This window comes from Oncorhynchus mykiss, chromosome 18, assembly GCF_057628025.1.
Source record: "Oncorhynchus mykiss isolate SJ-2025 chromosome 18, ASM5762802v1, whole genome shotgun sequence".
Taxonomy (NCBI): Eukaryota; Metazoa; Chordata; class Actinopteri; order Salmoniformes; family Salmonidae; genus Oncorhynchus; species Oncorhynchus mykiss.
The window spans coordinates 39,725,823-39,870,001 of NC_143039.1; the positions used below are offsets into that span (position 1 = coordinate 39,725,823).

The 144,179-nt window shown below is 41.6% G+C and overlaps 6 protein-coding genes and 2 long non-coding RNA genes across 14 annotated transcripts in view; 2 read left to right on the forward strand and 6 right to left on the reverse strand.

The window, feature by feature from the left end:
* Positions 1-1,232: 1,232 nt before the first annotated feature.
* On the reverse strand, positions 1,233-6,168 carry LOC149975504 (uncharacterized). Its single transcript, XR_016488467.1, has 2 exons — positions 6,038-6,168; positions 1,233-2,373 (listed from the first exon to the last, which is right to left on the reverse strand). It is a non-coding gene; the product is annotated as an uncharacterized LOC149975504 (long non-coding RNA).
* Positions 6,169-25,733: 19,565 nt separating this feature from the next.
* LOC110496022 (histone-lysine N-methyltransferase SETDB1-B) lies at positions 25,734-47,768 on the forward strand. Its single transcript, XM_021571643.3, has 20 exons — positions 25,734-26,320; positions 27,062-27,316; positions 33,235-33,398; positions 33,511-33,569; positions 33,665-34,169; positions 34,319-34,498; positions 34,767-34,968; positions 35,396-35,469; positions 35,802-35,992; positions 36,188-36,305; positions 36,456-36,615; positions 40,759-40,972; positions 41,408-41,760; positions 42,221-42,337; positions 42,571-42,740; positions 45,573-45,701; positions 45,915-46,169; positions 46,420-46,589; positions 47,198-47,286; positions 47,470-47,768. Exons 2-20 carry the CDS (start codon positions 27,132-27,134, stop codon positions 47,582-47,584), a joined length of 3,450 nt encoding a protein of 1,149 aa, XP_021427318.1. The 5' UTR covers positions 25,734-26,320; positions 27,062-27,131; the 3' UTR covers positions 47,585-47,768.
* A 119-nt stretch (positions 47,769-47,887) lies between these two features.
* LOC110496023 (CDC-like kinase 2a) lies at positions 47,888-60,654 on the forward strand. Of its 2 annotated transcripts, XM_090208403.1 has the most exons (14): positions 48,057-48,199; positions 49,580-50,256; positions 51,191-51,390; positions 51,621-51,909; positions 52,750-52,840; positions 53,940-54,006; positions 54,750-54,866; positions 55,486-55,652; positions 56,204-56,298; positions 56,777-56,906; positions 58,179-58,261; positions 58,748-58,827; positions 59,117-59,207; positions 59,405-60,654. In XM_090208403.1, exons 2-14 carry the CDS (start codon positions 50,083-50,085, stop codon positions 59,591-59,593), a joined length of 1,773 nt encoding a protein of 590 aa, XP_090064529.1. In that variant the 5' UTR covers positions 48,057-48,199; positions 49,580-50,082; the 3' UTR covers positions 59,594-60,654. The 2 variants fall into 2 exon arrangements, with proteins under 2 accessions (XP_021427320.1, XP_090064529.1); XM_021571645.3 differs by lacking the exon at positions 49,580-50,256 and having other exon boundaries at positions 47,888-48,199.
* A 5,719-nt stretch (positions 60,655-66,373) lies between these two features.
* dnjc8 (DnaJ homolog subfamily C member 8) lies at positions 66,374-72,349 on the reverse strand. The gene is given in 9 exon segments (NM_001160670.1): positions 66,374-66,884; positions 67,340-67,415; positions 68,931-69,022; positions 69,120-69,191; positions 69,432-69,526; positions 69,621-69,687; positions 70,499-70,555; positions 71,005-71,106; positions 72,269-72,349. Coding segments are annotated over 9 exon segments (759 nt in total). The 5' UTR covers positions 72,341-72,349; the 3' UTR covers positions 66,374-66,758.
* Positions 72,350-73,597: 1,248 nt separating this feature from the next.
* LOC149975505 (uncharacterized) lies at positions 73,598-74,877 on the reverse strand. The gene is made up of 2 exons (XR_016488468.1): positions 74,642-74,877; positions 73,598-74,528 (listed from the first exon to the last, which is right to left on the reverse strand). It is a non-coding gene; the product is annotated as an uncharacterized LOC149975505 (long non-coding RNA).
* A 2,092-nt stretch (positions 74,878-76,969) lies between these two features.
* Positions 76,970-96,745, reverse strand: LOC110496024 (heterogeneous nuclear ribonucleoprotein R). 6 transcript variants are annotated; one of them, XM_021571650.3, is made up of 11 exons: positions 96,702-96,745; positions 95,708-95,873; positions 95,463-95,581; positions 95,209-95,316; positions 80,033-80,146; positions 79,637-79,813; positions 79,234-79,369; positions 78,920-79,125; positions 78,651-78,800; positions 78,434-78,555; positions 76,970-78,324 (listed from the first exon to the last, which is right to left on the reverse strand). In XM_021571650.3, the coding sequence occupies exons 2-11, from the start codon at positions 95,868-95,870 to the stop codon at positions 77,724-77,726; spliced, it is 1,896 nt and encodes a 631-aa protein (XP_021427325.1). In that variant the 5' UTR covers positions 95,871-95,873; positions 96,702-96,745; the 3' UTR covers positions 76,970-77,723. The 6 variants fall into 6 exon arrangements, with proteins under 6 accessions (XP_021427325.1, XP_036808404.1, XP_036808405.1 ...); XM_036952509.2 differs by having other exon boundaries at positions 96,698-96,745; XM_036952510.2 differs by having other exon boundaries at positions 95,708-95,900; positions 96,698-96,745.
* Positions 96,746-97,213: 468 nt separating this feature from the next.
* Positions 97,214-98,669, reverse strand: atp5if1a (ATP synthase inhibitory factor subunit 1a). The gene is made up of 3 exons (XM_021571651.3): positions 98,544-98,669; positions 97,912-98,024; positions 97,214-97,479 (listed from the first exon to the last, which is right to left on the reverse strand). The coding sequence occupies exons 1-3, from the start codon at positions 98,613-98,615 to the stop codon at positions 97,338-97,340; spliced, it is 327 nt and encodes a 108-aa protein (XP_021427326.1). The 5' UTR covers positions 98,616-98,669; the 3' UTR covers positions 97,214-97,337.
* A 29,130-nt stretch (positions 98,670-127,799) lies between these two features.
* Positions 127,800-144,179, reverse strand: part of LOC110496026 (adhesion G protein-coupled receptor B1-like) — a 23,156-nt gene continuing 6,776 nt past the window's right edge. The window contains exons 12-29 of the mRNA XM_021571652.3: positions 142,365-142,473; positions 141,337-141,480; positions 141,026-141,095; positions 140,629-140,731; positions 140,231-140,274; positions 137,345-137,471; positions 133,727-133,830; positions 133,507-133,609; positions 133,206-133,356; positions 132,876-132,945; positions 132,693-132,759; positions 132,241-132,498; positions 132,023-132,121; positions 131,863-131,899; positions 130,899-131,563; positions 130,537-130,644; positions 130,140-130,190; positions 127,800-129,802 (exon numbers count right to left, since the gene is read on the reverse strand). Coding sequence (XP_021427327.1) covers positions 129,605-129,802; positions 130,140-130,190; positions 130,537-130,644; positions 130,899-131,563; positions 131,863-131,899; positions 132,023-132,121; positions 132,241-132,498; positions 132,693-132,759; positions 132,876-132,945; positions 133,206-133,356; positions 133,507-133,609; positions 133,727-133,830; positions 137,345-137,471; positions 140,231-140,274; positions 140,629-140,731; positions 141,026-141,095; positions 141,337-141,480; positions 142,365-142,473 — 2,508 coding nt within the window. The 3' untranslated portion in view covers positions 127,800-129,604. The remainder of the gene's footprint in view (positions 129,803-130,139; positions 130,191-130,536; positions 130,645-130,898; positions 131,564-131,862; positions 131,900-132,022; positions 132,122-132,240; positions 132,499-132,692; positions 132,760-132,875; positions 132,946-133,205; positions 133,357-133,506; positions 133,610-133,726; positions 133,831-137,344; positions 137,472-140,230; positions 140,275-140,628; positions 140,732-141,025; positions 141,096-141,336; positions 141,481-142,364; positions 142,474-144,179) is intronic.

Genomic DNA, 144,179 nt, shown 5'->3' on the forward strand with positions numbered 1-144,179 from the left:
TGATAAAAACTTAAAAGCTGACATTCCATAGACAAGATGTGGTGTGTGTGACCCAAGATAGAGAGAGCCTGGAGGAGTTTAGAACAATCCCTCATTGTCTCATCATTCTGGCATCTGTGACACTAAGCCGGGTTGGAAGTAAACAACATCCTGTGTAGATAATGTTGGAGTTAGTTTCCTTGTTCCTTGTCAATCATTGGTGAAATTAGCATTATGACAATATCTTTAATTAAATCTTTCAGAAATCTTTGTTAATGCAATTGCAGACAGAAGTTGACAAGAGGAACATAACGCATGTTTCCGAGTAAGTTCTGCAAAATATAAAAGGTCCCAAGTTATTTTATTAAACCCGAAGTCCAGCCCTTGTGATGTCACTGCATACGTCATTACCTTCTACTCATCAGACCAAGCCCATGCATACACAGATATATAAACTTGCAAGAGAGATACAATAGTTTGAGTGTTTTCTAAGGCCTAGGCAATAAATGTCCACGCCATAAAGTTGATTTATTGTGGAATGTCTGACTAGTCTCTTATCTCCTACACTCCCCTGCAGAGTTCTGTCTCAGTCACACATTTCTCAGAGGGGTCTCTTTATAAGAGGCAGAGAGACTAGAAAACAACTATGGAACAATACTAAACCTATATAATGAATATATATATTGTTCATCTGTAGTCTAGGACCCTATAAATGTAAGGAGGGCAGCGTCTTATAACCCCTCCCCTTCTATTAATACAACATAAGCGTAATCAATTATTATAATACATCAAACATTTGGTACAGCCCCTATCATGACCCCTAGGTGAACTCCTGACAATAACCAAGGTGGCTAATGTGAAGGTTTTAACCAGGCTGAATAAGCATTTTTAGGTTCTTTATAACATCTGTTTTTCATGATCAGTTAAGCACTCTGCAACACACTTGGGAGTGTGGGGTCGAAGGTTTCATCATTGCAATAATAAATCGATATTGAATAAAGATGATTGTTTGAAGAAATGACAAAGTCTCTCTCACTTGAATAGAATATTCCACCACACTCCCTCAAAACTTCTGTGACAAAACTGCACATTTTAGAGTGGCCTTTCATTGTGCACCTGTGTAATTTTCATTCTGTTAAATCAGCTTCTTGATAGACCACAACTGTCAGGTTGATGTGTTATCTTGGCAAATGAGAAATGCTCACTAACAGGGATGTAAACAAAGTTGTGCACAAAATTTGAGAGAAATAAGCTTTTTGTGCGTGTGGAACATTTCTGGGATCTTTTATTTCAGCTTGGACCATGTAACATATACACTGGAAGTCAGATAGCAGGTGCAGATGGTGAGTTTTAATACTGAACAGATACAAAAGAACAAACATGGGACACGTACTGAATCTGAGAGAAAAAACAATAACACCTCCTGATGACAAAAGAGGGCTAAATAAATGGGAAATAATCAGGGAAATGATGAAGTCCAGGTGTTGCAAATGATGAGGTGCAGGTGTGCGTAATGATGGGTTACCAGGACCGGTGGTTAGTAGACCGGCGACGTCAAGCGCCGGAGAAGATGTGACAGACCAACACTTCACGTTACGTTTATATTTTTGTTCAGTATAGTTCAAACCACTGTCAGCAACATTAGAATAGAAAGGTATGATTGGACTAGTGCCCAGATATCACTAAAGCTACATGAGTAACAGAGAGGGCAGTACAGACTTACTTGTATTAAGTATTAATTGAGGACCAAGGTGAGGAGGGACATGATCTTGTTGGCCGTCAGGTCCTCTGCAGCCAGTTCCTGCACCCTCACGGACACCATGTTGTGGTAGAGTTTGAAGAAGAAGCGCCGCTCACTGTGGCCTCCAGACTTGCCCATGACGCTCCCTAGCACTATCAACAGTTGCTTGTCCAGGTCATCCGACAGGCCCTGCACCTTGCCAAAGTAGTTTTGAATGAGGTTCATGTTGTTCATGTTTATTGCTGCCCATACGGTACTGATCGTACAAGAGGTCATTCCATGAGCACTCCAGGTTCATCAGCTTGTGGTGGCCCTCCAGCAGCTTGGCTTGCTCTATCACTAACGGAGTGTCTCAGGCATTGCATAGGGAGGAGAAATATTAATACACAAATACATTGCAACTGTACAGTGTCACATCGAATGCAATGTAAGCCAACAATAATAGTTCCCAATCAAGTGGTATGTAATGGTGCAGCTGAACATACTTGAAAATATATTCTTCAGGTTCTCCAAGGCTGAGGCTAGCTGATTGTGTGCCATCCCTGCATATTTTACGTCCTTCAGGGTCTCAATGGTGTTGATGCTTTGCCTCCAGTCATTGCTGACTTCTGCCAGGAAGTTCTGGATGTCCTTCACGGCCTCCAAGGCCGCAGCTGCAGGCAATGTCAAAGCTAAATTATCTTCTACTTTTAGTCGTGCTTCTGGGTGATCAATAAATCATGGGAGTTACTGTATGTCATTTGCTAGGTTAGCCAGTGAATAAAATAAAAAAAGATGATTAGGCTAGCTATCAAGCTGTGGCTCCACACAGAATCAAGCTAACTAGCTAGCTTAACAATTGCTTGCAAAATAACTTTACCTTATCGATTTTGGTAGCTAGTATCAGACTACATTACAGTTACAAACTCTTAATAACAATGACTTGGGAGATAGCTTCCAAAAATCTATTACAAAGAACCGAAAAGCTTGCTACCTAGCAACAAAAGAAAGACATTTAAAGCTGCAATATGTAACTTTTTGGGTGACCCAACCAAATTCACAGTTATAGTGAGTTATAGATCTGTCACTCATTGAAAGCAAGTCTAAGCAGTAGATCTGTTCTATGTAGACTATTTATATGCTTCCCATTCTTAAATTTAGTTTTTACGTCTTACTTTTGGATTTGTACACCAGCTTCAAACAGCTGAAAAAACAATATTTGTTGGTTATGTAAAATATATTTCACAGCGGTTTAGATGCTAAAATGATTCTCTTTACATACTTGCTTGTCTTGTAACATAAACTGAAATTAGGGGAACTATTCTAATTTTTGCAATGAGGAAATGGCAGAGAGATTCTTCTTCTTTGGGATTGGATTGGCGGATCGCATCCAAGTTTAAGGTGCATATACAGCCACTTACTGTAATGGAGTGTGGGGCCAGTCACGGCCTACCTATTGTACATTACATTCTCTCAATTAGTCCTGTTCCTCTAAGAAAGTGAAATAGAGCCCTGGACACCACTTCCCTTCCCGTTCCTCCCCCCACTACACCACCTGAACCCCAACCCCGTCCAGACTCTCTAAATATCCCCCTATCTATGTCATGCAGTTCACAATGGCGGAGCGATTTCTGCACCATGCACCTTTTAAACCAGAGAGGAAGAGGAAGAGGCCCAATGAGTGTCGAATTTGTTCCCCCCCCAAAATGAATGGATTATTTGCTACGTGAGGTTTATTTGATCTAATAAATGTTTCTTTAAGTTGTTATGAGTGTACTGACACATGACATCCAGACAACTTTGAGAAAAAACACGTTATATCGGACTATATTGTCTTGAGATGCCTATGCAAATACATGGCATGAGGCTAGTAGCATAGCATTGAATACTGGCGGTTGATGTCAACAACCCTCATTGAATATTAAAAAAAGGATTACAATAGTGAGTTGTATCCACCAATCAAAATAAATGATAGGTGGGAGCCAGACAGCCTGCCGTGCCGCTTCGTGGACAACGACTCCCATTGTTAGGGTGGAGAGACAGGGACATGTGTCTTCTCAGTATATCCATCATTTTAGTTTAAATGTACCTGCCATGACAGCTAACAGCTGGGATTCATTGGTGGACATTGACAATCAGTCTCAGCGGTAAACTGGTAAAGCATTGCGTTGATTTGACAGATGGTTGTGCCACACAACACTGAGCTGTCACCAACCAACCGGTGTAGAGTACGCTGGTCTATGAAAACCTAATTGAATTGTCATGAGAATTATGTTCTCAATGTTCATAAACCCAATTGAATTAATTACTCAGCCTGAAACCCAGAATTTGTAAGAAACTGGTTGAAATGAAACAGACGGAGGCCCAGCTACAATAGTCAGAAAATGTATTTATGAGAGCACGCTCCTCTATTGTACAAAACAATTAATTTTATACTGGCTTCTCCCGCACACACATTCACACAAACATACTCGCACACATTCACACTAACATAGCACACAATGTCCTGCTACCCAGCCGACAAAGATAAGGGGATTCCGTGAGACTTACTCCCCCTCAAGATAGAGGGAGACTCTCAGTGTCCCCAGCCAAGGTCGGCACTGAATCTTGCTCAGACAGTCTGTCTGTTATTAAAATAAGGTTTATAGACATATTGTACAGACTATGGTCATACATCATTCTAATCAATTTCATACAGCTTCAGGGTTCAGAGTGGATTATTCTAGTCATTCATATAACTTCCATCAACAAATTGGTTAGAAGATACAGGTCCCACCTCCCAGAGCTCTCTCTCTCTCTCCTTGTTTGCACATCTACAAAATACTGCAGTCAAAAGCTGTGAGCATCTGTGTGTGATGTCAGTGTGTAGTGTACTGAAAAGTGGCCTTTGCCATTTGAATTTACATAGGGAGAATCTATATCCATAACTCAGTGGAGGCTGCTGAGGTGAGGACGGCTCATATTAATGGTTGGAATGGAGCGAATGGAAGGGCATCAAACACATATAAACCATGTGTTTGATGTATTTGATACCATTCCACCTATTCCGCTCCACCATTACCACGAGCCACATGCAAGAACCAACCCTATAAACCATGCCTATGTAGCATTTTTGTGTAGCAGTATATAAGAGTACTGAAGGGACCACCCTGGCGGAGCTTGTGGCAGACTTGTACTTTGTATGTGTGTTTGTTGTAACCTCAACAGTTAACTGATAACAAAGAGTGATTCATTTAATATACCAGACACTTCAGGTGTCCCTGGTGTTGAATTCCCACCACAGTATGCAATTGAGATTGTACAAAGATTATGAATATACTGATAAGATACATGTCTAATTGCCCTAACAATGGAAGTCGTTGTCCACAAAGCGGCGCGGAGGGCTGCCTAGCTCCTGCCGATCTTTTCTTTGGATTGGTGGATACATCTCATTGTTGTAATCCTTTTTTCACTCCGGCTCTTTTCAGTGAGCCGGCTCGTTCGGCTCAGCTCACCAAAAAGAGCTGGCTCTTTTGACTCCCAAACGACACTTTAAAAAAAAATAGTTTCATATTTTTTCAAGTCAAACAGTTTGCGATAGTTTGACTATGATTGGTGTTAAAACAATTCTAATTAAATTATTAAATGAAATCATACTCTACCTTAACCACAATATATTTAAAAATGCATAGGTTTGTTATGAAAAAGAATGCTATTAAACATTTGCATTTAAAGTATAACCGTTTCATGTATATAAACAAAGTGCATATAAATCTAACCATTCAACAATAATACAATCTGAACAGCATAATAATATAATATTGCACAATATCAAAGAAAAATGAATAACAATGTGCAAAACTGCAGCATCCCACTTAAAACATTAAACTGGTCCCTCTTTTCTCTCTCTCCTTTATTGCCATGTTATAACCAGCAGCACACAGCAATGCTTCCTGTTGCCCTGGTGCCTGAGCCAGCTGACTGCTGGGGCTGTCCCTCCCTGCTGCTGAGGTTATTCTTTGAAGAGCCTCATCACTCACTCTGGCATCACTGAAGGCTAACTTCTTAATAAACCTAAGGTCAAGTGCTGCGGTTTCTGATAGCACGTGATTATATTCCATTCGGTGGAACTTTTTGTCCATTGATGAACACAGGGTGTCCATCAACTCTGTCACATGTCCTGTGGTTACATTTGCTCCTCTCTGGCGGCTGGCTGTGATTGGCGGCAGACCCTTACACAGGAGTAACTTATTAGTTCAGGTTTATGTTTTGTCTACTGATACTACATACTCCTCTAATGCTAATATACATATATAATACTGGATTAAATAATGATGTAGTAATAACTGCTTACTGTACCTCTCTCCACAGTGACCTGCTCAAAGGGTTCCAGGACTCTGCACACCTCTTGCTGACCAGACACGTCTTGTTGGTTAACCTTGCCTAATCCACACAAATTCTTCTTACGTTCTGTTTTTTACATGTCCAATGGTCAATTCGATGTTGATCCAGCTTTGTACACTCACATGGGCTCAGCCTTCATTCTGTTTACACATGTCTAATATTTAAACTTATATCGATTATTCATTCTACTTCAAAGAGAATAGTATAGTTACTGAGATATACCAGATGACTGGAAAATCCTCCCACATAATCCCCACTATGGAACTGTCACAGTTCCACACAACAAAAATGTCCAGGAAGGGGAGCACCTTCTGTAATGCTATTGAGGCAATCTACCTTTCATTCATTTCAACAACCTTAGCTCCAGTTTCTCATTCACACTGGTGAGTCAGGACCAAACATCTCCTTGTACATATAGTGTTAAAGCATGTGCATTTCTTAGCCTTACCTGAGGTTATCTCAGTTGAATACAAGAAAAATAGTAAACAAAAAAATCAATAAACTAAACATCCTAAACCCTTATAATGTCATTCTCAATATGATACCTAAACATATTACCCTTCCTCAGAGACACAAATTTAGTCAATGTTTGATTCTGGGGTAGTTCCTTCATTGCAGCTACACCAGTTGCTAACAGATGTCCAGAATTTCTGCATCAACCCACTTTCTTGTGGTTTTTCCATTGTCTTAGTTAGTGTACTAGTGCATGTTGGAGGTGATTTTACAATTTATTCTAGGTTTATCGCTGTTGCTGTCAAGGCCATTCTACCGTTCTTCATCTGTCCTGGTTTTCACTCTGTTAGAAAGACCATGTGAGGGCAGAGAAGTCGATGGTAAGAAAGTCTCCTTCCTATTCTCCTGTCGTTGTTTCTCCGCCCCCTCGGACAGCACCTCTGTCAGGGGTATCTGCCAGAGTAGGTATGTCATCAGGAGCAACCGGCATGTCCCTCCTCTTCATCCCTGGACTCTCTGGATATTCAGGAGAGAGCATCTGTTGGCTGTTAGAAGATGCTCCTTGATCCACCTCTCCTTCGGCTTCTTCCTGGCTCATCAACATCTTGGCTCCTACCTGGCGCACTGACCTCCTCTGCTCCCGTTCCCTCCGGACACCCGCCTGGTTTATCAACATTCTCATGGCTCGGTGGTCACCTTCTCCTTCTCCCCGCCGGGACTCTGGTGCAGTGGTTTAGATGGTACCAGATGTTGCTTCCTTTCACCTGGACGACTGTTGGTGTTGCTAGTACCACACCGTAGGGACCCTCTCGCCTTGGCTTGTTGCACTTCCTCCGGAACACTCAGATGTAGTCCTGGTCCCCTGGGATCACCGGAAGTGTATCCTCTGGTCCTGGTTCAGGCTGTTTCCGTGAGGTTTTCAAACTCAGAGACGCATGGCCTCTGTTCTATGATTACACAATACACCATCTTATTTCCATCTCAAATCATACAACAAAATGCCATTCCAGCTGAAGCTGGTGACTTCCTTCACCTCAGATGAGCTGCTTTTAGTTTCTCCACTTTCTACTTCTGATTCCTAAGTGAGTGATAGCATAAGACTTGCAAAACATAACAGTATTAATAATGTGGTAAGTTACGCATAAGTATATTCATGAAAACCGAAGTCTGAGACCATGACAATTCCCACTCTCTCTTCAACTGACTCTATGCCTCCAGGATACTTTTCTGCTGGACTCCACAAAAAATAAAAGCCCTAAAGAAGCTTCCTCATACTTTCGCCCAGTCTTCCCCTTTCGGCCCCAGGTTCTGAGAGGTGTTCCCAAGCCATGTCATTTTAACTTTTTTATTGACACCTAATAGGCACATCACCTGATAGGCAAGTGCATATCCCTAATCAACGTTACATCCTCCTGAGGTAACTCAGCACTGTGTATGCTTTCACATCAATGCCTTCAACATGTTGTTTAGAGTACAATTACCCTAACATCTATCCACTTTCACATGAACAAATATAGCAAGTAGCTCCTAGATTTAACCCATCTGCATGTATGTCTACAGTGGAATCTAGTCTCTTTCTCTTTAGCTCCACTTCCTCTGTCATGGTGTTTTCAAGCTCACCCATTACATGGTGTTTTCAAGCTCACCCATTACATGGTGTTTTCAAGCTCACCCATTACATGGTGTTTTCAAGCTCACCCATTACATGGTGTTTTCAAGCTCATCCATTACATGGTGTTTTCAAGCTCATCCATTACATGGTGTTTTCAAGCTCATCCATTACATGGTGTTTTCAAGCTCATCCATTATGCAGCTGGACCTTACCCACCGAAGAGAGACATGACAATCTTTACCACTGCAGGTGCTGTAAGGAGTACCGTATGTGTGGACCAGACCAAATCTATCCCAACACCCCCTCCCGGTGTATCTGGATGTTCCCTCAATCTCCGGAATTCAGCCCACGCCCTTGATTATCTCTGCTTTTACCTGAGGATATACACACTGAAACACATGGGTTATTTCCTGACAACATCATTTGTGACATTTGAATAACCGCATCCCCTGTCCTCCCATCGGTCCCCCAGTTACCAGTTACCAATCCATGTGGCATGAGTCTTCATAAACTGATATCCCAACAATGCTACTAAAGTGACCCCTGCTACTACTAACATGACCCGTGCCTATAATCTCCTTCAATTGCGATCCCTTCGGCAACTGCTGTGAGAATAACTACTGCCCGTAATCTATCAAGTGTTCGCCAGCTGTTAGAAATTGGGAAAGAGATTAATGAGTTGGAAGAATATTCAACATACATATCATTCCATCTAACCCATAACACACTAGTCACTACTCCTAATGCACTTCTACAGTTATAAACATACTAATACATTCTCAAATCATTAAGTCAATATAAATCAATCCCTCCTCTGGAACAATGATCACTCTCATGTTCCACAAAACCTTAAAACACATTGACTTAACAAGAAAAGAGAAAAAAATCGAAATAAATATTTGTTTAATAACTTCCTTAATGCAACTAGAACTGGGGGGAAACGTCCATCCGTTACGTTCTATGTCCATGTTATGCTGGTCTTCATGCCGTCTCCTTCATCTCCATCCTTGGGTGTTATTACAAAATACAGACTATAAACCTTATGCAATTACTTGTATTCTATCACCCAGACATCTCTGTTTATCAATACAATGTAACATTACAATTATAAAGACATAATAAAACAAAAGAAACAAAAACCTTTATGTTAACCCAAGCTATCATCCAGTAAGTTCGAACAATTTAGAGATAACGTTTCCAGAGCTTCCCTAGGCCTAATACATTTAAACAGTGCCAATAACCCTCACCTGTTCAAAAGCAACTCTCTCTTGCTTTATCCAAACCATAACTAAAACATTTTATAAATTTGGGCTGGATAATTCATATAATGTTTTAAAATGTTTTAGTTAATAATAGTCCTTAGTGCTTACTTGAACTCAAATTCAAACTTCTCATTTTAGCACACATCATCCCTATTAAAATGTAAATTTATAAACTAAAAAATAAAACTTTTAGTACAAGTAATAACTATTCTCATTTACAGCCCCCTTTGTCCCTGTTTTCCTGTCATGAGTGGCCTGGAAATGACAGATCAGTAACTCAATGCATACTTTAGTCCAAACTGTTGGCATTGTGTAGACTCAGAAGTGCTTAAAAGTCACTGTCGTATTGCACGCCCTTGACGCTCTTTCTCCAGCCGGTTACGGAGGGCTTTGAGGTGAACACACACTGTTTGTGGTCAAATTATTCCTACCAGGCATTAAGACACAATCTGACGTCACCTTCCATGATAACTCCTTTATTCTACTGGCTACCTCTCAGAAGAGTTACCAGATCATGAAGTTATCTAACCCCTCCTAGGATCCCATACTCCATAAATCCCAATCTGGTGAAATTTGTATCGAAAAAAAAAAAAAAATGAAATCATCAATACATGGTATCACAATCCATTTGGAGTAACTGTCATCCCTTGTTAACATATATTTTCCCTTCTATATGCAGACTGAACAAAGTATATTTGTATATTTACCCAAAGACCATAACCACAGGGAACTGGCAATTGTCCCTTTGAACACGTGATTCAAAAACAACATGTTAAAAAATAAACAATATTCCATTAACTAGTCAGCTTAGATCACAACTCCTCATAATTTCCTAACAAAATAATAGAATTTCAAAGTAATGGTACGATTTGAATAGAGACTGGTGTTTTTCATCCATTTTATAATTGAATCCCACCTGTTTCGATCATTTCTAATGAGATTGATCAGGTCTCATAGGAAAGTAATCGACACCATTAAAATATTTCCTCTCCCTCTTCTTTCCCTGACCTTCTGAAACCATTTAAATACCTTTCAAAAACATTCCCATCATCCTGCATACCCAATGTGAAACTGAATTGAAAACACCCCATACAAAATAAATCCCACAGTGTCAACACCACTAACCCATATTCATAACCAGTAAATTGGTGTGTATGTGCGTGCTGGTGTATGTGTGTGTTAAACCATTTGTCGAAAATCAACAGAAATGGCCAGGCCTTCCCATGCTTTATTCAGCATGCAGTACCCTTAGTCCCAGTACACACCCATATGATATTATATGATTGGTCTCTCACTGTCATAATCATGTACAAATATTCTGGTATTGTTAATAGACCAATTTCCAATCAACACATTTAACATCTGTTTCACCTTAGCGTCACGCCCTGACCATAAAGAGCCTTTTTATCCTCTATTTTGGTTAGGTCGGGGTGTGACTAGGGTGGGAAATCTAGGTTGTTTTATTTCTATGTTGGCCTGGTATGGTTCCCAATCAGAGGCAGCTGTTTAGCATTGTCTATGATTGGGGATCATATTTAGGCAGCCATTTCCCCACTGTTTTTTTTGTGGGATCTTGTTTATGTGTAGTTGCCTGTGAGCACTCCTTAGCTTCACGTATCGTTTGCTTATTTTATTGTTTTGTGCGTTTCACAAATAAAAAGATGTGGAACCCATATCACGTTGCGCCTTGGTCCGAATGTTATTTTGACGATTGTGACAGAAGATCTCACCACATCAGGACCAAGCAGCGTGCCAGGGAGGAGAAGTTATCCTGGACTTGGGAGGAAATCCTGGCAGGACAGGATCGCCTTCCTTGGCGGCAGACGCAAGGAGAGAAGGGAGGACAGCGTCGACGCCGGGGTTCGCGGCCACAACGGAAGCCCAAAGGACACCCCCAAAGGACACGGGGTGGTCGGCGGAGCTGAGGAGGGAACCAGAGCCCATCTGGGAGAAGATGGAGAAATTGGAGGAGAGTGAACAGAGAGAGCCAGAGATCACCTGGGAGGAGATAGAGAGGTGGTCGGTCGACCCAAGGAGAGTACCAGAGCCCGCATGGGATTAGTTGGACCAGTGTGAGGAGGGATACTAGAGAATGGAGTTGGCTAGGAGTATGCGGCACTGCAGGCGTTTGGAGGAATGTGTCATCAGTCCGGTGAAACCTGGGCTGGCTCCACGCATCTGGCCTCCAGTGCGTCTCCCCAGTCCGGTACGTCCTGTGTCTCCTCCTCGCACTTACCCTGAAGTGTGTGCCACTAGTCCGGTATCACCTGTGCCGGCTCCTCGCACCAGGCCTCCAATGCGCCTCCCCAGTCTGGTACGTCCTGTGCCTGCTCCTCGCACTCGCCCTGAAGTGCGTGCCACCTGTGACGGCTCCACGCACCAGGCCTCCAGTGCGCTTTCCCAGTCCGGTACATCCTTGTTATGGGATTTTTATGAGTAATGACTAAATGATGTATACATTTAACGTAGAATTATAACTAATATAATTTTACCCTGTCTTTTTAGTAATGTTAAATAATGTTTGTTCATTAGGAAGGGGTTATGTAGCATAGATCTAGGAAGAAAGGAATGTATGTGTGTGTAGAAAGAGAATGAAGAGGGGCATTAACCTATGTTTGAACCGACCTGGCTGTAAATCTGGAGAAATAAGATAGGACAGGGAGAGCCCCTCCAGAGCTCTAGTATCTGGGGGAGACTGGAACTGTCGGCTGAGTGGTTATAAACTGTGGTGAGACTCATGAGAAAATCCCTATGTTGGTGTGTATGTTTGTGCGTAGGTTAAGATGGTATAAAAGGAATGTATTTGTGTATGCACGCGAGAGCTCTCGCAAATAAACCTGGATTATGAGCTGGGAATTCTGTCTGTTTTATTTAAGACCAGAACATTACAATCTCTGGGTATCAGACAGATAAAGATAATTGGAATTTATGAACATTGATTACTGAACAATTTGGTCCTTGGAGACGGATTTCCAAAATCGGTCCCTGTCGTCCGACGATAGCACGCCGAAAACCGTGCACGGGCGGGTTGTTGACCTGTAAATTAAAGACCTGGCCCCTGAAATTGGGTTTCAAAGAACAGGCTGGTATATACAGTGGGGCAAAAAAGTATTTAGTCAGCCACCAATTGTGCTATTTTTTTTCTCATTTTGTCTGTCATAGTTTGTCTGTCAAGTGTACCTATGATGAAAATTACAGGCCTCTCTCATCTTTGTAAGTGGGAGAACCTGAACAATTGGTGGCTTACTAAATACTTTTTTGCCCCACTGTATCTAAGGTCGACAGAGACGTTGACGGAATCTCACGAACATTGCATTTCCCAGCCTACAAACAAGGTCAGTAAAACTTTATTTGCGGATTTGGGGAATTGACGTTCGGGCTACATTTGGAGAAATATGGTTAATGACTCTTGTGTGGTTTAGATGTTGATTTTTAAAATCCATGGGGCATTCTGACCTGGTGACATGTCTTCAGAATTGTGTGTAGAGAACCCTAATATAGGTAGTATTATATGCAATTGGAAGACAGGAATTGGATTAGAAGCCACCTAGGAATGGAAAAGTCCTCAGCGACTTAGGTCCGAAACGACTTAGGGTATCTGCACTACCAATGTAAACTAATTAATAGTGAGATCTAAGGTGGAACCTGATCAAGAATATATTAGTGGGTCAGTAAAGAGACGAGATATAGGGGGCTATTACAAATGAATGTAAACTATTTGTGAACCTAGGGAAACTAACGGGAAGGAGGTATAGACGTAGATTGTGAGAATATACCGTAGGACAAAACTCTAGTCATTGGATAACGGTGAAAAGCACACACATAAATAATAGAAGCACATACACCTAGATAGGGAGAATAAGCGTAATGACTACAAAGTTAACTAGCAATGGGCAGTAAGGTTCCCGGAATTAACGGGAGATGAGCGCTACATGAATGGGAAAGATAAGAAGAATGTCTATTTTTGCCTAAAGTGGAGAAAGAAGTATGAATTTGATGGAAGGTTGGACGTAGAGAAATTGGGACTAATGATAAGACAAATACAAAAGGCGTGTAAGGACAAAGTAGATAAGCAGCAAGCAGAGGGGTTAGACACGGCAAGGGTGTGGTTAGCCGAAGCGAGGAAGAGATCAGAGGGACAGATAACGAGCATTCCCACGGCTCCTCAGGAGGCTCCCCATAAGCCTAAATTGAATCCCTCTCTGGCCGATCAGGCGTGGAGAGATAATTCTGATGATGAAATAGTAGTGGTAAAGAGACGGCAGCTGGTGCTCCCCGTACCACAACCACCACCCCCATATGCGGAGCCTGCTGGAGCCGAGGGAGGGATAGGAGGAGAAGAGGAAAAGATAGGGCCAGTTACTTTAGAGACAGTCATGAAGGAGATCACTGAACTAGGACGCAGAGTGAACAAGTGGCAGGAAGAGGAGAGAAGGTGTAGAGAACAGCCTTTATCCCTCAGAAGGCTGAAGTCACATAATCAAAGCCCAGGGAGGAGGGGGGTAGAGTCAGTGGGTAGAGGCTGAGAAAGGAGAAGAGGTCAGTCAATATCCCCTAATTGCCTTACTGAACCCACGGGCGGGGGGAAGAAGGACAGGAACCCATGTTAGAAGTATTTAGGGTCAGTCAAAAGAAAGGGGGAGATAGATGCTTTAACTGTAACGATCCGGGTCATTTTGCCAGAGATCGTGAGGCACCGGGTAAACACCACAATAAAGTAGGCCATGATCACCGAGACTGTAAACAGAGAGAAGAGGTTGAGTTAGAGCATATGTCCATAACTATCGGGGTAATTGTAGACAAACATAAAGGAGGCCTTAAGGGGAAGGGACCTAAAAGAGAAGGGAAAAAATGGACAGGATCAGACGATATAAAATGTTTCAATTGCAATGAGACAGGACATTTCACCCGGGAGTGTAATGCTCCCTGCAAACATTGTGACCGAGTGGGAGGGGAAGGTCAGGCGCGACAATCGGGAGAAAAAGAGAGAGTCAGAGATAACGAGAGCGAGATTAATGAGAATCCTCACTGGGGAAAAGCTTGGACTTTTAAATTAGGGCTATTTTCTGTGAATTGTCTCTGTGCTGGAGTTTGCGACTACAGACAATTATAATAATATGGTTGTTGGCGGGGAGACTCCATCATTCCAATAGTGATGGTGGTTCAGTGTTTAAATAACTGCCTTCCAAGCCTGAGACCTGAGTTCAGTTCCTGGTAAATACTCTGACTAAAATCTGAGCTTTTGATTGGAATTAAACTATTTGTATTTTTTGCCTGGAAAGATACGGTCGCTAGTGTTTGTATAAGATAAATGTAACTTTTGAATAGATTGTTTAGGTTAAATTGAGAGACTAATTCATTCAAAATAACAGCGAAGCGAATTTCGATGAAAGACGGTGTACGTTGCCTAAATTATCTGCTGGAATAATGTATTGAGAATTGAGTCGTATTTAAATTACTGTATCATAGAGGAGACAGTTACCTAAATCTAATGAATTCTAAATAATAACGGAGAGATAATTACGATAGTTGTGCCCATCAAATATTTTTTATTGTTATGGATTGACTGACATACGCTATAAATTTAGCGAAGTACATGGTACTTCTACATTTTGGAGTAGAGAAAGTCTGGTTTTACTCTTACGATAGAATTAAAGCAGAACTCAGTTGGAGTAGGGGGTTTATTTTTGCCTAGAGGCAGGAACAAGAGGGTTGGTTGCAGTGTTGTCAACTAATTTTCAGGGTAAATTGCTGGAGGAAGGTTGATTTGTTGCTAAATGACGTTGTGAGAACGTTGTGAGAATGAATTGCTTGAGAACGTAAAACTGCGTCATTACATACAATATACAATAACGTTACTCAAATGGATTTGACAGTTGTTCAGGTACAGACTCCCACTAATTTCTGTACTTTTGGCAGTACAATTTAGATGGAGAGATGTTGATTGATGTTGTAAGTTCTGTTCAAGATCAAACATATGTGACCAACTATATTCATTGGGTTTGGCTTGTCGAACCCGTACTACTGCTGCTGCAGTCAGCCAACAATGATTTGAAGTTGCTGCTGCCTGTGCAAGGGCTGAGCGCCTGCTGCTGACGTCACTCACAATGCACTTTTGCAGCCAGGCAATGATGTTGTGACTGAGGGTGACAGAGAAAATTGTTTGTGTCATTTAGAGGGAAAATGCGTGCATTATAGCTTTGAGTCACTTTTCAAAAGTTGCTAAAAGTTCCAAATACATTTTTAAAAGTAGCTAAATTTGTCGGGGTAGTCTGAAAAGATGCTAAATTTAGCAACAAAAATGCTAGGTGGGCATCACCGATTGGTGGCGTTCACTGGGCTATATTTGGCTATAAGAGAGGGAGGTCTGAATAGTTGTATCGTACAAGTTATGTAATAGTTCCCGGTTATTGATTTTGGTTTGATTGTTCAGGTAACACCAGTGAAATTTAACAGGAAATTAAGGTATACTAACATTATACACTGTTTTCATTACAGGGAACAATGAAAGGTCCGCAAAGTGGATTGCAGGCTGAGTTTATTTTATTTTAAAGGGACAGTGCACGTTTATCACAGTTGTGTGTGTCTAATGGCAGGGTATTCCTATCAAGCATTTTCGGGAGACTATTTGGACTGAATGAGTTACATGAAACATTGAGGAAATGTAAAAATAATGATTGGAGGGAGTACATTTCCATTTTCCAAGAGACAGGATATCTTAAAGGGGTACACTCACATAGGAAATATTAGAAGTTTTGTTTCTTGAGTTTTAATTAAACACGTGAATTCTTTAGATAAAGGGTTCTTTAATATGTCTAATTTAGTATGGAACAAGACTGTAAAAGGGTAGTATAACCTTTGACCTCTATCATGGCTTTCCCTTGTGGTCTGATCATCCTCAGGGGAGGGCCATTTGGATAATGAATTTGTGATACTGGTTTAAGGTAAATTAATTATGATGGAGTTTATAGCTCTTTGACATAATTGTAGTTTGAGACACAGAGGAGAAAGTGGAATTGAGGCAGGACAAATTATGGGGAGCGGGGGAATAAACTCTAGTGAGGAAGAGGTTCAGGATTCTGTTGTAAACACTGACTGTGAAGGTTTCGAATTGGCTACTATTGATTTGGTATTACAGTATTACAACAGGAACATAAATCCTATTTATCATCCATAATAAATAGGGGAAGATATGGTCCTTTGAGGTTTGGACAGGAAATACAGTGGGGCAAAAAAAGTATTTAGTCAGCCACCAATTGTGCAATTTCTCCCACTTAAAAAGATGAGAGAGGCCTGTAATTTTCATCATAGGTACACTTCAACTATGACAGACAAAATGAGAAAAAAAATCCAGAAAATCACATTGTAGGATTTTTAATGAATTTATTTGCAAATTATGGTGAGTGGTTGGTCAATAACAAAAATTGATCTCAATACTTTGTTATATACCCTTTGTTGGCAACGACAGAGGTCAAACGTTTTCTGTAAGTCTTCACAAGGTTTTCACACACTGTTGCTGGTATTTTGGCCCATTCCTCCATGCAGATCTCCTCTAGAGCAGTGATGTTTTGGGGCTGTTGCTGGGCAACACAGACTTTCAACTCCCTCCAAAGATTTTCTATGGGGTTGAGATCTGGAGACTGGCTAGGCCACTCCAGGACCTTGAAATGCTTCTTACAAAGCCACTCCTTCGTTGCCCGGGCGGTGTGTTTGGGATCATTGTCATGCTGAAAGACCCAGCCACGTTTCATCTTCAATGCCCTTGCTGATGGAAGGAGGTTTTCACTCAAAATCTCACAATACATGGCCCCATTCATTCTTTCCTTTACACGGATTAGTCGTCCTGGTCCCTTTGCAGAAAAACAGCCCCAAAGCATGATGTTTCCACCCCCATGATTCACAGTAGGTATGGTGTTCTTTGGATGCAACTCAGCATTCTTTGTCCTCCAAACACGACGAGTTGAGTTTTTACCAAAAAGTTATATTTTGGTTTCATCTGACCATATGACATTCTCCCAATCTTCTTCTGGATCATCCAAATGCTCTAGCAAACTTCAGATGGGCCTGGACATGTACTGGCTTAAGCAGGGGGACACGTCTGGCACTGCAGGATTTGAGTCCCTGGCGGCGTAGTGTGTTACTGATGGTAGGCTTTGTTACTTTGTTCCCAGCTCTCTGCAGGTCATTCACTAGGTCTCCCCGTGTGGTTCTGGGATTTTTGCTCACCGTTCTTGTGATCATTTTGACCCCACGGGGTGAGATCTTGCGTGGAGCCCCAGATCGAGGGAGATTATCAGTGGTCTTGTATGTCTTCCATTTCCTAATAATTGCTCCTACAGTAGATTTCTTCAAACCAAGCTGCTTACCTATTGCAGATTCAGTCTTCCCAGCCTGGTGCAGGTCTACAGTTTTGTCTCTGGTGTCCTTTGACAGCTCTTTGGTCTTGGCCATAATGGAGTTTGGGAGTGTGACTGTTTGAGGTTGTGGACAGGTGTCTTTTATACTGATAACAAGTTCAAACAGGTGCCATTAATACAGGTAACGAGTGGAGGACAGAGGAGCCTCTTAAAGAAGAAGTTACAGGTCTGTGAGAGCCAGAAATCTTGCTTGTTTGTAGGTGACCAAATATTTATTTTCCACCCTAATTTGCAAATAAATTCATAAAAAAATCCTACAATATGATTTTCTGGATTTTTTTTCCTAATTCTGTCTGTCATAGTTGAAGTGTACCTATGATGAAAACTACAGGCCTCTCTCATCTTTTTAAGTGGGAGAACTTGCAGAATTGGTGGCTGACTAAATACTTTTTTGCCCCACTGTATTTTAAGCCAATGGGGCAGAAAAATATATTGAGATAGAACATTTTTTATTTTATAAGCATTACAATTATTAATGAAAATAATTAGGTGCATTTCTTAGGGATGGTAAATTACTGTAGATAATGTATCCCACACAATGCAACATATATTAAATTATTGATGTGACTGATTTTAAGGTCAACCCATGTTATTGTTAGATAAAATACACTGGACTCCTGAAGGAGAGAGTTCATTAGTACAGAAAGGATATGATATGGTTAGCATTCGTTTTGGCTTTATGTGATCATTAGAAAATTTTTATTTAAATAGTATTAAAGTTGACAGGGATATATGACATCTGTGGTGATTCAGGATTATTGATAGGATCGAGATAGGTTGATTAAGGTTATGTAAGGACTTTATGTCACGCAAATCCACACATGGTGATCAGAAAAACAAGCCTGCACAAAATCAGGCGGGCCTACCGGGTTTAAATAGCCCAAAACAAAACCCAAACAAGAAACATGTGAAACTAATCAGACAAAACTAACTGAAACAGAAAAGGGGATCGGTGGCAGCTAGTAGGCCGGCAACGACGACCGCCAAGCGCCGCCCGAACAGGAAGAGGAACCATCTTCGGAGGGATTCGTGACACTTTAGAGATTGCCACCATAAACATGTTTTTTTTCTTCTAAAATCCTTGAGTTCAGATAATGGCAAACAGTGAGACACTGGGGCGGCAGCGTATCCTAGTGGTTAGAGCATTGGACTAGTAACCGAAAGGTTGCAAGATCGAATCCCCAAGGTGACAAGGTACAACATTTGTTCTACCCCTGAACAAGGCAGTTAACCCACTGTTCCAAGGCTGTCATTGAAAATAAGAATTTGCCTAGTTAAATAAAGGTAAAATAAAAAATAGTTGGTAACAACCCATACTTGATACTGGCTGCTATGAGAAAGAGCAAAAGACAGATAGGAGGAAGGGCAGACAGAGGAGCCCTCCTGCACTGCTGAGACCTTGAAGGTTTGAGAGGAGAAGGTTTAGAAGGGGGGCCAGGAAATGAGCAAGATAGGAGTGACACTGAAATAGTAGCATTGACTAGTGTCTGTGAAATATGAAAGGAGAGAAAAGGGTTACTGTTTAAATAGACAAGCACATATACATCTAAGAACATACAAAGCAGCACATATCTACACTTAAAGTAGATAAGAGAATTGATGCCGGATAGACATGAATGGACGCCCCAAGGGAGAATTGGACATGTGGAGAATGAAAGGGGTGCTCCTACATGACAATGTCAGAGCATAAGGATAATTTACTAATCTTACCTAAGTCATTGTTTAGAGTAGGCAAGGTTGTTACCTGGGCAGAGCCAGGTATCAAAGGGTAAGTTGTGGTCTAGGATAGGACACTTTGTGGCCTATTGGATAATAAACTAATTTAAAAAAAAATTATAGCTACAAGTAGGCATGTAAGTTAAAGATATAATCAGATGGGTCAAATGATAAACTGTTTGTTAACCAAACCTGTATGTCCAATATTTTATGCACTACAGGTGAATTACAGGAGAAGGTGATTCACTCAATCCAGTCCCTGAGGAGAATAGACAGGAAGCAGCCCCGTTGGGAGGGGCCATACCAAGTCAAGTACTCCTGGTGACAGCCTTCGCGGTGAGAATAGCTGAAAGAGCTACCTGGGTTCATATCACACACTGCAAAAGGGTAAGACACAGTGACACTGTCGAACAATCACAGTGTTAGAGAGGAGAACCGAAACCAACAGGGTTCGGGGGTCATCTCTCTAACGAAGATTCCCTGACCCAGTGTTAAGGGAATTTTTATCAATGATGACTAATTATGTATGCATTTCAATCAGGACTAACTAATCAGAATACTAGTATGTAACTGTATATGTATGAATTTTCTTTTTAATCTTAGTACTGAATATAATGTGTGTAAATATAATCAAGAATTAGAACAATGACTGTCTGTACCATGGTAGAAATGAATGAACTAATAGCCAGTCTGGCTAGAAGGCTTATCTACACAAGCATGGCCTTGGCTCAGTCATATATTGTCTTAAATAGGGAGAGACATGTGAGAACCATACAACCATTGTACTACAGCGGAGATGACATGGGGTAGTACTGAAACTAATGACGTCATTTTCAGTTTATAACCTGTGGTAAAATGTGTAATGGGCAATACTCTCGTGAATAAAGGCTGCTGTTTGACTTTAAGACTGGGCTCTGTCCATTTTTATACTAATAAGGGTCATACATATCCTTATGAATTGACAGAGTGTTAGATTTTAATTGGGTATTAAAACAGAGGAATTTAATTCCTGCAACACCCAGTCTTTTCCGCACTGTGGGCGTTCATAGAAGTGAAAGTGTGGGCTTGCCTCTAGCTGAGGATATGTTCTCCGGGAAAGGGTGGGGCTTTACAGGAGTGCTGATTGGTCTGAGCTGTCTTATTGTGGGAGCAATATTCCTAAATACACCAGGACCCATCCGAGAATTCAGAAGGTGGTAACTTGACACATAGTTAGACAATGAGGATTTTGTATTAACCAAGCATAAAAGATCACTTGATCTGGATAAACAGGAAGTGAGAGTGGAGATTGGGAAGGATGTTGTCTCAGTGGAGTTCTTTGTAGACCAAATGGGGTCTCTGACTCCTTGGCAGTCTAGGACTATGAGCCATTATGGAAGAATTCTGTGCAAGTCCCTGTGTAGTTCATGGTAACAGGTTATAGCTCACACCGAGAGAGAGGGCTACATAAATCCACGACACACCCCTCTCAACTCACATGACGAATAACAGATCTTAGGAACATTACAAAGGAAGACTTTTAATTGAGAGAGGAGTATCCCATAGCATTAGCTATAAAGACAGCATTAGCTATAAATTATTGTTCAGTTTGGTCTTTTTAGACAAGATTCTAATCTCGTTCTTGGTACCACTTAGGACCAAAACATTACCTCACCCAATGGCATATATCAATTGTCAATTCTAGATACTCCCATCTCAAATACACCCCCTCCTGGACAAGATCCGAAAATACAGTGAGCCTCTTAGGTCATATACTAGGTCAAGATAAGGGCAACCTCAGAGGGGACATACAATGGTTTCAGACACTGCCACACTCCTCCCCCCAATGGGAAAAGTAGGGAGTGACTGGTGTACAGACATTGTGGAGCTCTTCACATGGTTTAACAGATACCCTCACATATGAAGACAACCCTGACCTCTCCCCTCTCTGGGCCCCAAGTGACTAAGCCCGAGCTGAGAAGGGATAACTGCAACTGCCAACAGTGTAGTCCAAAATAAGACATTCTTATGACTTATCTTATTTATCTATGTTACCTAACTAATTCTGATTCAGCCACGACAATAGCTCGATACATCACACACGGATGGGACGTAGGGGAAGTAAGACCCTAGAACATGCCATAGGACAGAGAATGTTACAACCGACAAGACAATGAGGCAGTTGACTGGCAGATGAAAAGGATAAGAGTGTGGAGGTATGAAGCTGTGGCCTAACCTGCCCACCAATTGGACCGGTAGTTGTGCACTAGTGCAGTTAGGCATGCCCTTCACCCTTACCTGGAGCCAGGTAGAAGAGAGAGAAGGAGTGCTCCGTCAGGATCTTTTGACAATAGAGTTTACATTGATAGCATTGGAGTTCCAAGGGGGTCACCTGATGAGTTCTGGATTGGAATCAAGCATCTTCTGGTGATAACAGCTGCAACTAGGTTGATGGGATGACAGAATAGAATAGCCTTGGATATGTTACTGGCTGAAAAGAGAAGGGGGTGTATGAGGTTCGGAGCAGAATGTTGTAATTTCATCCCCGATAACACAGCTCCAGATGGATCAGTGACCATGGCCCTGGCAGAGAACTGGAGTAGATAATCCTCTAACAAATTGGTTTGATAGTGTGTTTGGGAATTGAAAAAATGTCATGATGACAGTGTTGTGAGCAACTTTCACCTGTGTGACTGTGTTAGTTTTGTGCGGATGTGATTTGATTCTGTGGTGCGTGAAAGTTCTCATTTCCAGGATTCTGGAGAGATTGATGACTCAACAGATGGTGAGATACGGATCGATTCAAAACTCTGACCAGTGGGATGAAGAATACAGACTTCCAGGCCTAGGAGAGGGCTCTGCGTCTTTAAATTCAGAAGACCCTATGTTTGATGAGACCATTTTTGATATTTAGGTTTTCTTGTTTTGATGTTTAGACTGTTTCTTTGATGAAGATTATAACGAAAATCCTGATAAGAAGAGTTATGATTCTGAAATAGGGCTAGAACAGTCAATGTAATTACATATATTGGTAGCTGTTAGTTTGATTTTGGATAACAATAGATATTTCTAATAAAAAATAGATGTGAGCTTGTGAGTATAATATTTAGTCAAAGTGTGGATTGTCATGGGATTTTTATGAATAATGACTAAATGAGGTATACATTTAACATAAAATTATAACTAATATAATTTTACCCTGTCTTTCTAGTAGTGTTAAATAATGTTTATTCATTAGGAAGGGGTTATGTAGCATAGATCTAGGAAGAAAGGAATGTATGTGGGTGTAGAAAGAGAATGAAGAGGGGCATTAACCTATGTTTGAACCGACCTGGCTGTAAATCTGGAGAGATAAGATAGGACAGGGAGAGCCCCTCCAGAGCTCTAGTATCTGGGGGAGACTGGAACTGTCAGCTGAGTGGTTATAAACTATGGTGAGACTCATGAGAAAATCCATATGTTGGTATGTATGTACAGTGGGGCAAAAAAGTATTTAGTCAGCCACCAATTGTGCAAGTTCTCCCACTTAAAAAGATGAGAGAGGCCTGTAATTTTCATCATAGGTACACTTAAACTATGACAGACAAAATGAGAAAAAAATCCAGAAAATCACATTGTAGGATTTTTTATGAATTTATTTGCAAATTATGGTGGGGGGGTGGGGGGTGGGGGGGGGTACTGTTGCGCCCTGACCATAGAGAGACTTTTTATTCTCTATTTTGGTTAGGTCGGGTGTGGCTAGGGTGGGTAATCTAGGTTGTTTTATTTATATGTTTGCCTGGTATGGTTCCCAATCAGAGGCAGCTGTTTAGCGTTGTCTCTGATTGGGGATCATATTTAGGCAGCCATTTCCCCACTGTTTTTTTGTGGGATCTTGTTTATGTGTAGTGGCCTGTGAGCACTCCATAGCTTCATGTATCGGCTGCTTATTTTATTGTTTTGTGCGTTTCACGAATAAAAATATGTGGAACCCATATCACGCTGCGCCTTGGTCCAAATGTTATTTTGACGATCGTGACACTTAGATTGTTCCTGTTAACCATTCTAAATGTAATACTTTTTCCTGTCGCAAATGTAGGCAATTTCTCAGCTGAAGATCCTAGGCATCTAATAAAAAGTTGTTTTAGACATGGTCACCTATGTCTCCCTTAATTAACATACATTGGACTTCCATTTTTCCTGGAAGCAAGAATTCTATTCAAGACCCATCTGATAATACAGTGTTCCATTAAGAGGAATTGACCCCATTTTAAAATAAACAATTCCAGAGCCCCTTTCCAGTTATCCTATCAGTTTATCCTGTTGCATTAGTTTAGTAAAATACAAAACTGTTGTTTCACAAATGTAGAACCTTCAAAAAGTTGGTGCTGTCTTATCAGCTTGGCAGTCAATACTTATTTAATTCTGCTTGTATATTACTGGACTCTGGATTATAATTTTATAATACATTAGCTTCCTGCTCAAATTCACTGAAGTTAGCCTATCAAATTACTAAAATTACTAAAAGGTACTAATAACATATTACTATTCACATACTGTCAATGCTCATCATGTTTACATCAATCCTCCTTATCAATGACTATATTTGTTATCACTAACCACTGCTTCACACTCAGTAAACATCTATTATTTTAAGATGAACCTGTAATGTGCCTAATGTAGAAAATACATCAGCCAATTCTTAATCAATTCAAATTTGAAATTCTTATTCTCCAAATGACTGTCTTTTGTTACCTTCACTAGTCTACATCTCTTCCCTTAAATTAATCAGAGTTTGTTCTGACACTAGAATAGGGAGTATTGCTGATCTGCCATCAGCTGTTAAACGAACTGGGCCGTCACTGGAATTAACTGTGTTTGTCCCGAGAATCCTATAGTTTTGGCATATTTGCCAGACATGGGGAGATGAGAGGCATAATTTGGATTTACACATGTGTAAGTGGCTCCAGTATCTATCATCATGGGTGTGCCTCTGTTCTCTATTTGAACCTGCAGCATAAGTTCTTGATCAGCTCTCGTGGATATCATTGAAAACTGACCCTCCCCTGTAGGATTCTCTGGGCATCCCTAGTATCCCTGATTAGGCCCCACCCATGGGTTCACAGGGCCCTGTGGTTGTCTCTGATGGTTTTGCCAACCATTACAATGTTCATAAACGAACTAAAACATTTTAAAGTTCATTTTAGGTTTAGTAACCTCTTTGCTAATTATTTTACCCCTCCCGTCTATAATCCAATCCTTCTATTAAGTATTTTCCAAGGTAGGGCTATCCACTTCCCCTGACAATAATTAATTAGTCACGGCACTTAACACCTTGTATTAGAATCTATACTATAATGTCTGCAAATGTATTACTAGATAATACAGATGACTTAATGTCTTATTCCAGTATATCGCATCAAATATCACTATTATTGATAACCCATGTTACCAAAACCATTCACACTTGTCTTCCTATTTCCACATAATCTTTCATAACAGTTCAACTTTTCTGGTTTCCTTCCTGCACCTTGCTCTGTCTCCCCTTTCCTTTCCAGTTCCTTTTATTTGACCTAAGAGGGCACTGAGTCTCCTTATCATCTTTCACCTCTATTTCTCTCTTTATTTCCACAACTCCAAACACCAGGGGGTATTACCCCATAAAGAGAAACTATAATTTCTAAAACCTCTGTCCTCCACGATCAAAAATGGCTGGAAATCGGTGGCAATCATTTTAGCCAATGCAATATCAATTTGGCCTTGTTTTGATACAGACATAGACTTTGGCATAAACTGGTCCATAGAAGACTGCGCTGCTGTTGGTCGCGGAGTAGGCCTACTTGACTGGGTGGATACATCACCATGTGTGGAGGTGCTGGCTCCATCACTATCAAGCCCGCTAGTTTCTTGACATTCTGCTACAGCTAGCTTCACAGTTGGGTGCACATATGCCGATGTAGGTTGTGCGTATAACCGGCTTTATATGAGATTTTGTTTTGGCAAGTTCTACACTATGCTCTAACATGCTACTGTGCTTCCGACTAATTTTCCAGCTGTTGTCTTCACAGCTGTCCTTCCTCTCTCTCCTCGGCTGCTAAGTGTGTGAACGAATGTGTGCTTGAGCATTTAGGCCTATATTATTTTATTTCCTTTGTCGTTATTTGAATTAGTTAATTCTACTCATTTAAATCTTTAGATTATTAATATCTTAATGATTTTATATTTTTATAAATAGATTCGGCTCTTCTGATATGCGAGCCAGCTCTTTTCAGTATTAACTCTATACATTTAAGCAAATATATTATATTAGATCTTTGCTCTAGCATCGCATTCTACACTCTGTCTGCAGTGCACATGTATATCCATCGTAGGAGACCACACCGGGGATAACGTTCCCACCCACTGCCCAGTTTGCAAGTGTCTTCCAATTCATCATGGCGGTGGGTGTAGTAATAGTTAGTTAGCCTGCACACCCGGGTGCTTTTACTTCGACCAAAGAGTATGCATGGGAAATTGGACAAAGCTAACGTTATATACTACCTGCGTTTAAAACACAAAGGTCTAAGAACTGCAGCATGTTGAAAAAAATTGGCTAAAACGGAACACTGTGACATACCCTCCCCCTTGCCTTGGTTGCTAAAACTAACGTTCATTTAGCTAGCTGACTGGCTAAAGCTAACAATCGCTTAGCTAGCTGACTGGCTAAAGCTAACGTTCACTTGGCTAGCTGACTGGCTAAAGCTAACGTTCATTTAGCTAGCTGACTGGGCTAACGTCGTCCGCGGAAGTGGACAGTGAATGTTTTTGCGGGAAGCTTCAGGTGAGAAAATACATGTTTTTTTGCAACACAATTTGGTTAACCGAAGAAATGGAGTTATTCAGCCATAGTTAGCTAGATATGTAGCTAGCTAGCTATACTAGTTTATAGTTACCATTAAGACATTTGGATTAGCTAGCATAGTACTCGTAATACTAACGCTAGCTAAATATCGAATTGGGTTTAATTTAGCTAAACTAGCTAGCGTTACTAACTGTCGCATTAGATCCGCCAACTTCAATCTGATTAATCAGGCAAGATACGTTAGCGTTTATCTGATTAATCAGGCTGTAATACACACTTCGCGTTAATTGGTATACAAATAATAGATTATTTCACAGCCTGCTTAATAATCAGACTACGCTAACGTTAGCTCGCTAACGTTACCTCATAACATTCACTTTCTCTAACGTTACCTCAACATTCAATTTCTTCGCCGTCGTTGTGCAGTTTGGACCTTTTCATTACAGTAAAATAAGAATTAGTTTGTTAAAAGCTTACACTTAATACCTCTTTGAACCAATGAAAGGCGTTGTGGTGTTTTATCAACAACCGTGTAACAGTTCACGTGCCAATTGTGTTGATTTGTTGGGCGATTGACGATTTGTTGTTAAGTCAAATGGCTCAATGTCTACATTACAACGCCAATTTTAATATCTAAACAAATAATGAAAACATTTAACTGCAGGCCATGCTATGAGCTCTTAGAAAAGCTGAAGGAAATTGTCAATGTTTTGTCAACAGGACCAGAACACAGACCTACTGTTGAAAACCTGAGAGCACCCATTAGATAGGTGTCACAGTCTCCCAAGTGATGGAGAGTGGGGATGATGAGATGGAGATGACCGTGGGGGAGCTTCAGGGCTGGATACAGGAGGAGGTGGAGAATCAAGACTTGGTGAAACTCAGGAGGACCCAGCTGGCCCAGATGCAGAACCTAGTGCAGCGGAAGGAGAAGCAGGCCCTCTGCACCCGCACCCTTTTCAACACTGCCTGCGAGTGAGTGTTTTTCAGCCTGTTGGCTTAAGTGTTTTAGCCTGGTCCCAGATCTGCTGTCATGTCGACTTCTTGTCAGTTTCTCATGCCATATAGAAATGTTTGGCTTGACCATGAGAAGTGGCATTGGTAAGAGCACAAACAGATCTGGGATCAGCCTATAAGTTTTGTTTTCTTGGTCTGCAATGCTTGCATCTTATTTTTATTGCAGCTTATTGGATGACTGTCATTCATATTCCATTAACCCAGCTCAATGTAACATTGAAAGGTTTAGGCTACTACATGATACTCTAGTTTTCCCTATACCCATCATGAGGTTACTACAACCTAGCCTACGAATGAAAGTTTATAACGTAGGTGCACAGGTCAGAGAGAGAGACAAATTGGAGTAATAAAGGTGACAGACAGTGACATTCAATACCGCTATGCACACTCTTTCGTACATCTAGCTGATCTAGGGTGTAATCATTAGACAAAACAGCTGCAAACGAGAGTTTCTATTGGATTTTTTTATCTGCAGATTGAATACTAGGGGTGTGCCGAGTACTCGGACAAAACAAGTATTGTAACGGTGTTGTAATTATCTGTGATAGGAATAATTCATTCACTCGCATTCAGTCACTCGTTACATGGCACAAGTCTCCCCTTCTCCAAACATCATGTATGAATCAGAATCCGTAGCTGGTTGTTGTTGTTCAATATACCTATTTTCTGTCTACTTTGCTGGGGCGATATGGTTGATTTTGTCTGTCTACTTGGCATCGTTTAGTAGGCCTACTTTGTCTGTCTGTGTATAATTATTCCGTTGCTAACGACGTCTGTCGTCATGCTGTGATCCAAGCCCATGCTTCCTTGCTATTATTTATTTTCGCCCAGGCATGTTTACAGAGCGACAGATCAAAATGACAAATGTAGATATTTTATTTTTATTGTACAAATGTGGCATAAGGGTCAGAAGAGAAGTTTTGCTCCTCTCGAAAGTTACATGAGGAAGAGGCGCCACTACAGTCTCTGGTTCGAATCCAGGATGTATCACATCCGGCTGTGATTGGGAGTCCCATAGGGTGGCGCACAATTGGCCCAGTGTCGTCCACGTTTGGCCGGGGTAGGCCGCCATTGTAAATAAGAATTTGTTCTTAACTGACTTGCCTAGTTAAATATATATATATATTATATATTTAATATATATATATTATATATTTAATATATATATATTATATATTAATATATATTTTATATATTAATATATATTTTATATATATATTTTATATATATATATTTTATATATATATATATATATATATATTTTATATATATATATTTTATATATATATATTTTATATATTTTATATATATATATTTTATATATATATATTTTATATATATATATATATATTTTATATATATATATATATATATATATATATATATATATATATATATAAAATATATATATATAAAATATATATATATATATATATATATACATATATATAAAATATATATATATAAAATATATATATTTAATATATATATATATATATTTTATATATATATATATATTTTATATATATATATATATATATATATATATATAAAATATATATATATATATATATATATATATATATATTTTATATATATATATATATATATATATATATATAAAATATATATATATATATATATATATATATATATATATATTATATAATATTTATATATATATATTTTAAGGTACTTGGTTCCACTTTCTTAAAGCATTGAACAAACAAGAACAGGTTCTCACCAGTTCTCACAGTCTATGGGTCTAAGGGGAGTGATAAGATCTTTAGAGCCTCAACAGATGGAACAAGAATTCAGCCTGGCTGGGTCTTTAGGAGCCAGTAATAAATCACTCCTTTGTGTGGTGTGTGAGGAGGGTACTGGACAGTTGTGGAAAATTACCAGTGCCATAGTACTATAAAACCAAAAGCTTACCTTGACTCAGTTTGTGTTGGATAGCCTTAGCCAGCTAGCCAACATAAATATCATTCCTCTCTGTTTGAGTAGGCTAAATTAGCTAGCTGCATTAGCTAGTAAGTGAAAGAAAATAATAAATAAATGATTTTGTTAACCTGTTAAACTATTGGCTAGTCAACTACTCACCACATTTTATGCACTGCAGTGCTAGCTAGCTGTAGCTTATGCTTTCAGTACAAGGTTCATTCTCTGATCCTTTGATTTGGTGGACAACATATCAGTTCGTGCTGCAAGAGCTCTAATAGGTTGGAGGACGTCCTTCGGAAGTCCTTAGGAGGCTCATGGAAGAACCATGATTGAAGTTGAAGTCAATGTACTCAAAGGAGGATGGAAAATAGTTGTCCTGCAGCTGTTAAGGCCCAATATCGTGGTTTCCAATTGGTAGTTTACAGTCTAGTCCCATCGCTGCAACTCCCATACAGACTCGGGAGAGGCGACGGTCGAGAGCCGTGCGTCCTCTGAAACACAACCCAGCCAAGCTGCACTGCTTCTTGACGCAATGCCCGCTAGACCCGGAAGCCAACCGCACCAATGTGTCAGAGGAAACACTCCCGAGCATTTCAGTGTGTATTGCGCCCGGCCCGCCACAGGAGTCGCTAGTGCGCGATGGCACAAGAACATCCCTGCTGGCCAAACCCTGCTCTAACCTGGACGATGCTGGGCCAATTGTGCGCCACCCCATGGGTCTCCCGGTCGCGGCCGGCTGCGACATAGCTTGGACTCGAACCAATATCTTTAGTGTTACAGCTAGCACTGTGTTGTAGTGCCTTAGACCACTGTGCCACTCGGGAGATAAGTGTTTGTTACTGTAATTTCATAATTCCAATATGTTTTCTTTAATTGAATTCACTTAGTCTATTTTATGAGAATTTGTAAGATTCTTATTTGCATAAAATAGACAGAGACCAGTCTTATCAAAAATAGATAATAGTATTTATTCTCGGAGCGCGCTGCCATGTAACCACGAACAACAGTTTATGACGTCATAGGTTATAAAATATTATTTCTCCCAACAGTTCAGAAGTTAATTTGAGATAAACCTTCTGAAGTTTTCATCCATCACCATTCAGCAGACAGTTCCAGCTAATGGAAAACCTAAGGAAACACACACTGCCTTATCTAAACATCCCAGAGCTAAGTTGAGTCGGTTCAGCAATAGGTTAATGACCATTTCTGCCTACTTAAAAACCCCCACTTCCAATCTTCTCCAACCTGGCTGGAATGGTATTTATTTAATTTAATTACCCCCTTTTTCAGGCTCCACAATCCCTCACTTATGAATTCATATTGTTAATCAGATATAATAAAACAGAGTATAAGTTTACTTAGTTTTATTTAAAATGGGGATATTGTTTAGTCATTATTCCTAACAGTGTTTCAATCAGTTATTTGATGACGTGAATATATTTAGTATAGTTTTATCTAAAAAGGATACCTTTTTAATATTTCACTTTTCATTTTTCAGAAATTCACTGAGTAGGATGATCCTCCCTTTACTCCTCTGAGGAGCCTCCACTGTAGCATATACATGTGAGACTGTTGTCTGCAGCAGTGCTATTGGACTCGTGGCTGTGGATTTGTTGTGCACTGATTTGACTGTTGACATTCCAAAGGCTGCAGTTCCGAATTCTTCGGAAGCCTCTTCCCGGTAGCTAAAGATCCTAAGCTTCTGTGCATGTGTAGGATGCTCTACTTTATGCACAGTCTCTGCTCTACTCGTTCGGCTGCCCAGAGAACAGGCTACTCTGACAAAAAAAAAAAAAAAAAAAAGATCAAATCTGAATCAATGTCTGCAAGATCACATAATGATCGATTCTACACAGAACCGACTATAATAGCATAGTATAACGTTACTGTAAGACAAAAACAACCTCACTTCCCTCATGCGGACAACTCAACAGCACTAAGCACTAGGCAAAATATGTGCTTTGATTGAAACAACACAGGTATGCTACAGTTTGTTAACCTTTCTAGCGCAGGGGAACCCCTCGACAACATTCTGCTGAAAAGGCAGCGCCCGAAATACAAAAATATTTTTTAGAAATATGTAACTTTCACACATTAACAAGTCCAATACAGCAGATTTAAAAAAAACTTTACGGAAAAAGCATAATCTGAGAACGGCGCTCAGAACCCAAAACAGCCATTTTGGACTCAACAAAGTTAGAAACAACACCATAAATATTCACTTCCCTTTGATGATCTTCATCAGAAGGCACTCCCAGGAGTCCCAGGTCGACAATAAATGACCGATTTGTTCCATAAAGTCCGTCATTTATGTCCAAATAGCCACTTGTTGTTAGCGTGTTCAGCCCAGTAATCCATCTTCATGAGACAAAAACTCAAAGTTCCGTTACATCATTTGACATGTTTCTAAAGGACTGTATGGAATCAATCTTTAGGATGTTTTTAACATAAAACATCAATAATGTTCCAACCGGAGAATTCCTTTGTCTTCAGAAAAGCACTGGAACGAGAGGTAACTCTGTCGGGAGCGCGCGTCATGAGACCAAGGCACTCTGCCAGACCACTGGCTCAGAGGTCTCATGAACCCCTCCTTTACAGTAGAATCTTCATTCAAGTTTCTAAAGACGGTTGACATCTAGTGGAAGCCGTAGGAAGTGCAACTTTATCCATATCTCAATGTGTATTTGGTAGGCCAAGCTTTGAAAAACTTCAAACCTCAGATGTCCCACTTCCTGTTTGAATTTTTCTCGGGTTTTTGCCTGCCGTATGAGTTCTGTTATACTCACACACATCATACAAACAGTTTTAGAAACTTCAGAGTGTTTTCTATCCAATACTACTAATAATATGCATATAATTAGCATCTGGGACAGAGTAGGAGGCAGTTCACTCTGGGCACGCTATTCCTCCACAAATGAAAATGCTGACCCCTACCCCAAAAAGGCTACAGCCCTCTGCTCTAAAATTAGCTCACTGTACATAATAATTCTAAACAATACTGTACTTCAAAACAACACTACTTAACTCAGGAAGATCTAAGTGTATATTCCCATGAAACTGATTTGAGATCAAATGGTTGACATGTGTCGTGGAAATTTCCTGTATTACCAAATCATGAGGGCAAACCACACACAGGTCAAATGTCCATCTTTAATTATATGAGCTTCACCATAGCCTTGTGACTCTCAGATCAATTCAGTGTCTATAAATGAATTATTTGAGAGTGCTTACAAAAGTCCTTAGTATCATTTATAGCCAAGACACACCCATCAAAACTCACAACGAATAACAGGTCTTAGGAACATTATACAAAGAACATTTTACCAGAAAAAAAGAGTATCCCATAATTTATAGCATTAGCTATAAATTATCGTTCAGTTTGGTCTCCTAAACCGAAGCTCTTATCTTGTTCTTGGTACCACTTAGAACCAAACATTACCTCATCCAATGGCATATATCAATTACACCCCCTCCTGGACAAGCTTACAGAGAGACGTGACTGGCACACAGCCATTGTGGAGCCAACCTAACTGGTTCCCCATTAATCACACCATCCCTTCACATGGTTTAGGAATAGTTAGACACATTCACAGATAAGACTAACCTGACCTCTCCCCTCTCTGGGCCCAAGTAACTTTACCCACATAAGCATGCTTATGAAAATGAATAAAACATCTTATTTATAAATGTTACCTAAAGGATTCTGATTCTGCCGCGACACATGCAGATGCTGCGTGGATGTTTCACCAGTAAAACTTTAAGAATTATAATTCATGATTGAGTGAGAAATGTGAAGGCAGGGTGACCATAAAAATATGTGCGTAGAGGTAAAGAAACGTGCGGCAGAATGTGGGGAAGAAGCTTCCAGGGAGGGCGGGAACAGGGCTGTTACCTTCGGGACCGCAACCTCTGCCTTGACTGTTTCTCCACAGGTCTGTGGTGGAGTGTGAGACCGTTATGAAGGCGCTGTACAGCAAACTGGGCATGGAGTACAGAGACACAGACTCTGAAGATGAAGGAGTGGGCCAGCAAAGTATCATTGAGATCGATGATGGGGACGCTGACAGAAACGACAACACCATGGCCACAGACGGAGGTAAGGGATTGAGGGAGATGTTGTTTCAATGGGAACAGAGGGGATGGGATGTGATCCTCAATCTCAATACGTTATGCTTTATTGTTTAATCTCCGTTCTATCGTTTTCTCAGTTGCTGCTTCCGATTCGGCTCCTGGAGAAGTCCCAGCTACAGACAGTGACACAGAAAATGTGAGAACTTAGCCAGATAGGATGTAAATGCACACACTTCTACGTGTGTGGTCTCGGCCATGCTCCTGACATGCTTTTCTCTCATTCTTCCTTAGTACAATGACATGGCAGATGACATGGAGAGCATGCCATCCTCTCCAGCTGTGACCACCCCTTTTGTGACTGTAACTGTTGCCCCAAATGAAGCCTCAAACTCTAATGATACCCCAGCAACTCCCCTTGCGGAGTCTGAGTCTGAACCACCAAGTCCACAAGAAGACAGTGGCGATGAGTATACTCCATCAAAATCAAAAAAGATCTCAACAAAACGTCCAGAGTCCAGCAAACGTGGACGGCCAAGAAAAGGTGGAAAAGGTGAAAGGAAGAGAAGAGAATCTGTCCGAACCAAGCATCAACTTGTGTCTTACAGGGAAGACTCACCTCCTGCCCCAACAAATCCTTCTGTGCCATCGAAACCACAAAAGCCCAGAGCAGGTGACTGCTCTGCGTCGACAAAACAGCAGAACTCAAGCAAAAGTGGCACAGCTTCCCCACCAAAATTACAGGAGGCCAGCAAAAGTGGTTCCACTGTCCCATTAAAACAACAAGAGGCCAGAAAAGGTGACTTCTGCTTTGCATTTTGGACTTCAAATGTCTGACCTTGTTTTGTATTATTGGTCTTCTCTAAATTGCTTTCAACTTGATGTCAGTGATATATCTTTAATGACAATCTTTAGTTCTCATGGTGGTCTTCTCGCTCTCTCTGACAGAAACGTCCACTCCATTTGTGGTGACCAGCGTGTCGCAAGCTCCGACACATGCACCAAACCCTGCCACTCAGCCACCTCCCGGCCTCACAGAGGAGGAGATTAAGACTGATATGAAGGTCCTGGCTAGGAGGAGGACCAAGACCTGGCACTCAGGAAGGATTACAGAAATCAAACCATCAGGTAAGAACACACACAACCACTGATTTATTTATATTCTCATTGTATTTGTTTGTAATGGTATAGATATGTCCATTCGTCTATGCTTGATGTATTGTAATGTATGCACAGAGCTGCAAACAAAATGTCCCCATGGGGACAATAATCTTTTCTTATCTCATGTCACTTTGACATATCTAGTCATAAATCTGCTTTTATATCAGTTCATGTCCTTTACAGAATTCTTTGTTTTCTCCATGTTCTCTATATCTCAACCATTGACGCTCCACAGAGAATGGAAGCAGGTATAAGGTGGACTTTAGCGAGAAAGGGAGAAGCATGCTGTCAGGACACCACATAGCCTTTGACCAGACTGCTTCACTGGAGAGGCTGTACGTGGGTGTGCGCGTGGTGGCCAAGTTCAAGGACGCCGAGCAGTCCTGGTTCTACTCTGGCATTCTGGCTGAGCTCCCCAACCGAAAGAACCGCATGAGGTATGAGAGTGTGCGTGAGTAGGGCTGTGGCGTTCATTACATTTTGTCAGCCTTTCGATTGTCATGCAAATAATTGCCGGTCTCACAGTAATTGAGCATTAATTAACATAAACACGTTTAGCATCTCATGGCTTACACCATAACCTACAAGCCACTGATGTGGACCTTTGGAACATAAATCCATTTAATATAGCCTACACCCCTCAAACTCAACTCTGGACCTCGAAGCCAGTTCCACTGCATTTTTTAAAATTGTTCCCCTCTAATCAGGGACAGTGTACATTTATCAGGTAGAACAGCCGGCGTAGCAGCCATATGTGATAGTATTATGTGTGATTGGTTGGATGATGTTATATGTAAACATCATGCTGAATGTGATCCATCAATGTCTTAGTAAAGCTCTGTGGCGCTCCTTCTTGTGTTTCAGGTTCCTGGTCTTTTTTGATGACGGCACACCTTCCTATGTCGGTTTGCCGGATCTTCACATTGTTTGCAGACCACGTAAGAACAGCCTCAGACTTAAATAAAAAAATGAAAAAGTCTCTTATACTCAATACTTCTTGGCTCAATCTTGTTTGATCCTCCTACCAAATGTAGGATGTTTTATTCAGATCCAGCTGTAGTTAGGTGAATCTACCTGTGCAACAAGATATACCAAAGTAATTTGAGTTATCCATTTTTCAATTAATTGGCTTGTACGGAGCAGCAAAACTCATACGCGGGTTGTTGTTATGCTACAAGTTTAATCTGCAATGCAGGTGTTGGTGAGATTCTTGCAGATACCACACAGACTCACTCAAGCTAAGCCTCCTGTCTCTCTCTATCGACTGCAGTGCCGGAGGTGTGGGAGGACATAGAGGATGAGGCCAACAGGGAGTTCATCAAGGATTACATCAAGGTGTATCCCAACCCGCCTATGGCCCAGTACAGACCAGGCCAGCCCATCAATGTGGAGTTTGAGGGGATCCAGAGGAGGACAGAAGTAGAGCAGATTGACTGCAGCTTGTTGTGCGTCGTCTTCAAGGTGAGAAGCTACAACTACTTAGTCCGTAACCATGAATTAAATTGATAGTGATTGACTTGCAGTCAATCACTATCTGTGGTATTCTGGTTATGCTTACCTAACTGAAGTCTAATTATTCACTGACACACATAATGCCAAGCCTTTTTCCCTGTATGTCTCACTGTGTGGTAAAGTGTGTCTGTGTGGTGTTCTCAGGATGACGAACATAAGGAATGGGTGTACCGAGGCTCTTTGCGTCTGGAGCATATGGCCAACATGAAGAAACGTGTTGAGGAGGCAAAGGATAAACCAACAGTGACACGGCCCAACAGTGGTAAGTGTCTGTCTTATCTCCTTTTTACTCTGTGCCCTGTTGATAAATAATGAACACATCTACAGCCTTGTGTTTGTCTGAATGAACATCTACATCAGCCATCTGGACAATGTGTTTAGTTAGCGAGCACACTCTTTGTCCATCACCCAGGGGGAGCAGTTTCGACTACTACTACAATCCACCAGACTAGCACGGCTGCTGCCAACAAACCTCACGTCAACCCCTCGTCAACAGTAATACCAGCGCAGGTCACTTCCAACAATGTCAGCCAGGGCCAGCCAGCTGCTGGTAAACAGTCAGCATCCGTAGGGTGAGTAGAATTTGTCTTGTGTTTATACTGTTTCTGTACTTTTTTCAAAAGGTGCGTCTTGCACGAATTTCTTGAATATGTATTTCCTGCATACATTATTATTCAATTTTATTAGTGTGGAAGGTAGCCTAGCGGTTAGAGCAGGGGTGGGCAATTCCAGTCCTCGAGGGCCTGATTGCTGTCACAGTTTTACCCCAGCTAACACACCTGACTCCAATAATCACCTAATCATGATCTTCAGTTTAGAATGCAATTTGATTAATCAGCTGTGTTCGCTAGGGATGGAGGAAAAAGTGTGCCACCAATTAGGTTCCCGAGGACTAGAGTTGCCCACCCCTGGGTTAGAGCGTTGGGCCAGTAACCCATGTGGCGGAAGAATCAGAATTAGTTGTGTAACAGATCATTAAGATGTCTTATCTGCATAATATGCTTAGGTGATATACTTGTTATTAGAATGTATCCCTTCGGACTCAGTTGAACTTCTTCCCTCAGCTGGGGCTTGTCACAAGAATTTTCAATCCCAATGATGATAACTAAACAATTATTTAAGCTTTGACCAATCCCTGAGATTTGTAAGACCCTGGGTTTAATAATTAGGCAAAGACTCAGCTTCTGCAAAAGGTTCGTAAGCTTTATTGAGAGAACGTTCTAAAGTCAACCAAAATTTGAGCAGTCTTTATAACCCCTCTACACACACACACACACACACACTTTTTTCACTTTAATACCAGCCTTGGCAGTTTCTCGCCGTTCTCTCCTCCCTAGGTTAGAGAGGCCTTGAAAGGGCCCTCCTGTTGTCAGCTTTTTCAGAGTTATCATGTGTAGTCTACCTGCCTCTGTTTTCTCAACCATACATTTCTCCCTCTTAACTTGTCCCTCACATACATTATTGGAATATAGTCTTATTATTCTAATACATTTCACATAGTCTTATACGTTTCTGGGTGGAATTCTTTAGTCATTACTTTAAACATATAAATTCCCTTGTCAGGCTATAGTCACCTGGGGCCCAGAGAGGGGAGAGGTCAGGCGTGTCTTTCACATGTCCCTGGTGCTATGCAATATATCAGAAAGGGAAGAGGACAGGAGGGAACGTTGTCTTCATATGTGAATGTGTCTATCTATTCTTAAACCATGTGAAGGGATGGTGTGATTAATGGGGAACCAATTACTTGTCTCCACAATGTTTGTGCGCCAGTCACTCCCTCCTTTGGCATTGGGGGATGTGTGTGGTAGTGTCTGGAACCATTGTAAGTCATCTCTGATGTTGCACTTATCCTGGGATAGTGTATGACCTAGAGGCTTACTCCCCTCAGTGAGCTTGTCCAGGAGTGGGGGCAAGAAGAGGTTTTACTTGAGATGGGAGTATCTGGAGTTGACAATTGATTTATGCCATTGGATGAGTTGGTGTTTATGTGCTATGAAGTACCAGGAAGGAGATTGGAACCTCGTCTTATGAACCAAAATGAATGGTAATTTATAGCGAATGCTATCTGGCTACGGGATACTCCTTTCTCATTTAAAAAGTCTTACCTTGTGACCTGTTCAAAACATCTGTGGTTTGCTATGTCGAATAATTGATATGTTTTAAAGATACAGATTAAATAATTATATTAGGGAGAATATTTTATGTAGCATGTATAAGGAATAATTAAAGTATTAAACATAAGTCCAATTAGGTTGGACTGGGAGAGAGAGATGTGTGTGTGCCTAAGAAAATACCAAAGAACAATTCAACTGTTTGAACCGACCTGGCTAGAACTCTGAGAAACTTATGAGGACAGGGAGTACTTCTCAAGGTCTCCCTAATCTCGGGGGAATGGAACTGTCGGCTGGGCAGTGATACACAGTGGTGAAAACTATAAAGAGAAACTCACCTACTGTTTGGGTGGAAGTACAGTGCCGTGCGAAAGTATTCGGCCCCCTTGAACTTTGCGACCTTTTGCCACATTTCAGGCTTCAAACATAAAGATATAAAACTGTATTTTTTTGTGAAGAATCAACAACAAGTGGGACACAATCATGAAGTGGAACGACATTTATTGGATATTTCAAACTTTTTTAACAAATCAAAAACTGAAAAATTGGGCGTGCAAAATTATTCAGCCCCTTTACTTTCAGTGCAGCAAACTCTCTCCAGAAGTTCAGTGAGGATCTCTGAATGATCCAATGTTGACCTAAATGACTAATGATGATAAATACAATCCACCTGTGTGTAATCAAGTCTCCGTATAAATGCACCTGCACTGTGATAGTCTCAGAGGTCCGTTAAAAGCGCAGAGAGCATCATGAAGAACAAGGAACACACCAGGCAGGTCCGAGATACTGTTGTGAAGAAGTTTAAAGCCGGATTTGGATACAAAAAGATTTCCCAAGCTTTAAACATCCCAAGGAGCACTGTGCAAGCGATAATATTGAAATGGAAGGAGTATCAGACCACTGCAAATCTACCAAGACCTGGCCGTCCCTCTAAACTTTCAGCTCATACAAGGAGAAGACTGATCAGAGATGCAGCCAAGAGGCCCATGATCACTCTGGATGAACTGCAGAGATCTACAGCTGAGGTGGGAGACTCTGTCCATAGGACAACAATCCGTCGTATATTGCACAAATCTGGCCTTTTATGGAAGAGCGGCAAGAAGAAAGCCATTTCTTAAAGATATCCATAAAAAGTGTTGTTTAAAGTTTGCCACAAGCCACCTGGGAGACACACCAAACATGTGGAAGAAGGTGCTCTGGTCAGATGAAACCAAAATTGAACTTTTTGGCAACAATGCAAAACGTTATGTTTGGCGTAAAAGCAACACAGCTGAACACACCATCCCCACTGTCAAACATGGTGGTGGCAGCATCATGGTTTGGGCCTGCTTTTCTTCAGCAGGGACAGGGAAGATGGTTAAAATTGATGGGAAGATGGATGGAGCCAAATACAGTACCATTCTGGAAGAAAACCTGATGGAGTCTGCAAAAGACCTGAGACTGAGATGGAGATTTGTCTTCCAACAAGACAATGATCCAAAACATAAATCAAAATCTACAATGGAATGGTTCAAAAATAAACATATCCAGGTGTTAGAATGGCCAAGTCAAAGTCCAGACCTGAATCCAATCGAGAATCTGTGGAAAGAACTGAAAACTGCTGTTCACAAATGCTCTCCATCCATCCAACCTCACTGAGCTCGAGCTGTTTTGCAAGGAGGAATGGGAAAAAAATTCAGTCTCTCGATGTGCAAAACTGATAGAGACATACCCCAAGCGACTTACAGCTGTAATCGCAGCAAAAGGTGGCGCTACAAAGTATTAACTTAAGGGGGCTGAATAATTTTGCACGCCCAATATTTCAGTTTTTGATTTGTTAAAAAAGTTTGAAATATCCAATAAATGTCGTTCCACTTCATGATTGTGTCCCATTTGTTGTTGATTCTTCACAAAAAAATACAGTTTTATATCTTTATGTTTGAAGCCTGAAATGTGGCAAAAGGTCGCAAAGTTCAAGGGGGCCGAATACTTTCGCAATGCACTGTATGTGTGTAGGATACCTACTGTTTGTGTGGAAGTATGAGCGTAGGATACCTACTGTTTGTGTGGAAGTATGTGTGCAGCTTTGAAATGGATGTCTTTGTATAATGGACTTTAGAACGTTCTCTGAATAAACTGCTATCTTTTTTTACTTTTTACTTGTACCTTTATTTAACGAGGCAAGTCAGTTAAGAACAAATTCTTATTTTCAATGACAGCCTAGGAACAGTGGGTTAACTGCCTGTTCAGGGGCAGAACGACAGATTGGTACCTTGTCAGCTCGGGGATTTGAACATGAAACCTTTCGGTTACTAGTCCAATGCTCTAGCCACTAGGCTACCCTGCCGCCCCAAAGGCGGCATTTTTTGCATATGCTGAGCCTTTGACTAATTTTTATTAAAGCCATGGTCTTCCAGATCTCGGGGCTTGGTCAGAGCTATTGATTGTCAATTATTATCATTGGGATTGAAGATTCTCGTGACACACCATGACACACACACAGTGACACAGGTCCAATATAAGTACCCCTTATTTAACCTTTGGATCCTTGTTTCAGGCTGTCAACCTTTCCTCCCTCGTTCATTCTCCCTCACACCTATGTCATCTTCTCCCTGGTCATGTCAGGAGGCCCTTTGGCCAGGATCGTACGACTGACAAGGAGTCGTCTGTCATCACAGCTAAAGGTTCGGTCACCTTCACTCCCCACCGTTGCTGCCCCGCCTGCCTGAACTGCATCCGGTCAAAGGTCGAGGCCAAGCACCGTGGACGCAACCCGCTGCTCATCCCCCTGCTCTGCGAGTTCCGCCGCATGAAGGGCCGCCACCGGGTCAATAACAAGGTGGGTGTAGGGTGAAGTTTGCCCTAGATGCTGATCATGGGTTAGTTGGGCATTTTCCCCTCTAATGGTTCAGGTTAGGATTGGGGGAGGTGAAGCTGATCCTAAGGGAAACTTCACCCCTGGTCAGTAACAAGGTGAGCACCTAGCTAATTGGACTGTCTGGAACATCATACTTCATGATACAGAACTCTGCCATTACCTATAGTGATTACTCAGCTCCAGGGGTGTTAGGTCATGCCTAATGCTGTGCTCTTCTTAACTGGAGAATTTGGAGCAGAGCAATTGCTACATTTCCATAATAACAGATGAAAAATAATGTATAGTTTTGTTGTCATCCAAGATTCATACCTGTAGTTATTCAAAACTCTGGTATAGTTGTGCCCTTTTTTTGTTTTTTCTCACCTCCTTCCTCCTCCGGCCCTCTGTCTCTCTCAGACGTATTTCCACATATTTTACCGGTCGCCGTGTGGCCTCAGCCTGAGCAACATGACTGCTGTGCAGGACTACCTTCAACAGACACGCTGTGACTTCCTCTTCCTGGACATGTTCTGCCTAGACCCCTTTGTGTCTGTGACCACCACTCACCAGCCCCGGCCCTACAAGATCAACATCCCAGACCTGACGCTGGGCAGAGAGAACCAGCCGCTGTCCTGCATCAACGAGCTCAACAGCATCCGGCCACTCTCGGTGATCTACAACAAGCAGCGTGTCGCAGCCAGTGGGGTCTCCATCAACACCAGTTCAGACTTTCTGATGGGCTGCGACTGCACCGACGGCTGCAGGGACAGGTGTGTGTCACAGGGGTTAAAGTTCTCCATCACTGCAACTTATTTCCTTAACCTTTTTTTAAAGACTGGACAAGCAGTTTTTAATAGATGTACAAAATATCCCTCTTTCCCTAAAAGCATGATGGTCATTATTTTTTGTGTTTACATGAAAAGGGAGGTTAACTTGACCCCTCAGACAATTGGCTTTAACCCCTAGTGTGTCATCATGGTGCCATGTTTTTGATACTCCTTGATTTCTGTAATGCAAAGTATGTACCAAGAGTTAAAGGTAGTAGCCAATGAAGAGGGGTGTAAATTCCCTAATGTGGCACATCTAAAAAAAAAACTAAAAAAACATGTCAAATTACAGCTCGTCTATATCCATTCACCCAATGGCGATGTCTTAATCGGATTGTATTTGGGGTATGTAGAGGTTGTTTTGACATAAGCATTTATGGACATGTGTATTGTGTTGATGTAGGTCGGCATGCTCCTGTCACCAGCTGACCATCCAGGCCACAGCCCTGTTGCCAGCGGGCCCTGAGGACGTCAACGCTGGCTACACACACAAGAGGCTGGAGAAACGCCTCTCCACAGGGTGAGGCTGTTAATAGACAGATGGAAATGATCCATCAATCGCAATATCCATTTGACTGTTGGTCTCAGTTTTCTCCTTCCTCTCATGCTCTTTCTCTGCATTTGTTTTTTGTGACATGCTTTGAGAGCAATGTCTGAAAAGCCCTTATTATTATTATTATTATTATTATTATTATTATTATTATTATTATTATTGTTATTATTTCTATATTAACCACCTCCCTCTGTCTGCAGTATATATGAGTGCAATGCACTGTGCCGCTGTGACCCACGGGTGTGCTCTAACCGGGTGGTGCAGCATGGCCTTCAGCTGCGGCTACAGCTCTTCATGACCGTGGGGAAGAGCTGGGGAATCCGCTGCCTGGATGACATTGCCAAGGGCACCTTCATCTGCACCTACACTGGTGAGTGAGCTAGTAATCTAACCTAATTTAACCCAACACAGACAGACTGCTCTTAAGTATGACTTCTGTTGATTACATACTAGAGCTGACCCCTGTTAGTCGACCAAGATTTCTTTAGTCGAGCAGTAGCAAAAATGCGCTTTCTCCCTCATTGGATAGCGGTCGCTGTCCACGGTTCTGAAACAAATCAGTGCGCTGTTGAATTGGTGCCTTTTCCTTTACTATGTTGCTATGTGCATAATTGTCACGAGAATTTTCAATCACAATGATAATAACTAACAATCAATAAACTTTGACTATTCCCCGAGGTTCGTAAGACCCTGGGTTTAATAATAATTTGGCAAAGACAAAGAGCTTATGCAAAAGGTTAGTACGGTTTATTCACGAGAACGTTCTGAAGTCCATAATACAAAGACATCCATTTTATAACTTGCTCCCTCCCCACTTACGCACAAACCATCACGGTCACCTAATAATCCCCAGTTTACAATTGGCTCATTCATCCCCCTCCTCTCCCCTGTAACTATTCCCCAGGTTGTTGCTGCAAATGAGAACGTGTTCTCAGTCAACTTACCTGGTAAAATAACGGATAAATAAAAAATAAAATACCTCCACACAAACAGTAGATATCCTACGCACATACATACACACGAACAGTAGGTGAGTTGTATCCTTCCCCAGAGTTCTCACCACTGTGTATCACTACCCAGCCAACAGCTCCATTCCCCCGAGATTAGAGGAACCTTGAGAAGGACTCCCTGTCCTATCATAAGTTTCTCAGAGTTCTAGCCAGGTCGGGTCAAACACAGTTGAATTGTTCTCGGTATTTTATTAGGCACACACACTTCTCTCCCTCACAGGTCTCTTCTGAACCTTGTTGGACTTACGTTTAATACTTTAATTATTCATTATACATGTTACATAAACTAATAATTACTAATTATTTATGTTTCAGGGTGGGGTTCTGTAATCATTACCTTTAAGCATATAATTCCCTTATCAATAATAGCAAAGTTAACCAGCATATTGGTGTTGAGAACAATGCCGTGGCGACAGCAGCAGAATGAGGAGATGAAAAAACAGCCCTTGCCTTAATTGTCTCAAGTGAGGAGAGGAAACCAACTTAATTAGGTCTATAGTCAATTAGGTCTGTAATCAATAGCCTAACTGTTAAATGTGCCTGGCTTTATAAATCATCAATATGTCTACAGAAATAAATCCTGCTTCTGTTGCCTGTTTTTGTTTAATAGACTAGTGATTCTGTGAGCGCCAATCCTCATGCAACAACATGTCAAGTAAACAATTTCACAAATTGATAAAAAATGTTTTTAATCTTTGTTTTGCTGTAATAGACTTGACACTTTTTTTGTGTTAGCACAGCCTCTCTGGTATTATTTTTAATTTATTTAGTGTTTACACCAAATATTTATAATAATAGCGCTCCTTTTTGATGATCTCTTTCCTTATGCTATTATTATTATAATAGTAATAATGTAATTAACATTAGTAGGCTTAGTATTGCAACCTTGAATAACCACCATCGAGCTATAGGCCTAAAAGCACATCCTGTTTAGAAAACAAAAACAGTAACTGATTCGATAAATTGAACGAAGTGCTGCGCATAAGGGATATATGAATGGCCTACAAGTAGCCTATCAACTTTCAGCGAATGATTTTGTTTATATGTTTTGTGCGTATAAATTGTATATTGCCAAATGCATCAGTAAAAAGTATTGAGCCTATTTAATGCAACCCTTGCTGTTAATAGATGGCAAAGCAGCAGCATACAACTGACCTAAACGTTTGGAAATTATGAGTTAACTTTTTCATCCGTAGCCTTAAAATGCATCTCAAGTGCAATTGCACTGTTTAGCTGACTCTGAAGGTTTGAGGGCTTTTAGGACATACTGCAGATCACTAAAATATCCTCATGATTATGATCACATTTCATCAATTCAAATATTATGGCGACACTAAAGGAAATATGGGAACCAAGCTCGAGTTATCAGTGTGGCCTAATCACCTGGACATGTTGAAATTCTGTATCTTCACGCCAAGAATAAAAACCTCCAGGTTTCCTTCATAACTGTCAATTTATTGGGGAAAAGATAATTACTGGGGGCGGTTTGGGGGGGGGGCGACAATCCTGTCCGAATCGTTATCTAGAATAAGGGACATTCTAGTAATGCTAGTCCCGTGCGAGTAGGTCTTTGGTCACGTGCATGCGATGCATACAAGGGTTGAGGGGGAATAGGTCATGTTTTTCCTAATCAAATGAGGGATTTTGGAACTTTTCAGTCACATGTTTAATTATCAGACAGTGCGATAAACACTTTGATGTTCTGTGGTGGTCGCTACAGCAGGGAGGAGAGAGACCACGGGTGCTAACTGTCTATTTTCTTACACAGTGCAGCAAGTCTGAGCCAGGCGGCACAATCAAATCAATTGCGGTCGGACTCCCTCTAGTAATTTGTGTGTCTTAATTATTTCATCAAACAGTTCGCCTAAAGCGTCAGACAAGCTCAGTGCATATAGTTGATTTGATTCAAACACATAGGCTGTCTATATGGAAAAAAACATGTTTATACATTTCTACCAATCAATTGGTCAAAAGAACAGACACCTCTTGGTCGACCAAGATTTGTTTTTGTCGGGGACAGCCCTATTACATACACTATTAGTCTTATTCTGCAATGCTAATTATATATATATAATTTTAGTGCTCAATACAAGCCCTCTAGTAGTGTTGCCCTCTTCTCTCCTTCTACTCATTCTTCCTGTTATATTCCACACAATGCTCACAACTTTTTCCTTTGCCATCTCTCCCCTTAGGGATAATCATGAACAAGAAGAGTTTGAGCACAGAGGGCAACATGTATATGGTCAACCTGAACCACATAGAGGGAGCTGAGAGCAAGGAGGGTTACGAGAGTGAGGCCCGCTGCTCCGACAATGAGTCAGGTACAGATATGCAGAGCCTCACCTGCAGCCATAGCATCAGATCTACCCTATCTGTGTATTATGTTTATATGAATGTGAAAAAGATACACTGGGTTTCCATGTCGATTCATGAACTGTAAATACACATACCCAGTGGGGACACAGAGATCACGGAGTGCAAAGAGAAACAGAACTGATCATCTCTGTAATGTTGCGGCCTCTGTTCTCCATCAGGTTCAGAAGAGCCCATAGAAGAAGACAACAGTGAACATGATGATGACTGTGATGAAGAGGGAAACCACGACAAAGAGCCGCTACGTATGAAGAACTTATATGATGAAGAACCCAGTGACTATGAGGACAGTTATGAGGACAAGGATTATGATGTCAGTGAAGATGATGGCGGCTCTGATGATGACTTCAGGCACAACGTCTCCTCTATGGAGAGGAGCTACGTCACCCGCAGGCATGCCAAAATACTACAGGAGGGTAAGAGGAAACAGTATATACAGAACAAACATGGAGGGAAACTAAAAAGTTTACTGAGGTTCAGTAGAGAATTCAATCTTATTTGGTTTGATAAATGTTGGTTTCTCAAAATACTGTAGGAAGGTAAAGGAAAGTAAAGCACAGACAAAAATCTAGACAGAAACATCTATGAATTCTCCACTATTTTGGGATTTTTAAAAATGTTACATTTTTTGGTTCCCAGACTAATCAAATGACACTTCTTTCATAGACCCAGCGAAGAAATCGGGCTCTGCCGCCAAATCTTCTGACCAGCAGGATGGTACAGCAGAGGGAAATGACAAGGAGGCCTCAAATGCCACTAGGCATTTCTTTGATGGGGAGGAGTCATGCTACGTCATCGACGCAAAGCTGGAGGGGAATGTGGGTCGTTACCTCAATGTGAGTCATGAGGAATATTCAGAGGGTATCGTGTGTTGGATAGTATGCCCTGACTATTTTACCTATATCCATACTTCTCAGAGATCTGCCAACTATACATCTGATAAGGGAATTTATATGTTTAAAGTAATGACTAAAGAAGTCCACCCTGAAACGTAATTATTAGACTCAAATCCAATAAGGTTTGGTTGAGACAAGTTAAGCGTGAGAATTGTGTGACTGAGAAAACAGAGGACAATTGAACTATACATGACCTGACCTGGTTGAAACTCTGAAAAACTTATGACAGGAAAGAGGCCCTGTCAAGGTCCCTCTAATCTAGGGAGGAAGGGAACGGCATGGAACTGCCAGCCCACCTACTGTTTGTGCGCGTGTAAGTAGGTGGGGGTGGGAGTTATAAAGTTATTGTCTTTGCATTTTTTACTTTAGAACGTTCTCTGAATAAAGCTTACAAACCTTTTGCAGAAGCTCAGTCTTTGCCTAATTATTATTATTAAACCCAGGGTCTTACAAACCTCTGGGATTGGTCAAAGCTTAAATAGTTGTTTAGTTATTATTGGGATTGAAAATTCGTGACAACATCTTATCCTTTTTTTCCCTCTCTACAGCATAGCTGCCAACCAAACCTGTTTGCGCAGAATGTTTTTGTGGACACACATGACCTTCGATTCCCCTGGGTGGCCTTCTTTGCCAGCAAGTTAGTGACCTTCTGTTATGATATTATCTATTGCTTGGTCTTTTGAGAATCCAAGCCAGGATTAATATGGGTTCTGCTCATGCCTTTGGCTCTATAATAAATGCCCATGCCCAGGTGGACTAAAGCATGTGTATTATAACATACACTTCAGTATATTCATCATATTGTCTTTTTATTTTTCAGGCGCATTAGAGCTGGTACAGAGCTGGCGTGGGATTATAAATGTGAGCTTGGTGTGAAAAGGTCGTCAAGAGTCCTGAATTGTCGCTGTGATCCAGAGTGCAGGGAAAAGTTATGAAAGCCCATACTATTACTTCCAGCTTCACCGCTGCAGTAAATGTACGAATATACTGTAATAGGTAGTCTTAACCTTTTTTCAATAAAAAAATGAAAGTTTTTGTATTTTAATCATGCACCGAGTTTTTTTTGTTCATATTACAATTCTTAAATTGTGCTTTAATAAATTCAAGTATTTAAATGTACTTTATAGCATTCCTAATTTATTCTGCAAATGTGTTCTGCCAGAATATATTAGTAAACTATATTCACAAATGTTGAAGTTATTTCTGAAGAACTTACGGTATTAAACATTAGTAAAGGCACTAGCTCGCACCTGAAGAAGGGTCTGGCCGGAAAAAAACAGTAGCTCTGTGGTCTGGCTGCGGCTGGAAGAGTGTTTTAATTAGGGGGTGTTTACTTGTGGGGAGCAGTGCTCGTAGCTTCGAACTATCCTGTTCTCGCGAGCTTACATTGTTTCTCTAAAGCGAAACAATGTAAACTCGCGATATCAGGATGGTTTGTACGAGGTTAGAGCCCTAGCTAGCTGAACCAATAGTGAGAAGTGAAAACTAGGAATTGAAGCGCAAACACGGATTTCCTGTGGGATAAACGCACAGGCCTGGCTGATATAACGGTAAAATAATATGGAAATACACGTGTGCACTACATTGTATTCCGGTTTCAGTGATATGTTGATCCACGCGAGTCCAATTATAGTCAGCTAGCATCAAAGCTAACGAACGCGAGTAGCTAGGTAACGCTAGGTAAAATGGCGGTCAAATTAGCTAGCTAGCCAATGTTATGCTAGCATTAGGGAGCTAGCTAGCCAACCGATCTAAATAACTATTAGCAAACGTTAGGTAAATATCAGAAATAGTTAACCAAACATTTATTTGAACAAAATGACAATTTATGCAATTCTTCACGAAAGCAATTCGTGTGCCTGCATTTCTGCGAAATATGGCGTCGGCTAGCTAGTAACAACCTACGTTAAGCCAGTCAATTCGACAGAATGTCGTAGCTAGTAGTGTGCTAGCTAGTCGGAGTCAACAAATTGCCATTTATCAAGCTACTTAGTTTACTAGTTGTCGAACTACACATTTTTGGTAATCCCATGTCTTTACCTATCACACTTAGCTAAACTGGCACAGTGATTAACTCACGACATTACTTAGTTAACGTTTGCATTTAGCCAGGTGACATCAACTAACTAGGTTGGCTTATTAGGTAACGTTATAAGGCCATCCCCAACTTAATAACAGTGCCTTCAACTATTCACACTCCTTGACTTTTTCCACATTTTGTTGTTACACAGCCTGAATTTAAAGTTCCATTTAAATTTTTACCCAATCATGTCAAAGTGGAATTATGAAATTTGTACTAATTAATTAAAAATGAAAAGCTTAAATGTCTTGTTTGAACAAGTTACATCAGTTGCATGGCCTCACCTCTGTGAAATAAGTGTTTACTAGTGGTGTAAAAATATTTTAAAGTACTTAAGTCGTTTTTTTGGTTCTGTACTTTATATTTTTGACCACATTCTTAAAGAAAATAATGTACTTCTTACACCATACATTTTTACAACCAAATACAACCAAAAGTATTTTGAATACTTAGTAGGACAGGAAATTGGTACAATTCACACAACTTATCAAGACCACATCCCTACTGCCACTTATCTGGCGGACTCACTAAACACAGGCTTCGTATGTAAATGATGTTGGAGTGTGCCCCTGGTTACCCGTAAAAAGGAAAATGGTGCAGTCTGGTTTGCTTAATATAAGGAATTTTAAATGATTTATACTTTTACTTTTGATACTTAAGTATATTTTAGCAGTTGCATTTACTTTTGATACTTAAGTACATTTAAAACCAAATAGTTTTAGACTTTTACTCCGGTAGTATTTTACTGGGTGACTCACTTTTACCTGAGTAATTTTCTACTAAGGTGTACTATTTGTGTACTTTTTCCACAACTGGTGTTTACCATGATTAAATGAGTACCTAATTTTAGTGCGTACTCAGCCCCCTCCTGTACTCCCTGTTGACCCATGACTCCGTGGCCACGGCACGCCTCCAACTCAGTTATCAAGTTTGCAGACGACACAACAGTGGTAGAACCTGATTACCAACAATGACAAGACAGCCTACAGGGAGGAGGAGAAGGCCCTGGCAGAGTGGTGCCAGGAAAATAACTTCTCCCTCAACGTCAACAAAAGCTGATCGTGGACTTCAGGAGACAGAAGAGGGAGTACGTCCCTATCCACATCAACAGGACCGCAATGGAGAAGTTGAAAAGCTTCAAGTTCCTCAGCCTCCACGTCACTGGCAATCTGAAATGCACCCACACAGACAGTGTGGTGAAGAAGGCACAACAGCGCCTCTTCAACCTCAGGAGGCTGAAGACATTCAGAAGAAATACTACTGCACTGTTGGAGCTAGGGACACAAGCATTTTACAGATGCACAATTGATAGCATCCTATCAGGCTGTATCACTGCCTGCTACAGCAACTGAAATGCCTTCAACCACAGGGCTCGGAAGAGGGTGGTGCGGTCTGCTCAACGCTTCACTGGGGGCACACTGCCTGTCCTCCAGGACACCTACAGCACCCGATGTCACAGGAAGGCCAAAAAGATCAAGGTCATCAACCACCCAGCCACGACCTGTTCACCCCTCTATCATCCACAAGGTGAGGTCAGTACAGGTGCATCAAAGCTGGGACCGAGAGACTGAAAAACAGCTTCTATCTCAAGGGCATCAGACTGTTAAATAGCCATCACTAGCCGGCTACCACCCAGTTACTCAACCCTGCACCTTAGAGGCTGCTGCACTGTCTACATAGACATGGAATCACAGGTCACCTTAATAATGGAACACTAGTCACTTTAATGTTTACATACTGTTTTACTCAATTCATATGTATATATGGATTATACTGTATTTTAGTCAATGCCACTCCAACATTGCTTGTCCCAATATTTATATATTTCTTAATTCCATTTAACTTTTAGATTTGTGTGTATTGTTGTGAATTGTTTGATACTACTGCACTGTTGGAGCTAGGGACAAAAGCATTTTGCTACGCCTGCAATAACATCTGCTAAATATGTGTATGTGACCAATCAGATTTGATTTGATCTCTGTACCCCACACATACAATGATGTTTAAGGTCCCTCAGTCAAGCAAATGAAACACAGATTCAACCACAAAGACCAGGGAGATTTTCCAATGCTTCACAAAGAAGGGCACCTGTTGGTAGATGGGTAAAAATAAAAAAGCAGACATTGAGTATCCCTTTGAGCATGGTGAAGTTATTAATTACACTTTGGATGGTGTATCAATACACCCAGTCACTACAAAGATACAGGCATCCTTCCTAACTCCGTTTCTGGAAAGGAAAGAAACCGCTCAGTGATTTCCCATAAGGCCAATGGTGACTTTAAAACAGTTCCAGAGTTTAATGGTTTGATGGGAGAGCTGAGGATGGATCCTCACCTGGTTTTCTTTGACTATTTTTCTTCCTTTCCCCCACCATGCAGCTGTTCTGTATCCCTTTCTTACTGAGTGCAATCCAACCCCTCACCAACGGCAATGAAATACCAAGTAACATGTCTTGTCATAGATGCCACACTCGAGGCGGTACCCGTCCTCAGAAAGGGCCAGCCGGAGCAGCTATCAAGACCGGGACAGAGACCGAGGACGCAAGCAGAGGCACCGCAGATCGCCCTCTTTTTCCTCTAGCAGTGACCGGGAGAGGGATCGGGACAGAGACCGAAGGGGACGGGGAAACCGACAGGAGGGAAGCTACGCTCGCTCCAGGAGGTCTGTTTGTATGGCTGTGTTATATTTGTGTACTTGCAAACAAAATAATTGGTATGTAAGCTTTTGTACCTTATGATAGTTTATCTGGTAGAAATGTTTGTTAAACTCTCAATAGGTTCATGTACCAATATCAAAGGGCACTGATGGCATTCATTGAATAACATGTAGCATGAGTTGGTGGTCAGAGACACCACTGCTCTAACCCATGGTGTTGGGCGCCTCTTTTGCAGCTACGATAATCGCTCGGCAGACCGCAGGCCATACGACCGGCGCTACTGTGAGGGCTACCGCCGCCTGGACCAGAGCCACGAACGAGACCGCGGAAACAGGGAAAGGGAACATGGAGGTGCACCAGCAGCAGCCGACGGCGGTTACTACGCACGTGACTTCTCACCGAGCATGTGCGACTACCGGAGGGGGCGCGAGAGGGAACGGGAGGAGTCGTACCGAAGGAAGGGCAGCAGGCGTAAGCACAAACGAAGGCGGCGTAGAACCAGGTCCTATAGCCCATCCTCCTCGGTGAGTACAGCCCGGCCCGAGCTTGTCCTTTAACCCTCCCGCTCCTTTCTATCTTTCTCTTCTCCTCGTCTTTCTGTCTCTCTACTTCTCTATTACCTTCTCTTGTCCACAGCTCCTGGACTTGGTAAGTAGTACAATCTTTTGTTTTGTTTTTGTCAGCAGGATTTGAGTAGCTGTTTTGTCTTAGTTAAATCCAGATTTACCTTCTACAGTCTTCTCATAAAATGAGTTGTGTAGTGAGACATTGACTGTTTTTGGACCCACGTGGATAAAGCATCATCCACATTCTCGCCTTCTGCGTTAATTAGACATAAATGAGAGAGAGGACCATAGGCTGGCATGTATCTATGTATCACTGATGATTTTAATCTTGAACTATCTTTTGCTTGATTGCCTTACCATCCTCTCATTTTATTTGTTTTCTTGGGAAGTACTCTGCTTCGTTTTAAGTGGGTAATATCATAGTTGATGTAGATATTTTTGGTATTTTCTGAATTGGCTTTTTGTTGGATGAATGGATGGATATGCAGGTTGCTTCCTTATTTGTAATAGCACAGGTTAAAAGGTAGAGGGGGAGAGAAGCAGAGGACAAAATGTGATCTTTGACTTGTTCCCTTGCACTATATCCCTATCGTTATATATTTCCTCACGTGGTGTCATACGAATCGCCCTATGACCACCACACCCACCTACAACCACTACGTCAACTACAACATCACCCTCCTCCTCCCTCCTCTACCTGTGCCGCCTTCCATCGCCGTGGCTACGGCTGCCCCCGAAAACCCCCTGTCCCCTGTCGGTCGTGTCGTGACCTGCTAATGCTGTGGGGGCTGCAAACAGCGGAGTGACAGCCGGACGCGGGCACTGAGTGTGAGGGACGACGAGGAAGGGCACCTGATCTGTCGGAGTGGGGACGTCCTGCAAGAGAGATGTACTCACTGCCACTACTCTATCGTAACCCTTCTCCATATGAGTATTTAAAACCATAGAGCATTCACTGACAGGGGAGTGCCTGATGATGATGCCATGGTAGAATGCTGTTCGCTCTAGCTCAAAAAGCGTGTGTGGATAGCACACCAAAAAAATGTTGAGGATATCGGTTTTAGATAAATACTGCTCGTTGTGTTGAGGCTATCTAGCTGTGGTTTTATATCAGAGATAGAGTTTTCCCCTAACACAACATTTCCTCAACTTCTTAATTGTCTCTTGCGTTTTAGTTTAAAGTCCAGGTCTAAAACAAATATTTTTTTTGTAATTCATTAAGTGGGAAAAGCAATTAGAAACGTTTGTTTGGAATAGTTTTGCAACCCCTCATATCTAGCCCTTTCCTTCAAAACTAACATGAGGCCTACCTAGTTAACATCCATAGGGCCTTGTCTGCGGTGTTGCATTTTTGACCTTTGACAGTGTTGCATCTTTTTAATGCTACACTTTATAGAAGTCTTTGTAGTGGTAAATTAAGAGCATGATTTGTATGCTTAAAAAAGCACAGTTATTATGATCCATGATCTCATAACACCCACCCACTTAACATATAGTCTTACCATTTTCCAGCTCGTATCCCTGGCATGACTTGTATGTTCTTCCAGTTTGAAACCAAATTTATTTGCTTAGCCTGCACATTTACACTTATTTCAGAAGTTTTGCTTGAGTGCGTTTTTCAATTACATAGGTTAACCAGTAACCCCCCCCGACACCCTTGCTCTAAAATAGGCACACCACCAAAACATCTGTAGGAATATACTTTTGGTTTTCTTTCCTATAGGCTGCTGGGGGGCACTCAAACATTTTCCCATAATTTGTTCTGGTAGTGTGTGGACCCCGATTATCATAGGTTATCTAGGACCGTGTAAAAGTAAACATTCTTTTTGGCATCCCATTTGTCCACAACCTGAAAAGGGGGATGGGTGCTAGTATTGAAACGCCTGTCACTTTTTTTTGCCTTGATGTCCCTGCTCCGGTCCACATGTCTAATTCTTCTCTTCCCTTCTTTCCCACTCTCTTTCCCTGTCTCTCTGTCTGTCTTCCAGATGAGATTGTCAGCACTCTGGGGGAAGGCACCTTTGGGAGGGTGATGCAATGTATTGACCATCGTCGGTATGTATGAAAACTGCTCTGACTGTTAGCTGGTGGCCCTTTTTTAAAGCCTCCGGAGTCCTATTTTTTTCTTTAAGTGTTCCCTCTACCTGCACTAGGTGTTTACTATTTACAAATAGTAGTTCTAGAGTTAGAGCCCTCCTCCTTCGGCTGATCCTGTTATTCTATCATGTCGTGGCCGCTTGCTATGGGTGTATTAGCGCCTGCACTTAGGCTCACTATAGACGTCTGTGTGCTTCTCTATGGGTCCTGAGTTTAGGGGGCTGGGCAATGATACCCCATGCAAATTTGTTCCGTGCTAATGTCCCTGCCTCTGCCCCCTGAAGCACAATACAAGTTTGAACTTGAACGCGATAAAGCCTAATTTCTTTTTGGTAACATAACATGTTGCATAATCAACATGCAAGGACAAGGGAATAGAATGTACTCATCACAATACAGTTTGCTTGTATGAAATAAGGTGGAATTTCATGGCTGAACAAGTTTGGACAAATGTATCATGTTAAAGAGGCTGAAAAATATTTTTTCAAAAGCTATCCTTCGGGTATCCATCTTATTATAGCTACCAGACCTGTGACACCAGGTTCCCAAGCAACAGCACTAACTCGGGTTATGTAGATGGACCTAATTTAGGGAATCACAGCTTTGCACCGCAAGGTATTCCCTCGTGTGTTTTGTGTCTATATTCATCATGTGTTGTGGTTAGTTATGTCTTTGTCATTCATACTGTATTTGTCTTACAGGGGAGGGGCCGCTGTTGCTCTGAAGATCATAAAAAATGTGGAGAAATACAAGGAAGCAGCTCGTCTGGAGATCAATGTGCTGGAGAGAATCAATGAGAAAGATCCGGAAAACAAACAGTGAGTAGCCTACTACTGACTCAGACCACTACAGTTTATTGTTCATTACCAGGGATTTTTCTCCAATTTAAATACTTTCTCCAAACAGTGTAATTACATTCATTTTCAGGAATGGACTTAAATGACTAAAATCGGGTATGAAGTATGTAGAAAAGATAATGGACCATTATATTTAGAAATAATATAATCTTTGAGAACTCACAGTCACCAAAATAAAAGCTAGACAATCAAGAAGACTTGAAAATTACAATTTAGAGGTATTGATTTTATTAGGTTTAACACGTTGAGCTTTAAAACGACACCATTTTTCTCTCAGCTCCATGGTCAACTGTGTAGAATTGCAGGAAATGAGCTTTTAAACTGCAAAAATATCTCTCGGCTCCATGGAGAAATATGCATAAAGTTGGCTTAATAAATGCAAACCTTTCTCTACATCACTGAGATGGGGTGGCCTCAGAAATTCAGCCTTGCTTACCACGCCCATTGCCACACCCACCACCTAAGCCCCCCTTTTGATCCTGAAGAAAACCCCTAATTACACAGGACCCTGTGTCATTTTGTTTTTATTGACTTATGTTTACATTGTTAGTTATGTAACCCCTCTCATCTTTCCTCCCAGCCTGTGTGTGCAGATGTATGACTGGTTCGACTACCACGGCCACATGTGTATCTCCTTCGAGCTGCTGGCCCTCAGCACCTTCGACTTCCTCAAGGAGAACAACTACCTGCCCTATTCCATCGCCCAGGTCCGACACATGGCCTACCAGCTCTGCCTGTCCGTCAAGTGTACGTATATATTTATTTGTATATATAAAAAATATTGCCTTTATTTAACCGGGTAAGTAATTGAGAACACATTTTCTTTCACAATAATGGCCCGACATAAGTGCAAAAACTAGCAGTCAACTAGTCAATTGTCACTCCACAGCCTAGCTGTCAAGTGTAAGTGCACACCGATATTACGCTACTATCTTGTATTTATTGCTTTTGTTCAACCAGATGAGTTATCAAGAGCACATTCTCTTTAACAATTTCAACATGACCTACCAACTGGTCATAAGTCTCACTCCAACAACCAATGCCCTACATAGACCCCTATCACTACCGTGACACAAGCCTTCATTCATTCCTTTTTGTTGATTTAGCCATCCCCCTCCTTACTCACCTAGAGAGGTAGGAATTGGACTATAAGGCCACCATTGTTTGCAATAAGAAGTCTTTAGCCACATGAGGGCATCGTTGGTTCAAACACACCTATCAGAAGAGTGTTCTTTTCGTTGACCACCATCGAATGTGAATGGCTGTTGGGATTTTAATTGTTTTTTTCCCCCTCACAGTTCTTCATGATACCAAGTTGACGCACACAGACCTGAAGCCAGAAAACATCCTGTTTGTCAATTCCGACTTCACTATGACCTATAATGTAGAGAAGGTGAGACGAGGAGTCGGGCCTCAGGATAATAGGCTTTCTGCAGAGCCTGTTTTGCTTTCAGAGGCTACATCCCAAATGGTACCATATTCCCTAATAGTGCACTACTTTTAACCAGGGCCTGTTCAAATGTAGTGCTCTATATAGGGGAAAGGATGCCATTTGGGACACAGGCTGAGTGTCATCGCAAATGCTTTGGCAGTCAGCTATTGCCTGAAGTGCAAATGACAATTAGACCTAAATGTACCAAAACAAATGGGAATCATTTTCAGTTTGGATACAGGTATGGTTTAATGTCAGAAGCATGAAAATAGATAATGTCAATGTTACTAGATATCAGGACTAATCAAGGTATCATTCATTGGCCAATTGTCTAAAAGTTTAGCTTTACGTGTTTGAAAAAAAAGTTGCATTCTGCCTTTTATTTTTAACAAAACTATAAGGTTCTAAGCCATGTCCTTTTTCACCTTCCTCCCTACAGAAGCGCGACGAGCGGACAGTGAAGAGCACGGACGTACGGGTGGTGGACTTTGGTAGCGCCACATTTGACCATGAGCACCACAGCACCATCGTCTCCACACGGCACTACCGCGCCCCGGAAGTCATACTAGGTGAGTGACGTTTCAGAGTTAGCCCTATCTTCCTTCAGGCCAGTTAGCTGAACAATTGGATGAGGACTATTCTAAACTAAGGGTGGTGTAGCCACTACATTGACAATGGACTGCTATAGTGTTATGATTATTATGAATAATGACTAAATGATGTATACATTTAAGGTAGAATTATAACTAACAGAATTCTACCCTGTCTTTCTATAATGATAAATAATGTTTGTTCATTAGGAAGGGGTTATGTAGCATAGATCTAGGAAGAAAGGAATGTATGTGTGTGTCGAAAGAGAACAGAGAGGAGCATTAACCTATGTTTGAACCGACCTGGCTGTAACTCTGGGGAGATTAGATAAGACAGGGAGAGCCCCTCCAGAGCTCTCGGATCTGGGGGAGACTGGAACTGTTAGCTTAGTGGTAATAAACTGTGGTGAGACTTCATGAGAATATCCAAAGGTTGGTGTGTATGCATGTGTGTAGGTAGGGTAAGAGAAAGTTATAAAAGGAATGTCTTTGTATATGAACAGCAGCGCTCTCGTAAATAAACCTTACTGACTAACTGGCCTCTGTATATTTCATTTCAATAAGAACCTTACAAATTCTTAGTAATAGACAGTGTTTTAAGTGAAGCTCAGTTTATGAACATTAAAAACAAAATTCACATGACATATAGTCTGTCTGGTTGGGCTATTCTAAAACAGAGGGGGTGTTCCTTAGCAGTGGCATTAACTGCCATAATCTGCCAGTTCGGTTCCAGTCAGGTAGACACTGAACAGCAACCCACAGTCAGACATTAAGCACAGTTGACTGGCTTTGTACTCACTTTGCAGTACATGAGACAATTAGTCGAGTGTGCTTGCTCAGAGTTGAGCTGAGTTGATTGTCTTTTCACATACTTTCAAAGCTTAATGTGTAAGCTTACCCATGGTCTGTTATGTGGCCTGTATGAGTCCTTGTTCTATTTAAAGAAGCTAAATCTTCACCCTCTTGATCTATGATGCTAGTTGTGAAGTCACAACCAATGTTAAGGCAGAAAGCTGCTGCTGCCGAAACTTTGGTCGTTGCTTTTGATAAGTCAAAGCACTGGAGCAAGCGTGTGAGGCTAGGGTCTTACATTGAGCTTTTTCATTGTTTTATTAGTTTCCACCAGCCTACACAGCACCAATTCAGATGGAGTATCCCAATTGACAATACTTTTAGTCCAGTATTAGGCTTAATCTGTGTCCGGGAAACCACCCCCAAAAACATTTACCCATTCTGTGTTTTGTCCTGTAGAGCTGGGCTGGAGCCAGCCGTGTGATGTGTGGAGCATCGGTTGCATCCTGTTCGAGTACTACCTGGGCTTCACCTTGTTCCAGGTAAAGCCCCACTTCCCTTCCCAATCCCATACTGTCTGTGGCGACAGCTGCCTTCCAAGATTACTCTCTGTGTCTGGTCGATTCGGGTTGTCAGGAAGGACTGAACAAAGCCCAGAATGGCTTTCGCACACACATAAGCAAACACACACACACTGAGCCAGAGAGCGCAGCAGAGAGACACATAATCCAATTGGGACCAACCCTTGGTTGACGTTGTCCTCCGTGTTCCGAGTTCTGCCTGGCTATGCTAACGCCATAGGTGATGGCGCTCTCATACTATTCCACTCATTCTATTCAAAGCTCTCAGCATTTATGGCCAAATTTTACTCTGTGCTATCAGTCAAATTGTTGCAAGATAGATAATGGTGTGTGTTGGCATCGGTCTCGTTGCTGATATCCACAATCTACATTTATGGCCATTTATACACTGAAAGAGATGCAATTAAGATTTACCTTTGCTGTCTTGTTTGTTCATCCCTCCCTCAGACTCATGATAACAGGGAGCATCTGGCCATGATGGAGAGAATACTGGGGCCGGTGCCCTCCAGAATGATACGCAAGACAAGGTCAGAGCTCACACATACACACACGACCAGGTGCATCTGTGTAGTTGCAGGTCAAAGTCATCCATCACACACACCCATAGTGTTGCTTTGTCTAGTTGTTGACGCAGAGCATCAAAGTGAAGTTGTATGTTTATGCCACATCAAAGGGCCTGTTGGGGATCTTTGTCTGTGGGTATTGAACCCTATGGCAACTCTTCCATGCTGCTGCCCCTGCGCACACACTGTTTTTATCTATATATGCCGCTCTTCCTCAATCTTTGCAATAATTTCTCTCTCCCCTTTAACTCAGGAAGCAGAAATATTTTTACCGTGGCCGTCTGGACTGGGACGAGAGCTCGTCAGCTGGGAGATACGTGAGGGAGAACTGCAAACCCTTACGGGTAAGAGAGCAGCTCCTTGTGTAGCACCCCACTACTTATCTTCCTTCCCATTCACCCCCCCCCCCCATGTCGGATTAACCAGGGATTTCTGATATCAACCTCTATTTAGACATTATTGAAATGAACCCTAACCCCAAATATAGTATTCACATTTTCCTGATTTTCATTATGTTGATCACATCTCTGTATGTTCTCAGAGGTACCTGTTGTCGGAAGCCGAGGAGCACCATCGGTTGTTTGACCTGATTGAGAGCATGCTGGAATACGAGCCCGCTAAGCGCCTGGCCCTGGCAGACTCCCTCAGACACCCTTTCTTCGAATCGGGGACAGCAGGCGATGCAGTGGGGGGGAAGAGCTGGGAGGGCAACCGCGACATCAGCCGGTGACCCGGGACCTCCACAGACTCTTAACGATAGAGCGATTTTTCAGGTGGAGCAGACCGATACGACCACTTCAGGCGGTACGGCCAAATTTGATGGACCTTATCAGTCTGTCTGAAATCCCTTGGCCATTCATCACAGCATGGACCCATTTCCTCCTGCTTACTGTACTGCCCCCACCCATCTCCACAGTTAGGAGAGAGGCTCATGCTGGCAGCTAGAAAACCAGAAGGACTTCAGAAAAAGACAGCCCTCCTTTTAGTCCTCTCGGCTTCTGCTCCAACAGAAGGCATATGACCAAGAGGGGAGTTTTTAGCCCAACCTTAGATTACCCAGCTCCAGTCTTCCGCATGTAAAGGAAAGGACCGGCCTCGTGTAGTGGAACACTAGTGAGAGCAAGAGAAGCCTTGCTCTGAAAGCCAATATCGTGACCTCTTCATTTGAGGTGAAACGCTTGGAGAAGAGGGGCACTGTCTTGTATTTATTTGGAAACTCTTGCCACAGCTATCAATCTTGGCTAATGTTAGCCAATCGACTGGCACGTTTCGTCAATGAGTGATTGCCACTCCACATTTATTGCTTATATAGGCCTCTCCTATTGATATAATATATCTACTGTATCTCTGTTACGTTATGCAATGCTTCTGAGGAGAGGGATTGATGCCATATTAATGTAATAATAGTATTCACAACTGGACATGTTTTCTCAGCTGGTCTTCGTCTAGTCTGGGGAAATGACAGACACTCACAAATCAGACCCCATACAACAAACTGCAAACTGCCTTTTACATGTGTGATAGTATCAGGCCTGTGGTCTGAGATGAAGCACACACAGGGTCATAATAGTAACGTATGGAATCCCAATGCCACAGGCACACAGCAGCACACAGTTTACAGTATTTATTATGAGACGCTACCGCTGTTCATCTCCTCCCTGTACATTTATTTTTTTGTATAAGATTTAAATGTATAAAACTATGTATGATTGTCGAATTAAAGTTAAGTCCTCCTTTGCCAAGGCTTGTAGCGCTGTTGGTTGAGTTATGGGGAGGCGTTTTTCTCCTAAATACTCGACTGTGTCTATGAACCCTGATTTATTTAATGACTGTAGTGTGTTTTGGCCAATGATATAGAAGGCTGTCAGGAAACCCTTGACTGACCCTTGCCTATTGCTCTATTTAGTAGTGTTGTACCATCAACTCTGCTGCTGCCTAAATAGTCTAGATGAGTAGTGTTAGGACATGGGCTCTGAAATGATCTTCTCACCCCTATTAGAGGAGAAGGACCAATGTTCCCCTCCGATGCGTTTTGAGAAGGAGTAGAAAGGGGTTTGCAAGAAAATATTGAGATTCACCCATGGCCACTCTGTAAAGTCTGCCGTGTCACCCACAGCAAGGGCCAAGGACAGGAGGATCAGCTGTGGCAGCCATGCAGGAGTACCTACCGCCATGGGTATTCATCCATCTTTCAGTAACTCCCTGGCCTGCTTTCCCTCGCTCCCTCATCTGCTACCATGAAAACTAGAGCACAGCCTATACAGAATCTGTAGATGTGTGCCAGTAAACTAAGGTTAAGTTCACTGGGTGAACTGAACAATTAACCTTTAATAAACGTCTAGCTATAGAAACAAAAAAATAACCCAGAAAATACGTTTCATTGGATTTTGTACAAACAGTTTATTTCCATCGGTCAAAATGACATGATCATGGGTGGTGGGGATTGAGTGACTTTTGTGCTATTTGGGTACAAAGTAGTGGATGGCTGATGGCTCAAGGTTGCACCAATGAGTCACTGTCAGCTTCAAATGGCAGCTATGCTAAAGAAAAGTGGATATCCCCTTGCTGACATTGAAAACAAACGTGATTCATGCCTCAATGCGGTCTTCCTCCAGACTGTGGCTTCTCTCTGCCCCCTCTCACTCTTTACTTATGGTCAGAAATATCACCTGGCAACACAGGCCTATAACTACACTGACAGTTCATTAAACTAACCAAATTCAAATAATGGGAATGGGTCATTCCATGTCATTGAAAACTACATGACATGATACTTGTTTCTTTCCTACACTAGTTTGTTTGCATCCCTGTAATGAGATTAGTGCTTATGTCTTCAGCTAATTTGCCTGAGAAGCAAGGAGACAAGGCACTTTACCGGACAAATGCGCAGAAGTCCATCAACCGGAGTACCTCAAAGCAATACTGTTTTGCCACTGAGGAATGTGGATTACCTGACTTCTTTGGTTACAACAAATTGACTATTTACAGGTATGTGCCAAAAAATGATAATGCGGGTCACACTTGAAATAGCCTTGCATTGATTTTTGTTATGTATTTATTATTAGTATGGTTGGCTGTATTGTAAATAATGTAGTTTACATTGTCATGATAATGCCACTTTTCTAAGACCGTTCAGATCAACTTGCAATCAGAGACAGTGCATGTTTTAAGTTGTGTAGTTTCCCTCCTTTGTACTACCCTTGTGCAGAAAACATCTTCCCAACCTAATTATTTGTATCTTTGCCGTTGACAGGTTTGAAAAAACAGGCCATTAGTTGAGTTCCTCCAGCTCTGAGTGAGAGATACTAAAACTCTACTGCAGCGCAGACACACAACTAGAGAAGGATTTTAAGTCCCTGGGTGATCCCATCAAGCAGTTCAGCAATTGTGTCAGGGACAGGGACAAACCAGACAACAAAATACACACAAAAGTGCATGGGGGACCGATGGAAGAGCATAGTGGTGAGCATGGGCTCAACGGAAGAGTGTAGTTGTAGTCCGGAGGCACAGCAGTCAGAAGGAAGACTGTCTCTTGCAGAGAGCTGTACCAGACTCTTGGCTCAGAGCATACCAGGCTGACATTCAAAGAGAAAGGTTGAGGTGGTTGGCCATTGTTTTTAGTTGATATCAAATAATTAAAGGCCAGTTTCCCAGACAGAAATTATGTCTAATCCTGGACTAGAAAGCACTTTCAATGGAGATTCTTAATTGAACAGGCTTTTTAGTCCAGGCCTAAGCTAAATCTTGTCTGGGAAACTCCCTTAAAGCTTATTTAGATAAGTATCAGCATTTAAGTACAGTGCATTTGGAAAGTATTCAGACCCCTTTACTTTTATCCGCATTTTGCTACGTCACAGCCTTATTCTAAAATGTATTGAATACATTTTTTCCCTCATCAATTACACACAATAGCTCATAATGTATTACTGCAAATGTATAAAAAAAACATACCTTTTGCTATGAGACTTGAAATTGAGCTCGGGTGCATCCTGTTTCAATTGATTGAACATAATTTGGAAAAGCACACATCTGTCTATATAAGGTCCCACATTTGACACTGCATGTCTGAGCAAAAACCAATCCAAGGTCTAAGGAATTGTCTGTAGAGCTCCAAGGCACACATCTGGGGAAGGGTACCAAAACATTTCTGCAGCATTGAAGGTCCCCAAGAACACAGTAGCCTCCGTCATTGTTAAATTGAAGAAATTTGGAACCACCAAGACTCTTCCTAGAGCTGGCCGCTCGTCCAAACTGAGCGATCGGGAGAAGGGTCTTGGTCAGGTAGGTGACCTGATGGTCACTCTGACAAGAGCTCCTCTGTGGAGATGGGAGAAACTTCCAGAAGGACAACCATCTCTGCAGCACTCCACCAATCAGGCCTTTATGGTAGAGTGGCCAGACGGAAGCCACTCCTCAGTACAAGGCACATAACAGCCCGCTAGGAGCTTGCCAAAAGGCATCTAAAGGACTCAGACCATGAGAAACAAGGTTCTCTGGTCTGATGAAACCAAGATTGAACTCTTTGGCTAAATGCCAAGTGTCACGTCTGGAGGAAACCTGGCACCATTGCTACGGTGAAGCATGGTGGTGGCAGCATCATGCTGTGGGGATGTTTTTCAGGGACTGGGAGACTAGTCAGGATCGAGGGAAACATGAACGGAGCAAAGTACAGAGGTCCTTGTTGAAAACCTGTTCCAAAGCTCTTAGGACCTCAGACTTGGGCGAAGGTTCAACTTCCAACAGGACAACAACCCTAAGCACACAGCCAAGACAATGCAGGAGTGTCTTCGGGGGAGAAGTCTTTGAATGTCCTTGTATGGCCCAGCCAGAGCCCAGACTTGAACCCGATCGAACATCTCTGGAGAGAGCTGAAAATAGCTGTGCAGCGATGCTCCCCATCCAACCTGGCAGAGCTTGAGAGGAATGGGAGAAACTCCCCAAATACAGGTGTGCCAATCTTGTAGTGTCATACCCAAGAATACTCGATGCTGTAATAGCTGCCCAAAGGTGCTTCAACAAAGTGCTGAGTAAATGGTGTGTGAACGTAAATATCACATTTACATAAGTATTCTAAAAACCTGTTTTTGCTTTGTCAATTTGGGGTATTGTGCGTATATTGATCAGGGGGAACGTAATACATTTTAGAATAAGACTAACGTAACAACGTGGGAAAAGTCAAGGGGTCTGAATACTTTCCGAATGCACTGTGTATCTGCTTGGGAGACTCTCACAATGCCACTGAAGCATCTCTAATGTTTCTGTATTGTGTTACTGTAGGAAACAGAAAGATTGTAGAGGTCCGTCAGGAGCAGGCACTTCCTCCCTAAGGTAATTCTGTGTCTGTGAACGTCACGTGTGACTGGTCATAATGACAGATGTAAGGCACTCGTTCAGTGGACATATATACCCATTTCATTTTGATGGACTAAAGGAGTTTATGGATGAAACTTGGGAATCACAAGAGACATGAGTGTCAGTTCGATTAGAATGTCTCTTCTTTACAAAGTGCTTACATGGCTACAATTGGCCAGGATTTTAGTATTAAAACTTACAAGAGACGGATCATTTAACCTTTTTTTAAAAAAAATGTATCCCCATGTAGAGTAAGACCAATGCCAAGAGCAACCAGAAAGCTGCGAAGAATGATTAGTTGTTGGTGCCTTCAAGGGGCTCAGTCTGAATGGGACAGGAGGCACCCAGAGCTCTATGGCCTCTAGCGGGGACCAGTGTAAAGTCATGTGAGCCAAAAGACAACTTGTATCACCTGGCCTCTACTTCCAGGCTTCGTTCATGTGCGTGAAAGCCGGGCCGAAGCTACATATCTAGCACTTTAATCTGGTCCACCAGCAGGCTCTATGTTGACCTATATTTATGTGGTAACAAAAAATGACTGGGAATGAGGTTACCCTTGTGAGAAGTTGAAGACACTGAACTCTAGGAAAAGCAACACTTGTGATGATAATGAAGCCAAAGTTGTAAAGGTAGAGGTATGACAGATGCAGAAAGTAAACAGCATAGTGGGTCAATTCCCGCAACAACTAAGCGCGAAGCTCAACTCTGATGTTTTGGTCCAGTACCTACCACACTCTAATGGCATGAAGCAAAGCTGTGCGCATGTGCGAGCTCATCTCCCTCATCTCAATATCTGCTGCTCGTGGCAATGTCATTTTTGCTGAGTCCACCTTTTAAGTTTGTTTAAAGATGAAGGGGTAAGTGCATTGGCATGCGCCTGTTATCGAGGTCTACTTTTTATTTTAATCATTTTGACAGTAACCCCCCAAAAAGAACTCCGACCTTGTGGGCGCTCAGAGAAACTGTTACGCCAGTGGGTAAGTGAATGTGAAGATGCATTTCAATTGCTTGATCTTTTCTTTGCCCCTGTAGCCGTGGAGATCACTTTGTCATTTAGTGCTGGTAGTCTGTTCTGTCTGTCATGCGCTCACTTGTTTTTATTAACCTTTTTAACTAGGCAAGTCAGTTAAGAAAAATTCTTATTTACAATGGTGGCCTACCCGGACCAATTTGCGCCGCTCTATGGGGCTCCCAATTATGGCCGGATGTGATACAGCCTGGATTAGAACCAGGGACTGTAGTGACGCCTCTTGCACAGATGCTGTGCCACTCGGGAGCCCGACCATTGTTAATGTTCTGCTTTAGACTAGAACATCCTCGATAGGTTTGTCATTGAACTGATTTACAACTTACGCACTTTAAGAAAATGTACTTTGTGTCAATTTGTCTGTCTGCCAAATGGAATTGATTGTCTTTAATGTTGCATGAGCATAAACTGGCAAATCTCTTTGGAAATGTATAACTTGATCACTCAGATTACCTATTTAAGAATATATTGGACATAGTGTAACAATTAGAGTTAAACTGACAGACTAGGCCCTGGCTTTGTGGTACTGTAGATTGAGTGCAACACTGCTGCAATTAAACACTTGATATGAAAACAGAATGGATGCACAATGCTACGGAAGAATACTGTTCTTATGACAAAGATGATGGCTAGAGGGTCACGAGCAATGGTAAATTGGGGTAACTAATTCCAATGTATTGAAGAGAGGGGGCATCAATATAGGAATAGTAGTGGACTTTCTGGCTCTGTTCCAAATGACACCCTATTTAGTTTGTCTATTGCCCAGGATCCATATGGTTCTGGTCAAAAGTAGTGCTCTACATATGGAATAGGATGCCTTCTCTGTGTAGTGGAATCGACATTCTGATGGAGGGATACTTGCGGGACGTTGTCGCTACCTCGCTCGCCAACCAAAGTGCATGAATAGAGGAGTAAACTGAAGGGAGAATATTCATGCACTCGCAGAAATAATAAAGAAGTATTTCTGAAATCTACTTCCATTGTCCTCCAAGAGCGGCTGGACCCCTTGTTTCACAGTAAGAGAAGAATTCCTTCATATGTTATAGGATCCTGTACCTATTTCCGAACACATACCAGGCAGTCGTTACCTGAGGATGTAATTGTTCTAACCTGAACCTAGACTGCGTTGTTACAAACAAGCTTTTATTTAAAGGTATATAAAAAAATACAGGCAAACTAAGGTGGTTACAGAAATGGAAGATTTCCTGTCATCTTTCCTACTTTAATTGAGGCCAGTCAGTGATGCTCTCGGAGGTTGCACGTCACAATTATATACATTAAAAAACAAGCACAAAAGTACATTTCTCAGGACGGTGGATGCACTGTCAAGAGTAAGTAAGAATAATGGGTCAAGTCTCGATTCTCCACCCTTCTTCCGAAGTGTGCACTTCCAGACTTCCTCGCATGGATTTTTACAATGGTGGAAACTGTCTTCGGCCAATGCTTTTAAACATGATGTGGAGTGTGCAAGTGCACACTTTGGGTAGTATCATTAACCATCACACCTCAACAGACATCACTCTCTCTGCTCCATCTTGACTTTAGGAGGCTTCAAGAACGACCGGGGTTTCTTCTCTTTTTTAGCTTTGCCTTTGCCTGCCTGGAAACTCCTCCAACTATCCACTCGGCCATCCCTTGTTTCCTTGTGACAAAAAATGTAAGGTATAGTCAGCGATGCATGAAGAAAACAGCAATATCGGGCCGACTTCTACAACAACTGACTTTACCCTGCTGCTGGTGGTGGTAACGCCATATCCCTGAATCTCAGTTTAAACAACCGAAGAGCCAGCAGCTACTTTTCTTAACTAGGCAAGTCAGTTAAGAACAAATTCTTATTTTACAATGATGGCCTACCCCGGCCAAAACCTCCCCTAACCCGGACGACACTAGGTCAATTGTGCGCCGCCCTATGGGACTCCCGATCACGGCCGGTTATGATACAGCCCGTGATCAAACCAGGGTCTGATGCAGTGCCTTAGACCACTGCGCCACAGGTACTCCGTCCCTCCTCATCCCAGCTTCTTTTGGGAGATGTTAATCGTTTACTGCTCAATGTCATTTTCACTCAAATGTAATTACAACCTTTTTTCAACATACCTCAAAGTTCTTCTGCCATTCCCTCTCTCGCTTAGCTTTCTCTGCCGTCTCAATCTCTTCCTCTCTTGCCCTTTTCCTGAGGAGAAAAATGACACAAAACATTGAATGGTATTCCCTCCTTATGGCCACCAAAAGAAGACCAAAGACATGAGGGCCATGTATTCCTATAATTCAAGTATTAAGCAATTACACTGAGCGTTCTGTGCTGATGTGTTCTGTATTTCACCAACGATATACAGTGGGGCAAAAAAAAGTATTTAGTCAGCCACCAATTGTGCAAGTTCTCCAACTTAAAAAGATGAGATGCCTGTAATTTTCATCATAGGTACACTTCAACAGACAAAATGATAAAAGAAAATCCAGAAAATCACATTGTAGGATTTTTAATGAATTTATTTGCAAATTATGGTGGAAAATAAGTATTTGGTCAAAAGTTTCTCAATACTTTGTTATATACCTTTTGTTGGCAATGACAGAGGTCAAACATTTTCTGTAAGTCTTCACAAGGTTTTCACACACTGTTGCTGGTATTTTGGCCCATTCCTCCATGCAGATCTCTAGAGCAGTGATGTTTGCTGGGCAATGCAGACTTTCAACTCCCTCCAAAGATGTTCTATGGGGTTGAGATCTGGAGACTGGCTAGGCAACTCCAGGACCTTGAAATGCTTCTTACGAAGCCACTCCTTCGTTGCCAGGGCGGTGTGTTTGGAATCATTGTCATGCTGAAAGACCCAGCCACGTTTCATCGTCAATGCCCTTGCTGATGGAAGGAGGTTTTCACTCAAAATCTCACGATACATGGCCCCATTCATTCTTTCCTTTACACGGATCAGTCGTCCTGGTCCCTTTGCAGAAAAACAGCCCCAAAGCATGATGTTTCCACCCCCGATGCTTCACAGTAGGTATGGTGTTCTTTGGATGCAACTCGGCATTCTTTGTCCTCCAAACACGACGAGTTGAGTTTTTACCAAAAAGTTATATTTTGGTTTCATCTGACCATATGACATTGTCCCAATCTTCTTCTGGATCATTCAAATGCTCTCTAGCAAACTTCAGACGGGCCTGGACATGTACGCAGAGGGACACGTCTGGCACTGCAGGATTTGAGTCCCTGGCGGCGCAGTGTGTTACTGATGGTAGGCTTTGTTACTTTGGTCCCAACTCTCTGCAGGTCATTCACTAGGAGTTTGGAGTGTGACTGTTTGAGGTTGTGGACAGGTGTCTTTTATACTGATAACAAGTTCAAACAGGTGCCATTAATACAGGTAACAAGTGGAGGACAGAGGAGCCTCTTAAAGAAGAAGTTACAGGTCTGTGAGAGCCAGAAATCTTGCTTGTTTGTAGGTGACCAAATACTTATTTTCCACCATAATTTGCAAATAAATAAATTAAAAATCCTACAATGTGATTTTCTGGAATTATTTTTCTCATTGTCTGTCATAGTTGAAGTGTACCTATGATGAAAATTACAGGCCTCTCATCTTTAAGTGGGAGAACTTGCACAATTGGTGGCTGACTAAATACTTCCCCCCCCACTGTACCTCCAAATGCTTCATGTACAATATTCAGTTAATTGAAATGGCACTGTTACCGTTCATGCATGTCCTTGGCTTCCCTCTCCTTCCTCTTGATTTCAAGCTCTGCAAACAACTTCATAGTCTGCTTGTACACCGCCTGTCTGAACTGAGAGAAGAGTGGTTTCCTTAGTAAAATAACAATAAGCCCAATATCAAAACAGCCTTACATCTGTTACAAGTTCAATTTTACCACTTGTCAATACCATTTCTGGGTCATCCTCCTCCACAAATTGAGGCTTCCCATCCTTCTTCAGCTGTTTCTTCTTCTCTTTCATCTGTTGCAATGAAAGATGCCACAGCACAACATTTTTACTGCAATACATGAACTTCAACTGTAATAGTAGCATCACTACTATTAATACAGTTGTACAGTAAATATACATCCCAAATTGCACCCTATTCCCTTTATAGTGCTGGCAGTGGTCAAAAGTAGTACACTATAAAGGGAATAGGGTGCCATTTGGGAAGCTGCCTATAAGACGTATGAACAGAGGGACCAGCGGTCAGTTACTTACATTATGCTCAACATATTCCCTTCCTGCTTGGATTACATCAACTGCCCTCTTCTTCTGTTCTGGTTCCAGCAGGTTTTTGTATGCCTTGTCCACAGCTAGAAATACAGTGGTATTGGGGGTTGATAAGAACTCTTTGAATGTATTAGGCTAACTGATGTAGACATATTGTGCCTGCAATCATATTTCTACCTTCAAAGGCTAGTTGTGCTCTGTCTGGATCATCCTGGTTCTTGTCTGGATGGACCAAGATGGACAACTGAAATGGAAAGACTTACTTGTTAGATATTACTGCACTGTCGGAGCTAGAAACAAGCATTTCGCTACACCCGCAATAACATCTGCTAAACACGTATGTGACCAATATCATTACATTTACTTTGAGACAAAGGTTAATTAATTTGTGTGTTTCAGGACAAACACTTTTGGATTCTTATCCACTGCCATCCACCTCTAAAAAAAACTATAATCGGCAGCTATATCGATAATCTGTGACCTTTGCCTCCCTAAAAACGATATCGGACCCAAAACTCCCATATCGGTCAGTCTTTACTTCGGACATCCCGAGCTAACAAGGTACAAATCTGTTGTTCTGCCCCTGAACAGGCAGTTAACCCACTGTTCCTAGGCCGTCATTGAAAATAAGAATTTGTTCTTAACTGACTTGCCTAGTTAAATAAAGGTAAAATTTTAAAAAATTAAAATTGCACGCACGAGGGGAAAAAGCAATGTTTTTGCATTAACTTCTTTGTTGTTGCAATATCTATCGCAAACGGACGTGGTTGTTTCACCACTAAGGTTTACAGTTAAGATGGGCAATCTAAACTATGAAATAGACAGTATGTAAATCGACCAGTACAAATAAATAAAAGCAGCAGTGATGGTAGTGAGTGTCAGAGTGCATGTATGGAATGGGTGTAAAGAGTCCATGCAAATAGTCTCTTAATAGGGTGCAGGTGGACACCTAGGGTAGGCTGTTCAACAGTGGTATGGCCTGGAAGCTGTCAAGGAATCTGTTGGTCCAAGATGGGATACTCCGGTACCTTCTGTCAGAGATGTAGCATACCTACCGCTCGGAATCTCTTCTTCAACTCCTCATCTGTTGCCTCTGGATCGATTTGTAACACCTGCAATTGAAATTAGGCAATTCACTAGAAGCAAAGTTGACACTGCATAGCCTAAGCAACACAGATGAGGCTGTCAGTAAAATACCAATTTACATCAAGCGATCCAAACCTCTTGACAAAGTCGCTGGTGTTGGACAAAGAATGTTACACCACGCCTTTCCCTTTGAGAAATACACTCTTGCACTTTACCATATTGCCCAGACAATGGTCACACAACGTTAACGCCATTTAACTTTGACACCATTCCAGCACATTCAGCAAGTATATCAAACGGGTTGAATACTGCAACGATGCGTCGGTCAGCACAACACCTAAGCCATTATGCCTGAACCTCTTGATGAAGTGGCTGGTGTTGTACTAAGGACCCTTCAATGCAGTTCTACATATCAATCTTGTCACAATAATAATAGATCAACTACAGTTGCATGTGACAGGAACTAGCCACTTACCTCAAAGGGGTTTAAATTGAAGTAGGACGACCCAGGTCTGAGCAGCCTGTCTATTTGCTGCTTCGAGGTTAGCACAGAGTCTCTTTTCTCTATCTGCTTTACCTGTTGGACAAAGTAATGTCATATTAGTTAAGGTCACAGAAGTTCACTCATGATCATTTACATAATCTTGATCCCTCTCACTGGCCAACTGGCGTAGCATTATACCGCAGGCCTCATGAGTCCACTTGGGGAAGGTTGGATAGATGGAACTGAGCATGTTTACATTCATTCCAGAGCACTAGCCAGCAGATCCAACCTGCTTTCTTACAGCTGCACTAGGGTCTGACAGGCTTCCTGTGTAGATTAATGCTGTGTTTACATGGTATGAGGTAGACGGCAAACTGGATGTCATTGTTTTCAATGCGAGCACAACGGTAAATGCCATCTGCCACTATGGTAGATGGGACTTGCCGCCAGAGTTAAAATATTTTGCCGTCCCCCATAATGTTGTTTTTCTTCCAGATGTTGATTTGCAACGCTGGCTTGCTTTGCCCTCAGTCTTTCTTGCTTTCTTGTCCCACTATGCAGACTGGTATGACAGCTTTTGCATACCTTGTCTAAACCCAGCATAAAACACCACGTATCGAGATTAACACCTCAATCACACCGACAGCGTCATTGCGTTTTGGTACACCAGAAGAACATTCATTTATAATGTAATGCTGCATTGCGTTGCAGAGGCAGTACGTTCTACATTTTTCCCTGGCTCTGCAGTGCCTTCTACACAGGAATCCTGTAAGACCCAAGTACAGCTGTAAACAAGCGGGTCGGATCTTCTGGCTAGCTAGAGCAAGTATTGTAATAAAGTCTTCTGACGAATACGCTGGGGGCGTATCCGTAAGTGAAATACCGAAACTAATACTTGAAAGACTACAGATCAAATACAACCATTCACCACGTTAAAAAAGCAAACACAATTTCTCTACACTTACAAAACAAAATAGCAGTTTACCAAACTTTATGCGTATTAGGATCACTGAGAATTGTTCTGGCGAATCAACACCACAGCTGTTAGTGTTAGCAATTGCTAGCTAGCACATATACACACACCGTGTTATGCGAGCAAACGTAAGCTAGCTAGCGTCAGCTACTGAGCTAGCTAACGTTAGCCTCTCGAGCTTTTTAACCAGCAGGTGCTTAAAGGCCTCTTACAAATCCAGAACATTAATGGTCGGAATTATTCAACACCTTAAATAGCATATATTTCCTAAATGTATCATACCTCTGTGTAGAAATGATTGAACAAATCATCCGGACCACTCTGGGCAGAGGGCTCTCCTCCAGCAGCCGCCATCTCGGCTTCATTAATCTGACGTCACAATATCCACTATCACGTGACTCAATGCAGTTTTTTGCGCGCATATGCACATACCTACTCATTTAAGGGTTTTTCTTTATTTTTAACTATTTTCTACATTCTCTTCATTATGATTCTACATCAATGACCCACCACACCTCCAGTCTATTTGACTAAGGAGTGATGGGAGTGCTGCAACAGATGACCTGGCCTCCACAATCACCCGACCTCAACCCAACTGAGATGGTTTGGGATAAATTGGACCGCAGAGTGAAGGAATAGCAGCCAACAAGTGCTCAGCATATGTCGGAACCCCTTCAAGACTGGTAGAAAAGCATTCCAGGTGAAGCTGGTTGAAATAATGCCAAGAGTGTGCAAAACTGTCATCAAGGTAAAGGGTGGCTACTTTGAAGAATCTCAAATATAAAATATATTTTGATTTGTTTAACACTTTTTGGGTTCCTACATGATTCCATGTGTTACTTCATAGTTGTGATGTCTTCACTATTATTCTACAATGTAGAAAATAGTAAAAATAAATAAAAACCCTTAAATGAGTAGGTGTCCAAACTTTTAACTGGTACTGTATATAAACATAGGGGCCTTCAATAAACATTACGGGCCGTTTCCCAGACATATTAAACCTAGTCCTGGACTAAAAAAAGGTTTTGATAGGGACTCGCCATTGAGAAAGCTTTTTAGTTATGGACTAACCTTAATCTGTGCACGGGAAACCAGACCTACATGTCAATAAAATATATAATACATAAAGATTTGTGATCGCTAATAGTACAGGTCAGGTTTCATGTTCCAAACCATTCAATAAACTGCATAAAACATAGCTAGTTGATGTAAAAGCCTCACTGTAAAATGGGAAATACTTTGGATTTTTTTTTTTTTATGCAAGGAATATATATTTTGGTGCTGAAAAACTATTTGGGTGTTCAGAAATATACCACATTTCCCACGATGACCATTTACTACCGATGCACAGAAAAAGCAGTTTCCTATCGGATATATCTAAGTATCTGCCCGTGCATGGAAAGGGAGCTCTCGTCAGTTTCGGAGCCCGTGAATCTTCCTCCACGCTACACTCCATGGACAACATCGTCGAGGTTGGTGAATCCTGTACAGGGCAGTCAGTCAACAGCTGCATGATCACCTACTGAAGCCTTGGTGAAACAGCTACTGCATGTCCACAGTGCACTGCAGCAGAGGCGGCAGCAGTTGACATAAAAATTACTATCTCAATCATTGTTGCAAGTTATATTCATTTTTCTTCAATATTAATTATGCTGATGTGTATCGTCTACTACTGATACTGTATGGAGAAATATCTTATAAAGCCCCATACAAATTATGAAACCTATTGGTCAGTCACCTGGTTTTGATTCATCTTGATGATTGTAAGGCCACAACCAGAGCAAAGGTGACACTGGGCCACTCATGAAGTGTCCAGAACATGGCATCACAGCAAGCGCCATGGACAGATGGGTCCCAAAACTACATTCCAACTTCGGATCACGCCATATCCAATAGTGTCCTCAATTGATGAGGTCGGTGTATGCTCATGAGAAACCAGTTGGTAAATGTAGATGACACAACCTCAACCCCTATTGTAATGTAATGCTAGGTAAGTGATTCACATTTTAGTCATTGGGCAGATGCTCTTATACAGAGCAACTTACGAGTTGCGAGTGCATAATTTTTTTTGTACTGGTCCCCCATGGGAATCAAACGCAAGCACCATGCTCTACCAACTAAGCCACACAGGACCCTGTGTTATTAAGGAGTACATGTTCAATCGAAAAGGGCACTGTCACTTTTTTGCAAAGTCATATCCCACCTTTCACATACCTCAACACCAGTCTTGAAATCCCAAAGTATAACAAGAGTCAATTTACTTCAACAAAAATAAAATAGGTCTGCCTAAATGGTCAAAGCAAAACATGGTCCAACTTTCCTCTCATATTTAATTTGTCTGCTAGGGTCCAGCAGGCTGTCTTCAGGGTGACAGGTGGAGGAGCGACAGTGGGTGGTGACAGTGCCAGCCCCGGGCGGCTCTCTTGGCCTACTCCAGAGTCTCTAGGCGCTGGATGGCCTCCCTCACCCGTGCAGCCAGGCTCTCCGTAAGGTCCAGGCCTTGATGTAGCTGCTTAGACAGGGAGTCTGCCTCTAACCACTTCTGCATAGGTATGTGGACACATCAAAATCAACAGAATAATCAGTGCAACTGTCCAAAAGAAAATATATGTAAAATAAAGATTTTATATTGAAGAAATTAAATATTATTTTCACCTTCCATTCTATGACATTAGAGACAAGAGGTATGGGGACAGGAAGATCAATGTAGTAGAGTAGCCATGGAGTCTTCATCAGCCTGGGCTCGCAAATATGCCAAGAGTTCATCAGGGGAGGTGTCTTTGCCCACTGTGGCCCAGGCTGAAAGTTTGGGGGAAATAACAGAGGTCTCCTTAGGGGGAGAGCTGTAAAAGGGCCACAGAGAAAGCATTCTCAACCAATATCAGACATTCCTGTGAAACAAAGCACAAGTTCAGCAACACCTCAATAGAATCGTTAAAAAATATATATGGAATGCTAGGTTATCAATGGAATCCTACTAGAATATTACAGGCAAATATCAGTGAATGATTGACATCACATCTCAGAGCATCTTCAATGGATTTACTTATAAAATAATGTAATATAAATTAAGGGCTCCGATTTCAAATGTTATAGATGAATAATACACAACAGAATATAATTGGAACAAATGACACCTTACCCATAAGTCTACTCCATTTGTATAAGCCCAACCTAACTGGTCCACAGGTAGGACAGGGTGAGGGCTAGCTTGAGGGCAGCTCCCCTACACTCTGGTGACAGAAGCAACATATAACACACAACTCTTATTAAATAGCATCATTTGAATATACCTTTGATAAGACATTAATACAATGCTAAATTGTTGGCAACATTAATCACATTTGCTTGTGAGATAAGGCACATCTGTGAAACAAATACACTGCCCAATTTCCAGGCACCATCTTGTTCTATCGCTTGCCCAGCCGTCGACTAAATTGTAATCTTGAAATACATTGGGATCAGTGTTATCAATTACCACAGTAGGAACAGGTATCCATCATACAGAAGGTCAATGTCAGAGTTTCTAATTGCCCAATAAAACATATGCTTAGTCAGAGGGGAAAAAAATAAAAAGGAATTCTAGTCCCTTCACTTTCCTCGAGAAAGTTGATTTGAGATTAAGAAAGGAAATCCTTTTTCAAAAGAATGTGGCATGGGGACAGTTCAAGCAATTATCACAATGGGGTGTAGCTAAGGCTTGTGTCCCAAATGGCACTCTATTCCCTATGTAGTGCACTGCTGTGTCCCAAATGGCACTCTATTCCCTATGTAGTGCACTGCTATTGACCAGGGCCCTATTGGCTGTTTAAAAAGTAGTGAATTGGGTGCCATTTTAGACGGAGCATAAGTGACAGGTGTTCATTTGGTTTGGAGGTTTAGACCCATGTCCTTCATAAAAAGCCTAGAATCTGACTGTCTGCTTTTGTCCATTTCATTCCATGAATTAATAGGTCTAATCTGCTTCAGAGTAATGTGGTCAAATGGCTTTAATACTACTGTGACCTACCACACCTTGGCCAATCAGGATGACTAGGCTAACTCCCAAGTAAGGGGGACGATAATTACCTTCTCCAGATTTGAAGTTGTCTAGAGTTCCAATAACAATGCAATTATATAGAAGCTTCATTACCCTAGTTTGAGGATGCAAGGGTTGTCATTGAGACCCACAAAAATAATACATTTAAAATGTAGAACCTACATAATTCACAGTAGTATATTATCAGCAACAATAACAAGCGTGGCATGACTTTAGCTGGAAATTGCCCCCTTTGATTTTAGCCGCAGTTGTAGGTGAGGAGAAATAGTACTCTAAACTAGCTCACCCGGGCCTTTTGTAAGGAACACAGTTCAGGGTGAGTACGGTCCTCACTCAAGCGATGCAGCTCTCGCTTCACCACCTGGGTAAGTTTGAATAAAAGGACAAAACAAATGACAAATAATAGTCATGGGACCAAAGGCATTTACTATTAGCATGTTGCTATGGAAAGACAGCAGGGCTTGAAGGGTCATTGCTACAGCAGCACAAACATTACTTCTGATAAATTGTTTATTTTTTTAACTGTGTAAATTGGGCCTCATGGTGTTTGAGAGGTGAGTTGCAACTGACCCAATGCCTTCAGGGAAGGAGAGTGCATTTAAATTATTAGTTGTTCTGGTCTTGATGTTGAGTCCAATGTACAAGATAAAAAAATCTGCATCGGTATACAAATGTGCAACTATAATGTTAATTTCATTTGTATATCTTTTAACTTTCATCAGATCATAAGAGGGTGGGATATCCTGGAAAAGAAAGTGTTCGTTTTTTTTTTTTTTCAGTCATTCAAACATTTGTGCTCTCTGTCATCCATTATTTTGGTATGACAATTTCATTGTCTCTTGATTTATTATTGGAGAAAAAAAGCAGACAAAATCTTGTTTCAACTGTGAAATTTGAAGTAGACTGAATGACACCATTGAATTTGAAGTTACCTGACAACTGAATGATTCTCAACTGAGTTTTATTGAAATGGAACAAAGGTAAAAGTTATAAATACAAACATCACGAGAACAAACTGCTATGGCTTTTAAGGTAAGCCAAACCAAATTCTAACGGGCAAGTTTAAAGAAAACATAGGAAGTTATATAATAATATCAGTTTTAAAAAACACAATTGATCTACCTCTAGAAATGCTAGACATACACTTTCAACATTACAAAACGTTTACATTCTCTCCTTCCTGTGGATTTTCTCCATCACGGCAAAAAAATGTATATGAAGCTCTAGCCATAAGCAACTATTTACAAGCAAGTCCCTATGCTACTGTTAGAAAACAGAAATAAGGGGAACATAGGTAGGGGAGGAAGGGGCTTGGACACAAACTTTCCTGCAAGGCAATATCATGATTTTAACAGCCTCTCAGACTTTTGAAAATGAATGTCCACATTTAAAATGCTCATTGTTGGCTTTAAAAGAAACAAAATGTTGGAAGGTAAAAGTGATGGGGGGGTATGTCTTAAAACGCACATGTAACCGTAAGAAATGATTCAGCAAAATGGTTACATTCACATCTTCAGGCCAAAATACTATTCCAGCCAATCATGTTGTGCCAATTCTGGGGGTCTGTCCATTTTCTCTCTCAGTGAAATATTTTTTCCCCGTGAGGCATAAAAAATTAAAAAAAAAAGTGTTGCCAAACTCCTTACGTTTTTTTTCTGTCTTTTAATTTTATTTTGCCAAATAACGATTGTGACGCGTCTACTTCCACTGCTGCCCATAAGAATCCTGTGAAAACTCCAGGGTGTCATTACTGTAACCATAGTTACCGGAATAGTCGGCCCCTTGCTGCAGGGGCTGCTGGGCGATGGGCTGAGACCCCCAGTTCTGCTGGTTGGTCTGCCGGCGTTTGGAGTCAGGCTGGTTGAAGACATCCGCCTTCCTCTTCCCTCCCACATTGCCCCCGCGGTTCCCTCTGGCTCCTCGGGTACCGCGGCCCCTCTGTGGCTGGAAGGGTCCCCCCCGGCCCCCTCTGCCACCCCTGGGCCCGCCGATTGGTGGCCCCCTCTGGGCATAGCCCCCTCGGCTTCGTGTGGGTGGTGCTCCGCGGGCCCTGGGTGGGGGCGGACCTCCCCTGCTTGGCCGGCTGCCACGGCCCCTCATGCTGTACACGTCGTCGTAACCGTAGTAGGGGTCCTCGTAACCCCCACGGTAGTCGTGATAGTCATAGTAGTCATCGTAGTAGTCCTCATAGCTGTAGTAGTCTGGGGGGTAGGCGGCATAGCCCCCACGGCCACCACGGCCCCTGCCCCTACCTGGTGGAGGCATGCGTGGCGGTGGGTAGTAGTAATAGTCATCATACCTGCAGAATACAGGAACAACACATCAGCTTCAATGCAATCCCATGATGGGAGATCTACTCAACTAGATAACAGAAATCAGTCAAGCACAGTCTCTCTCCGTGGCCTCACCCTGGGTTTCTGGTGGTCTGGCGATGAGCCTGCCGCTCTTTCCTCTTCTTGTCTGGGGGCTTGGCTAGGACTATCTCAATCTCCTCTCCCCCAAGCTCCTTCCCATTCATTTCTGCCATTGCCTGAGAAAAGCAGCAAAAATGTTAACACATACGAAGCAAGGTTAAAAAAAAAAAACTACAAAAACAGGAGTATGTTTTTACCGAGAGTAACCCACCTTCACAGCTGCATCCCTGTCCTCAAAGTGGACAAAGGCATAGTCTTTGAGCTTCTTCACCCGCTCCAACTTTCCAAACGCAGAGAAGGTCTTCTCCAGTAGCTCTTCTGTGACCGGGGTGGCGAGCTTCCTGACAAATAGGACTTTCACCTGATGACACAAACATTACAATTCACTCCATATTGATCTGTTTATGCAGAAAGAGTTTATTGTAAGATAAGAAAAATGAAAGTGAGTGGGATTGTGAGAGCAAGCGAGCCAGGACTCACCTTAGCCATGACATCCGGATCGGGCTCAGCGACCGGATCGGCCCACTCAACAGTGACCGGGTTCCCCCAAACCTTCACCTTGCCGCTCATGAGGCGGCGGCGGGCCTGGGCTGCAGACTTGTGGTCCTCGTACTCGAGGAAACAGAAGCCACGATTCTTCTTCTTGTCGTCAGGCTGGTGGTAGAGAATCACTTCCTGAAGCCCCTCTGGAGGAAGAACGAGAGACCTGCGTCACATGACTGATATCTGACTAATGATAAACCACAGAACATAGAACGTAAACCTAAATTGACCTAAACCTAAATAAATCTGACCTGTGACTTTGCCAAAGTCCTCCAATATGCTCTCTCTGGTCTTGTTCTTTGGGATTGATCCAACAAACAGGCGGTTGTTTGCTACAGATATGCACACTCCAAGGTACTTCCCAGACCGGATTTCATAGTTATCACACTGAAAACAAGAAGAGGAAAGATTGCTTTGCAGGGTTGATATGGAAGCTGGAGAAGGTCCTATGACTGGTCCAAAATGAAATTTATCACATCTTGCGCTGGTTTCCCCAGACACAGATTAAGCCTAGCCCTAGACCACAAAAAAACCAAACACATTCAATGGAGATTCTCTATTGAAGGTGATTTTTAGTCCAGGTCTAGGCTTCATCTGTGTCCGGGAAACCAGACCCTTGGTTCTGTGAAGACTTGACTGAGTGCAGGGACTTACAAGTTTCACAGCCTCAGCTGCAGCATCCTTGCCGCAGAAGGTGATGAAGGCGTAGCCCCGGTTCTGACCAGACAGAGGGTCCATCATTAGCCTCAGGTCCCAGATAGGGCCCGCCTTTTCAAACAGTGGCACCAGCTCGTCTTCATACAGATCTCTGGGGATCTTTCCCACAAACACCTGAACTCAGAAAAGAGACTAGATCAGTGAGGGTTCCACAATGTGATCAGATGAGCTCCTTTGATACTTTAGCAGGGGAAGACTGCTGTAGTGTTGCTGTAAACGTCTCTGTTGACATCCTTGGGGCCACAGTCTTTCAAATGCCTCTCTTCTCTACATCCGTCAAAGGCTTTGCCACGATGACCCTTTCAAATAATGTTACTTCTCCGGCAGCTTTACCTCAGTTCCAATCCCAGGCTGTGCTCCTTGGAACACTTCCTCTGGTGGAGGCCCGCCGTATTTCCTCTGTCCTGTAGTTACGTCCAGGGTGTATCCTGTCCGCTCCAGCAGAGCCTGGGGAACACGTAGACGTCAGCATAACCACTACACCACATGATTGGGCACACACACACACAAAGCCCCCAAAAATCCCATGACGGAAATTTCCCACTGGGCACAAACTGGTTAAAGCAACATTGTTTCAAAGTAATTTGTCAACAGTGATGAGGAAAATCCACATTTGAGCGCGAAACTTCATAACCACAGAATTGTCACCATGGTTACCAATTTTCAACATAGATAAGCCTTGTATAAAGTGTTGAATCTGCATCTTTCAAACATGTCAGATCTTTAACGTTATATCCACTATAAGAAAGAACAAAACAATATGCTGGAAAGCACCTCATATGGGAAAGTTGGTCTCTACAGCTATCCCTTTGGGTCTCCCATGAAGGGTGTTAACCAAGCTCATCCATATTTGGCTTTGATATGTCACCGACTATCAATGTGCTATCGTGAGACTGATTGACAGATCTTGCAAAACGGTGCAATATGCAGTTCCCTTCATTTCAGCTTGTGACAAAACCAGCAAATGTAGAGAATCATCTAAACCGCTATGAAATATATATTCAATAACCAAAACTATTGTACTATCAGCTGGTGTACAAAACCGAAAGTAAGACACGCAAAAACGAAATAGCGCTTAGAAACGATCTACTGCTCCATTTCAATGAGAATGACAGATCTTTAACTCACATGGGTCAGGTCAATGTTCCATATATTCATTACTGCCATCAAAGTCATTCCAAAAGTGTAGCTTTAACAGAGCAAATGAAATGGAACCATACTTTATAAGTCATATCATCAAATTATACTATTTAGGGGTATATAGCATTTGCGAAGTCCTCAAAAGTTCAATTCAATCCAGAGTTCAACAAAAAAATAAAAAAAAGACGCTACGTCCAAAAGTTTGGGGTCACTTAGAAATGTCCTTGTTTTCCATGAAAACACATGAAATTAGTTGGAAAATGAATAGGAAATAGTCAAGACATTGACAAGGTTATAAATAATGATTTTTAATTGAAATAATTGTGTACTTCAAACTTTGCTTTCGTCAAAGAATCCTCCATTTGCAGCAATTAGACTTGCAGGCCTTTGGCATTCTAGTTGTCAATTTGAGGTCATCTGAAGAGATATCACCCCATGCTTCCTGAAGCACCTCCCACAAGTTGGATTGGCTTGATGGGCACTGCTTAGGTACCATACGGTCAAGTTGCTCCCAAACCATTCAATAGGGTTGAGATCCGGTGACTGTGCTGGCCACTCCGTTATAGACAGAATACCAGTCGACTGCTTTATCCCTAAATAGGTCCTGCACTTTGGGTCATTGTCCTGTTGTAGGAGGAAATTGGCTCCAATTAAGCACCGTCCCCAGGGTATGGCTTGGCTTTGCAAAATGGAGTGGTTTCCTTTTTCTATGATCCTTGTACCCTGTACAAATCTCCCACTTTTCCACCACCAAAGCACCCCCAAACCCTCACATTGTCAGGCATGGTGGAGGCAGATGGCGTCAAGCACTTCTCCAGCATCTTCATTTTTCTGCGTCTCACAAATGTTCTTCTTTGTGATCCAAACACCTCACACAGATTTGTCTGTCCATAACACTTTTCCTCCAGTGTTCTTTTTCCCATGGTAATCTTTATTGGCCAGTCTGAGATAAGGCCTTTTCTTTGCAACTCTGTCTAGAAAGCCAGCATCCCGGAGTCGCCTCTTCATTGTTGACGTTGAGACTGGTGTTTTGCGGGTACTATTTAATGAAGCTAACAGTTAGGGACTTGTGAAGCGTCTGTTTCTCAAACTAGACACTAATGTACTTGTTATCTTACTCAGTTGTGCACTGGGGCCTCCCACTCCTCTTTCTATTCTGGTTAGAGACAGTTTTCGCTGTTCTGTGAAGGCAGTAGTACACAGTTTTGCACGAGATCTTCAGTTTCTTGCCAATTTCTCGCATGGAATAACCTTCATTTCTCAAAACAAGAATAGACTGACGAGTTTCAGAAGAAAGTTGTGTTTCTGGCCATTTTGAGCCTGTAAGAAAACCCGCTGATGCTCCAGATATTCACCTAGTCTAAAGAAGGACAGTTTTATTGCTTCTTTAAATCAGGACAACAGTTTTCAGCTGTGCTAACAATTGCAAAAGGATTGTCTAATGATCAATTTGCCTTTTAAAATTATAAACTTGGATTAGCTAACAACGTGCCATTGGAAAACAGGATTGATGGTTGCTGATAATGGGCCTCTGTACACCTATGTAGATATTCCATAAAAAAATATGCCATTTCCAGCTACAAGTCATTTACAACATTAACATGATGTTATTTTAAAAATTGACTTTTTTTTTGTTGCATCTCTTTCAAAGACAAGAACATTTCTATGTGACCCCAAACTTTTGAATGGTAGTGTATAGGCCTAGGGTTCCAATCTTAGGCTGATTTCAAATGTAATCTTTAAGTTAATAACTAATATATTGTAGTCACCTCTCTATCGCAACAAAAAATCTAAGTTAAAGAAAAGGAATAAATCAAACTTAAAGTAATAAAGTCTAACTTTATTTAGTTCCATTCTTTAACTTAGATTTTGTTTAGAAGGAGACGTGTACATTTTTATTACAAATGAATTAAAGCCAGACAGTCAATCTTCTTCAAATGTTGATATTTGGTTGAGTTGACAACCAAACACTAACTTTCGCAATACAGTAAATAGCCTATTAACTCAAGAAGTGAAATTCCATGTTGGATTCACGTCATTTGATTAGCAGTCTTGGGGGTAGAAGCTGTTAAGAAGCCTTTTGGACCTAGACTTGGCGCTAGGGTACCGCTTTCCGTGTGGTAAGCAGTAGGGTTGCAAAGGGTCGGAAACGCTCCAGTAAATTTCCCAAAATTTGCCATGGGAAGTTAAGCCCGGGAATTTTGCTTAAATTCGTTAAAAAAAAGTTTGCTTACAACAGTGAACCTTTTTTTGTGGGATACACAAAGCAATTCTAGGTCTTGCGGCATATTTTTGTTAAACTATCCCCAACTCAATGGAATTGCAACCCTCTGCATGCACAGTGCATTCTTCCATCACTTGTGCAGCTGATTCTCAAGATCGTGCACACTAATGAGATGCTATTGAACCCACACTACTATACTGAGCCAAGGACTAAATGCTTTCTGGTAAGTTTTGATTACAATACTGGGTGGTGAGTGTATTTTATATGACATGATTTTTTGTAAACTAGTAAATAGTAGCCTAAAGCAAAGTGTGTTTAAATCAATTCAAACTTGTTAACAATTTCTGCAAGTTGGTTTTTGCTACCATGTGGGTTTTAGCTTGCTTGAGCCTGCTAACTGAGGAGTGTTAATTCACGTTTCTATACATGTTTCATTTTAAAATAAAGGAGTGGTTTAATCTAACTGCTTAACTATTTATCTGTACATAGAATTGTAGTTTTTTCTCTTTTCAGGAAAATTCCACAGGCACTATCTGATGTTTGGAGACATTTCTTTGCAGCTGATGTAGAAGGAAAAGCTCTGTACATTTGCAAATACTGTGCCAAATCATATGTGAAGAATGCAACAAAGATGTAGAATCATCTGGCCAAGTGCATAATGTTCCCTCAGTGCTCAACAAGAAACTTTGACTAAGTCTCTCTACTTCCATTCGAGGTGAAAATTATGAATCAGGCACCTTATCGATAGCAGCACCTCATGGTCCTCCTGGAATCAGACGTTTTTTTTTTACTCAATGGAGGAACGTAGTCAGAGAAATGCTGATGAATGTCTTGCTCGAGCTGTGAATGCAACTGGTTCATCTCTGATGCTCACAAGCAATGTGTATTGGAAGTGATTTCTGAATGTTCTTCGCCCAGCATACACCCCTCCAACCAGACATGCCTTTTCTACTCATTTGCTGGATGCCGAGTTCAGAGTTCAAAGTAAAGGTTAAGCAAATCATAGAGAAAGCAGACTCTCTCTGATGGGTGGTTGAATGTTTGTGGGCAAGGAATAATTAACTACATCTTCACCACTCAACAAGAGCACAGACAAGGCACAACAGACACACCGGTCTCTACATTGCAGATGGGCTGAAGGCAGTCAATGACCTTGGACCACAGAAGGTATTTGCACTGGTGACAGACAATGCTACAAACATGAAGGCTGCTTGGTCTAAAGAGGAGGAGTCCTACCCTCACATCACACCCATTGGCTGTGCTGCTCATGTATTGAATCTGCTCCTCAAGGACATCATGGAACTGAAAACAATGGACACACTCTACAAGAGCGGCAAGGAAATTATTAGGTATGTGAAGGGTCATCAAGATATAGCAGCAATCTACCTCACCAAGCAAAGTGAGACGAATAAGAGCACCACCCTGAAGCTGCCCAGCAACACCTGTTGGAGTGGTGTTGTCATCATGTTTGACAGTCTCCTGGAGGGGAAGGAGTCTTTCCAAGAAATGGCCATATCACAGTCTGCCGATATGGACAGCCCCATCAAGACGATCCTCCTGGATGGTGTATTTTGGGAGAGAGTGGTAGGCTGCCTGAAACTCCAGAAACCTATAGCAGTAGCCACTGCACGGATTGAGGGAGACAATGCCATCCTGTCTGATGTTCAGACTCTGCTTGCAGATTTAAGAGAAGAAATCCGTACTGCCCTGCCCACTTCACTGTTGTTCCAAGCAGAGGAAACTGCAGTTCTGATATACATCAAAAAGCATTAAGACTTATGCCTGAAGCCCATACACACCTCAGCGTACATGTTGAACCAAATATTCTGACAAGAACATCCTGTCTGGTGCAGAGATCAAAAAGGCCTATGGTGTCATCACTACCATGTCTCACCACCTTGGCCTGGATGAGGGCAAGGTTCTTGGCAGTCTGGCGAAGTACACCTCCAAGCAAGGGATTTGGGATGGAGATGCAATATGGCAGTCATGCCAACATATCCTTCCTGTTTGGCCCTGTCCAGGGGTATCATTGGATGGGGCCACAGTGTCTCCTGACCCCTGTCTCAGCCTCCAGTATTTATGCTGCAGTAGTTTATGTCTAAGGGGGCTAGGGTCAGTCTGTTATATCTGGAGTACTTCTCCTGTCTTATCCGGTGTCCTGTGTGAATGTAAGTATGCTCTAATTCTCTCTTTCTTGCTCTCTCTCTGAGTACCTGAGCCGTAGGACCATGCCTCAGGACTACCTGGCATGATGACTCCTTGCGGTCCCCAGTCCACCTGGCCGTGCTGCTGCTCCAGTTTCAACTGTTCTTCTATGGAATCCTGACCTGTTCACCGGACGTGCTACCTGTCCCAGACCTGCGGTTTTCAACTCTCTAGAGACAGCAGGAGTGGTAGAGATATTCTTAATGATCGGCTATGAAAAAACAACTGACATTTACTCCTGAGGTGCTGACTTGCTGCACCCTCGACAACTACTGTGATTATTATTATTTGACCATGCCAGTCATTTATGAACATTTGAACATCTTGGCCAGGTTCTGTTATAATCTCCACCCAGCGCAGCCAGAAGAGGACTGGCCATCCCTCATAGCCTGGTTCCTCTCTAGGTTTTGGCCTTTCTAGGGAGTTTTTCCTAGCCACCGTGCTTCTACACCTGCATTGCTTGCTGTTTGGGGTTTTAAGCTGGGTTTCTGTACAGCACTTTGAGATATCAGCTGATGTACGAAGGGCTATATAAATAGATTTGATATCTAATCAGACACCTGGTGGAAGGGACTTTGTAAATCTGAGTCTCTTTCCCCCGTTGCCTCCATCATCCTCCAAATCCCACCAACATCAGCCGCCTCAGAGAGCAATTGGTCCTTGTTTGGAAGCACACACACACCAAAGCAGGCAACAGGCTGACCAATACAAAGGTTAAAAAATTGGTGGTTATCCGGGCAAATTGTTTGGCTTTTTGAGCCTGACAAGCCATCCTCAACAAGGTTAGAAAGTGATTGTGAAGATGAGGCCTCAGTGTGATGTTCAAGAGGTGGACATTGAGAACGTCCAGGTTGAAGACATGGAAGCCTGAAAGGAAGGTAACAAAATATTTAGTTTCTAGACTATAATTTTACAATTTTCTGAGATGCGATGGATCATTGGGGATAATTTAATATTCCCTTTTGTTCAGTGAAATCATCCCATGTGAGGAGTCAACTCATTTAATTAAAGTTCAATTTGTAACTAAATGTAGTTTTTTCTTCTAGTGGAAGGATTTAATAATTTGCAATTTTGTCTACTTATGATAAGGTAAAAGGTTTATGTTTGTCTCCATATGATACGGTAAATACAGTGCCTTGCGAAAGTATTCGGCCCCCTTGAACTTTGCGACCTTTTGCCACATTTCAGGCTTCAAACAAAGATATAAAACTATTTTTTTGTGAAGAATCAACAAGTGGGACACAATCATGAAGTGGAACGACATTTATTGGATATTTCAAACTTGAACAAATCAAAAACTGAAAAATTGGGCGTGCAAAATTATTCAGCCCCTTTACTTTCAGTGCAGCAAACTCTCCAGAAGTTCAGTGAGGATCTCTGAATGATCCAATGTTGACCTAAATTACTAATGATGATAAATACAATCCACCTGTGTGTAATCAAGTCTCCGTATAAATGCACCTGCACTGTGATAGTCTCAGAGGTCCGTTAAAAGCGCAGAGCGCATCATGAAGAACAAGGAACACACCAGGCAGGTCCGAGATACTGTTGTGAAGAAGTTTAAAGCCGGATTTGGATACAAAAAGATTTCCCAAGCTTTAAACATCCCAAGGAGCACTGTGCAAGCGATAATATTGAAATGGAAGGAGTATCAGACCACTGCAAATCTACCAAGACCTGGCCGTCCCTCTAAACTTTCAGCTCATACAAGGAGAAGACTGATCAGAGATGCAGCCAAGAGGCCCATGATCACTCTGGATGAACTGCAGAGATCTACAGCTGAGGTGGGAGACTCTGTCCATAGGACAACAATCAGTCGTCGTATATTGCACAAATCTGGCCTTTATGGAAGAGTGGCAAGAAGAAAGCCATTTCTTAAAGATATCCATAAAAAGTGTTGTTTAAAGTTTGCCACAAGCCACCTGGGAGACACACCAAACATGTGGAAGAAGGTGCTCTGGTCAGATGAAACCAAAATTGAACTTTTTGGCAACAATGCAAAACATTATGTTTGGCGTAAAAGCAACACAGCTCATCACCCTGAACACACCATGCCCACTGTCAAACATGGTGGTGGCAGCATCATGGTTTGGGCCTGCTTTTCTTCAGCAGGGACAGGGAAGATGGTTAAAATTGATGGGAAGATGGATGGAGCCAAATACAGGACCATTCTGGAAGAAAACCTGATGGAGTCTGCAAAAGACCTGAGACTGGGACGGAGATTTGTCTTCCAACAAGACAATGATCCAAAACATAATGGTTCAAAAATAAACATATCCAGGTGTTAGAATGGCCAAGTCAAAGTCCAGACCTGAATCCAATCGAGAATCTGTGGAAAGAACTGAAAACTGCTGTTCACAAATGCTCTCCATCCAACCTCACTGAGCTCGAGCTGTTTTGCAAGGAGGAATGGGAAAAAATTCCAGTCTCTCGATGTGCAAAACTGATAGAGACATACCCCAAGCGACTTACAGCTGTAATCGCAGCAAAAGGTGGCGCTACAAAGTGTTAACTTAAGGGGGCTGAATAATTTTGCACGCCCAATTTTTCAGTTTTTTGATTTGTTCAAGTTTGAAATATCCAATAAATGTCGTTCCACTTCATGATTGTGTCCCACTTGTTGTTGATTCTTCTAAAAAAAAAACAGTTTTCTATCTTTATGTTTGAAGCCTGAAATGTGGCAAAAGGTCGCAAAGTTCAAGGGGGGCGAATACTTTCGCAAGGCACTGTATATCCAATGCAAAAAACATCTACATTTATAAATGGTATTAATTCCCATATATTCCAGTTAAATCCAATATTTTCCCACAGAAAGTTTCCACCTCTGAATATTTCCCAAAATGTGCAACCCTATGCAGCAGAGAGAACAGCATATGACTAGGGTGGCTGGAGTCTGACAATTTTTAGGGCCTTCCTCTGACACCGCCTGGTATAGAGGTCCTGGATGGCAGTGATACTGGGCCGTACGCACTACCCTCTATAGCGCCTTGCGGTCGAAGGCCAAGCAGTTGCCATGCGGTAATGGAACCAGTCAGGAATCTCGATGGTGCAGCTGTAGAACCTTGAGGATCCGAGCCAAATCTTTTCAGTCTCCCGAGGGGGAATAGGCGTTGTCATGCCCTCTTCACGGCTGTCTTGGTGGGTTTGGACCATGATAGTTTGTTGGTGATGTGGACACCAAGGAACTTGAAGAGATCAACCTGCTCCACTTACAGCCCTGTTGATGAGAATGGGTGCGTGCTCGGCCCTCCTTTTCCTGTAGTCCACGATCAGCTTCTTTGTCTTGCTCACATTGAGGGAGAGGTTGTTGTCCTGGCACCACACTTACAGGTCTCTCAGGTCTCCTCCATATAGGCAGTCTCATCGTTGTCGGTGATCAGGCCTAACACCGTGTGTCGTCAGTAAACTTAATGGTGTTGGAGTCGTGCTTAGCCACACAGTCATGGGTGAACAGGGAGTACAGGAGGGGACTAAGCACCCACCCTTGATGCTGTTCCCGTGTTAAGGATCAGCGTGGCAGATGGGATCCAGTTATAGAAGGAGATGTTTAGTCTCCGGGTCCTTAGCTTAGTGATGTGCTTTGAGAGTACTATGGTGTTGAACGCTGAGCTATTGTCAATGAATAGCATTCTCACATTGGTGTTCCTTTTGTCCAGGTGGGAAAGGGCAGTGTTGAGAGCAATCAAGATTGCGTCGTCAGTGGATCGGTTGAGGAAGTATGTAAATTGGAGTGGGTCTAGGGTTTCTGGGATGATGGTGTTGATGTGAGCCATGACCTGACTTTCAAAGCCCCCGAGGCGCATATTGAAGACGTTAGAACTGTTCACATCTACTTTCTAAGCCAACAAGATGAGTAACGAACAGCAAAAGCACTAGCCTATGTGACTCTACTATACCTGATAATACAAAAGTTGACCTATTCTATTGGTCAGCTTGTCATTCTGTGAGAAATACATATTCCAAAACAGACCGGGACAGTTGTTGAACGACAGATTTCAAATTCATACAACCAGTGTATATAAAAAACACTTTTAAAAGCAACGAGGCTGATGCAACAGATCAGAACATTTAGCCTAAAAGGATTGATAAACTACTAGGCTATTTCTTCACAATATGAGCGCAGCAATGCACACATAGCAATAGGCTACAGTGGTTCCTCCTTTAAAAGTTGCGAACTTACGCAGCAGGACTTAAGAGGTAATATGTGGTTTAGTTCATTACCCTGCGTCACCACTTCATTGCTCCAGACCAGCGCAAGGAGGAGTTGGTCTTCAGTATTACTTACTGTTGTTACACTAAGGTTCTTATTCTTTTATTAGGATTATTTTGCTCTTACTGTAGTACTGTAGCCCACTCCCGACCGGTCATGTTGTACAGTGCCTGAGTGGCGCAATGGTCTAAGGCAGTGCATGCTGTGTTGCTACAGATGCTGGTTCAATACCCCTGCCGCCTTCGACTGGGAGACCCATGAGATGAATGTAGGTTTTTGGTTTTTCTCCCTCTAAAAACAGAAATATTTCTAAATAAACTGGATTTATTTACAAATTAGTAACAAATGTCTCACCCCATGTTCAAGAATGGCACTTTTCCTAACTCAATTTACAATATTTGAAAATAAAACATTTATTTAGAAAGCCTGTTGGATATTCTCACAGATATATTATTAACCCTGTTAGTAGCAGGACAATATAAAATCAGAATAAAAAAGAAACGTCCTCTCACTGTCGACTGCGTTTATTTTCAGCAAACTTAACATGTGTAAATATTTGTATGACCATAACAAGATTCAACAACTGAGATAAACTGAACAAGTTCCACAGACATGTGACTAACAGAAATTGAATAATGTGTCCATGAACAAAGGGGGGGGGGGGGGGTCAAAATCAAAAGTAACAGCCAGTGTCTGGTGTGGCCACCAGCTACATTAAGTACTGCAGTGCATGTCCTCATGGACTGCACCAGATTTGCCAGTTCTTGCTGTGAGATGTCACCCCACTCTTCCACCAAGGCACCTGCAAGTTCCCGGACATTTCTGGAGGGAATGGCCCTAGCCCTCACCCTCCGATCCAACAGGTCCCAGACGTGCTCAATGGGATTGAGATCCGGGCTCGTCGCTGGCCATGGCAGAACACTGGCATTCCTGTCTTGCAGGAAATCACACACAGAACGAGCAGTATGGTTGGTGGCATTGTCATGCTGGTGGGTCATGTCAGGATGAGCCTGCAGGAAGGGTACCAGATGAGGGAGGATGTCTTCCCTGTAACACACAGCATTGAGATTGCCTGCAATGACAACAAGCTCAGTCCGATGATGCTGTGACACACCGCCCCAGACCCTCCACTTCCAAATCAATCCCGCTCCAGAGGACAGGCCTTGGTGTAACGCTGATTCCTTCAACGATAAACGTGAATCCAACCCTCACCCCTGGTGAGACAAAAACTCAACGTGTCAGTGAAGAGCACTTTTTGCCAGTCCTGTCTGGTCCTGCGACGGTGGGTTTGTGCCCATAGGCGACGGTGATGTCTGGTGAGGACCTGCCTTACAACAGGCGTACAAGCCCTCACTCAGTCCAGCTGGAGTGAGGTAAAGCTCGCCGCCATTGGAGCAGTGGAAATGCGTTCTCTGGAGTGATTAGTCACGCTTCAACATCTGGCAATCTGACGGACGAATCTGGGTTTGGCGGATGCCAGGAAAACTACCTGCCCAAATGCATAGTGCCAACTGTAAAGTTAGGTGGAGGAGGAATAATGGTCTGAGGCTGTTTTTCATGGTTCGGGCTAGGCCCCTTAGTTTCAGTGAAGGGAAATCTTAAGGCTACTGCATACAATGACATTCTAGACGATTCTATGCTTTCAACTTTGTGTTAACAGTTTGGGAGAGGCAAAGGGGAGGACCAACTCCATATTAATGCCCATGATTTTGGAATAAGATGTTCAACGAGTAGGCGTCCATATACTTTTGGTCATGTTGTGTATTAAGATCATGTTTGAGAAATAATAAATCACCCAAATAAGAACTACAGTCAGGGAGAATCAAAGATTTAAAAAAATATGGCATTCAGGAGTATTTGGCATGGCACAGGTCCCCATTTATTTTGTTATGTGAGTCACTCAGATAGAGAAAGGGGATATCTAGTCCGTTGCCCAACTGAATGCATTCAACTGAAATGTTTTTTCCACATTTTACCCAACCCCTCGAAATCAGAGAGGTGCGGAGGGCTGCCTTAATCAACGTTATCAGTGTCCATATGTAGAATTGCAGGAAATTATCTTTAAAATGTCAACTTTTTCGCTTAGCCAAATGTGGCAAAATGTGTTAAATTGTAAGAAATTAGCTCTAAAACAGCTCAATTGTATCACTGTGATCAACAGGAGGGCCTCAAATTATAATTATTTACAATTGTTATTCACAAAGAAATATTTTGGGGTTTCTATTACAAAGTATGTCATTGCCCTTTTAAGACACCATTGCCCCCTTTGGGCGCAGCAGATCTCTAAACCATGCTTTAAACTCCGGTTGTAACTGCAATTTTCTTTACGATGGCACGCGCAATTGTATGAGTAAAGAAATAAACGTGGTAGCAATGGAAAGCCGGGATCCCCTCTTTCTTAACAAAGGCCAAAGTGGCTTTCAAAAGTGCTCTTCCCCCTCCCAATTGCTGTTTCAAAAAAACATTTGTGCATCGTCTGCTTGTATGAATTAGAGGTCGACCGATTATGATTTTTCAACGCCGATACCGATTATTGGAGGACCAAAAAAGCTGTTACCGATTAAATTGGCCGATTGTTTTTAAATGTATTTGTAATAATGACAATTACAACAATACTGAATGAACACTTATTTTAACTTAATATAGTACGTCAATAAAATCAATTTAGCCTCAAATAAATAATGAAACATGTTCAATTTGGTTTAAATAATGCAAAAACAAAGTGTTGGAGAAGTAAAAGTGCAATATGTGTTATGTAAGAAAGCTAACATTTCGGTTCCTTGCTCAGAACATGAGAACATATGAAAGCTGGTGGTTCCATTTAACATGAGTCTTCAATATTCCCAGGAAATAAGTTTTAGGTTGTAATTATTATAGGAATTATAGGACTATTTCCCTCTATACCATTTGTATTTCATTAACCTTTGACTATTGGATGTTCTTATAGGCACTTTAGTATTGCCAGTGTAACAGTATAGTTTCTGTCCCTCTCCTCGCTCCTCCCTGGGCTCGAACCAGCAACACAACGACAACAGCCACCATCAAAGCAGCGTTACCCATGCAGAGCAAGGGGAACAACTACTAGAAGGCTCAGAGCAAATAACATTTGAAACGCTATTAATGCGCGCTAACTAGCTAGCCATTTCACTTCGGTTACACCAGCCTCATCTCGGGAGTTGATAGGCTTGAAGTCATAAACAGCGCAATGCTTGACGCACAACGAAGAGCTGCTGGCAAAAGGCACGAAAGTGCTGTTTGAATGAATGTTTACGCGCCTGCTTCTGCCTACCACCGCTCAGTCAGATACTTGTATGCTCAGTCAGATTATATGCAACGCAGGACACGTCAGATAATATCTAGTAATATCATCAACCATGTGTAGTTAACTAGTGATTATGATTGTTTTTTATAAAGATAAGTTTAATGCTAGCTAGCAACTTACCTTGGCTTACTGCATACGCGTAACAGGCAGTCTCCTTGTGGAGTGCAATGAGAGAGAGGCAGGTCGTTATTGCGTTGGGACTAGTTAACTGTTACGTTGCAAGATTGGTTCCCCCGAGCTGACAAGGTGAAAATCTGTCGTTCTGCCCCTGAACGAGGCAGTTAACTTTTTATGGCTGGGGGGGCAGTGTTGAGTAGCTTGGACGAATAAGGTGCCTAAAGTAAACGGCCTGCTCCTCAGTCTCAGTTTCTAATATATGCATTTTATTAGTAGTATTGGATAGAAGATACTAAAATTTCTAAAACTGCTTGAATATTGTCTGTGAGTATAACAGAATGCATATGGCAGGCAAATTCCTAAGTTGAACTCAAAACAGGAAGTCAGAAATCTGAGCTTTGTATGTATTCACCAGAGTCCCCAATGAAATCCCCTTGAGATATGAATGATGTTGCACTGCCTAAGGGTTCCACTAGATGTCAACCATCAATAGAAATTATAATGAGGCTTCTATGATGTTGTGGGAGTGAATGATAGCAGAATCAGTCAGGTGTCTGGCAGTCAGCCATTTTCTGATCATGTTTATTCCTCGTGGTAGTCACTTGCGTTCCATTGCTCACGAAGACAAGGAGTACTCCGGTTGGAACTTTATTGAAGCTATATGTTAAAAACATCCTAATGATTGATTCTGTACTTAGTTTGAAATGATTCTTCGACCGGTAATATCACTTTTTGAAGTTTTTGTCCGATATAACGCTGACCAGAATTAGCGTTTGGATATGTATACCAAACGCGCTAACAAAAGAAGGTATTTGGACATAAATAACGGACATTTTCGAACAAAACAAACATTTATTGTGGACCTGGGATTCCTGGAGTGCTTTCTGATGTAGATCAAAGGTAAGGGAATATTTATCATGTAATTTCTTGTTTATGTTGACGCCATCTTTGCGATTGTGGTGTTTTTACTTCTGAGCACCGTCTCAGATTGCACGGGTTTCTTTTTAAAAATCTGACAGCGGTTGCATTAAGGAGAGGTATATCTACAATTCCATGTGTATTATCATCTACATTTATGATGAGTATTTATGTTGAATGATTTAATTGAATGCAAAATCACTGGATGTTTTTGGAACTAGTGAATCTAACGCGCCAATGTAAACTCAGATTTTCTGATATAAATATGAACTTTATCAAACAAAACATGCATGTATTGTGTAACATGAAGTCCTATGAGTGTCATCTGATGAAGATTATCAAAGGTTAGTGATTAATTTTCTCCATTTGTGCTTTCTCTCTCTTACTTTGGCTGGTAAAATTGGCTGTGTATTTTAGTGAATTGTTGGTGACCTAACAATCGTTTGTGGTGCTTTCCCCGTAAATCCTATTTGAAATCGGACACTGTGGTGGGATTAACAAGACTACCTTGAAAACTATATAAAATACATGTATGTTTGAGGAATTTTAATTATGAGATTTCTGTTCTTTTGAATATGGCGCCCTGTACTTTCACTGGATGTTGTTATAGTCGCTCCAGGTAACGGGATCTCAGCCATAAGAAGTTAACCCACTGTTCCTAGGCCGTCATTGAAAATGAGAATGTGTTCTTAACTGACTTGCCTAGTTAAATAAAAGGTATAAAAATATATTTAAAAAATGTAATGTATTTTTAAATCGGCGCCCAAAAATACTGATTTCCGTGGGCCTCAAGAGAAATATTTCTCCTGTATTGAACACACAACAAGTAGACTAGGTAAATAGGTAAACTATTCTACTACAAGGTTCTCAGATTTTGCTTTAATAACATTACATGGCAAAAATGGTAGAACAGAGCTGGGTTTCACAAACGCATTGTCGCACTAAGGCCATCTTTCGTCCATCCGTTTTGGGAAACCCAGCCCTGAAAAGTTACACCATGAGTGATAAAGTATAGGCTTTGAATTGCTTTGCCACGGTGGTGCGCATTATAAAACAATTGAATTCCCTTTATCTGAACATCAGCAAACAATCATGCATGTCAGTTCAATACAGTGTAACAGAGAAAATAAAAAAAATTGAAAATACATTTAGGGTTTTTCTCTCTCTGTAGAACAGACATGCTTCTGTTGGCCTATTAGGCTAAGTCATTGCCAAACCAGCCCACCTGGAGATTTTTATTGTGGGTCAAAAATGATCTCTCCAGAATCCATATGATGGAAATCCGTCGCAGTGACAGAGAATTTTAACCCCAGCACACACAGAACAGGTTATATCTAAGCAACTGACTCAACGTTCAAAAATATAAATGTTACCTTGATCTTGGACTCATCAGGCCCCTTGGTGGATTCTTGTACTTTATTTCCTTGCTTTTCCCTCTGTCTGTAAGTCTTCATGACTCCACAAAGGAAAGCACTTTTGTTCTGGAAAGCAAACCACAGCACAGTATTGGAGTTATGAGCAGAGGAAGATGTATAGACCCATCCATGCCAACTTCTTAAGACTAATGACTCATCATCCAAACTGACTTGAATTCATACTTTTTCATTCCGCTTCCTCTGTTACTCACCTGCACATGGGACAGGTCACTTTCTTTGAACTGCAACAGTACAGACAGCGCTCCCTCTTCATTGAACTCCCGCAGAGCATCGATGGCCCTCTCGTCCAGGTCAGCATATGCCACCAACCCTGGTGGTAACAAGACAGATCCCTACCATTACAACCTGGCCTATCTTCACTTCATGGAACCTCAAGCAAAATCACGCTTATTTGGAAAATGGATTAGACTCAGCTATTGTTTGACAGATTCCCCACCGGTTGAGAATACGTTGTCGAGACTCTCTGCCACTTTCTGCGGCAGTCCGGCATCGATTAGTGTCTGGTAGTTCTCCGTGTGCTCGCATTCGGCAGTGACTTCCATAGGCTCCTCTTCCTCCCTCACCTGGGCAGAACTACCATTCACCTCGTCGGCAGCCATTCTCTTGAGAGAAAATAGACAAGACAAAAACTGGATTTCAGTTAGAATGTTCCACATTAGAACATATGTTTCAGCTGCCTTTACAGATCAAGACACTAGCAACTTGTATGGAACAAACTTTTGTAACATACATGGTTTACATTTGGTCCTGCTGCAATAGTAAATTATATTATTCTAAATAGTTCAGCTAGCTAGTTCACATTGTCAAAGATATAAATCCATTAGAAAAGTAGAACTATTAATTTTAATGCATGCAACCATGAGGTCTGAAAGCTGAAATACCTGGGACAAGTGAACAGTAAGTTTATATTGCAGGCACGATAGCTAGCGAACGCCAACAGCCAGTAAACAAAAACAGTGACTAAACTAGCTAGCTGGTTCAGCGAGCAGTTTTTTTGTTGTTGAAGCTAGCTTGGCTGGTGGTGTGTATTTTTTGGCTAGCACCGTCCCGCCCCCTTCCAATAGCTAGCTAGTTATTAGCTACATAGCTAGACAAATGCGACTGAATTCACATTTTGGAATATTTACAAACACAAAAATAAACGTTTAGAGTTAGAAATACCAACATAAAAACATAAAACCCTGTATCAAAGTTCATAAACTTAGCCGAGCAAATAGCTAACGTTAGCTAGCAGGGTTGGCTAAAGGCCTTGTTAGCTTGTTGGACACCTTTCAGAATTCAAACAAATCACCCGCCAAGAGGTGAAACACGAATAATTCGCAAACGCTTACCTATCTTCTCCAGGAAAATAACAGTATGGAAAAACTATATTTTGCAACAATTAACCAAAATAGTTATCCAATATGAATAGTATGGTTGAATCTACCCACGAGACTGTCCAGTCGCTCGCAAAACGCCAGCACCACTCTGCGACGCAGAACTACGCATCAACCTAGCTATGGTCTCTTACAATCGTAACCAATCGAAGTGGTTAGTCAGATTTTGACATGATTTTCAACCAATAAGAAGTCCCAAATTCATAATGAGAACATATTCGGATTTCGACCCTGCACAATGTTGTGATTGAATTACAGCATAAACATACTGAACAGAATGAGTGAAAACAAATTCTGTACCGATTTCGTTATGAGAGCTTGGCGATGGACATCAGATTTATTTGAAATGCATGAGGAAGAGACGTGATTGTTGTAATCAATGTTAGAACTGGTTTTGATTTGATTGGTCCTCCTGTCACAGCTGAGTGTGTGCAGTTTAAAACTCAAGACTTTCAAAAATATGCCACCCCTGAAATGAAATACTCAACTGTCATAATAAATGTGCCCGATTTCAAGATAAACATTCTACAGTGGTATTGAAAGTAATCACAAAAAAACTCTCCCAGTTGGAAAACAACTAGTGTTTTATTATTGTTTTGAATGTAACTATTATACAATTGCCTAAAAACACAAAATCAGGCAAATGGGTGATATTTGGCCTAATGTAAGCAGTGTGAATGAAGACTGAGCTTAGTCATCATGTTTCAGTTTCTTGATTTTGCCCTTGTGACGGTCAATCTCACGCTGCAAACGCTCAATTTCTTTCTTGCTGTGGTCAATCTCCTCTTCATGGTGCTTCCGTAGGGCAGACAACTGCTCCTTCTCCTTCTGACTGAGGAGCAAGAGGGAGAGAAAAGTTTGGTTGATTTCTCTAATGAGGCAAAAATTTAACCAGGGGTGTATTCATTACGCCCTTTATTGCAATTTTTTTTTGCAACAAACAATTTACTTAAATTCGGGAACAGTTTTGGGTAGGCCCCTCCCAGTTTCAAATTTGGGTAGGCCCCTCCCAGTTTCGATTCTTCTGATTCATAAATGGTACGTTTCCATTGCAAGACGACATGAATACACCCCTGGGTTGCGTTCATGTGGGCTTAACATGAGGAATATGAGAGAAAGGGATTCTTCTTTACTATGATCAGACTTTATCCACTGGAGTCAAAAGGCAAGAGCTATGTATACCTTCCTCCAAAATGGATAGACTGGTTCATAAACGTAGTAGTAATATGTCTGGTCATCCAGGTTACAAAAATAATCAATTTACCGAAAATAACGCTCCTCCTCTGCAGCTTGCTTCTTTCCAAAGGCACCACCTGCCTCCCTCACCGAGCCTCCTCCACCGCCTCCCTTTCCTGCTCCTTTGCCCAGCTCACCCAGCTAGAGAGAGGGAGAGATATATCAAATCACAACTCGGGTCTCCCACGGAAAAAAACAAACATGTCACACTATCTGAGGTAAGGTCTAATACCTGACCATATCACACACCTGAATATATATTATGAAAAGAGAGCATTGGGTTAAATGTAACATAGCATTTATTAGACATCATCCATGGTTGGACTACGCCTTAATGGTGGTCCTACCGTTACTAGACATTCCAAATCCCCTTTATTATTTCCTGACAAAACATATACAACACTGCCACCTATTGAGTTACTTGCTACAGTTCAAGATAGCTGTCTTGGCTGGTCTACAAGTTAACCAAAACAATTAAACGGAAACATGATCAAACGTTTGTAATATAAAATGGATCAATAGAAGACAAACAGTACAAGGATTCTTTCGAGGAAATCGCTATCAGTCTTGTTAGGCTACTTACTAGCTATGGGAGCGGCAACTAAGTTAACCAGCAAGCTATACAAAACAACACCACTGTCAGTGCGTCATCACATTTACCTGGTCGGATGTCATCCTGAATTGGGTGGCAAAGAAGCCCCGAAAATTGGATCTTAATAGTAGCCTCGCCATTACAATTTCTCAACTACGCAGATTAACAGCCCTGCTGCAGCAGAAAGTACTTCGCTGTGTACTTTCACATGCGGAAATGTGCAATTTCACTGTGTGGGAGTGGCTGGGAAAACGATTTGCTGTCATCTAGCGACAGTGTGGGGAATCTTTGTTTTAATATTTTATTTTTTATTAAACAGTAACATGCAAAACATAAACAGAACAGCCAAAGGAATTCCACTAATAAATAAGAGAACAAAAAACAAATCCACATTATATCAATTCAAATACAGACGCGTAGCGAATACATTTTTTTGACATTTTCAAATAAAATCAACGTTTATTTGTCACGTGCGCCGAATACAACAGGTGAAGTAGACCTTACAGTGAAATGGTAACTTACAGGCATAGGCGGAAATCCCAGGGGGGACGGGGGGGACACGATCCCCCCCAATATATCACTGTAAACATAACTATGTAATTTCAATAATATTAATAATACACAACGAAAGCACTTGTGCTGATTATAGACACTTAATAGCATGTTTTTAAGTTTCAAAAAATTGAGACCCCCGCCCTTTGTCTCACAATGGTTTGATCCACTGCCAGTTCCTTGTGTGGCAGGTAACAGAGGGTTTGTATCTACTTTCTGCACTCAATGCACGTAACTGACGTGAGGTAAATCCAGTCAATCGCGCCATAGCAATGTTTTTTTAATTTATGTTGGCAGTGTTTACACACACACTAGCTGCATTTGCAGAGCTAGCGGGCAAACATTAACTATGAATCTAGCTAGTACCTATTCCATTTATGTGGCGTCGTCAAAGATGGAATCTTTGCTATCGTCAGTTTATTTCAAGATCAGCATGCAGCTGTAGTGCTTCAAAGTCCCTGTGATAAGGTTAGCGATAAACTGAACTCCCAACTGAACAGAACTACACTCTCTTCTACCATTGTCTTAAATATCTTTAATGGTCTAGTTGCAAAAACTAAATTGTCGCTATGGGACTTTGAAGCACGTTTGCTGATCTTGGAGTAAACTGACAATAGCAAAGATTATAGCAAACACCACAGAAATGGAATTGGTGCTCGCTAGCTTTGCAAATGGAATTGGTGTTCGCTAGCTTTGCAAATTCAGCTATTGTTGCAAGCCAGCCAATATGAAACAAACTATATTAAAATGACAAAAGGTGGCAGCATATGTTGTGTAAATGGTGAACTCATGATCTCATACAGCTGTCAACTCTTGTCACTGCAATCCGTTTCACATTTGCTAGCTACCTTTTAGATCGAAGCCCATATAGAATGATAGAAGATATGATAGAAGCCCATCTCCTACTGTAAATAACCTACACTGTGCGTGTGTGTGTTTGTGCAGCTAGCCAGCCTGCCAGGTAGAACATTTTCAGAAAAAGGTAAAAAGACAAAGAGTATTTTTCAGTACACCAAAATGCAAAGCAAGAACCCTAGTAGCCTAAGACTAGTTGATAAAATGTTCATTAGAAAGAAGTGAAATGCTAATGGAAACGTTTCACAATGATGTCATTAGGCAGATCAGGCAACAGAGGGCACACAGACAGCAGAGCTGGGGACAGGTGGGCAGGGACTGACTGGCAGGGACAGGTGGGCAGGGACAGACTGGCAGAGACAGGGAGTCTCAGGTAAGTTTGAGTCTTTGTTTGGCAACATTATGAAAGGTTCTAAAAATGCTTGACTTGTAAAATAGGGACATAATTGGAAAATGCCATGGATACCCCCACTCTCAACTTAAACTGGTGACTGAACTAAGATTTGTTTAAGGCAAGGGTATTACTGTTGTGATTAATTGTGTAGTTCTGGGTACTGGTAGTTAGGAGTACGGCAAACACCTTATTTATTTTCTAGGAGACAGACTGTGAAGGTGGTGAAAGGGAAAGAGACAAGGAGAGAGACTTCAGAGGACAGTGTCATAGCCACGGCAGGACCAGGTGTCAACCTTGTTGCCAGCAGCACCAGTATAGGGGACAGTGGCACGGCCACGGCAGGACCAGGTGTCAACCTTGTTGCCAGCAGCACCAGTATAGGGGACAGTGGCACGGCCACGGCAGGACCAGGTGTCAACCTTGTTGCCAGCAGCACCAGTATAGGGGACAGTGGCACAGCCACGGCAGGACCAGGTGTCAACCTTGTTGCCAGCTGCACCAGTATAGGGGACAGTGGCACGGCCACGGCAGGACCAGGTGTCAACCTTGTTGCCAGCAGCACCAGTATAGGGGACAGTGGCACGGCCACGGCAGGACCAGGTGTCAACCTTGTTGCCAGCAGCACCAGTATAGTGGACAGTGGCACAACCACGGCAGGACCAGGTGTCAACCTTGTTGCCAGCAGCACCAGTATAGAGGACAGTGGCACAGCATTGTCCAGTTACCTCAGTGATGGCACAAAACCATTGAAACCCTCAAACATATGTTCGGTTCTTTTGTTCAGTAGTGTGTATAACAGTGGTTCACAACCTTTTTGGAGTACTAGAACCCCTGCATATTTTGAGGAAAGGCAGGCAAGGTTTTGAGTGGTTCTCAGGGACCTCCACCCCCTCTATATTATATGTAAAGTTAGTGGAATCCTTGTTCTGCTGAATACGTTCATTACACTTTTTTTTATTTCATGGACCCCTTGCCATTACACCAGGGACCCCTAGGGGTCCACCTACCCTGTTTGAGAACCCCTGGTGTATAGTATGATATTTGTTATTTTGTTTAGTAGTTTTTAGTACATGACAGTACACTTACTAATTATTGATTTAATTTAATTTAAAATTGCATACTTTGTGTGACATATTTGTCCATAGCTGTTGTTTGAAGAGTTGAGACACTGACTGAACAATAACCAAGTATTTCTGAAGGATATTTTGGTTGATTTGTTTGGGTTTTTCATTGAAGTAGTTATCTTGCTTTTAGAACTGTACTTACTCTGAGCGTTTTGTTCTTGTAAAGATGTTGTAATAGACTCAAACCAGTGGCACATATTTAATGACTATATAAATGAATCAGAAAAAGTTCAATAAAAAGGTCAGGTCAGTGCATAGACTAACTTTGTGATGGTTCTCAATGGAGATTCTTTGAGATGAGATCGCACCATGTTCATTGTATTTATGAAACCTGCACCCTTACAGTGTACAGTACCATTACCACCTACTGGCCTTGCTTGGTATTGCTGGTTGTAAATACAAATACCTGCATACATACTGGACTGACGAGGAACACTGCTATAACTATTATTAGTAGTAGTATTATAATGATTTAAACATTTCAACAAGTTGGGACAACCCTTCAGTTAACTACTGTACCTATCAATTATCCAGTAGTAGTGATTATGGTTCCTCAATATACATTTAACATATTACAACGTAGGCTATGTGTTCCAGCACTACTTTTGGTGTCCCCCTCAGGAATTGCTCTTGAGAAAATGTCATGTAATTGTCTCCTCCAAAGTTGATATCAGATTTTCGCCCCTGATTACAGGCTCTAAACAATAGTGCAAAAAAAGTGTTAGGTGAACAATAGATAAGTAAAGAAATAAAACAACAGTAAAAAGACAGTGAAAAATAACAGTAGCGAAGCTATAAAAGTAGTGAGGCTACATACAGACACCGGTTAGTCAGGCTCATTGAGGTAGTATGTACATGAATGTATAGTTAAAGTTGTGTTGTTGTGCGTTAATAACATTTAGACTACGTTACCCAGCAGGCTATGCGGGTGGGCAGGTGGTTGAATTATGCCTTGCATGGCTAAACAAGGAGTTTTTTAGCTGAAGTATATGTTCATTAAAAGTAGTTAAACCTAGTTTGTCATTATACAAGGAACAAACATAACAAAAGTGACTGTGTATATATGATAAACGGAGAGTAGCAGCAGCGTAAAGAGGGGTTGGGGGTAGCCATTTGATTACCTGTTCAGGAGTCTTATGGCTTGGGGGTAAAAAATGTTGAGAAGCCAGCCAGACATTTTGTTTTGTATATGTTTTAATGACTCTAAATAGTTTCCAAAATAGATTTAAAAAAATTAAGAAAAGGGACTTTTTCTTCAAATTTTGATTTGTGTATGAAATTGTTCCTCATATGAGCAAACATCAGCATAAAAAAGTACCACAGTGTGAGTCATAATACCCATAAAACCTAACGGTCAAACAGGGAAATGGTTGCAATCGTTTTTCACATAGGGGATTTTAGAAACTCAAAAACTCAAACCCCCCCCCCCCCAAAAAAAATGAAATGCTAATGTGGCTATCATAAAGAAATACAAATTGCCATGATCTGGATGAGGGTGCCAAATTGAGGCAAATGTAGATAAATGTAGTTATTCATAAATTAGCTACATTTCTTTAAATGGACAATTCTGTGAACTGTCTTGTGAAAGTTTTCAATTGTGGCAGGTGGTTAGAGCGTTGGACTAATAACCGGAAGGTTGCAAGATCGAATCCCCAAGCTGACAAAGTAAAAATCTGTCGTTCTGCCCCTGAACAAGGCAGTTATTAACCCACTGTTCCTAGGCTGTCATTGAAAATTAGAATTTGTCCTTAACTGACTTGCCTAGTTAAATAAAGGTAACATTTTTAAAAATGACAAAATACCTGTTAGCAAAGGTGTCAGCTAGAGATGACTTGCAGGGGTTTGTAGTTTTGCATGTCTACTTTCATGCTAATTAGCATTTTTGAATCTGAGAGTAAATAGAGACTAATATATTGATTAAAAGTCACCTTGTCAGAGAGATTTACATGGTTATCAAAACATCACACAAAACACAGCCCTTATTTAAAGGGTTTCTAAAATCCCCTATGGGAAAAATGAATGGTGTAAAAATGATTGGAACCATTTCCCTGTTTGACTGCTAGGTTTTATGGGTATTATGACACCTCTACTGTAGAGCCCTCTATATGCCACTTCTTATGCTCTGATTCTGAGAATAAGTAAGACTTCCATTCTATCGGTCACAGTGTTTTCAGCACTGCAATGTAATCAATGTCTGTCTTGCATTAATCATATTATTGCCCTGTCTTGTTTTGCTCACTTTGTACAAAATAATAAAATGCAGTACTACAGGATATTTCTTAACATAGCTCTTTATTAGCTAGCTATAACTGGCATGTTCACGTATTGCCAACCAGGACCAAACTGCCTGTGACCTAACCGTTTGGGTGGTCTTAACCAATCATAGCACAGTATGATATGGCGGTAAAATGCATCCAATTACAATTCAGTATGTTTACACATATGAATATTACATGCCCATGTAACAGTGAACATGTGTGTAGGGTTCCTAAAACTTTCAAGCATGAGTCTTTGTGTCTGACTGTATACAAATAAGGTTTGAAAGTATTGTTTACATGTGCTTTCTTATTGTCCCCAGGGTTCATGCCAGGATTTTTTTCGAGACCTGATATTGAAGAACATTCAACACGAGGCCTATGTTTTTCATCTGCACTGGCTTGGGAGAAAAAAACTGACATTTCAGTGTGAGTCCTATTTGTTTGATTTTCTCTCTACAAAATGCGAAGGAATTACATGTATTTCAAATATGTATTTTGTATGTTTTATTACACTGGGCTGAACTACACTGTAATCTATTTTGTAACCAGATAATTTCTAAAGCTGTAATATGTATTTTCAAAATACAATTTGTTTTTGGTACATATTTGTATCTTTATTTTTTTTAATTATAACTGGTTTGGCATGTATTTGTTTTGTGAGGGCTGTTTACCAGGTTTATTTGCCATTAAGTAGTATGCTTTCTTTTGAGTTTAACCTATAGTTGTTGGCGCTCTTCAAAAGGTTAAGATTACATTCCTGCTTAAATTCAAACATTAAATTTTTTGATGGGCTTTTTCTAAAATAGTGATTTATTTTTCTTTCATTTCTAACTCAGATGTACAGTAACTTTTGACGAGTATGAGATTACCATTCCCCTAATGTACACCTTAAATGCATCTCAAATTATATTAGGGTTAGGCTTTTCCCATCCTCTATGTCTACATTTGTAACGGCATTTTTTTTTTTTTTTTTTCATTTACTTATTTAATACATTTCGGGTCTTGAACATGTGCTCTGTTCATTCTCCATATTCTGTCGCTAAGTGTATTTTCTGTTGGTGTAATTAAACATGAAAGAAGATCAGAGAATGATCAATATTATTGTCATGTTTAACCCATGAAATTGTTTAGGGTATTTTTGGAAATAAAATAAATGTAATAAATTCTTTAATAGATTTTCTTACTTTGAGAAAAAAAGGACTAGTCTCTTGTAGTTGGGAACAGTAATCTCCAGGTGTACTGGAAATGATTTGTAGAGCTGAAATTTTGCAGCCTCTTTGGAGGTTCCTTGAATTAGTCTTTTTTTATTGCTATGTCTGTCAATCATATCAAATGTATGATTTAGGTCACATGCTAAAAATAATAGTTCCTGTCTGGATTTGATCTAATATTGCTTGAATTCTATCGAAAAAAAACCATCAGATTTGCCCCTGGTGGGACATACCATGAAAACAATGTTTATTTTCTTGCCATGTATTCAACATGAGAAAACGGCCTTCTTGGTCCGTGTGCTGGAAAAGGGTGTATTCTTATTCATTTGGATGCCTACATCTCTGCTGTTACTACAGTTGGTGGCAGCATAGTCCTCTCCAACCCAGCTCCTCTTTAAATAATACATTTCTACTTTTTTGAAATGTAACTCTTGCAGGAAAACCACATCTGCTGACTATCTCTTTAAGTGTTCAAGAACCATATGCTTTTTTCCATCATGGAGCCTGTGCACATTCCATGTAATACAGTCGTGGCCAAAAGCTGAGAATGACACAAATATACATTTTCACAAAGTCTGCTGCCTCAGTTTGTATGATGTCAATTTGCATATACTCCAGAATGTTATGAAAAGTGATCCGATGAATTGCAATTAATTGCAAAGTTCCTCTTTGTCATGCAAAGGAACTGAATCTCAGAAAAACATTTCCACTGCATTTCAGCCCTGCCACAAAAGGACCAGCTGACATCATGTCAGTGATTCTCTCGTTAACACAGGTGTGAGTGTTGACAAGGCTGGAGATCACTCTATCATGCTGATTGAGTTCGAATAACAGAGTGGAAGCTTCAAAAGGAGGGTGGTGTTTGGAATCATTGTTCTTCCTCTGTCAACCATGGTTATCTGCAAGGGAACACATGCCGTCATCATTGCTTTGCACAAAAAGCAAAGATATTGCTGCCAGTAAGATTGCACCTAAATCAATAATTTATCGGATCATCAAGAACTTCAAGGAGAGCGGTTCAACAAACAATGCCTTTTCCAGCATGATGGAGCACCTTGCCATAAGGTAGAAGTGATAACTAAGAGGCTCGGGGAACAAAACATTGATATTTTGGGTCCATGGCCAGGAAACTCTCCAGACCTTAATCCCATTGAGAACTCGTGGTCAATCCTCAAGAGGCGGGTGGACAAACAAAAACCCACAAATTCTGACAAACTCCAAGCATTGATTATGCAAGAATGGGCTGCCATCAGTCAGGATGTGGCCCAGAAGTTAATTGACAGCATGCCAGGGCGGATTGCAGAGGTCTTGAAAAAGAAGGGTCAAAATATTGCAAGTATTGACTCTTAGCATCAACTTCATGTAATTCATGTCAATAAAAGTCTTTGACACTTATGAAATGCTTATAATTATACTTCAGTATTCCATAGTAACATCTGACAAAAATATATAAAGACACTGATGCACCAGACTTTGTGAAAATTAATATTTGAGTAATTCTCAAAACCTTTGGCCACGACTGTACTCTACCTTGGCAAATAAAGGTGCAGTTCAGGGATGATTGTCTTTGAGATAATTTTTCAGTCATATCCAAAACCAGGAGTATCAACTTCGTCTTTGAATGCTGCTGTGTCTGCATGTATGTATTACAATTATACACTTCCAACAGTGTTTACCAATCTTGGTCCTGGTACATCAATGGTTACACATTGTAACCAATAGACTAGAAACAGGATTTAGCTAGTTAAAGACTGATTTGTAATTCATATATACAGAAATAGAATTTCAAAAACAGTACACTACACTTCCTGTGCATCGTGTAAATATTCTAAAACCGGTTCATCTCAATATCTAATGCCCTCCATCTGCATTGATCTGATAAATAGGATAGGTATAGTATTTCATCTAATGAGAGACTTAATTTCAACCAGAAGAGAACGTGAAACGCTTTATTGAAAGAAGTTCATTTTACAAGTGTTATAAATACATGCATTATAAATATTATAATTGTAATATTATAAATACAAGTTCAATCTGTACTACAATGCACATATTTTGTGCATTATAAAAACAGGTGGTGAGAGAGGTGTAAAAGACAGAACGTGGAGGAGGTAAGAACATAGAACATATTCAGGGAAGGCAGCATATGACTAATGATCCATAGTGCAACCCAAATATTCTCTCTGTTCATCACAATTACCTAATAGTGTGTCTAGTCGGCCCGAAGGTTATTTTAAAAGCGGGTGAGGTGGCGATGATGGGACTGGGGGTTGGCATCCTCTCTCACATTAAAACATATCTGCAGATGAGAGACAGATGGAGAGAGAGAGAGCATGTTTAAGCCTTGTGTTTTTATTCTAACATTGTCAGTCATCATAATAATCAGGAGGTGAAATGCAAAACTGACCTTGGATTATTATCTCTGGGACTACTGCATCTTGATCTGTATTTCAATGTAAAGCATCTCTTTAATAATACTTCCTGTTGACCTGACCAAGTGCCCTCTATGTAGCCAGTTCAGATGCGGGAGGGGTACACCGACACAGCTGATATAACCTAGTCCTAGAGGATTTAGGGAGAAGAGGAGAGAGGGATGAAGTGAAGGAGAGAGACTGTTATTGAGAAAATAAGGTAGTTAATGTGACAGTGTTCTACAGGAATCTGTGTGTGGCCTCACATGGTGTCTACACCACACTAACGGTGAATGTACACTAGATAGCTGTAAATTGCCGTGTGCCGCTTAGGCCGCCCATTGTGACTTGCTTGTGGGCGTGCTGGCAGCATATAGCAGCATGTTCGATCGTGTGTCAAGAATTCAGTATAGCAAGTTTGTATGAAGGTCTGGTTATTAAATGGGTACATAGTTCAATAGTAATATCCTCTAAAACTCTCTGGTGACAAACAAACTTTTCTTCCCTGTTTCCAATTGTCCACAAGGCTGGGTGAACCTATTCAAGTAAGTAAATACATTTTTCAAAAATGTAAAAAGAACGGTATATTATTAGCTAACTAGCTACAGTGCAGGCTAACTCAAATGAGCTGCTAAATGAGCTAGGACTGTGTTTTTTCTGGTCTACATCTGTGTAATGTGATCAATCAGTTTATTTGTTTTAGGCCTAAGGACAATGAAATGTACTGATATTTATGCATAGTTGCATATTTTCTTGAGCTTGGGTCCCAGGAAAACACAGAATTTCTATTTTGGGTCCCAGGCTGAAAAAGTTTAAGAACCCCTGCCTTACAGAATCATCCTATTGTATTAATCCCCAACATGATACCATTCTAAATAGCTTAAAAACTCTATTACACTATAAAAAATACAAAATAAATACATATTAAACACAGGGTAGATGACTCTTCAAACACAAATTGTGCTGAGACCACATTTTTTAAGTCGCTTTTTTTTATTGTAAAGAAGGATAAATTAGAGTATATGAGTCATTTCAATATTTTAATGATAAACTTAAATTATTCATACAAATTAAATGTAGTAAAACATCATGCATTTTTGTGGAACATTTAGAATAATAATGCATTTTCATAATTTTCATCATCATATTTGATAATAATAATATGATGTAGCCTATATGTAATTGTATAGCCTATGAATAAAGTAAATTTAATTTAGACCTATCAGCTCAACATTCTCAACACTACACTCTAATGGACATTTTGTAGAATGAAAACAGAAAGACCGTAGCCTCAACAATTTAAATGACTGTTGTATTGTCACCAGAATAAAATACAGCAAAATATACTTGTTTAGTCATCATATACCTGTATGGTTAAGAATATAGCTAGAAATTATGTTTAATGTTGGTGAGGTAATATATTTCTAGCAGGCTAGCTGATAGTAGATTTGAGGAAAATTTAATTGAACATTTGATCCTATTTAGAAAATGGAATCAGGTTAACAAAACATGTATTTCATAATCCCCCAAAATATATTTTCTGCATTAAAATGGCCTAGAGGAGTGTCCCAGTTTGACAGTAACAGGGTGTCCCAGTTTGACTGTAGGCGATTGGCATACTGGGACACTGTCAAAATGTCACCATTCTAAAAACATGAGAGTAGTAAGAAAATCATTTACAGTCATTTTGATTTACAATTACATCCCATTACAAAATATGTTGTAATGAGACTCTGAATATCCTTTCTTAGTTTTTTTTATAACCTTCACATTATTTACCTTATGTCATTTTACTTACCATCTATGCCTAAAATGATGACGCCATACCCATTGAACCCCTTTTTTGTTATCATCACGTACTTTCTCACTAACTATTTCATTCTCGCTGGCACCAAAAGATACAAAAGTTTTGATAGAGGACAGAATACGGTCGGACCATCAAATAATTAGCATATACATTACTCTTACAGAACTTCCACGTGGGCGAGGATATTGGAAATTTAATCAAAGCCGATTAGATGATAACTTGTTTTTAATTTATAACTGACTTTTCCCGACATAACAGTACAAAACTGACACATTGAGAACAGAATAAGTTTGAGGAAAAACAAAAAGAAATGGAGGATCTTATTCAAGAAAGATCAAGTCTAATACAGTGCATTTGGAAAGTATTCAGACCCCTTGACTTTTTCCACATTTTGTTACGTTACAGCCTCATTCTAAAATGGATTAAATACATAAGTATTATTTACGTGAGTATTCAGACCCTTTGCTATGAGACTTGAAAATTTAACTCAGGTCTGAATACTTTCTATGAGACTCAAAATTTAGCTGTTTCCATTGATCATCCTTGATGTTTCTACAACTTGATTGGAAACACAATTGTGTCGAGCTTTACGGACAATTCCTTCAACCTCATGGCTTGGTTTTTGCTCTGACATTTTTTTAATTTTTAATTTTACCTTTATTTAACTAGGCAAGTCAGTTAAGAACAAATTCTTATTTTCAATGCCTAGGAACAGTGGGTTAACTGCCTGTTCAGGGGCAGAACGACAGATTTGTACCTTGTCAGCTCGGGGATTTGAACTTGCAACCTCCTGGTTACTAGTCCAGCGCTCTAACCACTAGGCTACCCTGCCGCCCCCCTCCCACAGTGGACATGCATTGTCCACTGTGGGACTGTCACGTTCTGACCCTAGTTCTTGTGTTATTTGTTTGTTTTAGTTGGTCAGGACGTGAGTTGGGTGGGCATTCTATGTTTTGTGTTTCTAGGTTGGTTTTCTGTGTTCGGCCTAGTATGGTTCTCAATCAGAGGCAGGTGTCGTTAGTTGTCTCTGATTGAGAATCATACTTAGCCTGGGCTTCACTGTTGTTTTGTGGGTGATTGTTTCCGTGTCTGTGTTTGTTCGCCACACGGTACTGTTTCGGTTTTGTTCACGTTTATTGTTTTGTATTCATTGAGTGTTCAGTTTATGTTTTAAATAAACAACCATGGACACTTACCACTCCTCATCTTGGTCCGATCCTTGCTCTTCAGACGAAGAGGAGGAAAACCTTTACAGGGACCTTATATAGACAGGTGTGGGTCTTTCCAAATCATGTCCAATCAATTGAATTTACCACAGGTTGACTCCAATAAAGTTGTAGGAACATCTCAAGGATGATCAATAGAAACAGGATGCAGCCGAGCTCAATTTCAAGTCTTTTTATTTATTTTATTGATTTCCCCTTTATTTAACCAGGTAGGCCAGTTGAGAACAAGTTCTCATTTACAACTGCGACCTGGCCAAGATAAAGCAAAGCAGTGCGACAAAAACAACAACACAGAGTTACACATAAACAAACGTACAGTCAATAACACAATAGAAACATCTATGTACAGTGTGTGCAAATGTAGAAGAGTAGGGAGGTAAGGCAATAAATAGGCCATAGCGGCGAAATAACTTCAATTTAGCATTAACACTGGAGTGATAGATGTGCAGATGATGATGTGCAAGTAGAGATACTGGGGTGCAAAAGAGAAGAGGATAAGAAACAATATGGAGATGATGGGTGTGGTATTTACAGATGGGCTGTATACAGGTACATTGATCAGTAAGCTGCTCTGACAGCTGATGCTTAAAGTTAGAGAGGGAGATAAGTCTCCAACTTCAGTGATTTTTGCAATTCGTTCCAGTCATTGGCAGCAGAGAACTGGAAGGAAAGGCGGCCATAGGAGGTGTTGGCTTTGGGGGTGACCAGTGAAATATACCTTCTGGAGCGCGTGCTACGGGTGGGTGTTGCTATCGTGATCAGTGAGCTGAGATAAGGCAGGGCTTTACCTAGCAAAGACTTATAGATGACCTGGAGCCAGTGGGTTTGGCGACGAATATGCAGTGAGGGCCAGCCAACGACAGCATACAGGTCAGAGTGGTGGGTAGTATATGGGGCTTTGGTGACAAAATGGATGGCACTGTGATAGACTAAATCCAGTTTGCTGAGTAGAGTGTTGGAGGCTATTTTGTAAATGACATTGCCGAAGTCAAGGATTGGTAGGATAGTCAGTTTTACGAGGGTATGTTTGGCAGGATGTGTGAAGGAGGCTTTGCGAAATAGGAAGCCAAATCTAGATTTAATTTTGGATTGGAGATGCTTAATGTGAGTCTGGAAGGAGAGTTTACAGTCTAACCAGACACCCAGGTATTTGTAGATGTCCACATATTCTAAGTCAGAACCGTCCAGAGTAGTGATGCTAGTTGGGCGGGAGGGTGCGGGCAGCAATCGGTTGAAGAGCATGCGCTTAGTTTTACTAGCATTTAAAAGCAGTTGGAGGCCACGGAAGGAGTGTTGTATGTCATTGAAGCTCGTTTGGAGGTTTGTTAGCACAGTGTCCAAAGAAGGACCAGATGTATACACAATGGTGTCATCTGCGTAGAGGCGGGTCAGAGAATCACCAGCAGCAAGAGCGACATCATTGATATATACAGAGAAAAGAGTCGGCCCAAGAATTGAACCCTGTGGCACCCCCATAGAGTGCCAGAGGTCTGGACAACAGGCCCTCCGATTTGACTCACTGAACTCTATCTGAGAAGTAGTTGGTGAACTAGGCGAGATAGTCATTTGAGAAGCCAAGGCTATTGAGTCTGCCGATAAGAATATGGTGATTGACAGAGTCAAAAGTCATTTTGGACGTTGAGCGTGGCTCAGGTGCACCCATGACCAGCTCGGTAACCAGACTGCATAGTGGAGAAGGTACGGTGGGATTCGAAATGGTCAGTGATCTGTTTCTTAACTTGGCTTTCGATGATTTTAGAAAGGCACGGCAGGATGGATATAGGTCTATAACAGTTTTGGGTCTAGGGTGTCTCCCCCTTTGAAGAGGGGGATGACCGTGGCAGCTTTCCAATCTTTGGGGATCTCAGATGATACAAAAGAGAGCTGAATAGGCTAGTAATAGGGGTTGCAAAAATTTGGGCAGATAATTTTAGAAAGAGAGGGTCCAGATTGTCTATCTCAGATGATTTGTAGGGATCCAGATTTTGCAGCTCTTTCAGAACATTAGCTGTCTGGATTTGGGTGAAAGAGAAGGCAGGGTATTTCAGTTTGAATTTAATTTTAATTTGCAATTCCTCCAAACTTCTTTGTCATTAGGGGGTGTTGTGTGTAGATTGATGAAGAAAAAAATATATTTAATACGTTGCCTCCATCTCCACCAGGCTCCAATAAATCAGATGACAAACCTGCAGAGATGAACAAGAAAATTCTACCTGTATTTAGGATTCATGTATTGGTATGCCTATGTCACGTTCATGTCTTCTTGTTTTGGATGGTGTTGGCAGATTGCATCCAATTTAAGGTGCATACACCACCACCTACTGTACTGGAGTGTGAGGCCATTCACGGCCTACCTACTTTGAATTCTTTGTCATACAGTACTGTAAAATTGGGTAATTGGAAAAAATGACCCTGCCAGCAACCCTGCCAGCAAAAATTTGAAATGAAAACACCACTCCATTCCACTATTTACCCTATCTAATCCTACTCCAGACCAACGGTCTGGGAGGACAGAACACTACCACTCAACACCCCCTGCAACTGTTCTGCAGTAAAACTTTGTATTTCTCTGCCGCTGCCACCACAACCTCTATTTTCTGTGACTTTCCATCCATTTCGATCCAATTGACAACCACAGCTATGAATGCCAAGAAACCTACCTTACTGAAGCACATATTCTTTCCATCACTCTCTATTAAGATCATCAAGGACATCAACCACCCGAGCCACGGCCTGTTCACCCCGCTATCATCCAGAAGGCCAGGTCAGTACAGGTGCATCAAAGCTGGGACCGAGAGACTGAAAAACAGCTTCTATCTCAGGGCTACCAGACTATTAAATATCCTTCACTTGCCGGCTACCACCAGTTACTCAACCCTGAACCATAGAGGCTGCTGCCCTGTATACATAGACATGGAATCACAGGCCACTTTAATATTGGAACACTGGTCACTTTAATAATGTTTACATACTGCTTTACTCATCTCATATGTATATACTGTATTCTATTCTACTGTATTTTAGTCAATGCCACTCCGACATTGTTCTTCCCAATATTTATATATTTCTTAGTTCAATTTGGTTACTTTTAGATTTGTGTGTATTGTTGTGAATTGTTAGATACTACTGCACTGTTGGAGCTAGGGACACAAGCATTTTGCTACACTCGCAATAACATCTTCTAAATATGTGTATGTGACCAATACAACTTGATTTGATTAGTCTCTGCCTACTCAAAGGAATCCTCTCTTCCCATCTTCCTCTACCACCACCCTGTACCCATATTCCTCTACCACTCTCTTCACTGCTTCAGCATATGACACTTTCTGTACTACTCTGACCCTAGCAACCTCAACCTGCTTTTCACTCACCGGACACCTCCGATCTCCAGCCCCATGGGTACTCCCACAACTAACTTTCTCCACCGAAACTACACATTCCTTCGTCTCATGTCCTCCTGCACACTTCTCACATCTAGGACTCTCCCTCCTACATACTGCTGCAACATTCCCATAAACTTGACACCTAAAACACCAAAGCATTTTTATTAACATTTGGGGGTGCTAATGTGAAACACGGCCTTTAAACTTTGAACATATTCTGTCATACTGAACTCAGCCAAGGCAAATGCATTCGACCAACGCCCCATGGCATTGATTAACCAACGGTGTGTTAGATACCACCCACATAGGTTTGCTTGACAACTCCTCATTATCATATAGGATGCTTAATAAGTGACAACAAACAGCAAATATATTAAGATAACTTTATCTCGTAACTCAACTATATGAAAGCAGATCTATTAAATGGAACAATCTTCCCATGTACTGTATCTTACAAGCAGAATAAACCTCTTCAGAATGGCACGGCTCCCAAAGTTTTTACATTTATTCTCGGTAATACCACTTACCGCACTGAAGACATTTTTTAATAACGGACTTTATATGGGCAAATAAAACTCAAAGAATACAAAGGAAAGTTTTACATCTTCCTAAGTCTGAGGGTGGTTAGAACCTTCCAGACTTGGAATTGTATCAGCTTGCCACCTAGGGCTTTTACTTGCGACATATAAGTTAAATGCACTAAAGTGGAACAATGGGTACATATTGAAGATGTACATGCTCATCCCCAGAATTTTTTCACGTGTCTATTTTCAAAGAATAAAGCTAAGAACATGAACAACTTCATAGCATTGGAGGTTCCTCAGAGGAGGAAGGGGAGACATTAAAATGTATCCTTTTTAGATAAAACTATACCAAATATATTGATGTCACCCCAAAAAATTATTAAAACACACTGTTTTACAGCTAGCTATCACTGCGGTGCATAAAATGTGGTGAGTAGTTGACTCATAGAGAGAGAAAAACAATAGTTGAGCAGTTTTGAACAAATTCATTTATTCCTAATTAGAGAGAGAGAGCGCTAGCTAGCTATATTTGGTTGTATTTAAAAAAACTAACTTTCACTTCAAATCAAATCAAACTTTATTTGTCACATGCGCCAAATACAAAAAGTGTAGACTTTACCGTGAAATGCTTACTTACAAGCCCTTAACCAACAGTGCAGTTCAAGAAGAGTTCAAATATTTACCAAGTAGAATAAAATGAAAAGTAAAAATAAAAAGTAACACAATAAGAATAACAATAACGAGGCTATATACAGAGGGTACCGATACCAAGTCAGCGTGCGGGGGTACAGGTTAGTTGAGGTAATTTGTACATGTCGGTGGGGGTGAAGTGACTATGCATAGATAATCACTTAGCTAGTGAACGCAGCTAGCTAGTTTAGCGTACTCAAACACCCAGCTCAAACAGATAGGGATGCTATGCTAGCTAGCTTACTATGGCTATCCAACACTGGAAATCTTCCAAGTCGAGGTAAGCTTTTGGTTTTATTAATTTATTGCCACTGGGGCCCACCAGTGTAACTGCTAAACTGCTTTCTGACTGTACACTGTACTGCATGATTGTAGCTAGCGGGTTCACTAACGTGTTAGTTCTAGTAGCTATGCTTACTATGACATGACAATGATGTATGCTGTGTGTAGCGGTCATGTTATGAAAGTTTGACATGAAAGATTTTTTCGCCTGGTCACAGACAATTGATGTGTTGTGCACTGAAGTCCACAAGCGAAGGGAAAAGGTGAGAGGAGGAGAGCGCGTAGATAGTTGCAAGAAGGAATTATATATACAGTATATACAACGAGCAAAGTGATCATGCTGTTTTATGTGGCTGCTATGAAAATGAACTGCGTTTGTGTGTGATCAGGGGTGTATTCATCCCGCCGATTCTGTTGAGAAACGTTTCTTAAATAGAATTAAACGGAACAAAACGGGGATAAAAAAATATATACATTTGTCCAATAGAAATTCATATTTCCAACTGTTGGACTAATGATTACTCCCTAAATCAGCTAGATGCAGGCAAGAGTGTGCAAGGCGGTACTGAAAGTGTCACTGTCTGTCACCTTGATTACTCAAAATTCTCTACGTTATAAACTTTAATTTCATAGGCTAGGTTTTACAACCGCATGATGGGTACAGGGAAAAGTAGCCTAAACATATCAATGTTAAATTGAGCTCGGTGAATGGAATATGAATGACAGTCATCCAATATACTGTAATAGAAATAAGGCCATTCTCATAAAAAAAATGTGCATCCTCCCTCATCGTAAACGGCATCGACCACCACATAGGTAAGAACACTATAACAATATGGAAGAAAATGAAACGTATTCTACAAGAACCAATATCACTCCCTAAAAGCAGATATGGAACAATCCCTGGATAGCTTTTCACAATTCACCGATAAATTGGTCCACATGGAAAATAAAAGATATAGAAACTGCAAATGACTTGATAATAGTAAATACATGTATTTCCATGACAGAATTAAAATGCAAATTTGGACTGAACAATGTAGATATTTACAAATACCTGCAACCTAAAGTTTCATATTAAGAAATGTTGATTTCAAATAGCGCAATCTTGAGAGAATCCTATTTGAGTCAGAAAATTATATTAATATGATTGGTAAGATATACAAAACCTTGCAGAGAGCCTATCCAATTGACAATCTCTTAGAAAAAAATCAAAACTATTGGAACCAAGACTTAAAAATAACGGATATTGGCACAAGATCGAGGAAATATTGGAACATAACTAACAAAATTACAGTTAACAAAAATGTGTGCTTAATTCAGTATAAACTAATGTATAGAATGAATTGCACAAGGCACAATTCATAAATTCTACAGCACAACAGCAGTGTCATGTCTTAAGTGTTGTCACACCCTAACCTTAGAAAGTCTTTTATTCTATATTTTGGTGGGTGGGTGGGTACTCTAGTTTTTATATTTCTATGTTGGCCTGGTATGGTCCCCAATCAGAGGCAGCTGTCTATCGTTATCTCTGATTGGGGATCATATTTAGGCAGCCTTTTCCCACAGGTTTTTTGTGGGATCTTGTTTTTGGTTAGTTGCCTGTGAGCACGTCATTTGCTGCACGTTTCGTTTGCTGTTTATTGTTTTTGTGAGTTTCATCCGAATAAACATGGGGAACTCTTACGTACGCTGCGCCTTGGTCCGATTCTTACAACAATGATCGTGACAAGTGTAAAACTAACAATGGCTCAATAATCCATGCCTTCTCGGAATGCCATAAAGTCCATAGGTTATGGGTGGAGTTAGAAAGTTGGCTGTCAGAAGTATTACAATGTAAATGTGTGAGGACAGACGCTGGGAGACCAGAAGCAAGTACAGGGGGTGAATATGTAATAGATAATGGACATGAAACAAAATGGAGAGCAGCGTCTGGACAAGTGGAACAAACTAACATTAATGCAGACACGGGAAAGAAACTGAGGAAGTGACAGATGTAGGGGAGGCAATCAATATAGTAAAAGAGTCCAGGTGAGTCCCATGAAGCACTGATGCGCGTAACGATGGTGACAGGTGTGCATCATCTTGAAAAAAACCCACATTTAACTGGAAATCAACCGATCCTCCCATCGTTCACACAATGGAAAGGTCAAATGCTTTATTTTCTAAACATGTAAAGTGCATGGGTGGCAGAGAGAAAAAAAGGTGGTACAGTTAAAAGCCATGCGGCAGAGAGTGATGGCGGCGCTGGAAATGGGGGCGTGAACAGGAATGTTTTTGTGCGTCTGTATGTTGTCGTTTTGCATGATGTTTTGTATTGTTCAAAAATAGAAATGTTTTTTTGCCGATGTCAAGCATAACCATACGTTGATTCAGCCACCACCATGCTTGAGAATAAGAAGGCAGTTATTCAGTAATGTGTTGTTTTGGATGTGCTCCAAACATAAGGCTTTGCATTCAGGACAAAAAGTGTATTCCTTTGCTGTGTTTTTCCCCCAGTATTACTTCAGTGCCTTGTTGCATGCAAGAGGAATGTTTTGTAATATTTTCTCCTTTATATTTGCATTCTTCTTTTCACTCTGTCCTGTAGGTCATTATTGTGGAGTCATTACAATGTATCCATCCTCAGTTTTCTCCCGTCACAGCCATTGAACTAGCTGTTTTAAAATCACCAATGACCTCAAGATTAACATCCCTGTTCATTTTCATTCCTGTCCTGCAGCTCAGTTCAGAAGAAAGACTGTATCTTTGACATGTTTGGGTGGTTTAATACATCATCCACAGCATAATTATCAACTTGACCATGCTTAAAGAGATATTCAATGTCTGATTTTATATTTTTACCCATTTACCAATCACTGCCGTTCTTTATGAGGCTTTCGAAATGCTCCCTGGTCTTTGTAGTTGAATCTGTGCGTGAAATTCAGTTCTTGACTGAGGGACCTTACAGATGTTGTATGTATGGGGGACAGAGGAAGGGTTAGTCAATTCAAAAATCATGTCAACCCCTATGATTTCACATAGTGAGTTCATGTAACTATTATGTGATTTGTTAAGCCAAATTACATTCCTGAACTAATTTAGGGTTGCCTAAACAAAGCGACTGAATACTTATGCAATGACTATATTTTAGTTGTGTATTTTTTTACAGAGTATTTTGTGTAGATTGTTGGAAAAAAAAGTACAATGAAATCCATTTTAATCCCACTTTGTAACAGAATAAAATGTGAAGAAATCCAACAGTTCTAAATATTCTTGCAAAGCTCTGTTTACAGTAGTAGTCAGAACTTAGGTTGGAGTCTCCACACATTTATTGTTAACTAACTATAGTTTCTGGAAGTCGGTTAGGACATCTACTTTGTGCATGACACAAGTAACTTTTGTGTTTACAGACATATTATTTCACTTATAATTCACTGTATCACAATTCCAGTGGGTCAGAAGTTTACATACACTAAGTTGACTGTGCCATTAAGCTTGGACAATTCCAGAAAATGATGTCATGGCTTTAGAAGCTTCTGATAGGCTAATTGACATCATTTGAGTCAATTGGAGGTGTACCTGTGGATGTATTTCAAGGCCTACCTTCAAACTTAGTGCCTTTTTGCTTGACATCATGGGAAAATCAAAAGAAATCAGCCAAGACCTCAGAATTTTTTTTATAGACCACCACAAGTCTGGTTCATCCTTGGGAGCAATTTCCATATTCCTGAAAGTACCATGTTCATCTGTACAAACAATAGTACACAAGTATAAACACCATGGGACCATGGAGCTGTCATACCGCTCAGGAAGGAGACATGTTTTCTCCCGTCACAGCCATTGAACTAGCTGTTTTAAAATCACCAATGACCTCAAGATTAACATCCCTGTTCATTTTCATTCCTGTCCTGCAGCTCAGTTCAGAAGAAAGACTGTATCTTTGACATGTTTGGGTGGTTTAATACATCATCCACAGCATAATTATCAACTTGACCATGCTTAAAGAGATATTCAATGTCTGATTTTATATTTTTACCCATTTACCAATCACTGCCGTTCTTTATGAGGCTTTCGAAATGCTCCCTGGTCTTTGTAGTTGAATCTGTGCGTGAAATTCAGTTCTTGACTGAGGGACCTTACAGATGTTGTATGTATGGGGGACAGAGGAAGGGTTAGTCAATTCAAAAATCATGTCAACCCCTATGATTTCACATAGTGAGTTCATGTAACTATTATGTGATTTGTTAAGCCAAATTACATTCCTGAACTAATTTAGGGTTGCCTAAACAAAGCGACTGAATACTTATGCAATGACTATATTTTAGTTGTGTATTTTTTTACAGAGTATTTTGTGTAGATTGTTGGAAAAAAAAGTACAATGAAATCCATTTTAATCCCACTTTGTAACAGAATAAAATGTGAAGAAATCCAACAGTTCTAAATATTCTTGCAAAGCTCTGTTTACAGTAGTAGTCAGAACTTAGGTTGGAGTCTCCACACATTTATTGTTAACTAACTATAGTTTCTGGAAGTCGGTTAGGACATCTACTTTGTGCATGACACAAGTAACTTTTGTGTTTACAGACATATTATTTCACTTATAATTCACTGTATCACAATTCCAGTGGGTCAGAAGTTTACATACACTAAGTTGACTGTGCCATTAAGCTTGGACAATTCCAGAAAATGATGTCATGGCTTTAGAAGCTTCTGATAGGCTAATTGACATCATTTGAGTCAATTGGAGGTGTACCTGTGGATGTATTTCAAGGCCTACCTTCAAACTTAGTGCCTTTTTGCTTGACATCATGGGAAAATCAAAAGAAATCAGCCAAGACCTCAGAATTTTTTTTATAGACCACCACAAGTCTGGTTCATCCTTGGGAGCAATTTCCATATTCCTGAAAGTACCATGTTCATCTGTACAAACAATAGTACACAAGTATAAACACCATGGGACCATGGAGCTGTCATACCGCTCAGGAAGGAGACATGTTTTGTCTCCTAGAGATGAACGTACTTTGGTGCAAAAAGTGCAAATCAATCCCAGAACAACGGCAAAGGACCTTGTGAAGATGCTGGAGGAAACAGTGGGGTAAAAAAGTATTTAGTCAGCCACCAATTGTGCAAGTTCTCCCACTTAAAAAGATGAGAGAGGCCTGTAATTTTCATCATAGGTACACTTCAACTATGACAGACAAAATGAGAAGAAAAAAAATCCAGAAAATCACATTCTAGGATTTTTAATGAATTTATTTTCAAATTATGGTGGAAAATAAGTATTTGGTCAATAACAAAAGTTTATCTCAATATTTTGTTATATACCCTTTGTTGGCAATGACAGAGGTCAAACGTTTTCTGTAAGTTTTTCACAAGGTTTTCACACACTGTTGCTGGTATTTTGGCCCATTCCTCCATGCAGATCTCCTCTAGAGCAGTGATGTTTTGGGGCTGTTGCTGGGCAACACAGACTTTGAACTCCCTCCAAAGATGTTCTATGGGGTTGAGATCTGGAGACTGGCTAGGCCACTCCAGGACCTTGAAAGGCTTCTTACGAAGCCACTCCTTTGTTGCCCGGGCGGTGTGTTTGGGATCATTGTCATGCCAAAAAGTTATATTTTGGTTTCATCTGACCATGTGACATTCTCCCAATCTTCTTCTGGATCATCCAAATGCTCTCTAGCAAACTTCAGACGGGCCTGGACATCTACTGGCTTAAGCAGGGGGACACGTCTGGCATTGCAGGATTTTAGTCCCTGGCGGCGTAGTGTTTTACTGATGGTAGGCTTTGTTACTTTGGTCCCAGCTCTCTGCAGGTCATTCACTAGGTCCCCCCGTGTGGTTCTGGGATTTTTGCTCACCATTCTTGTGATCATTTTGACCCCACGGGGTGAGATCTTGCGTGGAGCCCCAGATCGAGGGAGATTATCAGTGGTCTTGTATGTCTTCCATTTCCTAATAATTGCTCCCACAGTTGATTTCTTCAAACCAAGCTGCTTACCTATTGCAGATTCAGTCTTCCCAGCCTGGTGCAGGTCTACAATTTTGTTTCTGGTGTCCTTTGACAGCTCTTTGGTCTTGGTCATAGTGGAGTTTGGAGTGTGACTGTTTGAGGTTGTGGACAGGTGTCTTTTATACTGATAACGAGTGGAGGACAGAGGAGCCTCTTAAAGAAGAAGTTACAGGTCTGTGAGAGCCAGAAATCTTGCTTGTTTGTAGGTGACCAAATACTTATTTTCCACCATAATTTGCAAATAAATTCATAAAAAATCCTACAATGTGATTTTCTGGATGTTTTTTTCTCATTTTGTCTGTCATAGTTGAAGTGTACCTATGATGAAAATTACAGGCCTCTCTCATCTTTTTAAGTGGGAGAACATGCACAATTGGTGGCTGACTAAATACTTTTTTGCCCCACTGTATATCCACAGTAAAACAAGTCCTATATCGACATAACCTGAAAGGAAGAAGCCACTGCTCCAAAACCGCCATAATAAAGCCAAACTACGGTTTGCAAAGATTGTACTTTTTGGAGAAATGTCCTCTGGTCTGATGAAACAAAAATAGAACTGTTTGGCCATAATGACCATCGTTATGTTTGGAGGAAAAAGGGGAGGCTTGCAAGCTGAAGAACACCATCCCAACCGTGAAGCATGGGGGTGGCATCATCATGTTATGGGGGTGCTTTGCTGCAGGAGGGACAGTGCACTTCACAAAAAGATGGCATCATGAGGTATGAAAATTATGTGGATATATTGAAGCAACATATCAAGACATCAGTCAGGAATTGAAAGCTTGGTCGCAAATGGGTCTTCCAAATGGACAATGACCCCAAGCATACTTCCAAAGTTGTGGCAAAATGGCTTAAGGACAACAAAGTCAGGGTATTGGAGTGGCCATCACAAAGCCCTGACCTCAATCTTATAGGAAATTTGTGGGCAGAACTAAAAAAGCCTGTGTGAGCAAGGAGCCTACAAACCTGACTCAGTTACACCAGCTCTGTCAGGAGGAATGGGCCAAAATTCACCCAACTTATTGTGGGGAGCTTGTGGAAGGCTACCCGAAACATTTGACCCAAGTTAAACTATTTAAATGCAATGTTACCAAATAGTAATTGAGTGTATGTCAACTTCTGACCCACTGGGAATGCGATGAAAGAAATGAAAGCTGAAATAAATCATTCTCTCTACTATTATTCTGACATTTCACATTCTTAAAATAAAGTGGTGATCCTAACTGACCTAAGACAGGGTATTTTTACTAGGATTAAACGTCAGGAATTGTAAAGAACTGAGTTTAAATTTGATTGGCTAAGGTGTATGTAAACTTCCAACTTCAACTGTACTTTCCCGAAATGGACGAAAAAAACAACTGGATTCATTACCCCTTTCATACCCTGCCTCCAGTACACTTACCAATATCTGAACGAGAGCCTCATCGAAATTGCAACAAGCGGTTCTGTGAAAATTGAATTGAATCAGAAGCCACTGCCAGATTTCTGGATAGGGCTGCACTCAGAGTTTCTTGCCTTGGCAAATTACGCTGTTAAGACACTGATGCCCTTTGCAACCACGTACCTATGTGAGAGTGGATTCTTGGCCCTCACTAGCATGAAAACTAAATACAGTCACAGACTGTGTGTGGAAAATAATTTAAGACTGAGACTCTCTCTAATACAACCCAACATCGCAGAGTTATGTGCATCCTTTCAAGCACACCCTTCTCGTTAACCTGTGGTAAGTTATTCACAATTGTTGATGAACAAATACGTTTTATATGTAAGATGGCTAAATAAATAATTATTGATTATTATTATTATTAGTGCATTAGTCCTATAAGAGCTCTTTGGCACTTCACCCAAGCCGGGTTGTGACAAACTCACACTCATTCATTCTTATGTTTAATAAATGTATCGTATAGTGTGTGTGTGGCAGGCTTACAATGATGGCAAAAAACAACATTTGAGAGTGCGCTGACCCTGGTGCTAGAGGGGGTACGCAGCTGGAGGTTGAATGTTTGAAGGGGTACGGGACTATGAAACGTTTGGGAACCACTGACCTAGACTAACCTGTACCCCTGGACATTGACTCGGTACCAATAACCTTTGTATATAACCTTTATTGGGTTACTATTTTTCCTTTAGTTGATTTACTTTTTAAAAACGTTGCATTGTTGGTTAAGGGCTCGTAAGTAAGCATTTCACGGAAGGTCTACACCTGTTCTATTCGGCGCATGTGACAAATAACGATTTGATTTGAATATTGATTGTACCTTGTATGGTTTTCTATTCCCATCAGGCCTCTTAGTACCCCATTAGTGCCGTAGCCAGTCATTAGCCACCCGCTCCCAATCAAGGGTCCCCATGAGGTTGACTAAGACCGGGCCTGGAGGCGAGGAGAGTGACCATACCCCCCCAGGGAACTACGCTCAAAAATACTGTTGGCATTTAGATATGACGCACAAACACAGCTGTAATCCACTTCAGTTGACATTTGTCATTCATGGGTAGTAGGTAGGTATCTCGTGGGAGGCGATTTTTCAATTGCGCAATTATGGTATGTTTTTTACAATGAGAAAGGGAGAAAATGATAATTACCGTGGCGGTATAGGATGTGTAAGTGCTCCTTTCAGAGCAGTGAACAGGCAATGCCCCCCCCCCCCCTCCCCCTCCACGCCCCTGCACCCTCCCCAGCCCCTTCCCCCGACAACCTGATTCAATAAGCGGTGTGATTGCTTTCAAATGCACATTGATATTCAGCAGTAATGCCACCATCGGCAAGAGCGCATTTGAGTCTGGCCCCTTTGAATGTGCACACTGTCTGTGTGACAGATAAGAGAATCCTCACTGCACCAGAAAGCGTTGTTTGTTTTCCAGAGACGGAAACGATGGCCCACACAACCAAGCCAATTAAATGATGAACATTGCTGTTGAATGTCAGAGGTTTTCCCTGGCTGTACGTTGCTGTGACTACTACTGTATTAACATGGCCTGTAGCCAAAGTAGCAGCACATCCTTCTCAGTGGGCGGAACGGAGAACTAAACTGTGATTGCACTCATGCACATATTAAAAAGCACTCATGCACATATTAATTCAGGGCTCACTGGACAGGATGATGATGATGATGATGACACGATGATGGACATGATGAATTAGAAAATGGATGACTCTATGCTCCATGATTTGTTCCATTCTCTACTCTGTTACAATAGGCATAGCCTACAGGACACCACTTTTTTTAATGTTGAATTGAACAATCAAGCAATTGTGATTTGGATAGACCACATGCAGCCATGCTCAACAATCTGAACAAAACGAGTCAAATCACTATTTCTGCAACCTACTTATACTTATGTAAATGTGATATTTCTTTATTTGTATTTGTATACATTAATGTGTAAAAACCTGTTTTATTATGGATGATTGTGTGAAGATTGATGGGGGGGGGGGGGGGGGGGGGACAATTTCATCCATTTTAGAATAAGGCTGTAATGTAACAAAATGTGGAAAAAGTCAACGGTCTGAAATCTTTCCGAAAGCACTGTATGCCTCCAACGTGCACCGAAAAATGCTCTAATTCAGGGTAACGCGAGGTTAATAAATGTTGCTTTCCATTTTTGAATTCTTCTCTCAAGTCTACAGAGTCTGTCAATAATGGGTCTCCCTTTACTGTAGCACCCCTGTCAGCTCCATAACATCTTTATCCACTGTTCATAATGTTGATGACTGGCTATGTCAGATGTTAAAATATCTTATGTAGCTGTTACAAAGGTCTTATGAATGCATACATAGGGGGCCTACAGTAAAGTGCTACCCCTTATTGCTTTTCTTATCTTTTCATTCTCCTCTCCATTCTCCTCAAAAGTCTACAGAATGCCTGTCCAGGTGGAAGTGATTATGGGAGACAATATAAAGCACCAGAAGGAGCCATACGCAATACTGACTAGAGCCATCTTCAGATGACATTGCTGTTTTACACTTGACTATCTCATGACATTATTAGTGCTGACAATCATTAGGCAGGAACATGATTGCCTGCAGCAAGAACCAGCGGTGTCTCCTTTCCTCCACTCTCCGCTAAAAGCCTCCTGGAGCCATCACCATAGCCGTCTCTGGATGCATCACAAATGGTACCCTATTCCCTATATAGTGCACTACTTTTGACCAGGGCCCATAGTGTTCTGGTCAAAAGTAGTGTACTATAAAGGAAACAGGGTGCCATTTTGGACACCATCTGCAGTTTCCATGGTAACAGCCTTCAATTAAGTGACAGCCCTCCGGATCCCGTTGTTATTGCCAGTGAGGTGCTAATTGATACTGGATTGCACAAGAATAGAGGGAAGGAAGGAACAGTGGAGTGGCGTCTGAGGGCTTTAGGATGTTATTAGCAGTGGGGCATTGATGGTGATGTCAAGCACGATGTTGCATCTGGATCTCATTGTTGATGTTGCTGTTGTGGTCTCAGGAACAGGAGACAACACCTGGTCCTGTGTGACTCAATTGGTACAGTAGGAGCATGGTGCTAGGAATGCCTGAGTCGTTGGTTCAGTTCCTGATTGCTGTCCTTATACCAAAACCAATTGCTCATATTCATGGCTGAATACCTATTATTTTAAGAGGGTCGCAATATCAGAAGAACCTGTTTGAAATGGCAAATGGCCTCAGTGATGCATCATGTCACTGATGTGAGTCACTGATGTGATCTTCCTGTCTGGGTTGCCCCCTTGGGTTGTGCCGTGGCGGAGATCTTTGTGGGCTATACTCGGTCTTGTCTCAGGATGGTAAGTTGGTGGTTGAAGATATCCCTCTAGTGGTGTGGGGGCTGTGCTTTGGCAAAGTGGGTGGGGTTATATCCTTCCTGTTTGGCCCTGTCCAGGGTTATCATCGGATGGGGCCACAGTGTCTCCTGACCCCTCCAGTCTCAGCCTCCAGTATTTATGCTGCAGTAGTTTATGTGTCGGGGGGCTAGGGTCAGTTTGTTATATCTGGAGTACTTCTCCTGTCTTATCCAGTGTCCTGTGTGAATTTAAGTATGCTCTCTCTAATTCTCTCTTTCTTTCTCTCTCTCTGAGGACCTGAGCCGTAGGACCATGCCTCAGGACTACCTGGCATGATGACTCCTTGCTGTCCCCAGTCCACCTGGCCGTGCTGCTGCTCCAGTTTCAACTGCTCTGCCTGCGGCTATGGAATCCTGCCCTGTTCACCGGACGTGCTACCTGTCCCAGACCTATTATTTGACCATGCTGGTCATTTATGAACATTTGAACATCTTGGCCATGTTCTGTTATAATCTCCACCCGGCACAGCCAGAAGAGGACTGGCCACCCCTCATAGCCTGGTTCCTCTCTAGGTTTCTTCCTAGGTTTTGGCCTTTCTATGTTTTTCCTAGCCAACGTGCTTCAACACCTGCATTGCTTGCTATTTGAGGTTTTAGGCTGGGTTTCTGTCCAGCACTTTGAGATATCAGCTGGTGTACGAAGGGCTATATAAATACATTTGATTTGATTTGATGTGTTGGAGCCGGACATTCCTTGACAAGTAGTTGATCACCAACAATCTCATTATCTCCAGACGGATTATTTGTCATGTCTTTAACTTGGCCAATGGAACAGGGCTCTAAAGCAGAGAGCTAGCAACCAAACCAGCTCAGCTTGCTCTCCAGATGACCTCGTAAAAATGAGCGGTGCTCAACAGACGGATAATGCAAATCTATTCGTTCTCATGCCTTAGAGCAGAATTAGATGTGTTCAATTAAAATTCATGAACTCAGAATTCATGAATTTAGATATCAAAGAGGAGGCAACAGAAAGTGGCTGTACTGTAGATAGATAAAGCTGGAAAGTACATTTGGGTTGTATTTAGGAAAAAGGTCAATATCCTATTTTATCTTCTCCCACATAATACTGTAGATTTCTATCTGTGTTGATGTTCATATTTCTGGAATGGGTCACATCAACTTGGCACAAAGCTTATACGTCTCTTATGAAAATAGAGCTGTGGAGCGGCGCACTTTTATCATCTTGCAGATTGCCTTTTTACATGGGACTTAGTTCTATATTTAGAGACCCAATTGATGCCCGTGGCTGTAGTTTGACAGGATTATAAAAGCTATGCGACAAACTAAACCAGCATCCATTTAATTTAGTTCCCTCTCGTGCTTATTGCACTATTGTCCTATTTCTATGATATTACTTGATCTGGTGCTTGGAATAGTTACAATGAAGCTCTAATTCAGCTTGAAACACCATCACAGAACATGGTGGATGATGGTCTGTGATATAAGCAGTAGATGACCAAACGGTGTGTTGTGGTTAACGAAAAGAAAACTTCCTTAACCTTCCAAATATCATGTACAAATGAGCTATAGAGTTGAACTATTTGGCAGTAGGGTTTAGAGCTGGGCCGTTTATCATTCTTTTGATCGTTATCATGATAATTCAGTCAATATACAGAATTATAATATGGATTCTTGTCCATATCGACATGCTCTAGTAGAGGTGAGTGAATATACAGGCTAAGGGTTGTGGGGTGCCAGATCCAGCTAAATAATTGAATTTATTCAGGTAAATAAGACCATGCCAGTGCCAACATCATTTCAGGTACCAACAAGGACAGCTCACATGTAGTAATATAGATATGTTTTTATTTTATTCCAAAAAATCACATTCATCTTGTGCTCTCAAAACTATACATTTACAACAAGAGGGGGGCACTATGGCTAGGAAGGAAATAGGGGACAGGAAAGATTTTTGGCACATACTGTAGTGCAATATTGACAAGATTATCAAAAACACACTATTACAGAAGACATGAGGTTCAGTTACTCCACACAGTGAGGTATGGAGTCAAAACAGTTATCCTGAAGCACTGTTTTTAGATATATTCTTATAGACTATTATTAATTCTATATAACATTTGCTTTTTAGAATTAGAATAATCTACTAATCACAGACCTCCAAATAATTTGTAGTCTTGCGCTTCCACTCGGAACACAAGCAAACCTCTATTGAATTCATGTGTTTCATTACTAACACAGATTTGTTAGACAACAAAGTATCTATATGCTCTGTAAATATGAGGAACATGTTATAAAAGAGTATTGAAACATCTTAAGAAAAACCGGCCTCATAATTCTGATATCAGTCCAGCTTGAGCATCAAGCGCCCATCATATTGCACTAGTTTCACACTGATGGTTTTAAAACACAAGGATGTTGTGTCGGAGTCCTTTGTAGCTGGCACTGCGGAAGTGAAGTCATGTCGTTGGCAAGTGCCTCACAGCTTATAGTCCTGGGATCTAGAGCTCTTTCTGCAAGGCTGTGTGTGTCGCAGGAAGGAAAAGAGGTCCAATAGCGGGGGCTCTTGTTTATTGGGAACTGGAGGTGGGAATCTAATGGTCTTTGTCCAACACTTCCTAATGATGCTGCTCAGCAGTTCCCAGAATACACTGCTCTTCCTGTAACAGAGCTTGATGTTCTTCCATGTGTCTGTCATGTGCTGCGGAGGCAGAACACAGGCATAACCAGGGTTCCCACCAACACGCTGACTGTCTGAATGCTATGCAGTCCTTTTGAAAACTGAGATCGATGCTAAAACAATAAAACAAAATACAGGTAATAATAATAATAATAATATAATAACATGATAATAATAATGTTCTGCTCTGTAAGCATGATCAAGCCTTGTCTCCAGTATAGGCATCATAGTCTCAAGAAGAGAGTTCTCATGGAAGAGTCTTTGAAGCTCTTTAGATGCACTTCCTGGCAAAGCGAGAAAATAATAGCTACAACACAGCAATTAAAGGGTGTGTCCATAAACCACAGCGTTGAGTTCAGACACCAAGTCTGATGGGAGTCCAGTTGTCTCTTCTTGCCTTGTCCTAGCTAACTTGGAAGATGCCTTGGCCGCAAACACAAAAGTACAAATGTTCGGTTTGGTTAGAGCTCAGGCGTAGAGTGAAACCCACTGTTTTAAAAACGAGTCGAAGTGGCCTGTTGACCGCATGTTAACCATGTCGACCACACCTCTCTTGAACCCAGTCGGAAGATTAAAGGAAACCTCTATGGTCAGACCACAAACAGAACCAGAACCAATCCTTGGAACCATTCGTCACTATCTGATACTAACCACCAGTCAATATCAAACTGCTTCTCTAGTGTTGCTCAATATCATGTCCTTGCTGGAAAACAAATCTTGACAACACAATAGCCTCCCTCCTTTCATCTCTCTCCATCTTTCTCCTGTCGAGGGTTTGTAGACATGTATTCTGGGTTCAGCACTCTCTCAGCTCTCTCTTCCCCCACCTCTCTTCGCTTGTTCGTTCTTGGCTTCCTCTCCTCTCTCCATGTGGATCCATTGGCTCTTCTTCTCCCCAAACCAATAGAATAGGTGACCGAGTTTGAACTACAAGGAACAATCTCAGGCTCATCCTCTCAGACCTCCGTCTGCAGGTCGATGATGTCCTGGCTGACCATTGAGATGGTGGCTCCAGCCTTCTCCCACTCCACCTGCTGCATATGCAGGGGCGACACGGCCAGGGGCTCTAGGTCTTTCCGCACCCAGGCAGGCGGTGAATGTTGCGTCCTCTGGACCCCATCCCAGGGTCTCTCCACCTGTTGCTGCTGCTTGTCCTGATGAGGTGAAAAGTGGAAGGCCATGAGTATTTGTATCACCACATTAGTTTCGGTATGTTCAATGCAATAAAGCTGGACCTATATTTTTTTGAAAATTGTGAATCTGGATGATGGTCATTCATTGTAGTATTCCTTGTTTAATCCACCAACTGTCAATCGACTAGCCATTAACTAACTACCTTTAAGGTAAGTTAAAAATCCCAATATAATTGTGTAATGTGCATTAACTGTTCCTCTTATACTGGGGGTGCATTGCAATGCAGAGTATGCCCCATTTAAAATGCCTAAAAAGGTGTATTCAGAAAGTTAGACCAGTATGGGTAATAGGACTCACGCTGTGGTTTGTTTTGTCACTTCCTCCAGAGGACACACTCCATCTCACAGACTGTAAGGAAGAAGACAAAAATGCATGGTTTAAGTAATTATCTTAAAAGACTGTTAATGCAATTAACAGCTGAGGTCAAAGGGGTTTGCTGAGGTCAATGTGGTTTGCTGAGGTCAAGTTTTCTTCAAGAACAATACTCATTATGTAAATAAAGACTTTTCTGCATTTCTGCATGACGAATCTGATTAAAGATGTTCCACAGCTTGGAATGGTCTCTCTCTCTTTTGGTTAACATTGTCTAGCCTAGCGACTACCCATTTATTTTCTACTGTATTTATCTTCAATAAAATAACTGTGTGTGAATCTTTACGTACACTGTAAAATAGATTTATATATGATTATTTACCTTGCTGTCTGAAGCAGGGGACTCTCTGTCTTGTTTCTCAGCGTGATGTAATTTCCTGTTGAGGTCCTGGAACATGTTCTGGTGACGTTTCCTTGTGTGCATGATCTTCTACGGGACACATGGGAAAAGGAATAGTAGGTCAGCAAATGGCACAAAATGACTCACTTTTAGACAAATTGAATTTAGCTACTGATGAATTTTATCTAGATTATTGGTTAATATACAAACATGCACTTGAGTTTGCTTAAATGTAGCTCTTTGACATTATTACATGTTTATTACAAGTTTATAGATGTGCTGTTAACATGATAATACAGTATTTGTTATATAATAACTTTTTGTTGGTTACAAAAGATACATACCTCGAAATCTAATTCAGCATAACGGGACTTCTGTCTCTCCAGGGAGCTCATGGACAGTGTGGAGATGGTCTCGCTCTTGGACATCATGGAGTTCATAGAGTCGAAGGTGTCTCCCAGGCTGCTGTGGGTGATGTGAGACTCGCTGGACATGTTGTGGATGTTCTGGATGGGAGAGTCCCTCTCCGAGTAGGACACGCTGACCCGGTCGGACGGTAGCGTCTTGAGTCCGAAGGCAGCCTGGGGCTCAGCGAAGGGCCCACTGAGATGAACCAGCCTGGTCTGTGGAAGCTGCTCCACGCTGATGTTGTACTTGGACGGGTCCTCTTTGGCCTTGCGAAGGGTGGAGGTGGTGTTGGGCAGGAGCAAGTAGCCGCTACCGTCGGGGCAGCTCCCCTCCGCCTGGCCGCACACCAGGTCGGCATCCAGCTGCTGGAAGAGCTCACCGTCGCACACATAAATGGGTTTCCCGCAGGAGGACGGGTCCATGCCGCCATGCAGCCAACTCTTCTCCCTCTTCAGAGTGAGGGTGTGGCTGGAGTACTCGGGCACGGCCTGCATGTGGGCCTTGGTGGTGTGGGAGGGCAGGGTGTGGAAGTTGGAGCTCATGGGGAGGGGCAGCTGAGGTGGGAGGGGCATCTTCTCCTCACAGGAAGAGTTCATACCACCTAGATTAGAGAGGAGGGAAGGGGTGGGGGAAAATAGGTAAGATAATGCACGTACAGTACAATCATGCTGGGCATTTCTGTTGATTCCCATTGATTGAAAGGATGGTCAAAGGTAAATAATAGATTCAGAAATAATCAAAGGTTGTGCTGAAATGTTTTCTTTAAGTAGCAACACGCCTCTAAAATATCTTCATTCTAAATGGACAAATAAAGGCCCTATGCCCTTCAGGAATGAACGGGCATTTTAGTAAGTGAATGGAAAAATGGTTAGGGGGGGTAATGAAAGGAAAGACACTCACCAGGTCTGTTGGATTCAGCATCCTTCTCGAAATCAGACTGCAAAAAAATACAAAGAGAAGGTTTTCTTAGTATTTATTAAACACTTTTACATTGAAAACACACGATTCAATCGTTCATAATGATTTCATTCAAGACATAAGCATAACCAAAGACACTCACCATGAGCTGGGTGTGGTGGCTATTTTGGATGGAACTGCCAGAATCTCCATTGCCATCGTCCTTACGGTCAACAACTCTGCATTTCACTGCCTCTTGGACCTATTAGAACGGGGGCAAAATGACCAAACAGTCAGCTACATTCTGATGTACTCTTTCAGAACACCCCTCAATACAAACCAAAACATAGGAAAAATAATACTTGAAAATGTTGTGCTTGCCTCTCTACGCAGGATGCAGTGCACCATGACGATTATGAACCCTTCCAGGGAGTCAAAGACAGCGAAGAGGATCTGGAAGAGAGCGGAGCGGCGGTCGGTCATGGCCAGAACAGCGGACATCCAGGTGAGGGCCAGCAGGGGCAGAATCACACAGGAGCTCCACAGGGACGCTCCCGCTCGCTCCTTCAGTTTGACATCGGTGATGCCGTCCTTGGACACCAGTTTGTTGAAGACCAGGATGCCAATTACCATGTTCACCTGTTCAAAAGAAGTTAAAGACACAATGAGTGAGACAATTGTAGTGAGCAATGGGTTTAACTGTGGTTAACAGTATGTTGGTTTAACTACTATATGTCATAAGAGAATGCATGGTAAAAGCATTCATTCATAAGTATTTGAAGGTTTTAAAATATATATATATATATTTTTTTTTGATATACAGGGATATATACCAGAACAACAGCAGCAGCGGGCCCAACGAACGAGTAGAGGAGTCCACCCTCCAGAGAGAGCCAGCAGCTACAGGGAACAGACAGAACAAGAGCCATTATTACATGAGCTAGGGTAAGGGAGTTAGAGAGAGAGAGAGGTAGAAGAAAGAGAGAGAGGTGAGGAGGAAGAGAGGTGCAACGTACTAGTTGACGGTGCCATATCCCTTAGCCTTGGTAAATCCAACAGACACAGCCACCACCAGAGCAGGGAGTCCTATAAGAGAGAGGGGGAGAGAAGGAACAGAGTTAGGGTTGAACGAGAAGACAACATGTCAGACAGGGAGGAAAACAGTCCAAAGATGGTTGGAATTAGGTGAAGTCTGGAAAAGGAACGACAGACACATTGACCCACTCATACACATATAGTTACTTTATCTACTCTTTGAATGGGGATGCCCTTTATAGCAATGCTATTTCTCTGGACAGAAATACAGACACAGTGACAGACAGAAAGCCATGTATTAAGGTACGTACCCCAGCCTAAGCAGAGGAAACGCTTGCGGATGATGCGGTTGCGCAGACGGCCCGTGACAGCCATGTAGGACTGCCACGCTTCCGTCAGCACCCAGCAGAAAGATGAGAGGAAGAAGAAGTGGAGGAGGGCAGCCACCACACCACACACCACCTGAAGGAAGGAGGGAAAAGAGAGAAAGAGAGTGAGAGAAGAACGGTGTCAGTGGTGCGGCTAATCCCCAAGGCCTCAAAGCAGGAAGTCAGTCTAAGCAATAGAAAAGAAGAAAAAGAAGAGATGGGATTGGTTAGAATGGTGCCCTACCTTGTTGCGAGCCTGGGTTTGTCCAACCAGAATGAGGGCATTGGAGCAGATAATGGAGAGGCAGAAGTTGATGAGGATCACTGAGCGCTCCGAGCGGATATACCTGGAGGACAAAATGGAGAGAGTGAGGACGGAGGGAAGACAAAGAGTGTTGCTCACACAAAAACATATGATATTACTGAAATGTGCAATAGTGGTTTTGCTTCCAGGGGGCACTTACTTCCAGACGGAGACATAGATAATGATGAGGAGCAGAAGGGTGAGAGAGGAGACCCCACAGCCCACGATGAGTGTCACAGAGGGAAGAAGATTCTTATCCATGTTCTGTAGAGAGGAGACAAGACAACACAACGCATTCCCTTAGTACGGTGCACACCAGCAAACACACCCACTTGAAAAAGGCTAACACCAGAAAATGAACAATGACACACACACACACACACACACACACACACACACACACACACACACACACACACACACACACACACACACACACACACACACACACACACACACACACACACACACACACACACACACACACACACACACACACACTATCAGTGAGCCTTGTGGGCAGGCTCTCTGCTGCGCTATCTGGAACAGCAGACGGCTCCCTGTAGGCAGACAACTGAATGGCACAATTAGGCCACTGCTAAGGCAAGGTGACCCCAAGGTGAACGTGCCAGAAAGATGAAGCGGCAAGCCAGAAACTCGGCCGAGGTCACTGCGTTTCCCCATTGAGCTTTTGAACCAGCAAATGAGGCGAGAAGGATACAGAACATATATCTCCCGCTACTGAGCAGAGGGGGAGAGAGAGAAATATCCTGGGTATTTCAGCATGGTGGCTTGCTGTTATTTTCTCCTGCCATTGTGGTGCGACAGCGGTGCTATAGCTGCAGTAGTAACCTTCTACGTATCTCCACCCATCCTTACAAGCTGATATCTGCATAGATTTATATGCGGTTGTGTCTTTCTATGAGGGGATTTTTACTGTGTCTGTGTGTGTGCCTTGTATCTTCTCACCCCTCCCTGCAGTGGACAGGTGGGCTGTTATCCCGTGCATTCATCTGACACCCCCTGCCCTCCCACGTCTCTGACAGGAGCTTAGAGCACTGCTAGAGCCATCGGAGGTGCCCACTTTTGTCAGACAGCCCTGGCACACTGAACTCCCGGCAGCGGGCACACGGGAGGATGTCGCACCCCTGTTAGCCCTGTTGCTGACTCACCTGTGGGGCCCACGAGGGCACCAATACTGATGAGAGGGAGCCAGTGGCCCCCACCCGCACCCACCAGTTAACTGGCTGGGGCTTATTGCCTCGCCTACCGTCCCCCTGCTTTGATATCTTTTGTGGGGGTTGAGTTAATTGAACACCTTAGATTAATCTGCATCACCGGGGTGCAAATGAGACGCGGACCAATCATGTCCAGGCACCCAAGGTGGAAGCCGTCTTCATAAGCAAAGAGTCTAACTAGGCATTTTGATAGGGGTTAGGAATTGTGGCCCTTATAAAGCGAGCTAAATGCTAAGGAAGACAATAAATTGGCTATCTGGGATCCTTGGGACGTCACTTTGTAGTTGAAAGGTAAAATGGTTACGGCTTTGGCCTTGCAGGTAGTGCTTGAGAGGCTAAAATGGGGATGAATGCGGTGTCTGGGAAGGCTGTCTCTGTCGCTATCTGCTCTCTGTGTGGACCTACCTCATATCCCTGCACAGCTGGCAAACACCGCCTAAGGCAGCCAAATACTAAATTAGCACAGCAAATTTGTTTCGAAATCTATCCAACTACATCAGAGGCTTCCAAACCAGATGGCAGACAGAGAAGGGGTGCGCTGAACTGCCTTTTGCTTCTACCTCTTGCTAATGCCAGGGAGAAAAATAACAGTGGCAGCAGTATGCTAGCTTCACTATATCCCTCCCTATCTATCTGTCTATATGGGTTGATGCAGCCTTTCGACATGGGCTACTGAATGAAACTGTAATTCAACCCGTCTTGAGTTTGCCCTTGACGGAATCCCAATGTTCCCATGTTCCCCTAAACCTAGAATCAGGACAACAAAAAAAGTCTTTACGGTGCCTATTAAGTGCGCATTTTCATTTGTGATAAGGCTTGATTACCCAGTGCGCACAGCTCTAATCGGGGTCCATTGGTCAAGGTTATCTTCACTGACTAACTAGGTGGGCCACTCCTGCCTCTTTGACCATGTGTCCAAGACACGTTCTCATTTGGTGCAGGGTCCAGGAAGCAGACCTTATCAAATGAGAGCTGAAACACTGCAGTGTCTGGCTGTTCTCTCCCATACAGCTGGCAGGCGGAGGGACAGTATTGAAAATATCTATAGTACACATCAAAGGATGGTGGGGCGGGTGGAACCATCAATGCACAACCAGAGGTGTGCCTCTCATTGGCCAGCATCTTTGCCATTTTTCAGAGAGACTTGATGCAGCCCGTGGGGGACAAAATGATTGGCGTAGCTGGCCGTTGACTATGGGGGTGGGTAGGGGTGGCTGGTTTTTGATGTTGTCTCACAAACACAGGGGGCGCTGTAGCTGCCTTTCTCTTTTCCAGACTGACAACAGAGACAAATCAAATGATGACAACAGGTCTAGAGACAAACAAAGCCCCAGATTGCATCTCTTATGTTTAGATTGGCAGCATCTTCCGCTGGGTACAGCAGAATCATGCAGTCCAAGCATACTTACTGGCTGTGCTTTTGTATAGGCTTGGACATGCTTCTGCTGGGCCCACCACAGTTTAGTATGTGATATTTGCAGTGGAATGGAAGATAATCGTATGCGCCATTAAAGCGATCTGAGAGACACATGCGTTTCTCTGAATTTTAATAGCAAGTCCCATCTGTTGATTGTCACAGTGGTTTTGTTCATTGCAGCAAACTCAGCACCAGCACTGCACAAATGGGTAAACCATTATCTCTGACCTGGGGGTTTGTACAGGGGGAGGGGATGGGGTTTGTTCTTCCTCAATATCCCAGTTACCAAAAAATCACACAGATGAGCTTGCACCGCAGAAGTCGTTACCAGGGCAACTAGAGAGTGAACGCTATGGAGGCACAATCTAAACGGGGTAAATTATACATTGCCTTTGCGCAATGGAGCTCTATACATATTGAGAAAATGAATACACTAATCAAAGTATATGTTTCACCAAGTCAGTGCATGCCGTGAAAACTATGGAATGCAACTCCCTATGAATTTGAATACCCCAAATGAATGAATTAAGAAACTTGATCAAATGGAAACACATTTCTGAGATATGTAGAACACATTCGGATATGATGAATAAGCTTAAGTGCCTGAATACCATACACATTGTTCAGGTGATGCCTGTAACGTCCGCTATTCACTCTATTTGTAGGCTACAATGAAAACATTTAGCATTATGTTTTTCAACTTGAATTTGTTTATTTCATTCAATTGTTAATAATTACACAGAATTGCCTCCGATTATTAACGCAGACACGGCCATATGTAATTTCCACATATTTGATTAAGAAATTGTATTGAAAACCATCTTTAAAATGTAACGACTAGGCCTATTATCACAATTATTCGATAGTTATGTTGATACATACTGAATGTCATTTCTATCGGATATCAGCATGTTGCAACAGTTACCTGATCATTAAAATCACCAGGCTATCAAAACTATGGCCAATGGCACCTACCTGCACGGAGACAAAGACGAGGACGCTGGCAGCGCGAAACCCAGTCATTCGAAAAACAACGCCTATGTTTACATTTCATTCTATCATCACACACACAAAACGAACATTAACATTAAAGAAACACACGGTAAATAGGCGCATCACTTACCATATCAGGGTTTAGACGCGCTAAAATGGCGAAGGTGGAGAGCCTGTCACACACGCATTTGGTTCTGAATGAATCAACAGCGACCGCTCTGCAGCTACGCGCAGACCAAGATCCAAGCAGCGAAGAACTGCACAGGGCAAGAGTGAAAGAGAACAGCGGGTTATGTATGAGTGAGGAAACATTTTTCGGAGAAATGATTCAAATTATCCTCTACATCCCAAACAGTTGTCACTGTAGAATATAATAAGACCACATAAAATATGCCCAGAACATTTGTAGTAGCAAATCACAGGTCTTTCAGTTTTGCATGGTAATTTGAAATGTACATTTGACATTTTAGTCATTCAGCAGAAGTAGTGAGTGCATACATTTTTCATACTGGTCCCCCGTGGGAATCGAACCCGCAACCCCGGCGTTGCAAGTGCTATGCTCTACCATGAGAATGTATATTTTTAATACGTGATTGATATGATATGTGATATGTGTGTGAGTTTGATCCAAATCTAAGTTCTTATTATGCTGTAATGATATAAGAATAAACCTTTTGTTTTCACAAGACAAACTGTTTCGTTATAATGAGTGACTATGTCTCATTCTGTAATTGTAGTTCTAACACCTGAAATGGTGGCTCTGCTTTGGGATGAACACTATTGTCGCTAATGCTATACCAAAAACATAAAAAATGATCTGTCTAATTTATATTCTTTGACTATCTTTCACAAGCAGTAGTATATATGAAATGGTGGACACTGGGGACCCCAACAAGCCTAAAGTCAATATACTGAAAGAGGAAATTGTAAAAGAGAATTTCTTCCAGCAGACTTTCTCAAATGTATGAGTAAAATAAGAAATATGAGTGTATTTCTGTGGATGAGAATGGATTTCATTTGTGCCCTTCTGCTAAACCATGCATGCCCTTATGGTTTGGGCATGGGAATCACTTCACCACATGACCTCTATATGACTGCCATGGGGTCTTCTCTAAACCTTTTGAATATCTACGGTGTATGATGTTAACTCTCAGGTAAGATGGCCACTATGGATTTTCATCCAAGAATATCCAGTTTTAGGCATTGAGACAAAGGGCAAAGTCTTGTCATCAATGACCACTAAAAGACATTGTAATCAGCAATCTCCAGACAGCAACAACCCCTTTTCCTCATCATGGAAGAATGAGGGACGATACACAAGCGCGTCACATATTCTGTGACAAAATCCTTATGTCACATGGGGGTAAAGTTATCAGGCCGCACTGTGCAGCAGAAGATCTTGCCACCTCACAGTGTTTCACATGTTGTGAGTGTCAGGGGGAGAAAATGGAGCGAAAAGCTGTGGTGGAAATAGAACACCACTACCAGCCAGCCCTCCTAGCCAGCCCTCCTAGCCAGCCCTCCTACCCAGACATAAGCCATCACACTGTCAGGTATAGCAGGGAGGTGGAAACGGCAGTAGTCCCTAGTAGGTAGTCAATAGGAAAGTCATCTGGGAGAGGAGGCATTGCTCTGTATCCAATTCAGTTAATTACCTGCTTGCCTGTGAGATTTCTCAGGTCGCTCAGATGGGTTAGAAGTTGTAAGGTGAAGTAGAGGGTAGACTAGGAGGCATTGTTCCTCGTTAAGGTTTGTTTAACTGTAAATATCTGACTGTGTAGCTTCGAATGGGGATCAGACAGAGTAGGTTAGCTTGGAATGAGTCATGTCTAATATCGAACGCTAACAGCATCTCACTGAGAGGTGGACACTGACTCTAGACTAGCCTAGCTTAGCGCTAGGCCTCAATCTGTGTGTCTATAGCATAGCATAGACAGTTGGGCGTGGATTGACATGGCATCTCCCCCTTGAGCCTGCCTCAAAACCAAACAAGTGCTGCTCCACAGAGTAAACATTGACCCAAACTCTGATCCAGGGCTTCTCCCTCTCTCCCTCTCTACCATTCCCCCCTCTCCTCCATCTAGTCATTAATCACATCCGCTGTCCAAAATTAATCTAATTTAGCTGGAGGCACGTACTGAAAGTGTATGAGCTAATTACATTTTCTCCTCTTCCTCTTTTTCTTCTTCTCTCTTTCGACTTAGGCTGCTTTTCTCAGGTGGGAAGGGATTCGGATGTGGATAGGGCCTCAGTTGAATGCATTGCAGTGTTTATCTGTGATCCACAAGTGTACAAATCTAAATGTAAATGTACGGCTGGCTGCCTCCAAAATAGTCCCTATGGAGCTATGGTCATAATTAGTGTGCTCTATAGGGAATAGAATGCTATTTAGGATGCATGCACCCTAAGCCCCACGGTGAGAGATCCAGAGCTGGGGGTAAACAGAATGCCAGGTTGTGTTCGTAATGCATTAAAATGCATCTAAACATTTTGTTGTAAACATCCATGTTTCACTTCCTTTTAACCTCTGTTAACCTTTAAAAGGACAACATGACAACAGGAGAGATGGGAGAAGAAGAGTTGCCATTGTCTTTGGATGATTAGAATGAAACTTTACTACTTCAATGTTGCCTCTGTGTTGTGTCCCTCTCTAGTTAGTGCGGTATGAATGGACCCTGAGGACCTGTTGATCAGTGAAAGGTGTCACAGGGGGCTCTGAGGATGAGAGAGGCTGCTACCAAAAAAGCCCAGAGAGATGGGTCATGTCAACATGGTCTATTGATGCTCTGTCCCTGCTAGTAGAGACGATTGACATTACAAGAGATGCAACACTACTGCATCACAGTGACTTATATAGCTAAAGGGTGAATGGTCATATAAAATGACAGAAGCAGGAGTGAATGGATCTTTGAGCTGGCGGGAATAATCAACAATCCCCAAATGGCTTGACAAAATGATGAAAATATGGACATTTATGAATGGAAATACACAAACGGGAACATTAGTCACCACTTACGTTTCACTCTCATCCCAGGAGATGCAAGTTTCATTTATGGTGTCCTGGGAAAAGAGAAAAGGCGGGATAAGGATCTAAGAAAAAGGAAATGCGTATGGTGCACAGTTGAAGCACAGTTGGAGTCCTCCATCCACCACCATATGTGTGAGATGCAACAGCATGGTGCTAACCACCATCAAACGTTTTTTTTTGTCACGCTAACTTCCACGCCACTCCTCATTACCATAATGGCGCAGGTGTATTTATGCAACTTAATGTATAACTCTGAAGTTTGTGGTTTAAAGAGCAACACGATTTCAAAAGTAATTGTGGCACTGCAAGTGTACATGAAATGTCAAATGTCGGATGCTTGTTAAAAACGTGTAGTTCTGAAGAGCCATTATCCAGAGGAAACTTACATTATGTTGGTGGGGGAACTCGATTTCCACTGGGGGGGACAGCAGGCCTGGGGTGGGCTTGACCATAACTGTGACTACCTTGGAGTCGAGGACGGTGCTGTTACTGAAGGGATAAGAGACAGGATATTTGGTCAAATAAAGCACAGTTTTGTAAAAGTACTGTAGGTTTAATTCCGGTAGTTGATTCAATGGCAATCAATGGCTGTCTACTTCAGGGGAATTCTAAAATGATTAGCATATTGTTGTTTTTCACCGTGAGTAACCACATGTCTGTAAGTCACTGAGTCCTAGCCCCATTTAGGTTTCAACTGAGGACAGTCTACCTTCATCAAGGTACTGTATATCTAGAAGGCACTGTAAAAGTGAGCAGTATCAGTCATTCAGTAAGGAAGTCTACCTTTGGAAGGACAAGATAGAGCTGAGGTTTCTGTAGAGAATGATCCCGGTCACAAATGCAGTGGTGCCCTCTGTAACAGACAAAACCCACAATTATTATCATTATTCCACTGTTTCATTAGGAGAGAAGAAAATGAACAGACAAGAGCTTTTGAGACTTTTTGAGTTGGTAGAACTGTTTGTTTTACTGTCTTCTATCTGTTTCCTTAAACAAATAATACATGCATGTCATTTATATATGCAGACTAGCTGTGTATGCATCAGTGGTTGTGAATGTACACTCTTTAACTACAGTATGTATGGCATTCTCACCAGACTGGTCGATGGACAGAGCATCACGGGAAACAGTGATCTTCTCCTCTGAGGTCCTGACCCAGTCCATCATGCCTCTCCATCCTCTCACTGGGAAGGTGAAGTCGGTGGTCATGGTTGTGGGGCGCTTATGGATGCTCAACACTGGAGAGGAGAAAAAGAGACATAAGATGTTGTGTTAAAGAGTGTTCCTGGAATACATGTTGTGTATAGGATACATTGACTCCGTTAGGGTCTGGTAAGTGAAGAATCAATTCATTGACGCCTGAACAAGCGGAGGACAGCTATGGCTTCATGCGTCATGTCTTTATCTGTCTGGAGGAGTTGCTGCTGAATCCTGTGTGAACTGCGATTGTGAATGTCACCTTTGCTATAGCCAAGACGACATGGCAAGAAATTGCTGACGCAATGAGAAAAATAAGCGCGAGTTCTACAGTTTGGACAGTGTGTCTTTTCTGAGAGTTTATGTAAAACCCAATCTGCTCCTAGCTTCTTCCCACGTAATTGGTAACTTGCAGGATGGGGTTAAGCTTTGCATCTTAGCATCCAGCTTAACATTACTTGTACCCCTGCACATCGACTCGGTGCTCCCTGTATATAGCCATGTTATTTGTATCTGTATTGTTATTCGTTATTCACTGTGTATTTATTCTTTGTGTCACTATTTCTATATATCATTTTTTAAAATCTTTAAATCTGCATTGTTGGAAAAGGACCCGTAAATTAAGCATTTCACTGTTACTCTACACTTGTTTTCTACTTTTTACTATCTTCGAAGCATGTGAATTGTTTTTGTTGATTTATTTTAATTTTTTACATATTTCGATGATCTGGTTCTGTGCTATCCTGAAGATGGATAGCTACTAATGGGCCTGCCAAAATGTCATAGATGCATTTTCCCCACTAATCTAGAACGTCTCTTGTGACATGATTAAGATTGATGCACTCTGTTGCCGGATATAGGTAAAGACAAATCATCATTGGGGGTAAGAGCAGAGAACAGCTGGCCGGGAAAATTTGTGGCTCACCTAAATTCTCGGTGACTTCATAAATGTCTTGGAAGTCCTTCATCTGCATACCGATCATGTCCACAAAGTCCTCGACAAGCTGCAAGAACTCCTTGATGTTAGTGCCCATCTAGAGGAGAGACCGGAGGAGGGAGGGAGAGAGAGAGAGAGAGAGAGAAGGAATAAGGGAGGAGGGGAGACCGTAAATTAATATAAAATAAATCCTAAACATCCAGGGATTGTTTGAAGTCGGTTGAATTAACGTCATTACAACCCATTTACAACCAGAACTGGTTGATATCTGGTTGAAATTGCGTCATTATTACAATGCCAGTTTTGCCGGCTGGGAGACTATTCATTGTTCATAGAGGGTATTAGCATTACTTATCTAAGCTGTGCATATAGAGAAACAATTCATGTATAGGCCCTTATACCACACTGTATATGTAATGCCTTTCATACTTTGTTTCATTCTTTTACAATACTAATGTCCCTGAGCTGTGAAAAGCACTATCATCCACAGTGGAGCCTCCTAACTTCCGGAGGGCCATACATGGGCATCAGGCAGCAGGCTGCTGTGGAAGGGAGGGAGGGCTCTTACGTCTCTCTGACGCAGAACAATTGCGATGTGGGCGAAAGGTGTGTGTACGTCTGTGTGATACATATTGCACAATGTACAGTGTCTGTGCACGTGTCCCTTCTTGACAACGACCATGGTCTGTGGGTTGGTATGGAGATGCACAGATTGGAGAGTGGGCGTTGAGAATCTCCCTGCCTGCCTCGTTCTTTCTCTCTGCCCCGAGCGTCAACTCTCTCCTCACTGAAACACTGCTAGTTCATAATCAGTTCATCTTCAATTTGACACGCACATTTTTGTTCCCTGAAATGTGGGCCTTTTGATTAGTGACTTGAGATATCCACACTAATATATGTATTACCTTTCTCTAGCCATGTAGATAACAACCTGAGTAATCCTATCCACGAGGCTGGGGGCCACAGTTAACTTGAACAGGGTTTTCATCTTTCAAGTATCAAAATCAACATATTGCAAAATGTTACGACAAATATGAGATAAAAACGGCAAGAGGATTCATTCAAATTCATGAGAGGCACGTCTGATCCAGAGCATAAGATGCCAAAAACAAGTTCGATGGATTTCTACTTATCCCTTATTCGTAATGGTTCATGTGAGACACACATGAGTTAAATAGTATGGTAGTGTGCTATGCTTGTTTATGGGAAACATGCCCGTAACACTATCTTCAGTATAGGATGGTGTGAGGGAAGTCAAGGGGTTGTGGATTGATATGACTCATGTTCTATTCCTTTTTAATCAATATTCAGAAATGTCTCTGAGTGTCCTGTTCTTTCTATGGTGTCTACTCTTTAGTAGGGAACTGAATGCTTTATTTGGGGTGATAATAAGGTATCACCAGTTACCACCCCCCCCATTCACTCTCACACTTACAACAACAACACAGAGCAAAATTTCCCCCCCATTCTCTCTCACACTTACAACGATAACACAGACCAAACCCCCCCCCCCCCCATTCGCTCTCACACTTACAACAACAACACAGAGCAAAATTTCCCCCCCATTCTCTCTCACACTTACAACGATAACACAGACCAAACCCCCCCCCCCCCCAATCGCTCTCACACTTACAACAACAACAACAACACAGACCCCCCCCCCATTCGCTCTCACACTTACAACAACAACATAGACCAAACTTCCCCCCCATTCGCTCTCACACTTACAACAACAGTGACAACAACACAGACCAAACTCCCCCCCCCCATTCGCTCTCACACTTACAACAACAACAACACAGA

Coding starts and splice junctions, on each gene's coding strand:
- LOC110496023 (XM_090208403.1), top strand. CDS start 50,083: ATGCCTTCAACCACAGGGCTCGGAAGAGGGTGGTGCGGTCTGCTCAAC. Junction 56,907..58,178: donor CGCCCCGGAAGTCATACTAG/GTGAGTGACGTT, acceptor TTTGTCCTGTAG/AGCTGGGCTGGAGCCAGCCG. Junction 58,262..58,747: donor TGGGCTTCACCTTGTTCCAG/GTAAAGCCCCAC, acceptor TCCCTCCCTCAG/ACTCATGATAACAGGGAGCA.
- LOC110496024 (XM_021571650.3), bottom strand. CDS start 95,870: ATGGCTGCCGACGAGGTGAATGGTAGTTCTGCCCAGGTGAGGGAGGAA. Junction 79,814..80,032: donor AGCCTGGGATTGGAACTGAG/GTAAAGCTGCCG, acceptor TTCTGAGTTCAG/GTGTTTGTGGGAAAGATCCC. Junction 78,325..78,433: donor CAGACCACCAGAAACCCAGG/GTGAGGCCACGG, acceptor TGTATTCTGCAG/GTATGATGACTATTACTACT.
- atp5if1a (XM_021571651.3), bottom strand. CDS start 98,615: ATGGCGAGGCTACTATTAAGATCCAATTTTCGGGGCTTCTTTGCCACC. Junction 98,025..98,543: donor TCAGGATGACATCCGACCAG/GTAAATGTGATG, acceptor CCCTCTCTCTAG/CTGGGTGAGCTGGGCAAAGG. Junction 97,480..97,911: donor GAGGAGGAGCGTTATTTTCG/GTAAATTGATTA, acceptor CTTGCTCCTCAG/TCAGAAGGAGAAGGAGCAGT.
- LOC110496022 (XM_021571643.3), top strand. CDS start 27,132: ATGGAGAGTGGGGATGATGAGATGGAGATGACCGTGGGGGAGCTTCAG. Junction 34,499..34,766: donor TACAGAAATCAAACCATCAG/GTAAGAACACAC, acceptor GACGCTCCACAG/AGAATGGAAGCAGGTATAAG. Junction 34,969..35,395: donor AACCGAAAGAACCGCATGAG/GTATGAGAGTGT, acceptor CTTGTGTTTCAG/GTTCCTGGTCTTTTTTGATG.